Source organism: Micromys minutus (genome assembly GCF_963924665.1).
Source record: "Micromys minutus genome assembly, chromosome: 15".
NCBI lineage: Eukaryota > Metazoa > Chordata > Mammalia > Rodentia > Muridae > Micromys > Micromys minutus.
Window position 1 is genome coordinate 52,631,780 of NC_137984.1, and position 144,179 is coordinate 52,775,958.

General features: G+C 43.0%; 4 protein-coding genes and 1 pseudogene across 5 annotated transcripts in view; 3 read left to right on the forward strand and 2 right to left on the reverse strand.

The window, feature by feature from the left end:
* Positions 1-10,207: 10,207 nt before the first annotated feature.
* Positions 10,208-18,396, reverse strand: CCNA1 (cyclin A1; the record flags this gene model as incomplete). The annotated part of the gene is made up of 8 exons (XM_080929486.1): positions 10,208-10,259; positions 10,538-10,671; positions 11,822-11,935; positions 12,835-13,039; positions 14,104-14,327; positions 14,839-14,963; positions 15,142-15,388; positions 18,232-18,396. 8 exons carry the CDS (start codon positions 18,394-18,396, stop codon positions 10,208-10,210), a joined length of 1,266 nt encoding a protein of 421 aa, XP_080785612.1.
* Positions 18,397-31,420: 13,024 nt separating this feature from the next.
* Positions 31,421-32,129, reverse strand: LOC308430147 (isopentenyl-diphosphate Delta-isomerase 1-like; the record flags this gene model as incomplete). Its single annotated transcript, XM_080929261.1, has 1 exon — positions 31,421-32,129. Exon 1 carries the CDS (start codon positions 32,102-32,104, stop codon positions 31,421-31,423), a length of 684 nt encoding a protein of 227 aa, XP_080785387.1. The 5' UTR covers positions 32,105-32,129.
* Positions 32,130-34,166: 2,037 nt separating this feature from the next.
* On the forward strand, positions 34,167-90,051 carry LOC308430465 (chromobox protein homolog 3-like; annotated as a pseudogene). The gene is made up of 4 exons: positions 34,167-34,194; positions 54,854-55,494; positions 86,106-86,218; positions 89,949-90,051. The product of its transcript is annotated as a chromobox protein homolog 3-like (transcript).
* A 7,047-nt stretch (positions 90,052-97,098) lies between these two features.
* On the forward strand, positions 97,099-120,979 carry SPART (spartin). Its single transcript, XM_080929219.1, has 9 exons — positions 97,099-97,199; positions 102,278-103,089; positions 106,695-106,892; positions 109,811-109,981; positions 111,418-111,541; positions 113,828-114,022; positions 114,541-114,699; positions 114,821-114,911; positions 119,085-120,979. Exons 2-9 carry the CDS (start codon positions 102,280-102,282, stop codon positions 119,353-119,355), a joined length of 2,019 nt encoding a protein of 672 aa, XP_080785345.1. The 5' UTR covers positions 97,099-97,199; positions 102,278-102,279; the 3' UTR covers positions 119,356-120,979.
* A 2,492-nt stretch (positions 120,980-123,471) lies between these two features.
* CCDC169 (coiled-coil domain containing 169) overlaps positions 123,472-144,179 on the forward strand; it is a gene marked incomplete at both ends in the record, with an annotated part of 26,977 nt that continues 6,269 nt past the window's right edge. Inside the window, 7 exons of the mRNA XM_080929175.1 lie at positions 123,472-123,554; positions 125,581-125,664; positions 132,936-133,042; positions 133,119-133,159; positions 137,028-137,126; positions 138,899-138,952; positions 143,003-143,079. Coding sequence (XP_080785301.1) covers positions 123,472-123,554; positions 125,581-125,664; positions 132,936-133,042; positions 133,119-133,159; positions 137,028-137,126; positions 138,899-138,952; positions 143,003-143,079 — 545 coding nt within the window. The remainder of the gene's footprint in view (positions 123,555-125,580; positions 125,665-132,935; positions 133,043-133,118; positions 133,160-137,027; positions 137,127-138,898; positions 138,953-143,002; positions 143,080-144,179) is intronic.

Sequence of the window (144,179 nt, forward strand, 5' to 3'; positions counted from 1 at the left end):
CATCCCTCTTCTCTAGTGCATCAAGTTTCCATAGGATTACCTGCATCCTCTCCCACTGAACCCATACAAGGTAGTCCTCTGCTACACATGTTCCCGGCACCACAAAACAGCCCATGGATGCTCCTTGGTTTTTGGCTTAGTCTCTGGGAGCTCTGAGACGGCTGAGTTAATTGACACTCTTGTTCTTCCTGTGGGGTTTCAATCCCCTTCAGCTCCTTCAGTCCTTCCTCTAACTCTCGTATATTGGTCCTCAACCTCAATCCAATAGTTAGCTGAAAGTATCTGCATTTGTCTCAGTCAGCTGCTGGTAGAGCCTCTCCAAGGACAGCCATGCCAGGCTTCTGTCTGCACGCACAATATGGCCGCTGTAACAGTGTCAGGACTTGGTGTGTGTAAGCCAACACTAATGATGTTGAAAACATCTATGCATAAAATCTGTTCCTTCTCTGTATTTCTCGGGGGACTTATAACAGGAAAGAGGCATGCCTGTGGTCTTCCTGGTTGTCTTTCACCTAGAATATACCCTCTTCTCAACACCTCATGGTACCTTCTCCAAAACTGACCATTTTAAATATAAATAAATGAATAAATAAATGAATAAATAAATAAATAGATAAATAAAAATAAAATACACAAGTTCAAGAGCTGAAGAGGCAAAAAACTGCCATTGAAAACACATAAATCACCGCCATAAAAGATGTGTACAGACAAGGTGGTCTATTGTTTTAAGCCACGAGGCATTGGGCCTCATTTATTATTTCCGTAGTCTAAGATGAGCAGCCATACAGCTCAGGACTCCTAGAGAAAAATCTGTGAAGCTCTAAAGCCCAACGCTGAGGTTTATGTTCTGCTGGGAAAGCTTGGTTTGCTCTCTCCTGGAAGCTTCCATACTGTGCCCTGCAGGAGTCCTCCCAACCACTGAAAAGCCCTTACACTGCCTGGGTGACCAAGAACCAGAGACTGGCTAGGCCAGAGACCTAACATCAAACCAAACATCACTAGCCTAAATAAAGAAATAATGTTTCTTCTTCTATACCCAGTAGATAGGTGCCTAATAAGATAGTCCAGTCCTTATCAGAGAGGCTTCCTCCAGCAGCTGTTGAAATCCACAACCAAGCATTAGTGGGAACAAGAGACCAAGTTGAAGGTTTCTATCCAGTCCCTCCCCTTGGAGCTCAGGAACCCATGTAGAGAGGGGGAAGAACTGTGGGAGACAGGGGTGGAGCACACCGGAAGAGCACCGTCTGCAGAACCAACTGTAGGGCCTACGGGGGCTCCCAGACTGTGCAGCAAGAACAGAGCCTACATAGGCCTGTGCTAGCTCTTCTGCGTGTATGCTGTGGCTGCTAGGTTAATGTCTTGGGGGAGTCCTGACAGTGGGAGCGGGAGTGTCTGTGACTCTTTTACCTGCTTTGGGGACCTTTTCCTCCTAGAAGGTTGCTTTGACAAGCTTTGATGTGAATATTTGCACTTGCTTTTATTAACCGTATTGCATCTTGTTGTGCCATCTTCGGTTGCTTCCTTGGAGACCCGCTTTCTTTTCCGGGGAGACAGAGTGGACATGGGAGGTGTAGGTCTGAGGGGAGGGAGGTATTGGGGGTGACAAAGAGGGAGAAGCTACAGTCCAGATGGGTTATACGAGGGAAGAATAAAAACTTTTAAAAGTTCCGTCCCCACTGTGGTCTGTCCACATACCCTGGACCTTTATGTGATTGCAAACGGATTGCTTTCAGAGTTTGGAGAAAAAATAATTCCATTAAAGGAGCTTTGGGTCCTACATTTCGAAAGCAGGTATATCTGAGCATGCTGAAGCAGGTCTGCTATTGCCTGTTCAATAGCAATGCAGGGCTTCGTCCTGAAGGACCATTTTCCTCTAAAATAGATTTAACATATGTAAAGGCAAAAAAGAATTTTAGAAGTCTGGATTCTGCTTCTCTGTTCTCACCTTTAAAAACGTTTATTTCAGGCCTGTAGCAAGAGCTCCTTTGTCCTCCAGCTTCTTATGTAGGAGGGGAAGAACTGTGAAGTGAACTCTGTACAGCGTACTAGTCAGATCCAGTCTTGCCTTCCACTGAGAATGTCTCTTTTTAACCTCGTTTTATCTAAATGTATTTGGCAAACGTTCATACTCTTCGGGCATATCCCTTCATAACTGGCTCGGTTAAAAGCTAGCAAATGTCTATAAAAAAAGCACAGTCCTTTCATTTGTTAAACAAAACATCATTGGATCTCCAGTGTGCATCCAGACGCTGAGGACATGAGACACAATGTGCCCTGTTGGGACTGAGGAAGGGACAGGTGAGCTGGCCTTCAGTTGCCCTCAAAGACAACTTAGAGACTTGGGATTGGTTTTAAGGAACCACCCACCTCGGAGGTGGCCGAGTGGCACTGGGAAGTCAAAAGCAGCTAATAAAGAGCCAAATTACTCTGCAGAGGGGTAGAATGGAGAATGTGAGCCATTTAAGCATGGGTTTGTGAGGGTCTGGACAGTGGTGAGTTTATGTGCTCCATGTTTATCCAAACAGAGGTAAAATGGAGAAATTACATGTACAGAAGTGATGTCATCAGCTTCATCTCAGGAAAGCTGGATTGGGGAAGAGGGGATTGAGCAGAGATTGGTGCAGCATTCATACAGATGTGGCTGACAGCATGCTGGGGTTGGGACAGAAAGGTGTGAGGGCAGAGATGTGACAACACGGCAGGATGGAGCTCCATTGTGTGCTCAACTTTAAGCACATTGCCCAGTACAGTTCTTGCCCTAAATGTCACCAGTGTCACACCACATTGTCCGTCTCTAATAAGACAGGCCAGTCTTCCCACATTTCCAGCTGGAGTGAAAAGTAAGACTGAAGTGCAATGTTGTCTCATTATTTCCATGGCTTAAGTCCATGACCCATTTCTGTTGTGGTGTCACCGACAAGGAAAACTTGTGACCGAACTTCTAGCTTCTGTCTCAGATGTCCTTGAGTAGCATACATATGATGGAGTGAATTCTTGTTGTCACATACTTGTGTTTATGTGTGCTCATGCATGTGTGAGGGTGCATGTGCAAGCCACAGCACACATGTCAGTCCTTGCCTTGTTTGACACAGGGTCTCTTGTTTGCCATGGTGTGTCCCAGGCTAGCTAGCCTCCAAGTTCTCTCCATAGGAGGGCTAGGATTACACACATTCTTTATAAGCCCATATTCACATGAGTTCTGGAAATAGTGACTTAGGTCTTCACATTTGCATGGTGATTCTTTACCAACAGAGCCATCTCCCCAGAATCCTGTCCACTTGCTTTAAATTTTAGAACATTTCCCACAGAGTTGGGTGAATCCCAGATCACTGACTTTCATGGAGTGAGCCACATATCTGGTAGGAGTCTGAATTTTCATCATGTCACATTATATAGTCTTCTTTTATACTATGTACAAAGAAATAAGTAATTAGCATGCCTCCTCCATTTACATAGTAATGTTCTGTTCAGAAGAGATTAATGTCTAGAAGTAGAGCATTTGAAAAATGTTATCAGGAGATGTCAGAAACAGCAAAGATGGATCGAGAAATTGAAAACTGGCAAGTGCTGATCAAATCCATTCTTCATGATAAGACTCTCCAATGTTTAGTATCAAAGATGTAATCTTTATAAACATAGAGCATTTAGCTGATTTCCCTAGCTTCTGCAGTGAGGAGGCTGTCTTAGTTAGGGTTTTACTGCTATAAACAGACACCATGACCAAAGCAACTCTTATAAAGGACATTTAATTGGGGCTGGCTTACAGGTTCAGAGGTTCAACCCATTGTTCTCAAGGCAGGAACATGGCAGTGTCCAGGCAGGCATGGTGCAGGCAGAGCTGAGAGCTCTACATCTTTGTCTGAAGGCTGTTAGTAGAAGACTGACTTTCAGGCAGCAAGGACAAGGGGATTAAGGCCCACACCCACAGTGACACACCTACTCCAACAAGGCCATACCTCCAAATAGTGCCACTCCCTGGGCCAAGCATATACAAACCACGGGTGTAAGTTTCTATTCTTCCTCTTTCCTCACCTGTCCCATGAGGACCCTGTGAGGATTCCTAAAGAAAGGCAGTCATGTAGAGATAAGAGCGCCCTTCCTAACATCAGTTAGAGATGGGATAGCATGAAATATCAATCTAGGGATGACGAACCTAGTAGCTCACCCAAATACAGCCAGTGCCCCACAACCAGTGGCTAAGCTGTAGTGAAACTCCTGGTGTCAGATGCAGGGATCATTAAAAAAAAAAATAGATTCCAGGGTAAACAAAGAAAGGCAGGACTGGGATCTTCTGCATAAATAACAGCTACTGAGTCACTAACACTAGTGAGTTGGGACACAGTGGGAATTGGACACTCATGCTCAATTCTGCAAGCTGCTGTATGAATTCTATTCTCTTTGCATTGCAGACTGAGCCATGGATATAAAAATCCCTTCCAGTGGGGTTGAACTTAGATGAGCTTAGGTCGTGTCTGCTTCCTCCTCTCAGCACCTAGTCCAGATGTTTACTCCACTGGTGATCTGCATTTTAGGTTGTTCCTGGACATCAATGGGACACTCAAAAGCGCCACTCTTTCACTACTGAGCCTAACTGTGGTCTGAATTGCATGTCTGAAGATAGTCTTGATGTTGTACTGTATGGGAGGGCCTTCTCTCTGCTACTCTGGGAGAAGGTAGCTCGACACTGCCAGTCCAGGGAAGGCAGTTTCTGGTGTGCTCTGCCTGGCCCACTGGAGTTTAGGCTAGGAAGTTGGGAAACATCTCCTAGCAAGGTGCCACCAGCCCTGTGAACTCTGGTGGGACAATGCTCAGCAGAGTGCTGAGATTAAAGCCCAGCCAGCAGGGTCATAAATCTCAGCCTGATTGTCAGGTAGCAGTATAGGGCCTGCGGTAAGGCTCTGGAATAGAGCGTTCACGGAGGACGAAGGAGTCAGGACCACAAAGGAGACAGGACCAAGGAGAAGGTTTCAATGTGTGTCTTTATTTTTCATGCTTCTCTCCTTTGTTCTGTTCTTTTTAAACAGCCCAGGATCCAACCACCCAATACCCATTCGCTTGCCTCTGATTTAGCCATAGTTGTTTTTCTAATGCTATGGGGGGGGGCTTAGGGAGTGGCTGATCTGGCTAGAGTCTAAGTCACTCCTGTGGAGGTGGGGTTTGGGGCTTGCCTGGAGACTTGCACATCTGCCCCATTGTGGTGCATCCAGGCAAAGTGGATTTACAATCGGGAGCTCAGAAAGCACCTGCCGGTTGATGATTATCTGCATAATCATCTTCGGGGCTTCAACTGACATCAACCTCATGTATTTCCAACTTTTACCCTTCAGACCCACATCTTGATGCTGGGATTTGGGGATCACAGCCTTCCACTCTGGGTTTGAGTGTTACTTCAGTAGCTGGGTCTGGGCTTGTTGGTCAGACCCAGACTTACTGTCTTCCAAGGCTTAGCTTCTTATGACCACCTAGACAATTACAAGGCATTCTATGTGGCACAGCCTTACAACAAATTACATGTTTGCCCAACAGAAGGGTTCCTGCTGGTAACTAAGGTTTGAGTGTTCTCTTTTTCCATTTTTTTACTAACCAGGGAGAGGAGGTCAGTTTTGTCTTTGAAGGTGATGGTCCACACGCTGAATGCAGAGATGAGTCTTATGGGTGCAAGTCCTCATTCCCAAAGACCATGCTTCATAGTTCAGAGAAAGAGGGACCAATATGAGGAGGAAACATGACTGAAACCTCAGGTGACCCAGCGGTAACTGCTGGATTTAGAGCAGCAGAAGAACAGCTTTCTCCTCTATCAGTGAACAAGGTGGTCAAGTTTGTAGAGAGCAAACGAGTTGGGGCAGATAATAAGTAGCAAGTTGGTGGCTATAAGCAAACCATAGGCACGTTGAGCAGGAGAGCAGGCAGAATCTAGGGGAGATGGCTCTGGAGATGGCTGTAGTGTGAGCCTGCACCAGTACCTACCCAGGCCGGTGCCTGGGCACATGGGTTCAGCCGGCCAAGTTACCTGCCTTGAAAAACTTTAATTCGTGAAGGACATTCTATCCACAGACTCTGCTTTGTCTTAGTTTCCCAAAAATCCTTCTGGCCATTTAGCCGGTCTCTGCCTATGCTTTTCCCTTCTATCCTCCCCTCTCATTAATCTGGCTAGTGAGCACTGACCATTCTGCTTCCTAAAACTTACTTGTCAAGCCTCATAGTCATCTGTGAAATTCAGTGTAGAAACTTATACCTCACTGCCCAAACTCATTTACACCGTTCAAGACAGGGCAAGAAAAACAAAGCATTGTCAGGGTGAAAGCATATCTTACTGATCTGTTGTGGGGGTTAAATAAGAATAACTCTCACCATAGGATCATATATTTAAATGTTTAGTCACCCGAGAGTGGAACTGTTTGATAGAATTATAAGGATTCAAAGATGTGGCCTTGTTGGAGAAAGTTGTCACCAAGGGTGGGCTTTGAGGTTTCAAAAGCCTATGTGAGGCCCAGTGTCTGCCTATAAATGTAGAACTCCTAGCTCCTGATCCAGCACCACGTCAGCATGCTGGTGGCCATGCTCCCTGCCATGACGGCAACGAACTGAACCTCTGAAACTGTAAGCCAGCCAACAGTTAGGTGCTTTGTTTTATGAGTTGCTTTGGTCATGGTATCTCTTCACAGCAATGGAACAGTGACCTGTTATCTCACACACTATTCTCTGGAGCCAGGATGAATATCCCTGAGCCCCTGGAACTCTTCCTGACAGTCAGGATACATGCAACAAAAAGCCTGTGGGTAGCCACAGGCTGGCTCCCTCTTCAGTCACAGAGTGTCCACTGTACTCTGTAGTTTTATGTGAAACAAATATGAATGGCAGAAGCATGCTAGCAAGCAAACCATGTGGCTAATCCATCTCATCTTGGAATTCATGCCTGATGCATGCCCAACAAATGTTGTTGCCACCATTCTCTCATTAGTACCACTAGGCTCCCCTGCCGAGGGGTTCTCAGCTTATGGTCATGCCCAATTTCCTTGAGCAAGTGTGGTATGTGTGTGTGTGTGTGTGTGTGTGTGTGTGTGTGCACGCATGGTGTGTATGTGCATGGTATGTGTATGTGTATGTGAAGTGACAGATAGGGAAGACTGGAAAGGTAGAAAAGGTATCATTGCCACACCCTCAGCCTTTCCCAGAGCATTCTCCTAGACTGCAAACAGTGGACAGGGTTGGATAAGTAGAAACATGGAGAGAAATCACAAGAGCAGAAAATTATATATTGACATCTACCTGTCAATCACAGAGCTGTGTTCTATGCGCATATCATTATACAAAATCTTAACTCAGATTCCTCTTGGGCTGGAGAGATGGCTTCGCTGTTGAGAGCACTGCTGCTCCTCCAGAGGTCCTGAGTTCAATTCCCAGCAACCACATCACAGCTCACAACCTTCTCTAATGGTATCTCTTCTGGTTGTCTAAAGACAGTGACAGTGTGTTCACATACATAAAATAAACAAATACATCTTTAAAAAGATAAGATTCTACTATTGGACTCCAATTATCTGACAAACAGGAAAATAATCTCACCACAGCTACGGAACAATGTGAGTGACCAGGAGTAGCCACTCAACTGGAAGTATCATCTTTTCCCTTTGTGAGGAGACAGACTCCATGCAAGGACCGGAGCACACAGGCAGGCAGAGAGCTGCTCACACACAAGCTGGGTGGGAGGCACACAGGTGACAACTCGAGTGCTATTTTTAAAAGAAAGTATTTTAGGGACACGACAGAGAAATAGGAAAAGGAAGTGAGGGCTGAGGCAGCCCAGTTCTTTGCCATCAGTGGGTGTGTGCACAGGAATGGAGATGTCATTTGTGGTACACACTGCTGACAGCAAAAGACCAGGTTATAACTTCAGACTCCTATGTCCTGCAGTGTGGCTTTGTGGCCTACAGTCAAAGCCACAGCTTATATCCATATTTAGAAACAAACAAAAGAGTCTTTTGCAGAATGACTCAAGGTAGATGCCCTATTTCTGCAAGAACTCTTCTATACTCTCCTTGAAGACGCATCCTAAAAACAGAATGTGCTAGTAAAGAACATCTATTGTGTTTGAGCTCTACTTCGACCAGATGTTGCTATCCAACCCCAGTTCAGGATGCACACACCACAGCGAGTTAGCGGCCAGCAATGCAAACACGTGGGGTAGGAAGTAGCCATGCCTGGCAGAGTTGCTCAAATTTTAAACCTTGAAAGGGCAGACACAGCAAAAGTCAGAATCAGCTGCCCAGTGCCCCACGGAGAAGGGTGATGTGCCGGTCAATTTGCCAAGTGCAGTTGGCTGGGAAATTCAGCATCTACTCCTGGGGAGGGGAAACAGCCATGCTAAAACTAGGAAATGAGACTGATAGATCCTTGGTGCAGAGAAGTTAATTCTGGTGCAGATCTTGCCTGTAAGATTATAGTCGAAATAGCAAAATGCTTTAGGATATGTTGGTTTCCCCATCAAAACTTTGCAAGGCTGACCTTTGGGAATGACCAAACCTTGAGTGGCTTGTGAGTACCGTAAAAACCATCACAGAATAACTGATCTAGCTTCTGTTAGCTTTTGACAGTTTTATATGTAAGTGTTTGGTTCATTCTGTAGCTATATTTTTTACTTTAAAATTTCAATAATGCTTAAAACCTATAAGATGTCATGAGTGCTCATCTTTTACACAACCTAATCCAATCTTTTCTATGTCAAAAGCATATCATTCCCTTATTTTCCCCTATAAAACCTTCTGGATGAACCCCAGAGATGATCCAGATAGAGGTTTCTCCTCAGGGAAGGGGCACACAGCCCAGAAGGCTCATGCGTACTCCATAACCCACTGGTTTCCAGCATAATGTTTAAAAGTCATTCAATCTCCAGCAAGTTCCATACAATCTTGGGAAATTCGTGTTCTTTTCCCTTCCTGTCCTGTGGAGAGAGATGGTGCCTTTGTGTTGCTTTCACTTCCTAGACTCTCGTCTGCACAAGATTCAAGAGTGGTCTCTGGGAACTGTGTGGTCTTGGCAATAAAAGTGTTCCACAAGTACTGACAAAAATGTACTCATATGCTTTTATGCAAAAATGCTTAAAATCTGTACATTTATCTTTGTTTTTTAAAATAAAGTTGTTCGATTTTTTTAAAAAAGATGTTGATACATTGAATAATCTGTGCGTTGACTGGTTGACTGTGTACCAGCTTTATACTTCATTCTTGATGTTGACAATAGCATTAAAATTTTTCTTTGTGAAAACTTCAAAAAAAAGTGTTCCACTTATTCTTGACAGTCAGTTTGATTGGACTGAGGTGAGTAAAGCTCCCTTCTTGGTGTCTGAATATGGGCAGTAGCCAGTAAGAGGTTGCAGCCCAGATGGAAGGAGAAAGGAAGGTATGAAAGCCAGCTGGTGAAACTCATTCGGTCTCATTCTCTCACCCCAACCCCCACCTCCAACACCAGACAAAATTTGATGTATTTCTCCAGGGGAAATATAGACGTGTTGGGTTCATTTTCTGACAGTGTCATTCGGTAGTGAAGCTTGTTTTTTTTTTTTTTTTTTCCTATTTCCCAAAGTGTCTTTTATGATTAAAATTCATGACTGATGCTTACCTGAAGCCAAGCTGGATAGACAGGATGCCCGCCCCCTGATACCTCTGGGTGAGAATGGATCATGGTTTGGGATAAAGATACTCGAGCCAAGAGAGTCTTGGATGCTTGCCTCTCTGCTGATGAAGGCTGCAGCCGAAAGCAGGGATGTACAGCGGCAGCTCGGGATTCGTGATGGTCCATCTGAGCTGGCCCTTCTCTTCTGTTTACCAGTCCACCGAGAGCTCAACGGGATAGGAAAGGATTGGTCGCCTCAATGCACTTAATCATCAAAGCGTGTGATGCTTGTGCAACTAACCTGGGAGCGTGCTGACACAGCCGTGATACACTAGTGTATAACTCACAACTAAGATGCCTGGTGTGAGTGTGAGCTGTGCCAGCTAGTAAAGAGGTCCACCATATGGCCATACAGCAAGTTGTTTATTCTTTTAAAATACCTGTCTATATCTACATAACTTATAAACTACTGAAGTCTAAGAGAACCTAACATTTACATGGTGAAGGCCCGCCGTTAGTGGGCCCGACTCGCAGAAACCCGCAGCAGCTCAGGGCAAACCTGCTTGCTGATGAGGCTGTGGAGTTAGCTGTGCGTTCACTGCAGGGGAAGAACTACAGGCGGCTCCATGAGGGACACGTGCAGGTACCTGAAAGGAGAGCACAGCCCGGTCAGCCCAGGGCCCAGGATGCCGGTTAGGCTACAGAAAGCCCCCAGCTGTCTGAGGGCTCAGAAGGAAGCCAGCTAACTATAGCTGCCAAATGCTGGCCGGCTGTCAATCTAGCTAGATCTTTCTACATTTCTTTTCTTGATTTAGTGAGCAACCTTGTTTTCTGACCTATCAGAGGATAGAATTTATTCTATTTGTTGTTGTTGTTGTGATTCCACAACAACCCAGAAAGCAGGGAAGGGAGAGTGCCCACTTACTTCGAAGCCTTGTACTTCTCCCTGATTGCTTGCTGCGGCCGATGGGGTATACTGAGGCATGTCTTATGCAGCTCACTCAGGCAAGGCACAATCTCAGTTAACGAATAGCCCGTGAACGCAGCAAGGGTTTCTGGCTAATTGAAACAAAGAGGAAAATTTGCTTCACATAACTTTGTAAGAGGTTAGAAGTCCAAGCATAACTGATTATAAAGGGAAGGAGATCTAGTTCTTGGTGAGCAAGTGTATTCATCTAGAAGGATTCATAACCTCTTCCTTTAGCAACCTTACACTAGCAACAGAGCGACCGGAATTCTAAACTGGCAAGTGGATAGCTGTAACCCTGAGTGCAGAGGCAGGCCGGTGTCCTTGTTCCTTTCCCAGTAGGGCTTTCACTGATTCTTAATGATCCACATAGAACATGAGAGATCCCTAGTCAAAAGACTGCCCTTGGTAGGAGGAGAAAACTGACTCCTAAAAATTCCCCTCTGACCTTCATACACTTCTCTCTCTCTCTCTCTCTCTCTCTCTCTCTCTCTCTCTCTCTCTCTCTCTCTCTCTCTCTCTTCCTCCCTCCTTCCCTCCCTCCCTCCCTCTCTCTCACACATACAAACACACATGTGCATGTGCACAAACACACTTTTAAAAAGATTTATTCAGTATTATAAGAAATAAAAGTAGATGCCTCCCTTCTTTTAGCACTCCAGAGCGAATTCGGAACAAAATGTAGGAAGTTGTTTCTGATCTTTCTGCCTTCTGAGGCAAGAAGCACTAACAGCTATGCCTGAGAGCTTCTAGCAGTCCTCACTGGACTCGGAGGGGTTTCATTGTTACAGGAGGTGAATGCTACTGATGTTTATTTTGTTGAGATGGTCTCCCTGTGAGGCCCAGATTGGACTTATACTCACAATCCTCCTGCCTCCACCTCAAAGGCACCTATAATATAGGTGTGCACCATCCCCACTGTCTAGGATCAACTTTTGCTTGGTACAGCCAATGGCTCAGCCTCAAGGCCCTCTGCAAATATTGTTGGGCACTGAGGTTCTCAGACTTTTCCTGGCATCTCCTTGACTCTGAGCTAGCTCTGCTTCCCAATAGCAGAGCCATGGCATCAAAGTCATGGTCTAGAAGACTTGGGAATAAGCTGTGGTCTGCTGTCATGACAACCAGCTATCATGAGGAAACCTTCCCTCAGAAGATGTGTGCTCATTCAGAACCTTGAATTCACTGAACAGATTTTGTATGAACCTTGACTGTGTTGCACCTAGGAAGAAGACAGAAACTCACCCAGAAGTGTCTGTTCACAATATAGTTCGCTAGGCAGTAAGCCGCTGCAGCTACCAAGGAAGGAAGATACTTCAAGAATGGGTCAGCTTCCAGAAGGCTCAGTTCTGCAACATACTAAGGGCAAGAGAGAAAAATCCCTGTGGAGTAAGAAATTTGAGCACTGTCTAATTTGACTAAAATTGTCAGTAAACCTGAAATTGCCAAAGCCACCAATTGGTACCTTATTTTCAATCCATCAGAACCTAATGACCAGCCCAAAACTTAACATATTTCCAAGTTTCCTAGTCTCTCTGACTGTCCTTCAATAGACTTAATGTTGTGATGGTGTTCTAATACCCTAGCTCACCCATATAGCATATGTGATAGATTACTTTTCTTCTCTTATGCTAGTAGATCAGGTTTTATAGTGGTCAGATAAAGGAGTACTGAGTTCACATCTCAAATAGAAAGAGCCATTAATCAGAAGACAAAGAAACAACCATTATAAAGCTAGTAATAGCTTGGAAAGTTGATAGTTCTTAAGCTTGAGCAATGCCACTGGAAACATGTCAGAACAATGCAGGGGAAGTTTTGTGATCCTCTTTATTACTCTTTGAATAGCATGTGTATCACAGATAGCCCATGGCAAGCTCATTGGCTAAGACAGAATGTTAATAATTTCAACTAAATGCCTCTAAGTCAAAATGGTTGCAAGTTTCATAATGCTTCACTTCTAAATGAATTAAAATAAGACCAAACAAAACAAGGCCACATTCACTTTGCTCCCAAGTCAAAAGGCACTGCTTGCCTGTGGTCTGTGTCTCTCAACGGAGTGGTTACTAAGCTTACATATCTTCGATAGTTGGGAGTTATGTGACTGACCTACCAAAGTACCATCCACAGCAATGCCCTGAGAACAGGCGTCGTGTTTTTAGTGATAATTGCCTTTCAACTCTACAGAGATGGGAACCGGGGAGACACAGAAGTGGAGGGTGGTTGGAAAGGTGGCTGTTCCCGGAAGTCCTGTGGCATACCTTGGCCAAATTCTCAGTTCTGAGGCACACTCCTTGCCGCCTTAAGTACTGAAGGAGAAACTGGTTGGTGGTTGGAACGGTCAGATCAAATGCTAGAACTTTCAGTAGCAGATGCTCCATCCTTAGTAGCTGTCGCTTTGTGTACGTATCATCGGTGATGTAGACAAACTCATCCACATCGGGCGGGTATATCTCTTCGTATTTCCTGGGGAAATGAGGAATTATCAGGGGGAAGTTTGGAGCACTTGTCTCTAGCCCCCGTTCTCTCAGATGGACCTGAGGCTTTTTTACTTTATCTCCCATTTCCACAGAACTGTCAGAGAACTATGCGAGGCTACAAACATGTTCTCAGTCCAAGGGAGTATTACAAGGACATGTTGTACTAACTGCTGGGACTTATGACAGGTTGGGGACTTTGAAATACTGAGTAAGTCTAACAGACACAAACTGCAGCTGGATGCCTGTTGATTGAATACATATCGGGTCACTTTGTGAGAAGAATGTTAGGATTAAACCAATAACAGAAAAAAAAAATCCCATAGCTTTGGTGGCTTTAGTTTTGTGTTTTGTTTTTTGTTTCCTGAAGATCATATTCGACTATTTAACTTCATTAATTAGCAAAGGATACATAATAGTCAAGAGAAAAATAACAATATAATTCATTACCGTCCTTCTTTCCCTATCCTTCTTTATAGCCTGTCTCCCTCTCTTGTTTCACATATTAACAACTGAAACATCCAGGCTAGAAGAATAGAAACTACCACAGATCGCTTAAGCCAGTGCAGCTTGGCCACAGCCCATGTCTCCTTCCCCACTCAATTAGATATTGTTAGGAGTCACTGACAGGAACCGGAACCAACTAAAACCATTCATCCACCAAATAAAATGAACAAGCTGTGTCACTCAGTGCCATTTGACAGACCGGTACCACAGTGCTTATGAAACCAAAACTCTCTAAATAGAATTTTTGCTTGGCTTAAAACTCAGCCAAGAGACCACAGGGCAGAACACAAGTTCCATCTTGAATCTCAGCTGATGGCTGCCTCACTTGTGATAGTGAACCCCTGTCTACAAATTTCAAAGATCTGACCGGAAGAGTAAGCGTGTGGGCAAGTTTCATTCCCTCAGTTAATCTGAAAAGATTATGGTCTCTTATTAAAAGAGCATGGATCCTTTTAATTGTAGACATTACATTTCTTCAATAAATGGATGAGGGTTTAAACCAAGTGTTTTGACGGGTGGCATTTCACAAGCTGAAAGAACGCTTACGAAGCCAGGAGAATAGCCGCTGTCCCGACAAGCTGCAATTTCCCTCTCAGAACAGACATGCAGGAAAGAAACCTGTCCAGGAAGTTGACAGCCAAGTACAGGGTCTCTGTGCGAAGTTTATATTCTTCCCCAACCTCCACCAGCCAGTCTACCAAGATGGCGCGCATGCCCTCTGTGATGTCCGGCTGCTTCCTCATATAGTGAGCCTTGGGCCTGTGTCTTACCTGGTGGAGGAAAGAGTGGGGTTCTTCAAATAGTTGCACTAGCAAAGACCCACCCCCTAGTACTGTTCCCAGTTTGTGGAGAAATCTCAGAAACCAAGACTAGGGGGATTCTGATTCCAGGCCAAATTAGTCTTAATCACATAATAAGGAGGAAACATGAGATTCTGGTTTTGTCAAGGAATGGGCTGGTATAAAGCAGGAGGGAAAGCATTGCTATGTGTTATTCCTGAGTATTTAAATCAGACACTTGAAACCATACAAGAAAGCATGTATGTTTGATATTTGGTATTAGGACATCAAGTTGGATCCCTTATCCCAAGTACTTAGGCTCAGAGTCATTCATTCTTCCTTCTTTCCTTCCTTCTTTCCTTCTCTCTTTCTTTCCTTTTTCTTTTATAGAGTTCTTATGTTTTAAAGATCTCACATTGATGCTACTCCTAAGGGTCAAGAGCTTGTGATACAAAGACAGATCTTATCATCTAGAGACTGAACCCAGGGTTGGGAAACTCACTTCAGCTTCTCGAAGGTAGCGATGAATCTCCTCTGCATATTCTGTTACGTTGATCACATCTGAACCAAAATCCGTGGCTTCCTCCGACTGGGCATGGGCAGTAGAGTCAACCAGCATTGGGGAAACTGCAGAGGTGCAATGTGGTCATGTAAGTCATTTCATTAAAGGCCCATCACATGCACTTACCCTCACAGGAAGCTGCGAACAGTCATCACTTCCCGTATGCATTGCCAGCTGCTCTCTGGAACACGATGGAGGGGCTGTGAGCACAGGACACCCGCAGCCCTGGGGGAGCCAGATTACCTGTGTTGAAATCCAGCAGGAAGTGGAGATCTGACTTGAGCATGCTGGTGTCTACTTCATACACATCCTCAAACACTATGCCCTCTCTCCCTGGGCAGCTGTCTCTGTCCCCCTGTGCAGGATCATCCATGTAGATATCAAATCCATGCTTGGCTGGCTCGGTGACCCCATGGTCAGGGAGCACTTTCTTTCCAGCTGCAGGGAAGACATTTTCTGATCCAGAAAAACATCTGATTGTTGTGATCTCCTTAAAAACAAAACAAAACAGTTATACCCCCTGTAGGGCACCCTCCACTGAGAGTAATACAGGGCCATGTCGCTCAAATCAGCAGCTTGGGAAAGTGAGAGCAAATTCTAAGTAGGACTGTCTAAGCTGGCCATCTAATTCCAAATAAGGAACATCTGAGAATATAATTTCCCCTTTCATTTAGTTCACATTTGTCATATGGAAAGAATTCTGCTTAAGATTCATCATCTTCTTTACATGGGTATTAAAGAGAACTCATGACTATAAACGCAAGAGCCATGATGCACTTAGAAAACTGATTAGTTACATGTACAAGAAGAGAATTGCAATCTGCTCTCACATCTAGAGCCTTGCAGTGGTTTATAAGAACTCGGCAGCACCCCGGATACTTAGCAAATGAATCCCGCTAGTCCTCTGCTGAATACCTAACTTTCCATGACAGGTGCTTGTAAAGTTTCCTTTCCTTCCCAGGAAAACTCCATGACTTCAAAACTCCATGCTACAGAAATGCTTACTGTGTGCATAACAACATCCTTACTCTTGGAGAAATTTTCTCAAACCATTGCTTTTCTTTGTTCTTTTAGCAAGAACAACAGGAACAATGGTGATACTGTCCTCATGAACACTCAAAATTGGCACCTTGTGAGGGTCGTGCATGGGAGCCAGGGCAGCCGTAAGCTGGGCCTTGACTCTTACAGACACCACCATCATCCGCTGTGGACATTTTGCTTGTACTTATCTCGGTATTTATTGGATGTCACTTTCTAGTTCATATGCCGCCCCATAAATTTACTTTCCATTGAGCAAGTTAAAATTACATTCACTAAGAAAAACAATTTCTGATAAAAATGTTAAGAAAAAAAATCCCAAAAGACGAGTTACAACCAACCATGATGAATCGTGTTACTACTGAGTCTGAGTTTCTTTCTTTCTCTCTCTCTCTCTCTCTCTCTCTCTCTCTCTCTCTCTCTCTCTCTCTCTGTGTGTGTGTGTGTGTGTGTGTGTGTGTGTGTGTCATGGACAAGGCCACTGAGGAGAGGCAATGTACAGCATAACACATCTGGAGAGAGAACTGTTCCCCAAACTGAGCAAGAAAAATGATTTCACAGAGCCAAGAATGGTCAGTTATGTGAGAGGTGCCGATATTTCAGTATTCGCCTTGGCAGAATGCACATCCTATTGTGATCTCCGATTTCCAAGAAGCCTTGGTGTAGCTGGGCAGTGGCTGCACGGAGCTGTGTGGCTCAATGAGTTTGAAGGTGGGACATGATTCCCACACATCTGTACATGTTTGGGTTTGATCGAAAAGAGAAGAGAAATTGGAGAAAGACAAGTGGTTGGAGAGGCACCTTGAAAGCCAAGAGGCCATGAGGTGCTTCACACAGGTACAAGAGCTGGGACTCAGTAGTTACAGAACAGGACAGGAATGGCACAGGGGGCATTAAGGGTTCCAGCTGCTAACTCAAAGAGAACAAACCTGCAATTCCAGCACTGGGGCAGCTGGGAAGGAGGATCCTAAATTTGAGGCCATTTAGAGCTACATAAGCCAGGCTAATGGCATACTTCTGAGAAACCAGGCCTTCTCATTCCTTATTCTGAAGCGGCAGGAGCTACAGAAGATTAAGGGATACGACAACAAGATAACTTTGGGGTAAAGCCACTTGCTGCCAAGCCTGGTGACATGAGTTCAAGCCCTGGAGGGAGAGGAGCTTCCAAACTTGTCCTCTGACCTCAAAGACATACAACATGCATGAACGGTTGTACATACACAGTAATAAGAAAATCATATTATTTTAAAACCAATATGAAAACAGATAAGATAGTGGGAAACAGTCATCAGAGTGTGGTGGAGAGGACAGGCCACCAAGCAGTGGCTCCAGGCAGCACAGGCATGGATGTAAAACAAGGTCATTGAGTGCAGACACTGGTTCTAATCCATACATTCAGCTCTCGGGCTGTAAGTTTGAAGAACTTGCTAATCAAGTTCTGTTTAAACTACTTTCACTTAACTTGACCCAAAACATGAAAAGGATCCTTTTGGGTATCTCTCTTAGCAAAAGGCAATGGAGCTGAAGGCAGCAGATGAGGGGCTCTGAAGGAGCCTCTACCAGCACGTTTGGTACTTCTGGACTGGACTCTTGGAAGCACAGGGTTCCACAGACTTGTAATATTGAACTGAAGCATCATTATGAGGGTTTGCCTAGTAGTAGGCTCAGGGTGGAATTTATTTTCTATTTCAAAAATATCATTGCTGCAGATTAAGATTTTTAAATGTCAGAATTTCTGTCTTTGATGGAAAATCCTGCAGTCAGTTTGGAGCAGACAAGTAAGTAAATATCTCAGCGCCCATTCCTGGTCTGTAGTGGTAGAGATGTGTGCTCTAGAAATGACCTTTATTTTATAAAGTAAACTAGTGTATCCTGGTACACACAGTGTGCCCACTAAACACAGTATAAACTCTCCCCAATTAATTCGTGGTAGCCTAGCTCCTGAACACTGTTCTGGCCCAGAGCATCTCCAGGGCTATAGTACAATGTAATTGCATTCTTTCTGACTAGCCCTCGGGTCACTTAACCCAAACAGTCCCTACACTTATGTAGGAGGCTACTCACACATATGCACACATGTGCATACATGTGCACACACATATACTACCACAGCAAGCTTTTTTTGACCATAGCACCTTTCTCAGTGTTTCTGACACATAGGCACAGGAGTATGAGTGTGTAGACACACACACACACACACACACACACACACACACACACACACACACACACACATGCTTACTGCCACAGCAAGCCTTCTCCGTGGCATATTTCCTGGTGCTCCTGGGTTATTACCTGGCCACAGGCCCTCCTGTACTGCTCATTTTCAGTCAACACCCCTAGCACGGTTCTCTGTGGGGGATCCTGGCCAAGCTGAGCGCGGGTGAGCATCTGACAAGCATCAGGACCTTGGCCCACTGGAGGCAAAGCGACTCCACTCTTCGAGCTGTGGCGACGCATTGCCTAGCAAGCCACAGCCCGCTGCTATCCGGGAAAGAGAAGGAGATACAGTTAGTTTATCTCTCAACCTGGGGACCCAGAAAAATCAGAGAGCTCTGGGGAAAAAGGGAGTGCCAAGCCCCAGAGTCACTTCCCAACAAACATTAAGGTCCCAGGTGACAGCTCAGGCATCAGAGCAACCAACTCAGAACCAAACAATGGTTGGATGGGCTTTAATGTGATCCCAGGATGAAGGTTGCAGAGAGAGTCTGCCCAAACTCCACATTGGGATGCTCTACCCACATTGATTTACGGAGGGAGAAGCAGAACCTATGATTCCTGATCCTCTCCCCCCCCTCCCCTTCCTGATCTGGGACTAAATCCAGGACCCCTGGCTGGGGACAGGTGAATCCCCTTCCTAAGTAACAAGTAGATGCTTCTCTCCAGAAGTAAGCCCCCCAAACCTGCTTGAGAACCCACAGCCGGCCCTGCTTCTCAGGTTCTTTTCTGGGCGATTAGCAAGCGCACCCGGACCGGGGCGGGCGGGGCCGTGCGCGGAGGGAGGGGACCCGGAGTGGAGAGATTCCAGGGGCGCCGGCTCCAGCGGCCTCAGCTAGTGCGCTCGCCACACAGGACTTTCGACCCAGCCGCGTCTGTTGAATCAGCCAATCAGCGGCCACCCCTAGCCTAGCAGAGCCGCTTCCATGCCAACCGCGGCGGGCGTGCGCCCAGGTCCTCATCGCCCTGGCGACCGCTCACCTGCGGCGCTGCCCACTGATGCTCGGTCCCCGGGGCGCTGCGGGGCGCGGCCAACCGCGCAGCCCGGGGCTCCTGAGCCACAAAGCCAGGGGTGCCAGGCGCACCGAACCGCACCGCTCCGCACGTCGCCACTCGCGCCCCTCTGGTCGGCGTCACCAGGGAGGGCGGACCGCGGCCTGCCCACGGTGGACGCCCTGAAAGGGACTGTTCCCCAGGAGCCGGTTCCCCCAACAGCCACGAACCCCTCCCGCCAACGTCTCCTGCGCGGCCCGCTCCCGAGAACCCTGGCTCGGGAGAGCGACGCGGGGCCCTCGGGCTGCTGCCGCGGCGCCCTCCTGGCCGGCCCGAGGGCGCGGCTCGCTCCCCTTCCCCATCTCTTTCTCCAGGACGCCTGCCCTCCGGGCTCCCGACCCTGGGCGGCGGCAGTCTGGGCCACATTTTAGCCTTCCAGGATGGCCAGGCGTATGACAAGGGGAGCTTGGGAGAGATTTGGGGCTCCTAGCATTAACTCGAGGTGCCCCAGCCACCCATGAGAGGTCTTCCCCTTGGGCACCCACTAGTGCAGGGAAGAGGAAGGAACGTGGGGAGGCTCTGGGACTTGGATGTTGAGGGTGCATGAGGAGAGATTCTGAGCTGAGGTCGGTGCTCTGATGACCTGACCACGTGTGAAGGGAGAGTCCCAGGACTGGGAGTGGGGGTGGGGGGCTTAACCAGATAGAGGTCTAAAAAAGCAAATCTTAAATCTTGCAAACCCTGGCACCTGCAGAGGTGACAGGCAATCAGCAAACTGAGTTACATAATCGGTTAACTTTTTGTTTTTGAAAAATAATGAAAGTATATATACACATACCTGTACTCACATATATGTGAGCACCAGATGTATATGTATAAGCATATATATCCGTATATATGTGTGTATGCATGCATACATACATACATGTACATATACATAGGTATATACATACCCTGTTACTGCTCCACCCCTAAATTCTCATCAGCCCGCCTAAGTGTATTAATTGATGTGTTCACCAGAGGGTGAGCGGATGTGAACTGTCTCAACCGACCAGAAGCAGAAGATGGCAGAAGTGTGGATTCAAAGTCATCGGAGTGAGTGGCTTGTGAAGAGGGCTTTGTGAAGCATTCCACCAACCCACGCTGGATGGAGAAGTGCAAAAATTCCTTCTTCAGTATGACTTAATTCCTGCATGTTGTCTCCTCTACTTCTCGGCTTTCAAACGTGAAGACGGCACACGGGCCCAGGAACATACTCTCTCTATATGAGCCAGGCCCATGCTCTGGCTGGTGAAAGCATGCAGCCTATGCGGTTTCCTGGAAATCTCCCAAGAAAGCAAATCGTTGTTATGATTGCTAGGGGTGGATGAAGGTCTCAACTAACTCCTTCTGGAGCCTGGCAACAGGTCCTGACAAGAGACAGAAACTTGGGAAAGGACAAGTTTTGCTCTGGAGCCTGGAGCTTGCTGTGCTCCTTTTGATCTGGGTGGCTGTTTCTGGGAGTTTTCTTTCCATTCTCCATTCCGAGGATTGTAGTTTAAGAATCTAGTTGGGACCTAAGAAAGACGTCTACAAAGGCATCTACAGAAATGCGTATGGTCACGAGGCTGTCTTCACATAGGTAAGAGAGGTTGTTGCAGAGAGAATGAGAAGGAGCATATAGTATTGGAGGAGAGGGTTGAAGAAGACCCTATACACATGGAAATCCTGCGAGAATGAGTGAAAAAGAAAACTGAAATAAAGTGGGACCCTCCAGGAAAATACACCTTTTAAGTTAAAACTCATTTCTTCCAGTAGCTGTCACCTGATCCGGCCTTAATTCAAATGGAATTTTATTGTTACATTAACACCCCTTCCTTTTCTGCACACTTCACCATGCTTGTGTTTTCTGGGGTTTTGGTTTTGCTTTGTTTTTTTTTTTGTTGTTGTTGTTGCTGCTGTTTTGGTTTTTTGTTTTGTTTTTCTGTGCTGCTTCAGTTTCCCACATTAAATTATAGTCTTTTGGTCAGACTTTAAACTAACCACGTGAACCAATTGTGTGCATTAAACAAAAATTCAAATGCTTTATTTCTTACACAGTACATAATTTTATTGTGCAAACTCTTTTTCAGGGAGCTTACCCAAGACAGGGCTCCAATGGCAGACCAGCATAGTTTGGTGAAATGGTGAGTTTATTCAGCTTATTTACAGGAGCATGAGTGAGCCCCCAAACAGCCATATCACTGAGTTGTCACTCCACTGTGGAAGATGACATGTCCACAGCTCCTCAGATGGAGACAACACAGAGAGTCTCCACAGCTTCAGAGATAGAGTCCTGTCCCATGGACTGAACCTTAAATCCAATTAGAGAATAGTTAGCTGTACCCATAACAGTCAGGATACTTCCAGGACGTACTAACTGAGGGAAGAAGACCCTCCAACAGTAGGTGGAACCTTCCAGAAGTTATCTCAGATACAAAGAGATCCAAAGAGGCTTAGAAAGATAGTTTATTGGGTAAAGGGGTTTGCCCACAAGCTTGACAGCCCAAACATGATCCCTGGGAACCATGTGGATCCTTGACTGCCAAACACAGGAACACATACAGTAAAATAATAAATGTAAAAAGAAACCTAGGAAGGAGCAGGGCTGCCAGCCTGGCGTCCAGGTGACGATCTGTGTGTCTGTCTCATTCCTGTTCCTGCTGTTGCTGGACTCTTCTCCCCCACTTCAGAACCCCAGTGTCTTGGACCCCCTAATGTGAACTGAAGGACACTGATTCTGAGGGTTCTTCCAGGACTTCCGTGTGCAAGTAAGAACGCAGAGGCATCTAGTTTCACGGTCAGCACAGGGTTCACAGACTCTCTGTGTGTGGGACCCTAATAGCCCAGAATTAATGGAGGAAGAAAACTCAAGGATAGCTTCAACCCAATAACTCAGATGAGGATGGCAGGCAGTTCCTTCTCTACCCCCAACTTCGCCATGAAGCTGCTGCTCCACCATCAACCCTATTAAGAATTTATTTCCTGTGTTTCCTTGGATGTTGCTATCCTTCTAGAGCTGGAGTTTCCCTTCTAGTATTTTCTGTAGGGCTGGATTTGTGGATATTGTCTGAATTTGGATTTGTGATGAATCCATTTGTTTTTTCCATGCAGATGAAGCATCATCTTCCAACACCCTTGTTCTGGCCAATTGTACACGGTACACAAACCTTGCCTACAGAGACCCTGGCCACCTCCCAAGGGGCATAAATACTCCTTTCTCCCACTCCTCCTTAAACTGAATCAGTTCTCTGATGCTCTTCTGAGGTGTGTGTGTGTGTGTGTGTGTGTGTGTGTGTGTGTGTGTGTGTGCTTTGTCTGTATGTACATCTGTTTACCATGTATATACCTGGTACCCACTGAGGCCAAAAGAGAACATCAAATTCCCTAGAACAAGGGCTGCAGACAGTCATGTACTATTGGGAATTAAACCTGGATCCTGTGGAAAGAAAGATCCAGTGCCCTTAATCACTGAGCCAACATACATACACGGACACACAGACACACACACAGACACACACACAGCACACCACACACACACACACACACACACACACACACACACACACACACACACTAGGATTCATGTAAAAGAGAGAATCACAGTATTTTTCTGAGTCTGTACCTCATTTACTATAATAACTCCATGTATCATCCATTTTCCTAATTTCTCTTTTCAAACAGATAAATAACATCCTATAGTGCCATATATTCCCATTATCCAATCCTTGATTGATGGGATGTAGGCCGACTCCATTTCCTTTCCTCAAACAGAGTAGCAGTGAACGTGCATGTACAAGCAAGCATCTCTGTGGTGGGATATAGAGCCCTTTGGTATATGACCAGAATCTCTGTGGTGGGATATAGAGCCCTTTGGTATATGACCAGCATCCCTATAGCGAAGTCACATGGTAATTTATTTTCAGTTTTTCCTAGTGAACACCCCACTTCCACACACCCACAACTGCATCTGTTGACACTTGCTTTCCAGATAATAGCCATTCTACCTGAGATAGGATCTGGTCTCTCAAGGTGATTCTCATTTGCATTTCCCTGGTATCCAAGGATGTTCTGCTGGTTATATTTGGTAACGGCACACAAACTAGAGAAACCTGGGGAAAAGAAACCTCAGTTGAGCAGTTCCCTTTCTCAGATTGGCCTGTGGGCATTCTCTTGATTGCTAATTCGTGGGAAGGGGGCTCAGCCCACTGTGGGCAGCACTGCCCCTAGACAGGTACTACAAAGAGAACTGAATGTGAGGTTGGGAGGGAGCGTCTCTCCGCATCCCCTGCTACAGTGGTGCTGGTCATACACTCCAGGTGCCTGCCCTGACTTTGCTCAGTGATAAACAGAGACATGGAGGTAGAAGATTAAATAAGATGGCTTTGGTCAGTGTCTGATCACAGCAACAGAAAGCCAACCAGGACACAGACTGGGACCAGAGAGTGGAATCTTCCTGGGCAGACCTAACAGTATTATGAAGGTTGTGTCTTGAAAAGCCATCAGAAGCTCAGAGCTTCTCCAAGACAGTGGGAAGCTGAAAAATAATGCTGAGGAAAATGCAGATGATAGAGCCCCGGCTTGGAAGGGGCAGAGTTCTTCTGAGACACCCCAAAAGCCATTGGTATGGTACAAATGTTCTGTTCTGTTTTGTTTTGTTTTGGGTTATTTTTGCTTGTCTTTTTAAAAATTAATCATTTTATTCATTTATAATTAAAATTATATCCCTCTTCCTAGTTACACAAATCCTCCATCCCATCCCCCTTTGCCCCATCCCCTCTATGGTGGTGCTCTCCATCCACTCACCCAGTCTTTTTTTATTATTATTGGATATTCTCTGTGTTTACATTTAAGCTGTTACCCCGTTCCCCAATCACAACCCTCCTCCCCTCCCACTGCCTCCATGAAGATTCTCCCTCTCCCAAACACCCTCTCCCTCCTCAGTGCCTTGGCCTTTCCCTACACTGGGATAATGAACCTTCACTAGACCAAAGGCCTCTCCCCAAATTGATGCCAGATGATGCTGTCCTCTGCTGCATATGCACCTGGGGCCACAGGTCTCTCCATGTGTGCTCACTGGCTGGTGTTTTAGTCCCTGGGGGCTGTGGTAGGTTTGGTTACTTGATCATTTTGTTCTTTCCATGGGGTTACAGAACCTTTCAGCTCCTTCAGTCCTTTCTCTAGCTCCTTCATTGGGGTCCCAGCATTCATTTTGATGGTTAGTTGAAAGCATCCTCCTCTGTATCAGTATGACTCTGGCAGAGCCTCTGAGGAGGCATCCATATCAGGTTCCTGCCAGTAAGCACTACTTGGCATCAGCAATACTATGTGGGTTTAGTGGCTGCATGTGGGATGGATCCCCAAATGAAGCAGTCTCTGGATGATCTTTTCTACAATCCCTGCTCCTCTATTTGTCCCTTTATTTCCTCCCATGAGTGGTTTGATCTCCCTTCTAAGGACTGAGGCATACACCTTCCAGCCTTCCTTCTCTTTGAGCTTCATAAGGTCTGTGAATTGTTTCGTGGGTATCTAGAGCTTTTTGGGCTAGTATCTACTTATCAGTGAGTACATACCATGAGTGTTTTTTGTCTTGGTTAACTCACTCAGAATGATAGCATCAAGTTCCATCTATTTGCCTAGGAATTTCATGAAGTCATTATTTTTAATAGCTAAGTAGTACTCCATTGTGAAAATGTACCACAATTTCTGTATCCATTCATCTGTTAAAGAACATCTGGGTTCTTTCCAGCCTCTAGCTATTATAAACAAGGCTACTATGAACATGGTGGAACATGTGTCCTTGTTAGATGTTGGAGCATCTTTGGGATATATGCCCAACAGTGCTATAGCTGGGTCCTCAGGTAATACTATGTTCAATTTTCTGAGGAACCACTAAACTGGTTCCAGAGTGGTTGTATCAGTTTACAACCCCACCAACAGTGGAGGAATGTTCCACTTTCTCCACATCCACACCAGCATCTGTTGTCACCTGAGTTTTTGATCTAAGCCATTCTTATTGATGTGAGGTGAAATCTCAGAGTTGTTTTGATTTGCATTTCCCTGATGACTAGGAATGTTTAACATTTCTTTAGGTGCTTCTCAGCCATTCAATATTTCTCAGTTTTTCTGTACCCCATTTTTATATTGAGATTATTTGACTTTCTAGAGGCTAACTGCTTGAGTTCTTTGTATATATTGGATATTAGCCCTCTATGGGATGTAGGATTGGGAAAGATCTTTTCCCAATTTGTTGGTTGCCGTTTTGTCCTAATGACAGTGTCTTTTGCCTTATAGAACCTGCAATTTTATGAGGCCCCATTTGTTGATTCTTTACCTTAGAGCATAAGCCATTGGTGTTCTGTTCTGGAAAATTTCCCTTGTGCCTATGTGTTCTAATCTCTTCCCCACTTTCTGTTCTATTAGTTTCAGTGTGCCTGGTTTTGTGTGGGGGTCTTTGACCCACTTGGACTTGAGCTTTGTACCAGGAGTTAAGAAAGGATCAATTTTCATTCTTCTGCATGCTGACTGCCAGTTGAACCTGCACCATTTGTTGAAGAGGCTGTCCTTTTTCCATTGAATGTTTTCAGCTCCTTTGTCAAAGATCAAGTGACCATAGGTGCATAGGTTTATTTCTGGGTCTTCAATTCAATTCCATTGATCTACCTGACTATGTCTGTACCAATACTATGTAGTTTTTAATCATAACTGATCTGTAATACAGCTTGAGGTCAGGGATGGTGATTCCCCCGGAAGTTTTTTATTGGGGACAATAGTTTTTTCTATCCTGAGTTTTTTATTATTACAAATGAATTTTCAAATTGCTCTTTCTAAGTCTATGAAGAATTGAGTTGGAATTTTGATGGGGATTACAATGAATTTGTGATTGCTTTAGGCAAGATGTCCATTTTTACTATGTTGATCCTTCCAGTCCATGAACATGGGAGATCTTTCCATCTTCTGAGGTCTTCTTCAATTTCCTTCTTCAGATATTTGAAGTTCTTGTCATGCAGATCTTTCACTTTCTTGATTAGGGACACCCCAAGTTATTTTATCATCTTTGTGACTATTGTGAAGGGTGTCAATTCTCTAATTTCTTTCTCAGCCTGTTTATCCTTTGAGTAGAGGAAGGCTACTGATTTGTTTGAGTTAATTTTATAGCCAACCACTTTTCTGAAGCTATTTATTAGTTGTAAAAGTTCTCTGGTGGAATTTTTGGGGTCACTTAAGTACACTATCATATCATCTACAAGTAGTGATATTTAGACTTCTTCCTTTCCAATTTATATCCTTTGACCTCTTTTTGCTGTCTGATTGCTCTGGCAAGTATTTCCAGTTCTATATTGAATAGACAGGGAGAGAGTGGACAGCCTTGTCAAGTCCCTGATTTCAGGGAGATTGCTTCAATGTTTCTTCCCATTTAGTTTGATGTTGGCTGTTGGTTTGCTGTATAATGCTTTTACTGTGTTTAGGTATGGGCCTTGGATTCCTGATTTTCCCAAGACTTTTAACATGAAGGGGTGTTGAATTTTGGCAAATGCTTTCTCAGCATCCAAAGAGATGGCCATGTGGGTTTTTTCCTTTGGGTTTATTTATATAGTGGGTTACATTGATGGGTTTTTATATATTGAACAATACTTGCATCCCTGGAATAAAACCTACTTGATGATGGGGAATGATCATTTAGATGTATTCTTGGATTTGGTTTGTAAGAATTTTATTGAGTATTTTTGCATCAATGTTCAAGAGGGAAATTTGTCTAAAGTTCTCTTTCTTTGTAGGGTCGTTGTGTGGTTTAGGAATGTGCATAATTGTGGCTTCGAGAATGAGTTGGGTAGTATTTCCTCTGTTTCTATTTTGTGGAATACTTTGAAGAGTATTGGTATTAGATCTTCTATGAATGTCTGATAGAATTCTGCACTAAACCCATCTAGTCCTGGGATTTTTTTGGTTAGGAGGCTTTTTATGACTGCTTCTATTTCTGTAGGTGTTATAGGACTGTTTAGATGGTTAATCCAATCCTGATTTAACTTTGGTACTTGATATCTCTTTAGAAAATTGTCCATTTCCTCCAGATTTTCTAGTTTTGTTGAGTATAGGCATTTGTAGTAGGATCTGAAGACTTATTGAATTTCTTCAGTTTCTGTTGTTTTGTCTCCCTTTTTAGTTTTGATTTTGTTAATTTGGATACTCTCTCTGTGCCCCCTAGTTAGTCTGGCTATGGGTTTGTCTATTTTGTTGCTTTTCTCAAAGAACCAGCTCTTGGTTTTGTTGATTCTTTGTGTAGTTTTTGTTTGTTTGTTTGTTTCTATTTGGCTGGTTTCAGGTATGAGTTTGGTTATTTTTTGTTGTCTACTCCTCTTGAGTGTATCTGCTCCTTTTTGTTTTAGAACTTTCAGCTGTGCTGTCAAGCTGTTAGTGTATGCTCTCTCCAGTTTCTTTTTGAAGGCACTCAGAGCTTTTTCTCTTAGCACTGCTTTCATTGTATTCCATAATTTTGGCTATTTTGTGCCCTCATTTTCATTAAATTCTAAAACATCTTTGATTCCTTTTCTTAGTCTTTCCTTGACCAAGCTATCATTGAGTAGAGCATTGTTCAGCTTCCAAGTGTATGTGGGATTTTTGTTGTTTTTGTTGTTATTGAAGACCAGCCTTAGTCCATGGTAATCTGATAGGATGCATAGAATGATTTTGTTGTTTTTGTATCTGTTGAGGCCTGTTTTGTGACTGAATATATGGCCAATTTTGGAGAAGGTACCATGAGGTGCTAAGAAAAAAGTATATTCTTTTGTCTTAGGAAGAAAAATTCTAGATGCCTGTTAACTCCATTTGTTTCATACCTTCTGTTAGTTTCACCATGTTTCTGTTCAGTTTCTGCTTTCATGATCTGTCCATTGATGAGAGTGGGGTGTTGAAGTCTCCTGCTATTATTATGTGTGGTGTAACACCTGCTTTGAGCTTTAGTACAGTTTCTTTTATTAATATGGGTGACCTTGTATTTGGAACATTGATGTTCAGTATTGAGTTCATCTTGATAGATTTTTTTCCTTTAATAAGTAAAAGGTGTCATTACTTATCTTTTTTGATGACTCTTGGTTGAAAATCTATTTTATTCAATATTAGGATGGCTACTCCAGCTTGTTTCTTGGGACCATTTGCTTGTAAAGGTTTTTTTCAGCCTTTTACTCTGAGGTAGTGTCTGTCTGCCTCTGAGATGCGTTTCCTATATGCAGTCCTGTTTGTGTATCCAGTCTGATAGTCTATGTCTTTTTATTATAAAATTAAGTCCATTTATATTGAGATATATTAAGGAAGAATGATTGTTGTTTCCTGTTCTTTTTGTTTTTAAAGATGGAATTATGTTTGTGTGCTTCTTTGGTGTTTGTTGCAAAAGGATTAATTTCTTTCTTTTTTTAGGGTGAATTTTCCCTCTTTTTTGTGCAGTTTTCCATTTATTATCCTTTGTAGTGCTAGATTTGTGGACAGATATTGTGTAAACTTGCTTTTTGTCTAGAAATATCTTGGTTTCTCCATTTATGGTAATTGAGAGTTTTGCTGGATATAGTAACCTGGGTTGGCATTTGTGTTCTCTTAGGGTCTGCATGAGGTCAGTTCAGGATCTTCTGGCTTTCATAGTCTCTGTTGAGAAGTCTGGTGTAATTCTGATCAGTCTGCCTTCACATGTTACCTGTCCTTTTTCCTTACTGCTTTTAGTATTCTTTCTTTGTTTTGAACATGTAGTGTTTTGACTATTATGTGTGGGTTAAGAATTTCTTTTCTGGTCCAATCTATTTGGGGTTCCGTAGGGTTCTTGTACGTTCCTGGTCATCTCTTTCTTTAGGTTAGGGAAGTTTTCTTCTATAATTTTGTTGAAAATATTTACTGAGCCTTTTAGTTGGATGTCTTTGCTCTCTTCTACACCTGTTATCCTCAGGTTTGGTCTTCTCATTGAGTTCTGGATTTCCTGTATGTTTTTGGTTAGGAACTTTTTGATTTTTGCATTTTCTCTGACTGTTGTGTCAATGTTTCCTATGGTATCTTCTGCCCCTGAGATCCTCTCTTCCATCTCTTGCATTCTGTTGGTGATGCTTGTGTCTATGAATCCTGATGTCTTTCCTAGGTTTTACAACTTCAGGGTTGTCTCCTTCTGTGATTTCTTCATTGTTTCTATTATTGTTTTCCATTTCTTCACCTGTCTGGTTGTGCTTTCCTGTAGCTCTTTAAGTGAGTTTTGTCAGGTTTTTGTTTGTTTGCTTGTTTCCCCCTTAGGGGTTTCAGCTTGTTTGTGTGTTTTCTCTTGGCTTTCCCATACTTTTTAAAGTGTGTATTTATGTGCTTCTTGGGGACCTTCAACACCATGAAGTATGATTCTAAGTCTAAATCTTCTTTTTCTGGTGAGTTGTGATATTTACTCTTTGCTGTGGTGGACTTGATTTTGCCAGGTTGTCTTGGTTTCCATTTCTTAGATTCTTGTGCTCCCTTCTTGCCATCTTGTTGTCTTTTTTTTCAGTATTAAAATAATTTATTTTTAATTTTCAATAAATACTTGCTACATAGTCATATCCCCAATGATAAATCAACTGTTCTGAGTTAGCAAAAATTTATAAAATTTTTATAAGAAAAAAAGTACCCATTATGCAGTATTTATGAATAAAGCTGTCTGAAGAGTTTTGACACATCTGTGGCAAGTTTTAAAAAGAATGTTAATCAAAACACAATATCAATATATGCCTATTCTATAACCTCAAAATCTTAATATATGCCTATTCCGGAACATCAATCTAGTCATTGTAAGTTTCCTCATTGCTAATCCCTCCTGCTTCCACCTCTATAAGCCCTGATTATAGAACAGTAGCCCATTACGGAGCCCTTGGTGTCAAACTTTAAAATTGTTTGTTGCTGGGCATGTGGTGCACACCTTTTATCCCAGAACTTGGGAGACAGAGGAAGGTGAATCTCTGAGTTCTGAGGCTAGCCTGGTCTACAGATTGAGTTCTAGAATAGCCAGGGCTACATAGAGAAAGAAACCCTGTCTCAAAACACCCCTCCCCACTCTTCCCAGTTCTTTCTTCCTTCCTTGGGTTGTCTTAACAAAGGGGTGCTAATGCTACTAAACATCTGACACAGGCCAGACCCCTACAACACGATGGCCCTGGCCCAGCAATGTTAGTGTCAAAGGTTTTCTCAACTCTTTAAAGTAGAACTCACTCCCACCTTATGACTAACCATCTTTTTCACTGTGTTTGCAAACAGATTTGCTGAATAGCTAATCAGCCACCATTACTACCAAAAGTAACAGTTACCTTTAAGTAGTAAAATAATAATTTCAGGATGGTTACAGCACCAGATCAACTGAGAATGACAAAACATTGGTGCACAGAACTGGCCTTTCAAACCTGAGTCAAACACCCAAGGGCTCAGAGCAACTGTTTACTAATATTTGATCTGTACTGCACATGCACAGTAAGACATCATCTATGTTAGCATTTACGATGTGCTCGGTGCTACAACCACACCAGAGATGAGGTGAAGTGTGGGGGAAGCTGTGCATAACTTATATGCAAATGCAGTATCATCTTCTCTAGACTTGAGCATCCAGAGTATTGGTACCAGAGTACAGGAATTCCTGAAATTAATCATCCTGTGTGAAGACTGAGGGAGTCATTACTATCCTCTGAACCTGCTCTGTTATTGTTGTTACAATTATCTTTAGGGTTAGGGACCCAACAACCCACGGCCTCATGCCTGCAAGGCAATCATGGCACCGCTGAGCTCTGTCCCCAACCCTGCCCATTTAATCCTTAGTGCTGTTTCAACACAACTAAGAAGTGTCTTCTGTTCAATTTCCTAACTTATGATAGAAATCAAATGATATAAAAAAACACTTGGCAATTAACAAAGTGTTTGGAAAGTGTCAAAATGTGAGGAGTTCTGGTTTTTTCTTCAATCTTATCATAGCCAGGTATTTGGACAGGTTAAATTAATCTTATTTATGGCATAATTTCACAATAACCTCTCCTAAATGATTTGTTTTTCTACAAATATCAATGTGTGTGTGTATATATATATATATATATATATATATATATATATATATATATATGATATAAAACTGTAAGTTAGTTGGGTTTTTCTTTTTTATCTTTTCTCAAAACAAATTTTAGTTGTAAAATACCTATGTATCATACAAGGGAGCCCAATTTAAAACCAAACCACACCATTTTTACTAGGTAGAAAAATTCTCAAATCACTAACACATTCACATTCTGTGTATTTTCTCATGGTCAACAAATTGATTCAAATGGTTTAAGTTATCCCACCATTTAAAGAGAAAGGTGTGTGCAATAATCTTAAACCATGGAGTTAACTTAATTTCACCACTGGCTGCCTTCTTCAGAATTTCTGTAAGTTCTTCCTTTGATACATGGCAGTAGCTTTTAATCTCGTTGGGATCCGGATTCAAGGTTCCATTCTTCCTCAGAAACAAAATGTAATCGATTTCATGTTCACCCCAGATACCATCAGATTGGGCCTTGTAGTAAATTCTTGTTAGATAATTAATTTCATTTAGATTAACCTCTTCGACGGGTATTCCCAACTCTTCTTTTAAGTGCCTCTGTGCTGCTCGTTTTACGCCGATGGCATCATTTTCTTCCAGCTCACCTGGGTTAATTAATGGATGGCTGCACCAACTATTGGTGAAACAACCTGGAAAGGTAATTTTAGCATCTGATCTCTGCTGTAACAGGAGCTTATTTTCACTATTAAACAAGAAGACACTAAAAGCGCGATGTAATAATCCTTTGTTGATGTTTTCATTCAGGTGACAATTTTTTTTGGTGTCAGCCCCAATTTTATTGTCATTTTCATCAATAAGAATACACATCTCTGCTAGAAGCTGAACCTGTTTTTCATCAAGATGGTTGATATTTATTTCAGGCATTGTGACAGAGTGTTTGATCCGACCTAGAACACAGAGATTCCAGTTACAGGTGCTGCCATCTTGTTGTCTTTGACTGAAGCTTATCTCTCCTGTAGTCCCGTGGGCTCCAGAGGGAGATTGTTACTGTGTGTTCAGCTCTCTGGGGAGGCTGTGAGATCTGATGGCAGTGAGTTGTCTCTGGCTTTCGTCCCAAACAGTCCATTCCCAGACAACACAGAGCTACCTGTGCCCTGATAGTTCTGGCCAATCTCTTTCCGATAGTCCTTGGAGAGGGAGTGTGGACTCTCCTGTGGGCTCAATAGTGAGAGCTCACCTGTGGCTCCTCTGGGTGCCCAGCAACCTGTAGGCAGGCTGCCAGTCCTGATGGAACTGGGCCGGCTCTCCACTCACCCACTCCTGCCTACTGCTCTAGCATCCCCCATGTTGGGGCATCAAGCCTCCAGAGGACCAGGGCCTCCCATCCCCCTGATGCCAGATAAGAGCATCCTCTGCTGCATATGTATCTGGAGCCATGGGTTCCTCTATGTGTGCTCTTCAGTTAGTGGTTTAGTCCCTGGGAGCTCTGGGGGGTGTTAGCTGATATCGTTCTTCCCGTGAGGTTGCAATCCCCTTCAGCTCTTTCAGTCCTCTCCTAGCTCTTCCATTGTGGTCCCCAGGCTCAGCCTGATGGTTGGGTGTAAATATCTGCATCTGTATTTTTCAGGCTCTATCAGAACCTCTCAGGGAACAGCCATACCAGGTTCCTGCAAGTACTTCTTGGCATCAACAGTGTCTGGGTTTGGTGTCTGTAGATGGGTTGGATGTCTAGGTGGGGTGATCTCTGAATGACCTTTGCTTCTGTCTCTGTTCCATTTTTTTGTCCCTGTATTTATGTATTTCAATTAAGGGTCTAGAAGTGAAGGCTTCGCTTTATGGGGGCAATAGATGCTAGTCAGCTGAATCTGAAAACTCAGCTTTGATTAACAAGAGACCAGCATCACTGAGTTGAAATCTTCCTCTTACAGAAGCTGTGATCTAAATGAGTGTTGGGGCAAGGCTGTGGATTACACTGGCAGCCGAGTTTGGCCAATGATATGCCCCGTGTGGTGTTGACATTATTATCATGAAGGCCTCAAGACTAAATGGGTCACAGAGAGAAGATGACACTTGCCATTGTTTGAAAGGGCTGGAACCCCTGAGGAGGTCAAAAGAGGCCATTGGTGAAGGTGTAGCTTCAGCTGCAGTGGAGGCTCTAGCATGTTAAACCCCAGAACCATGGGATGACCATCCAGGACAGGGTCGGGTACAGGGTGGAGACCGTGCAAGCCTGCTAAACAAGCTGTGCTCTACTGCATGGCAGAGGTAGAGAAGTGGGAATATCCAAGCTCTTTGGAGCCAGACGATCATGAGCGAGCCCCTGATCACTGAGTTATTTACAAAGTTGGATTTTGCTTTTGCTTTAATTTCTGGCTTATGACTGTGCACTTGTTCTTGACTCTTAAAGTAAGAAAGTGGTTGGCTTACTTTAGAGACACCCATAGTTAAAAGACTTGAATTTTAAAAGTGTCACTGAACTTTTAAATCATTAAAAATTTTAATCAGTGTACAGTGCTTCCTGTTATGATTATGTGATCCTGGGCACAAACAAAGAAAAGCCTATGGTTTTCTCGTGATGTCTCTGTGTGTGTCTACTTGATAAGGAGTTAGACACTGCTTTGAATATTTAGTGACCTTTCCTGTTTCTTCTTCTTAGAACCATCTGTTTGATTTTTTTTAATTTTTTTTGGTCTACACATGTTTTTGGTGTGTATAATTTTCATAGTCTTTCATATAGTCTAGATGTGAATCTCCTCCCTGAAGTTAAGGCCTTTAATTAGTTTTTAATTAATCACACCCACAGTGAGGAGCCAGGCAGCATGTGCTGCTTCTCTGCTCCCTTCTCCCTCTGTGCAGCTCAGGAGCCAGACAGGAGCTGGTGCTGTACACAGCAGAGGATTCTCCCCACCTCAGTCGTTACAGCCAAGATGTGGTCCCACAAACATGCCCAGAGCCCAATCTCCCAGTGATTCTAGAGCCTGGTAAGATGACGATTGACATTTTCATTCTTAGAGGTAAAAGTAGATTAATTGTAATATGTTTCAAATATGCTTGCCTAGCACTGCTACTATAAAATAATTATTAGCAGTCAGACATTTTAGAATAAAAGGAAAGAAAAGAAACAACCAATAACTTCCAGTGTAAGTTTCAGGTTCTGCCCTGATGTCCAAAGGGCCCTCTTTTCAATACATTTTTTAAATCAAGGGCAGACTCTCCACCCTGAATTCATTTTCTGACATAGAACACAGGATATAGTAGGCTTTCAATTAGTGTTTGTACATTGAGGAAATTAGTAGGAAGACAAATTATTCTTGGCATATCCTTATATTTCTTATTTATTTACCAATCCAATCATTTATGTGGAATCTCTCTTCTCTTCTCTTCTCTTCTCTCTCTCTCTCTCTCTCTCTCTCTCTCTCTCTCTCTCTCTCTCTCCTCTCTTGTCTCCCCCCTCCTCTCTCTCTCCTCTCTCTCCTCTCTCTCTCTCTCTCTCTCTCTCTCTCACTCTCTCTCTCTCTCTCTCTCTCTCTCTCTTTCCTCTCTATCCCCCCTCTCCCTCCCTCCCTCCCTTTCTCCCCCCCTCTTTCTCTCTCTCTCTCCACCTTTCTTTTTTTTTCTCGAGGTCTTATGTAGTTAAAGCTGACCTGGAACTTACTGTGTATGTAGCTCAAGCTGTCCTTGAACTTGGCTCCCTCTCTCAGCGTCCCCGGTGCTATGATGTAGGAATGCGCCATCACGGCCGGCTCATAAACATGTTTCTAAATAATCCAAAGCCTGCCTGCTTTGACTTAAACGAGAATCACAACCGACCTCTGTTTATCCTCAGAGAAAAGTAACTCTGAATATATTAAGCCCCCTAAACACTGTTGTCTTTGGTAATTCTCTCCAGTAGGTCTCTGGTCCCACCTACCTTCTACTGTGCGCTACTGCCACCTTGTGGTCACACCCTTTCTGCCTGCTCTGCCTGCTGACATCTCTGCAATCCAGCTGTTTACAAGGATTTCTCAATTCTGTGCACCAATCCCAACACTTTCTGCTGTCATTTAAATACAAATGTCACGGAGTAGGAGATCTGGGCAGCCAGGGAGCAGAGAGAACTCTGCGGAGTGCACATGGAAAGCGCGCCCCCGCCCTGCCTGATCCAGGGACCAGGAACACAGCATTGGAACCTCTGCTTTCACCCGGCGACTTTGGGGCGCAGAACAAGGCTCGGCCCATCTGCCACCTGGACCAGTGGAGATTCAGGGACACAGACCAGATACAAGGGAAAGGCAAGAACATATTACTGACAACAAGATGGCAAGAGGAAAGCGAAAGAGTATGTCCCAAGAAAACCAAGACAACCTGGCAACACCAGAACCCAGCTCTCCCATAACAGCAAACATTGGAATGCCAAACACTCCAGAAAAAGAAGACGCAGACCTGAAATCATACCTCAAGACGCTGATAAAGATACTTAAACAAGAAAGGGGGGAAAAGCAAAAAGAATCAGAAGCTTTTAAAGAGGAAACAAGAAAAACACTCAAAGAACTCAAAGAACTAGAGGAAAACAGAACCAAAGAGATGAAGGAATGGAAGAGGGAATTTAAAACAGAAATTGACACAATAAAGAAAACACTAAAAGAGATAACCCTAGAGGTAGAACACCTAAAAAAGAAATCAGGAGTCACAGAAGCAAGCATTTCCAATAGACTACAAGAGATGGAAGAGAGAATCTTGGGGGCAGAAGACAACATTGTAAACATAGACAAAACAGCCAGTGAAGATGCAAAAAACATAAAGCTCCTAACTCAAAATGTCCAGGAGATCCAGGACACAATGAGAAGACCGAACCTAAGGATAATAGGAAAAGAAGAGGGAAAAGAGTATCAACTAAGAGGCACAGTAAATATCTTCAACAAAATCGTAGAAGAAAACTTCTCTACCCTTAAGAATGAGATGACCACGAGCATAAAAGAAGCCTTCAGAACTCCAAATAGGTTGGACCAGAAAAGAAATACCTCCAGACACATAATAGTCAAAATACAAAATGCCCAAATCAAAGAAAGAATACTAAAAGCAGTAAGGGAAAAAGGTCAGGTAACATATAAAGGCAGAACAATCAGAATCACACCCGATTTCTAAACAGAGACTATGAAAGCTAGAAGAGCCTGGACAGACATCATGCACACCCTAAGAGAGCACAAGTGCCAGCCCAAGCTGCTATAACCAGCAAAATTATCAATCACAATAGATGGAGAGATGAAGATATTTCAAGACAAATCTAAATTTACACAATATCTGACCAAAAACCCAGCACTACAACGAATTATAGGTGGAAAACCCAATACAATGAGGGGAACTACATCCTAGTAAAAACAAGAAAACTCCTAAGCAAGAAAACCAAAAGAAGAAAAAGACACAGACACAACTCAACCTACAAAAGCAATAATAGCAGGAAACAGAAATAACTATTCCTTGATATCTATTAACATAAATGGACTCAACTCCCCAATAGAGACATAGACTATCAGACTGGATACATAAACAAAATCCAGCATTTTGCTGCATACATGAAACTCATTTCAGAGACAAAGACAGACACTATCTCAGAGTAAAAGGGTAGAAAAAAACTTCCAAGCAAACAGCCCCAAGAAGCAAGCTGGAGTGGCTGTTCTAATATCGAATAAAGTAAATTTCCAACCAAATGTTATCAAAAAAGATAAGGAAGGACACTTTTTACTCATTACTGGGGAAATCTGTCAGGAGGAACTCTCAATCCTTAACATATATGCTTCAAATACAAAAGCACCCACATTCATAAAAGAAACCCTACTAAAGCTCAAAAAATACATTTCACCCCACACAATAATAGTGGGAGACTTTAATACCCCACTCTCTCCAATGGACAGATCATGGAAGCACAAACTGAACAAGGACACTGTAAAACTAGCAGAGACTTTGAACCAACAAGAATTAATAGATATCTACAGAACATATCATCCTAAAGTAAAAGAATACACCTTCTTCTCAGCAACCCATGGCACCTTCTCGAAAACTGACCACATAATTGGACACAGAACAAGCCTCAATCTATATAAGAAGACTGAAATACTCCCATGCATCCTCTCAGATCACCATGGTCTACGGCTGGTCTTTAACAACAACAAAGACAACAAAAAGCCCACATACACATGGAAACTAGACAATGCTCTGTTAAACGATAGCAGGGCCAAAAAAGAAATAAAGAAAGAAATTAAGGATTTTCTAGAATTCAATGAAAACCAAAAACACAACATACCCAAACCTATGGGATGGAATGAAAGCAGTACTGAGAGGAAAACTCATAGCCTTAAGTGCTTCGAAAAGAAACTGGAGAGAGCATACATCAGCAACTTGACAGCACAGCTAAAAGCCCTAGAACAAAAGGAAGCAGATACACCCAAGAAGAGTAGACGGCAAGAAATAATCAAAATTAGGGCAGAAATAGACCAAATAGAAACAAAAAGAACCATTGAAAAAATTAACAAAACCAAGAGCTGGTTCTTTGAGAAAATCAACAAGATTGATAACCCCTAGCCAGACTAACTAGAGGGCAAAGAGAGAGTATACAAATTAACAAAATCAGAAAGGAAAGTGGAGACATAACAACAGAAACTGAGGAAATTCAAGAAATCATCAGATCCTACTACAAAAACCTATACTCCACAAAGTTGGAAAATCTGGAGGAAATGGATGAATTCCTAGACAAATACAATGTCCTAAAGTTAAACCAGGACCAAGTAAATCATCTAAATAATCCCATAACATCTAAAGAAATAGAAGAAGTCATCAAAAGCCTCCCAACCAAAAAAAGCCCAGGTCCAGACAGGTTCAGTGCAGAATTTTATCAGACATTTATTGCGGATATAACACCAATACTCTCCAAACTATTCCAAAAGATAGAATCAGATGGAATGCTACCCAACTCATTTTTTGAGGCTACAATAACCCTCGTACCTAAACCACACAAAGACCCTACAAGGAAAGAGAACTTCAGACCAATCTCACTTATGAACATTGATGCAAAAATACTCAACAAAATCCTTGCAAACCGAATCCAAGAACACATCAAAACGATCATTCACCATGACCAAGAAGGCTTCATCCCGGGGATGCAGGGATGGTTTAATATAAGGAAATCCATCAATGTAATCCAACATACAAACAAACTCAAAGAACAAAATCACATGGTCATCTCACTAGATGCTGAAAAAGCATTTGACAAAATTCAACACCCCTTCATGTTAAAAGTCCTGGAAAGAACAGGAATCCAAGGTCCATACCTAAACATAATAAAAGCAATATACAGCAAACCAACAGCCAACATCAAACTTGACAGTGGGAAACTTGAAGCAATCCCACTAAAATCAGGGACTAGACAAGGCTGCCCACTCTCCCCCTACCTATTCATCATAGTACTGGGAGTCCTGGCTGGAGCAATTAGCAAAAGGAGATCAAGGGGATACAAATAGAAAAGGAAGAGGTAAAAATATCACTCTTTGCAGATGACATGATAGTGTACTTAAGTGACCCTAAAAATTCCACCAAAGAACTCCTACAGCTGATAAACAAGTTCAGCAAAGTGGCTGGATACAAAGTTAACTCAAACAAATCAGTAGCCTTCCTTTACTCAAAGGACAAACATGTGGAGAAAGAAATTAGGGAAAAGATACCCTTCACAATAGTCACAAACAATATGAAATACCTTGGTGTGACTTTAACTAAGCAAGTGAAGGACCTGTATGAGAAGAACTTCAAACCTCTAAAGAAGAAAATCAAAGAAGATCTCAGAAAATGGAAAGATCTCCCATGCTCATGGATTGGAAGGATAAACATTTAAAAAATGGCCATCCTACCAAAAGCAATCTACAGATTCAATGCAATCCCCATCAAAATTCCAACCCAGTTCTTCATTGTGTTGGAAAGATCAATGTGCAATTTCATATGGAATAACAAAAGACCTAGAATAGCGAAATCCATCCCCAACAACAAGAAAACATCTGCGGGAATCACTATCCCTGATCTCAACCTATATTACAAGGCAATTGTGCTGAAAACTGCATGGTACTGGTACAGAAATAGGCACATGGATCAATGGAATAGAATAGAAGATCCAGAAATGAGCCCTCACGTATATGGTCACCTGATTTTTGACAAAGGAGCCATAAACATTCAATGGAAAAAGGACAGCCTATTCAACAAATGGTGCTGGTCCAACTGGCACTTAGCATGCAAAAGAATGAAAATAGACCCTTTCTTATCTCCTTGTACAAAGTTCAAGTGTAAGTGGATCAAAGATCTCCACATTAAACCAGATACACTGAAACTATTAGATGAGAAAGTAGGGAAAACCTTAGAACACATAGGCACAGGAGAAATTTTTCTGAACAAAATACCAATGGTTCAAGCTCTAAGGTCAAAGATTAACAAATGAGACTTAATGAGATTGCAAAGTTTCTGTAAGGCTAAGGACATTGTCAAGAAAACAATATGGCAGCCAACAGAATGGGAAAAGATCTTTACCAACTCCACATCAGATAGAGGCCTAATATCCAAGGTATACAAAGAACTCAAAAAGCTAGACACCAGAGAATCAAACAACCCTATTAAAAAATGGGGTACAGAGCTAAACAAAACATTCTCAACTGAGGAATATCGAATGGCTGAGAAACATCTGAGGAAGTTCTTGACATCCTTAGCCATCAGGGAAATGCAAATCAAAACAACCCTGAGATTCCACCTCACACCAGTCAGATTGGCCAAGATCCAAAACTCAGATGACAGTAGATGCTGGCGACGTTGCGGAGAAAGAGGAACACTTCTCCACTATTGGTGGGTTTGTAAACTGATACAACCACTCTGGAAACCAGTCTGGCGATACCTCAGAAAATTGGACATAATACTACCTGAAGACCCAGCTATTCCACTTCTGGGCATATACCCCAGAGACACTTTAATATACAACAAAGATACATGCACCACAATGTTCATAGCAGCTCTATTTATAATAGCCAGAAGCTGGAAAGAACCCAGATGTCCTTCAGTAGATGAATGGATACAAAAATTGTGGTACATTTACACAATGGAATACTACTCAGCCACCAGAAACAATGACTTAACCAAATTCTTAAGAAAATGGATGCATCTAGAGAATATCATTCTGAGTGAAATAACCCAGTCACAAAGGAACAGACATAATATGCAGTCACTGATATTGGGATGCTAATCCCAGAGGCTCGCACTGCCCCAGAAACAACTCACAGACAGTGTGAAGTCCAAGAAAAAAAGAATACAAAACAAAACAAAACAAAACAAAAGTTATGCTCAATCCTTACACACCAAGAACACATTGACAAATTCCGGGTTACACCCTGTATTACATATACTTTTTGCTCATTGTAAAAAAAAAAAAAAAAGAAATAAAAGAAATAAATACAAATGTCACTCATCAAAAAATTTTTAGGACAGAAATCTAGGATACTCTGGATCCATTTTTTTAAATCATGCCCTATATATAGGTAAGAAAGCAACGTGGGCTCTGGTGTGCATCAAATTTAGTCCCTACTAATCCTAGATACTTTGGAGGCTTCAAAGCCTGAACTACAGAGTTTAAGTCAAAGAGACCTGTCTCAGAAAACTACTGTAGAGAAGCCATTGAAGAAAGCACACAACTTAAATCTCTGTCCTCTTCTGCAGGCAGCCAGAAGGGTGAGCACACACTCACACACACACACACACACACACACACACACACACACACATGTGCATATGTGCCCACACACAAATTACTCAGGAAAATCGCTAATAGAGTGTAACACAGTACAAATATTTTTTTGGTAATCATGAATTTTTAAAATTCATCCATGTAAAATTATGAACAAAAAATAGCATAGAACTATTCCTAATATTTTAGGGGGTAAATTATAAGACATGTGTTGCATTTATATGAGAAGTAAAAGTGAACGTGAAATATTAAATAGTTAAATATTCATCACTGTATTAGTTAATAATATTGAAATTTGATTGGCTTATTATAATTTCTTTTTATTTCTTTTTTATTAGATACTCTGTAGTTACATTTGAGTTACCCCACCCCTCTCCCACTCCCACTCCCCCCCAGTTGCCTTCACAAAGGTGCACTCCCTTCTGATCCCTCTCTCCACCCCATTGCCTTGTCATTTTCCTGCATTAGGACAACATGCCCTCTCTGGAACAAAAGCCTCTTCTCACATTGATGCCAGACACTGCTATCTTCAGCTACATATGCAACTGGATCAATAGGTCTCTCAAAGTGTGCACCAAGGTTGGTGTTTTACTCCGTGGGAATTTTGGAGGGTTTGGTTGGTTGATAGTATTATCATCCCATGAGGTTGCAACCCCCTTTCAGCTACTTAGGTCCTTTCTTTAGCAACCTCATTGGCATTCCTGAGTTCAGACCTATGGTTAGATGCAAGTATGTTCAGCTGTATTTATATGATTCTAGCCTAGTTCCTGAGGGGGTGTCTCCGTCGGGTTCCTGCCAATAAGTACTTTTTGGGATCAGCTATAGTGCTTGGATTTGGTGACTCCATATGTAGTGGATCTCCAGGTGAGGCAGCTTCTGAGTTATCTTTTCTTCAATCCTTACTCCTCTATTTGACCTTGCATTTCCTCCTATGAGAGTTTTGTTCTCTTTTCTAAGAATAACTGAGGCATCCCCATTTTGGCCTTCCTCCTTTTTGAGCTTCATAATGTCTGTAATTGTTTCCTGGGTATTGAGTATTCTGAGCTTCCTGGGGCTAGGGTCCGCTTTTCAGTGAGTGCATACCATGTGTGTTCTTTTGTGACTGGGTTACCTCACTCAGGATGATAGTCTTTGGTTCCATCCATTTGCCTATCAATTTCATGAATTCATTGTTTCTAATAGCTGAGTGGTACTCCATTGTGTAAATGTACCAAATATTCTGAATTCATTCATCTGTTGATGGACATCTGGGTTCTTTCCAGCATTTGCCTATTATAAATAAGGCTGCTGTAAACATAATGGAGCATGTGTCCTTGTTATAGGTTGGAGCATATTTGGGGTATATACCCAGGAGTGGAATTGCTGGGTTTTCAGGTGGTACTATGTTCAACTTTCTGAGGAACTACCAGACTGATTTCCAGAATGGTTGTACCAGCTTGTAACCCCACCAACAGTGGAGTGTTCCTCTTTCTCCACATCCTTGCCAGCATCTGCTGTCATCTGAGTTTTTGATCTTAGCCATTCTAACTGGTGTGAGGTGGAATCTCAGGGTTGTTTTGATTTGCATTTCCCTAATGACTAGTGATGTTGAGCATTTCTTTAGGTGTTTTCTCAGCCATTTAATGGTCCTCCTTTAAGAGTTCTTTGTTTAGCTCTGTACTTCAATTTTAATAGGATTATTTAATTCTCTACAGTCTAGCTTTCTGAGTACTTTGTGTATATTGGATACTAGCGCTCTATCAGATGTAGAATTGGTAAATATCCCTTCCCAATCTGTAGGCTTCCATTTTGTCTTCTTAACAGTGTCCTTAGCCTTATAGAAGCTTTGCAATTTGTTTAGGTCCCATTTGTCGATTCTTGATCTTAGAGCATAAGCCATTGGTGTTCTGTTCAGGAAACTTTCCCCTGTGCCTATGTGTTCTAAACTCTTCCCCACTTTCTCTTCTAATAGTTTCCGTGTACCTGGTTTTATGTGGAGATCTTTGATCCACTTAGACTTGAGCTTTGTACAAGAGGATAGGAAAGGATCAATTTGCATTCTTCTGCATGGTAGTTTCCAGTTGAAACAACACCATTTTTTAAAGAGGATGTCCTGTTTTAATTAAATGGTTTTAACTTTGTTGTCAAAAATCAAGTGACCTTAGGTGTGTGGGTTTATTTCTGGGTCCTCAGTTCTGTTCCATTGATTTACCTGCCTATCTCTGTACCAATACCATGCAGTTTTTTTTAACCACAATTGCTTTGTAATATAACTTGAGATGAGGGATGGTGATTTCCCCCAGGAGTTCTTGAGAATAGATTTCGAGATTTTATGTTTCTTGTTACTCCAGATGAATTTGCAAATTGCTTTTTCCAACTCTATGAATTATTGAGTTGGAATTTTGATGGGGATTGCATGGGATCTATAGATTACTTTTGGCAAGATGGCCATTTTTACAATGTTGATCCTGCCAATCCATGAGCATGGTAGATCTTTTCACCTTCTGAGGTCTCCTTAAATTTTCTTCTTCAGAGTCTTGAAGTTATTGTCACATATATACTTCATTTGCTTGGTTAGGGTCATCCCAAGGTATTTTATAGTCTTTGTGAGTATTGTGAAGGGTGTTAATTCTCTAATTTCTTTGTCAGCCAGTTTAACCTTTGAGTAGAAGAAGGTTACTTTGGTTGAGTTAATTTTATAGTCAGCCACTTTGCTGAAGTTGTTTATTAGTTGTAAAAGTTCTCTGGTAGAATTTTTGGGGTCACTTAAGTATACTATCATATCATCTGCAAACAGTGATATTTTGACTTCTTCCTTTCCAGTGTGAAACCCTTTGATTTCTTTTTGCTGTCTAATTGCTCTGGCCAGGACTTCCAGTACTACATTGAATAGGTAGAAAGAGAGTGGGCAGCCTTGTCAAGTGTCTGATTTTAGTGGGATTGCTTCAAGTTTCTCTCCACTTAGTTTGATGTTGGCTACTGGCTTGCTGTATATTCCTTTTTAATATGATTAGGTAATGGCAATGGACTCATGATCTTTCCAAAACTTTTATCATGTAGTGGTGTTGAATTTTATCAAATGCTTTTTCAGCATCTAGTGAGAGGATTATGTCCCCCCCGTGGGTCTGTTTATATGGTGGATTACATTGATGGATTTTTGTATGTTGAACTATCCTTGCATCCCTGGGATAAAGCCTACTTGCTCATGGGGGATGATTGCTTTGATGTGTTCTTGAATTCAGTTTGAAAGAATTTTATTGAGTATTTTTGCATAGATGTTCATGAGAGAAATTGGTCTAAAGTTCTCTTTCTTTGTAAGGTTTTTGTGTGGTTTAGGAATGAGCATAATTGTGGCTTCATAGAAAGAATTTAGTAGTGTTCCTTCTGTTTCTATTTCATAGAATAGTTTGGAGAGTATTGGTATTGAATCTTTTATAAAGGTTTGATAAAATTCTGCACTGAACCCATCTGGTCCTGGGCTTTTTTTTCAGTTGGGAGGCTTTTGATGACTACTTCTATTTCTTTAGGTGTTTTGGGACTGTCTAGATGGTTTATCTGGTCCTCACTTAACTTTGGTATTTGGTATTTGTCTAGAAATTTATCTACTTCCTCCAGATTTTCCAGTTTTGTTGAGTATAGACTTTTGTAATATGACCTGAGGATTTCTTGAATTTCATCAGTTTCTGTTTTTATGTTTCTTCTTTCATTTCTGATTTTGTTAATTTGGATACTCTCTTTTTGCCCTCTAGTTATTCTGGCTAAGGGTTTATCGATCTTGTTGATTTTCTCAAAAAAAAAAAAAAAACAGCTCTTGGTTTTGTTTATTCTTTGTATAGTTTTTTTTTTCTATGTGTTTGGTTTCTGCTCTAAGTTTGATTATTTCTTGCTGTCTACTTATCTTTGGTGTATCTGCTTCTTTTTGTTCTAGAGCTTTCAACTGTGCTGTTAAGCTGCTAGTGTGTGCTCTCTCCAGTTTCTTTTTGGAGGCACTCAGAGCTATGAGTTTTCCTCTCAGTACTGCCTTCATTGCATTCCATAATTTTGGGATTGTAGTAATGTCGTTTTTGTTAAAATCTTTAAAAATCCTTGATTTCTTTTTTTATTTCTTCCTTGACCAAGCTATCATTGAGCAGAGCATTGTGCAGCGGCCATGTATATGTGGGCTTTTTGTTGTTTTGTTGTTATTAAAAACCAGCCTTAGTCCATGGTGATCTGATAGGATGCTTGGGACCAACTGTATGGTCAATTTTGGAAGAGGTACCGTGAGGTGCTGAGAAGAAGGTATATTCTTTTGTTTTTGGATAAAATGTAGATGTCTATTAATTCCAGTTGGTTCATAACTTCTGCTAGCTTTGCCCTGTCTGTGTTCAGTTTCTGCTTTCATGATCTGTCCATTGATGAAAATGGGGTGTTGAAGTCTCCTGTTATTATTGTGTGTGGTGCAATATATGCTTTGAGCTTTAGTAGAATTACTCTTATAAATGTGGGTGCCCTTGAATTTTGAGTATAGGTGTTCAAGATTCAGAGTTCATCTTGATAGATTTTTCCTGTGGTGAGTAAAACGTGTTTCTCCTTATCTTTTTTGATAACTTTGGTTAAAAATCTATTTTATTTGATATTAGAATAGCTACTCCAGCTTGTTTCCTGGGTCTATTTGCTTGAACGATTTTTTTTCTGAGTCTTTTACTCTGAGCTACTGTCTGTCTTTGTCTCTGAGATGAGTTTCCTATAGGCAGCAAAATGCTGGATCCTGTTTATGTATCCAGTTTGATAGTCTTTGTCTTTTTGTTGGAGAATTCAGCTCATTGATGTGAAGAGAAATTATGGAATAGTGATTTTGTTTTCCTGTTATTTTTGTAGTTAGAGGTAGACTTATGTTTCTCTCTCTCTCTCTCTCTCTCTCTCTCTCTCTCTCTCTCTGTGTGTGTGTGTGTGTGTGTGTGTGTGTATGTGTGTGTGTGTGTGTGTGTGTGTGTGTGTGTTTGCTTTTCCATGGGTGTAGTTTCTTCCTTGTGTTGGATTTTTCCATTTATCATTTTTTGTAGGGCTGGATTTGTGGACAGATATTGTGTAAATTTGGTTCTGTTGTTGAATAGCCTGGTTTCTCCATTTATGGTGATTGAAAGCTGGATATAGTGACCTGGGCTGGCATTTGTGTTCTCTTAGGGTCTGTATGACATCTGCCCAGGATCTTCTAGCTTTCATAATCTCGGTTGAGAAGTCTTGTGTAATTCTGATTGGTTTGCCTTTATATGTTACTTGTCCTTTTTCCCTTACAGCTTTTAGGATTCTTTCTTTGTTTAGAATATTTGGTGTTTTGACTATTATGTGTTGGGAGGAGTTTCTTTTCTGGTCCAATTTATTTGGAGTTCTGTAGGCTTCCTGTATGTTCATGGTCAACTCATTCTTAAGGGCAGGAAAGTTTTCTTCTATGATTTTGTTGAAGATATTTTCTGTGCCTTTTAGTTGATATTCCTCACCCTCTTCTACACCTATTATCCTTAAGTTTTTTCTTCTCATTGTATCCTGGATCTCCTGGACATTTTGGATTAGGAGCTTTTGGTTTTTTCATCTTCTATGTGTTGTCTATGTTTCCTATGTTGTCTTTTTCCCCTGAGATCCTCTCTTCTGTCTCTTGTAGTTTATAGGTGATGCTTGCATCTTTGACTCCTGATTTTTTTTTTTTTTTTTTTTTTTTTTTTTTTTTTTGGTTTTTTATCTCCAGGGTTGTCTTTTTTTGTGATTTCTTTATTGTTTCTATTTCCATTTTCAATTCCTTTACCTGTTTGTTTCTGTTTTCCTGTAGTTCTTTGAGTGATTTTCCTGGTTCTCCTGTAATTGTTTAAAGGAGTTATTTATGCAATTCTCCAAGACCTCCATCATCATCATGAAGTATGATTTCAAGTGTGAGTCTTGTTTTTCTGGTGTGTTTGGCAATCCACTACTTGCTGTGGTGGGAAAGCTGTCTTCTGATGTTGCCAGGTTGTCTTGGTTTGCATTGCTTAGGTTCTTTTGCTTTCCTCTTGCCGTTTTGTTATCTGTGATTATAGGTGATCTTGTTGTCTCTACATAGAGCCTGTTTCTTCTGTTGATCCTTCTGCTTAGGATGGAAAGCGTTCTTGCCACTTTTCTGAGCTCCCAGCGACCTGTGCATGGGAGGGCCGCCCGTCCAGATGCAGCTGGGCTGGGTCTGGCCTTGGCCTGGGAGTGTGCACCCCAGTTCAGTTCTGCTGCTTGAACAGTAAAAGTTCTGTGCAGCTTTTTCTGAGGTAGAACGTTGGCAGAAGAAGTTGACTACCCTTCCGCTGAGGATGGACAGTGTTCTTGCTTTTCTTCCAAGTTCCCAGGGACCTGTGCCTTATTATAATTTCTAAACCACCTCTAATAAAATTGCCAACTGTAAGACAGACAGACAGAGCCACAGAGAGAGACCCTGTTTTGAATAAAACAAAAAAGTGTGAAGAGAAGACAAAGAAAAAGGAAGGTTATTTAAGAATTAAATTATGGGAGTGAAGAGGTGACCTAGTGGTTAAACTCCTACAGTGCTTTCACTTCCCACTGCCCTGTGCAGGAGGCTCAACCACCTATAACTCCAGCTCCAGGATATGTAACACCTTCTGGCCCGTGTGGGTACCTGCACACACACAGAGAAACAGACAGAGACATAACATATAGAGAGAGACAGAAAGAAACAGGGAGATGCAGGATGAGATGAACCACTGGAACATCTGGAGAGATAGAACAGCTGAGTCTGCAGTGTCCAGTACAATAATGACTGGCCGTGTGGGACAAGTGGGCAGAGGATACAGAGTTCCCGGAAGAGCTGACCATCTTATTTAACTTGTCTCATAGCTACGTATGCAGTACGTAGTATGTTTCTCTGCATGTGATCACCCAGCATATGTAGCCAGCACTCTGGGGCAGGATTGAAATATTTCTGATTGAGCCCAGTCACAAGCACATTAAGATAGTTCTGTTATTATGAATGTAAATGCATGGCTGTAGGGACTGGTTTTACCCTAAATTATTCTTATCCTGTAATTTATAAGCATATGACATAAACCACCTGCTTAGTGTAGTTTCTTTGGGAAACAATTAAGGTGGCAGTAACTAGAATGGACACTAGTGAACAGGAGAGGGGACTCGAGTGGTGTTTTGTTGCTCTAGCCCTCTGGGAAAACAGGCTGCAGATTTATTTACCAAGTCAATGAAAGCAAGGCCACATACTCAGCAGTGAGGTGATGTGAGGTAATAATAGGAAAAGGCTGAGCTGTATCTGAGATAATTAAAATAACATTTCATTGCTTCCTCTTCACTTGCTCTGAGCACACAGTCAATATCTTACCCCACCAGAACAGATACTGAACCACGCTTTCTTGTCTTTTTTTACAAGAAGTCATCTTTTGATCTTTTCACTGAGGAGAAAATAAAGTACACACACACACACTAATTAAAATGGGAATTTGCATTGTGCGTAAGGAGAAGGGAGAATCTAACATGGGAAAAATGAATCCCCATTCACATATCTATTGGGTTCAAGCTAAGAACAGAACACAAAGAGAGACATTCAGGGGTTCCATTTGCAGATCACTTAGGGGTTTCTTTGCCAAAATACCCTGTGATCAGTGCTCAGCTCTCCCCTCTAGCACTAACCAAGCTGTACTCTTCTTAGCTCAAGAGACAAGACTGGCCACAGACACCCTCTCTTACATGGGTAAAGACAGGATGTTGAGATTCACCAAGCCAGTTCAACAGTATCTCTGATTTCTGTGTAATGACTAAAAATTAACTTTCAACTCATGCAAGTGAATTAATCATTTGCAATGATGTGTTGTCTCTTGAGTCTCAGGAAGAAATTAAGACTTACCCACTTAGGTTGTGATTTATTTCACTAATCAGAAATGTTTGTCTTAATCATTTTTCTTTTAAGTCATGTATCATCCATCTTTTTATTTCCCCTATGAATCTACAATTTTGAGAAAAGATCCCTGTCTTTATGAATAGTTTAAATATGAAATTGCTCAGTAGTATGATTATGTTCTTTTAAGGGAGGGGTCATTCACTTCCTGTTAACTTTGAAAGTCTTATGACTGAAGAAACAAAAAATCTTATGTTTGCACATATATAATAAGTAGAACTATTACTAAGAACCATTACTGAAAACTACTATGTATTTTAATTTAAAACTGTATTCATTTAAAAGCATTCAGAATATTATTAACAAAACATCTGCATTCCTTGTTTAAGGAGTAAACAAGGAATATAACGGATAATGGAACAGTATTCAGTTAACGAAAACTATATAAACTACAACAGATGAAAACCTATGAAATGATCTGTGGGATCAGATGGAAAATAATCTATGATCTCCATATATAACTTATTGTGCTATGAACCAAATTTATGCTTTAAATTTCCATGAACATTTACAACCCAAGACTACCAGCCGAGGTTAGTGGCTACTGAAAATAGCACCAGGATTTCCTGGGAACTCTCCAGCTGAGTAGGAAAGAGATGAGCTAACTGACATGTACCATTCCCTTCTCTCCTCCAAATCCAACCCCCTAGACTTCTCCTCACTCTGCAGAACACTGCAGCCCCTATCCACCTCCCATGCCAACTTCTCCCTCCCTATTCCCATTGCTGCATCCCAGCCCTGAACTCCAGCAGGCACTACCCATTGACCCACAGGTTACTCCTGCCAGGAAACAGGTAGGATGACTGCAGATCTTCACTTCTCTTTCTGTCCCTCCAAATCCAATCCCCCAGTCCCATCCCCAGCTCTGTAAGAGAACACAGGCTGTAGTCTTTCTTTTCTTTTTGATTCCATCCCTGGTAGATCATGAAGATCTTCTCCTTTAAGCTTCCTTCCCCCAAAGCATTTCATTACCCTAGCCTCCAACACCACCAGACATTCACTGTGAATACATCAGCTGAGCAAATTGTTGACCACTTCTTCCTCTCCTCCAAATACAGTCACCCAGGTTTATCCCCAGCTCTGCAAGAGAATACCTACTGAAGCCTTCTCCCCACCACCCCATATCTCCTGTGCATCCTACAGACCCTCCCGTCCTAACCTCCTTCTCCCTACTTATTGCTTTATCTCAGGCCCCAACTCAGCAGGCACTATAGCAGACCTGCTGGAGTGACCATTCTTCACTCTCTGCTCCTCTTTCAAGGAACCTAAATAAGCAGATCCTGGTGGAACATTTCTGCTTTGCTCCTTCATGTAAACCCCCTCAGAGGCTTAGGTTATTCCTTTTCCTAAGTGTCAGCTCCTAATGCTCAGAAACACATTTTACCTGCAACCCCCAGGTACTACATCTATCAGGTCCACAGAATATTTCCTACCAGGCAACACACAGCCACAATACTCTATTAAAAATTCAGAAAGGAAACAGGAAAGACAACCCCAGATGATATTACCACCTAGACCTATAAACTTCCCAATCCTAGATGCTAAATATCAGCGTTAAAATACAGTAAATAACAGCCAGGGCATCCTGTCTCTACTTGATACAGCAGGCTCAGAATATTCCAACATACCTGAAATACAAGGGAAAAGGACATTAAAATGCTGTGTGTTAAGATGATAGATATCCTAACAGAGAAAATTAGTAAATCCCTTAAAGAAATCTGGAAAACACAAACAGTGGAAAGAAACAAATAAAACTGTTCAAGACCTAAAAATGGAATTAGAATCAGTAAAGGAAACCCAAACTAAAGGAATCCTAGTAGTGAAAAAAATCTAGGAACTTGAGCAGGAACTACAAAGGCAAGAATTACCAACAGAATACAAGAAAGAATGGAAGACAGGATCTCAGGTGTTGAAGATATGATAGGAGAAATGGATACATGGGACAAGGAACATCTTTAAAAAAAATTCCCAGAATGAGTCTGGCACAAGCCATGCAGGAAAGACTATGTCAAGCAAATGAGTTTTCCAGAGATGACCTGCTGTTTTACGTGGCTGCAGTTCATGGTGTGCTCTGTAAGGCAAGGTCCCCAGAGACTTAATCCCTGGTGTGCCTTTCCTGACACTATTAAACAGACTAGTGATTCTTGGGCAGCAGCCCACCCTATTGGGCAAATTCCCTGAAGATCCATATAAAAATCACTTTCATATAACAATGCTGATTAGATGTATTAATGACTTTATATAATTCTTGATTTGATTCAAATTATTTCAGAAAGAAAGTTTAAGGAGATTGTTTTAGTTGTTCTGCCAATAAAATGATATCATAAAGTTAGAATCAAGAATAGAATGTACCCCTTCTTATTAAACTGTAAGTAGAGGCTGAATAATAAGGAATATAAAAAGCTTTCATAAACTGCACTAAGAAGAGAAACAGGTTTCAGACAGATTAGTGGCCAAGGGAAAACATTCATTCTAGGTCAGGTCCAAGGATAAGGCCACTGTGTACACTATGATAAGGTAAGGCCATGTGAAAATGTTGCTTTGAACTCAATTACAGAATGAAACACTGCTTTCAACCTAACTATCAACACCCTTTATAACTAACTCCCTTTTGTAGAACATTTTATCTGTGAGGTAATTTTATAAAGAACTTTTGTCTAAAAATGTACAAAAATGTCTGAGAAAAAATAAAGTATGGCTGTTGGGGCTCTGCTCCATTCACTTAATATATTTATTTGTATATATGTATATGTGCCTTATTATTTATCTATACATATGTGTATGTATATAAGAATGCATGTGTACTTGTGAAATTGATGAAACAGGTGTCAAGTCTAACTGAGTGAGTGTGCGTGTGTCTGTGTGAGTAAGTGTGTGTATGTGTGCCTGACATTCTTTACTTTTCTCTCTGGCTCGTGAAAAGTTAATGAACTCAGAGCCTCTCACCTGATCATCCAAAGGCACCTGAGTCAAAGAATAAAGAGTCCAGGTAACTAAGTTTCTTTGTTTAATTTCCTGTTGCTATCAGCAGGAAGTAATTGCCAGAAGCTATCAGTGTTTGGCCCCAGTCACTAATGCTAGCTCCCTGCCTTCCTCAGTACCTAGATGCTGAGCAGTAGTTCAGCACAAGACATCTAGAAAATCTGGGATACTAAGACTAATAAGAATGGAAGAGAAGAAGAAACCCAGGCCAAAGGCTCAAAAATATTTTCAATAAAATATAGAAAAAAAATTTAATAAAATCAAAGAAAAAATTTCCTAACCTAAAGAAGATGCCTATAAATCAAAAGGAAAACACACACACACACACACACACACACACACACACACACACACACACACCACTACCCACCACCACCAACAACAAAATAACAGGAATCAATCATCATTGGTAATTTATACCTTTCAACATCAATGGTTTCACTTATGCAATAAAAAGGCACAGACTAACAGATGGATAGAATCTTTCCTTCTGCTGCATCCAAGGAACACACCTCAACACCAAAGACAAACATTACGTCAGGATCAAAGGGTAGGGCAATGTCAAAGCGCTACATGATTGGACAGTAGAGAGTAAGGCAGGGAAAGTCTAGGAAAGAAGAGGTGAAGAAAGCAGGAGACTCAAGAGGATGCAACACGGAGGCAGACATGGATGTTTCTCTCAGCACATCTCTAGATGGATAAGGTTGTTATGACTATTTCTAAGGGTTTCTATGGGTCAATTTATCTTATCTAGGTGGGCAGTTTATATCTTTGTCAACTGGTTGTAAGCTTATTGTGTAGAGAGATTGTGGACTGAGAGTCTAGAATATAAACTTGTTTGATAAGTTAATGATTGTGGAGTCATGTTTTTACTGGGCAGTGGAGGAAAATGAGCGAAAGCAGCATGCTGGGGAGGTCATAGGCCACGGGGACAGAAGCAGCAGGGGTGGGTGGTGTGGACTGTGCCTGAGTTCTTTGAAACAGCATGGAGCCACTGAGATACAGATACCCCACAGTGCCATGTGACCCTACGGGAACCGATACTAGTGTGGGATAAAAGGTCATTCATTTTGTATATATTTATAGCAACATAAAGGATGGGAACAAAATGTTTCAAACAAATGAACCAAGAAGCAAGCTGGTATTGCCACTTCAAAATCTGAAAAAATAGGTGTCAGACAAAAACTAATCAGAAGAGATGGGGACGGACACTATATACTCATTAAAGAAAAATCCACCAAGAAGACATTCCCGCTCTTAACACCTATGCCCCAAACACAAGAGTATCCACTTATATAAAATAAACATGTCTACAGCTTAAATCACATATTAACCCTCACATGCTGATAATGAGAGACTTCAATACCCCACTCTCACCAATAGACAGGTTATCCAGTCAAAAACTAAAAAGAGAAATTCTGAAGCTAATAAATGTTATAAAACAAATGGGCCTGACAGACGTCTATAGAACATTTCACTCAAATACAAAAGAGTATACATTTTTCTCAGTGCCACATGGAACTCCAAAATTGACTACACACTTGAACACAAGTCTCAACATATAAAAGGAAATTGAAGTTACCTGGTATTGTATCAGATCACCACAGATTAAAGCTGGACATCAACAGAAATAACAGAAACTTACAAACTCATGAAAACTGAACAACTCACTATTGAATAAGAAATGAGCCAAGACAGAAATTAAAGACTTGCTATACTAGAATGAGAATGAATGCACAACATACCCAAATTTACGGGACACATGACAGCAGTTCTCAGTGGCAAGTGCATAGGACTCAGTGCTTATGTAAAACCTGGAGATATATTGTTCTAGCAAACTAACAGAATACCCAGAAGCTCTAGAAAAAAAAAGAAACCATACCCTAAAGAAGCAGATGGCAAAAAAACCATTAATCTCAGAGCTAAGATCAATAAAATAGAAGCAAAGAAAATAATACAACGAGTTATAAAACAAAGAGTTGGATCTTTGCAAAAACTCAATAAGATCAACAAGTCCTCATCCAAATTAACTAACACACACACACACACACACACACACACACACACACACAAACACACACACACACAAACACACATGCATGCATGCAGAGACTATCCAAATTAACAAAATCAGAATTGAAAGGGAGACATAATGAAAGACATTGAGGAGATACAGATAATCATAAGGAAACACTTTACAAACCTGTATTTCTACCAAGTTGGAAAATCTAGAAATGGATACTTTTATTGATAGGTACCTCTTATCAAAGTTAAATCAATATTAGATAAGTAATCTATGTAGACATATAACCCCTAGTAAAATAGAAGCAGTCATTAAAAGTCTCCCAACCGAAAAAGGCCCAGAGCCAGATAGTTTTAGCAAAGAATTCTATCAGACTTTCAAAGAAGAATTGATGCCAATATTTCTCAATTATTCCAAAAATAGAAACAGAAGATAAATTGCAAAATTCATGTTATGAGGCTACACTTACCCTGATACCCAAATTACATAAAAGCCCAACAAAGAATTACATACCAATTTCTCCCATGAGCACAAATGCAAAAATTCTCAATAAAATACTTGCAAACTGGATCCAAGAACATAACAAATAGGTTATCCACCATAATTAAGTAGGCTGTATCAAGAGATGCCATGGTGGTTCAATATATGAGAATCCATCAGTGTAACCCACCATATAAACAAACTGAAAGAAAAAAAATCCATGATTATCTTATTAGACAGTCTGACAAAATCCAATACTCCTAAATGATAAAAGTCCTTGAGAGATTAAGGATACAAATTACATACCTCAACACAATCAGGGAAGTTTACTGCAAGCCCCGGACAAATTCAAAGCAAGTCCACTAAAATCGGGGAAAAAAGAGAAGACTGTCTACTCTCTTGCTGCCTACACAGTATTTTATTGGCTAAAGCAATAAAACAACCCAAGAAGATCAAGGGGTACAGATTGTAAGGAAAGAAGTCTAAGTATCTTTATTTGCAGATGATATGATAGTACATACAAGTGATCCTAAAAATCTCACCAAGAAACTCCTACATCTCCCCGTCTTTCCCACGTGAAACTGCCCGCGCCCTCTCTCAATGTGGCTGAACTGAAGCGCGCAGGCGCAGGCGCAGGCGCAGGCACAGGCTCAGGAGCCTCCAATAAAACTACATTGCAAAACATGGTAAAGAAATGGGAAGAGTAAAAAAGTTAAAGAGGTAGAACCTGAAGAATTTGTGGTAGAAAAAGTACCAGACCTTAGTGTGGTGAATGGGAAGGTGGAGCATTTCCTGAAGTGGAAGGGTTCACAGATGCTGATCTACTTAGGAACCAAAAGAAAATTTAGATTGTCCAGAATTAACTGAAGTATTTTCTAATTCTCAAAAAGCTGGTAAAGAAAACGATGTTACAAAAAGGAAATCTTTATCTGACAGTGAATCTGATGATAGCAAATCGAAGAAGAAAAGAGATGCGCTGACAAACCAGGGGCTTGGCCAGAGGCCTTGATCCTGAACGAATAATCGGTGCCACAGACAGCAGTGGAGAGTTCATGTTTCTCATGACAGGAAAGGACTCAGAGGAGGCTGACCTGGTGCTGGCAAAGGAGGCGAACATGAAGTGTCCTCAGATTGTCATTGCCTCCTACGAGGAGAGGATGACTTGGCATTGTTGTCCCGGAGATGAGGCACATACATACATATACATCATCACACACATCATCATATATACATCATACACACACAGAGACACACACACACAGACACAGACACACACACACACATATATAATCTGGATCTTGGGTTCTGAATTAGTGTGGAAAAATAGCATTCTAATGAAAATCAAGTTTGATATGCTTGTTTTGAAAGTATTGACAGTAGCTGGGATATTTTGGGGTTTTGTTTTGCATCAAAAGGCACTGATTCATTTGAACAAGTAAGAACTTTCTGTAGTTTCTTCCTTTAACAATAGAATATTTGATACCAAGTTGTATTTCCTCAGCTTTGAAGAATAGCTTTTCATAAATGCTGGGAAGATTTTACAGTCATTACTAAAGTCAGAACTTACTTTTAACTGGGACACAAAGGACCATTCTAGATTTTTTGTTCGTATGTGGTGTATACATAAAACACATAACTTGCTGGTTTTGTTTTTTTTTTAATACTCAAAACAACTGAAGATGAAAACACACGTTGATGAGACTCCATCTTTGTGAACATTTTCCTAAACCATAACCATTCAGATTAAGCAGAGTCTGTAATTTATTGGAGAGTTTAAAAGCAACATGAGAATTGATATATTATCAAATAAATACAGATGTTTATTTACAGAATGTTGTCCATATCAACTCCCCCTTCAGAAAATGGAATTAGATGAAGTAGTAGTGTGATTCAGTAACAAGATTGGGTTGAGTGTGGTGGTGCACACCTTTAATCCCAACGCTGTAGAGCTCGGATTTAAGAGGCCAGCTGGTCTACAGAGGCAGGGCCAGGTCAGCCAGTCTGTAAAGGTTCCTCTGATGAACCAACATTCTTATGATTCATAAAACCTGTTTGCTGTGGAAATAGAGTCATGGTTGAGCTGATGTTGGGAACTTAAGCCCTGCTGACTACGTGAACAAAATTTGCTGACATCAATCAATGACCTGGAGGCTTTTCCTTAACCCCCGACTCATGTCTTACTGGCAGGATCAATCTTTTTAGGATTTGGGATCTGGTTAAATGAGCCAGAGAAGTAACTTTGTAGTTTTAGAATGTCATCCAACTGTGTATTTACTTTATTGTAAATAATGGGAAACATTGGTCAATAAATAATTTTATATTTCTTTAAAAAAAGAAACTTCTACAGCTGGTAGTCACATTCAACAAAGTAGCTGGATATAAAACTAACTTACAAAAATCAATATCCCAGTAAACAAATGACAGAGGGGCCGAGGAAGAAAGCGGGAAGCTACACTGTTCACAACAGCCCCAAATGATAGAAAACACCTTAGAATAACAAACCAAACACATGGAAGACTTATATGATAAAAACAAAGTCTCTGAAGGAAGAAATTGAAGAAGGCATCAGACGATGGAAAGATCTATGCTCATGGATCAGAAGCATTAACATGGTAAAAATGACTATCCTACCAAAAGCAATCTATAGTTAAATTCAATCCTATAAATTTTCAACATGATTCTTCACAGATCCTATTTTCCTGATTTTATTGGATACATTTTATTTACATTTCACTTGTTCTTTTCTTTCCCAGATTCCCCTTAACATCCCCTATCCCATCACCCCTCCCCCTGCTTCTATGAGGGTGTTCACCCACTTCCCCACGATGACATTCTCCTACACTGCAGCATCAAGCCTTGGCCAGACCAAGGGCTTCTCCTCCCGTTGATGCCCAAGGCCATCCTCTGCTACATGTGCAGCTGGAGCCTTGGGTCCATCCATGTGTGCTCTTTGGATAGTGGTTTAATCTCTGTGAATTCTAGTTAGTTGGTATTGTTGTTCTTGTGGGGTTGCAGACCCCTTCGACTCCTTCAATTCTTTCTCTAACTCCTCCATTAAGGACCCCATCTCAGTTCTATGGTTGACTGTGAGCATCTGCCTCTGTATTTGTCATGGTCTGGCAGAATCCCTCAGAAGACAATTTTATCAGGCTCCTGTCATCATGTATTTCTTGGTTTTATCAGCAATATTGTTTGAGTTTGGTGGCTAAATATGGGCTGGATCCCCAGGTGGGGCAGTCTCTGGATGGCCTTTCCTTCATTTTCTGCCCCAAGTTTTGTCTCCATATTTCCTCCTGAGACTAATTTTGTTCCCCCTTCTAAGAATCTGCACTTTGGCCATTCTTCTTCTCAAGCTTCATGTGGTCTGTGAATTGTATCTTAGGTATTCTGACTTTATGGTTAACATCCACTTATCAGTGAGTGCATACCATAGGTGCAATTTTGTGATTGGATTACTTCATGCAGGAAAATATTTTCTATATCCATCCATTTGCCTAAAAATTTCATGAACTCATTCTTTTTAATAGCAGAGTAGTGCTCTATTGTGTAAATGTACCACATTTTCTGTTTCCATTTCTCTGTTGAAGGACATCTGGGTTCTTTCTGGCTACCAGCTATTATAAACAAGGCTGCTATGAACATGGTGGAACATATGTCTTTGTTGTACGTTAGAGCATCTTTTGGGTATATATTCAGGAATGGTATAGCTGGGTCCTCAGGAAGTATTATGCTTACTTTTCTGAGGAACCACCAGAGTGATTTTCAAAGTGGTGATACCAGTTTACAACCCCACCAACAATGGAGGAGTGTTCCTCTTTTTCCACATCCTTGCCAGTACCTGCTAGTCCCTGAGTTTACTGGAATTGCTTCAAGTTTCTCTCCATTTAGTTTGATGTTGGCTACTGGTTTGCTGTATATTGCTTTTACTATGTTTAGTTATGGGCCTTGGATTCATGATCTTTCAGAGACTTTTATCATGAAGGAGTGTTGAATTTTGTCAAATGCTTTCTCAGGATCTAATGAAATGATCATGTGTTTTGTTTTCCTTTGAGTTTGTTTATATGGTGTATTACATTGATTAATTTTGTATATTGAACCATACCTGCATCCCTGGGATGAAGCCTACTTGATCATAGTGAATGATCATTTTGATATGTTCTTGGATTCAGTTTGCAATAATTTAATTGAGTATTTTTTCATAGATGTTCATGAGGAAATGAAGTTCTCCTTCTTTGTAGGGTCTTTGTGTGGTTTAGGAATGAGCATAATTGTGGCTTCTAAGAAAGAATTTGGTAGTGTTCCTTTTGTTTCTATTTCATAGAATAGTTTGGAGAGTATTGGTATTGGGTCTTTTATAAAGGTCCGATAGAATTCTGCATCCTGGGCTTTTATTCAGTTGGGAGGTTTTTGATGACTACTTCTATTTCTTTAGGGGTATTGGACTGTTTAAATGGTTTATCTGGTCCTAATTGAACTTCAGTACCTGGTATCTGTCTAGAAAATTGTTCATTTCATCCAAATTTCCAAGTTTTGTTGAGTATAGGCTTTTGTAGTAGGATCTGATGATTTTTAAAAATTTCCTCAGTTTCTGTTCTTATGTCTCCTTTTTCATTTCTGGTTTTGATAATTTGAATATTGCCTCTGTGCCTTCTGGGTAATCTGGCTAAGAGTTTATCGATCTTCTTGATTTTCTCAAAGAACCAGCTTGTTTTATTGATTCTTTGTATAGTTCTTTTTTTCTCCTTGTTTGATTTCAACCCGGAGTTTGACTATTTTCTGCCGTCTAACCTTCTTATTGTATTTGCTTCTTTTTGTTCTAGAGCTTTTAGGTGTGCTATTAGTGTATGCTGTCACTGGGTTCTTTTTGGAGGTACTACAAGTTTTCCTCTTAGAACTGCTTTCTTTGTGTCCCATAAGTTTGGGTACATTGTGTCTTCATTTTCATTAAATTCTAAAAAGTCTATAAATTTTCTTTATGTCTTCCTTCACCAAATTATCATTGTGCTGAGCATCATTCAGCCTCCATGTGTATATGGGCTTTCTGTTGTTTTTGTTGTTATTGAAGACCAGTGTTAGTCTATGGTGATCTGGTAGGATACATAAGATAATTTAAATCTAATTGTATCTGTTGAAGCCTGTTTTGTGACCAATTATATGGTCAGTTTTGGAGAAGGTACCATGAGGTGCTGAGAAGGTATATTCTTTTGTTTTAGGATGAAATGTTCTAGAGATGTCTGTTATATCCATTTGGTTCATAACTTCTGTTAGTTTCAGTGTTTCTCTGTTTAGTTTCTGTTTCCATTATCGGTCCATTTATGAGAGTGGAATGTTGAAGTCTCCCACTGTTATTGTGTGAGGTGAAGTGTGTGCTTTGAGCTTTAGTAAAATTTTTTTATGAATGTAGGTGCCTTTGCATTTGGAGCATAGATATTCAGAATTGAATTTCATCTTGATGGATTTTTTTTTTAAAGTATGAAGTGTCCTTTCTTATCTTTTTGATAACTTTTGGTTGAAAGTCAATTTTATTTGCTATTAGAATGGCTATTCCAACTTGTTTTTTGGGACCATTTTCTTGGAAAATTGTTTTCCAGCCTTTTACTCCAACATACTGCCTGTCTTTGTCATTGAGATGTGTTTCCTGTATGCAGCAAAATTTTGAGTCCTCCTTATGCATTCAGTCTGTTAGTCTGTGTCTTTTTTGGGGGGATTCAGTCCATTGATATTGAGAGATATTGGAAACCAGTGATTGTTGTTTCTTGTTATTTTTGTTGTTAAACATGAAATTATGTTTGTGTGGCTGTCTTTTTGGGGTTAGTTGAAAGATTACTTCCTTGCTGTTTCTAAGATTTGGTTTCTCTTCTTGTGTTGAAGTTTTCCATCTATTACCTTTGTAGAGATGAATTTGTGAAAATATATTGTGTAAATTTGGTTTTGTTGTGGAATATCTTGGTTTTTTCATCTATGGTAAATGAGAATTTAGCTGATTATAGTAGCCTGGCCTGGCATTTGTGGTCTCTTAGGATCTGTGTGACTTCTGCCCAGGATCTTCTAGCTTTCAGAGTCTCTGTAGAGAAATCTGGTGTGATTCTGATAGGTCTGCCTTTGTGTGTTATTTGACCTTTTTGCCCTACTTCTTTTAATAGTTTTTCTTTGTTTTGTGCATTTGGTCTTTTGACTATTCTGTAACTTGAACAATTTCTTTTCTAGTCAAATCTATTCAGAATTCTGTAGGCTTATTATGTGTTTGTGGGCATATCTTTCATTAGGTTAGAGAAGTTTTCTTTTATAATTTTGTTGAAGATTTTTACTGGTCCTTAAGTTTGTAATCTTCCCTCTCTTCTATACCTACTATTCTCAGGTATGATCTTCTCATTTTGTTCTGGATTTTCTGGATGTTTTGGGTTAGGAGATTTTTTCATTTTGAATTTTATTTGAGTGTTTTTGTGTCAATGTTTTCTATGGTATTTTCTGCCCCCAAGAGTCTCTCTTCCATCTCTTGTATTCTGTTAGTGATGCTTACATCTATGACTCCTAATTTTTTCCCCAGGTTTTCTATTTCCAGGGTTGTCTCCCTTTGTGGTTTCTTTATTGTTTCTATTTCCATCTTTAAATCCTGGATGGTTTTATTCAAGTCCTTTACCTGTTTTCTCTAAGGGCCTCTACTTGTTTACCTGTGTTGTTCTGTATTTCTTTAAGAGAGTTATTTATGACCTTCTTAAAGTACTGTAACATCATCATGAATTGTGATTTTAAATCAGAATCTTGCTTTTCAGTGTGTTGGTATATCCAGGACTTGCTGTGGGGGAAGAACTGGGTTCTGATGATGCCAAGTGGCCTCGGTTTCTGTTGCTTACATTCTTGGACTTGCCTCTGGCCATCTGCTTATCTCTAGTTTTAACTGGTCTTTCTGATTCTGACAGTTCCTTGACCCTCCTGTAAGCCTGTGTGTCAGCACTTCTGGGAGACCAATTCTTTCCCAATTGGGTCTGGGTAGTGATAGCTGTGGACAGAAAACTAATATCCCAAATGTATTTTTAGAAAACAACTCAAGAAGCAAGATATCAAAAAGCCTAATATAATAACCCAATAAAAAATAAAAGCAAAACCCTTTACAATGGACACAAACAATATGAGACACCTTGGTGTGACTATAACTAAGCAAGTAAAGGACCTGTATGACAAGAAGTTCAAACCTCTGAAGAAGGACATTCAAGAAGATCTCAGAAGATGGAAAGATCTTTCATGCTCTTGGATTGGACAGATCAACATTGTAAAAAATGGCTATCTTCCCAAAAGCAATCTACAGATTCAATGAAATCCCCATCAAAATTCCAACTCAATTCTTTTTCATAGAGTTGGAAAGAACAATTTGCAAATTCATATTGAATAACAAAAAACAAAACCCTAGAATAGTGAATCTATTCTCAACAACAAGAAAACTTCTGTAGGAATCACTATCCCTGACCTCAAGATATATTACAAAGCAATTGTGTTAAAAAAAACTACATGGTATTGGTACAGAGACAGGCAGGTATATCAATGGAACAGAATAGAAGATCTGACACATATTGTCACTTGATCTTTGACAAAGAAGCTAAAATCATCCAGTGGAAAAAATATAGTATTTTTAACAATGGTGCTGGTCCAACTAGTGGCTATCATGGAGAAGAATACAAATTGATCCATTCTTATCTCCCTATACAAAGCTCAAGTCCAAATGAATCAAGGATTTCCACATAAAACCAGGAACACTGAAACTAATAGAAGAGAAAGTGAGGAAGAACCTTGAACATATCAGCACTGAGAATAAATTCCTGAACAGAACACCAGTGGCTTATGCTCTAAGATCAAGAATCAATAAATGGGACCTCATGAGATTGTAAAGTTTCTATAAGGCTAAGAACACTGTCAAGAAAACAAAATGAAAGCACACACTGGGAAAAGATCTTTACCAATCCCACATCTGATAGAGGTCTAATATCCAATATATACAAAGAACTCAAAAAGTTAAACTCTAGAGAATCAAACAATCCTATCAAAAAATGGTGGACAGAGCTAAACAAAGAATTCTCAACTGAGGAATACTGAATGGATGAGAAGCACCTAAGGAAATGCTCAACATTATTAGCTATCAGTGAAATGCAAATCAAAACAATGCTGAGATTCTGCCTCATACCAGTCAGAATGGCTAAGATCAAAAACTCAGATCAAGCAGATGCTGGCGAGGATGAGGAGAAAGAGGAACACTTCTCCACTGTTGGTAGGGTTGTAAGCTGGTACAACCACTCTGGAAATCAGTCTGGCGGTTCCTCAGAAAATTGAACATAATACTACCTGAAGACCCAGTTATTCCACTTCTGGACATATACCCCAGAGATGCTCCAACATACAACAAAGACACATGCACCACATTGTTCATAGCAGCTCTATTTATAATAGCCAGAAGCTGGAAAGAACCCAGATGTCCTTCAGTAGATGAATGGATACAGAAAATGTGGTACATTTACACAATGGAGTACTACTCAGCTACTAGAAACAATGACTTTATGAAATTCCTAAGTAAATGGATGGAAGTAGAGAATAACATCCTGAGTGAGATAACCCAGTCACAAACGAACAGACATAATATATACAGTCACTGATAATTGAATACTAGTCCCAGAAAGCTCTGAATTCCCAAGAAACAACTCATAGACCATATGAAGCGCAAAAATAAAAATAAATAGAAATAAAAATATAAATAAAGAAAGGCCAAAAATGGAAGCTTCACTCCTTCTTAGGAAAATAAAAGTATATATCACCCTCTCAGAGTATGGTACTCCTAGACCTTAAAGTATTAATAATTCAAGAGCTAAGGATGTAGCCTTGTCGTAATTCTTGGTATTTAAGAATCATTATGTTTAATCTTTACACACCAAGAAAACTTTAACTATTTCCATGTTACATTTTGTTTTACACATAATTTATGCTCAATGTAATTAGTCAGATTTCAATGCATACTATCAAACCTTAAAAAAATATCAAGTACTGACAAAAATATATTCATATAGTTTTATGCAAAAATGCTTTTAAAATCTCTACATTTATCTCTGTTCTTTAAAATAAAGTTTTTTAATTTAGAAAAATGAGGGCACATATCTAAACAGAAAGTTCTCAACAGAGGAAAATCAAATGGCTGATTTCCACTCCTGAGAGACCTCCCATGTTTTTACCTCTCAATTTCATAACCTCCTTTTATAATTAGTTAATCATTAGGGGTGGAAAAGTAGGATCTGCCATAGCATGTGAGGCCTGGTCCCAGTGTTCACAGGATTCGAGGTCTAACCCTTACTTTTCAGTAGTGTTTACCACCCATTTTAAGGTCTCTGTTCAGCATACATTTAAAACAATGACCTTTACTCTTACTCTGTCATCCATCCTGAACCTTCTGAGACGTCTGGTTCCCACCGTCATGACAGAGCCTTCAAGGTTTGCTCGTTCTTGCTGCCCGTGTCAGAGAGTCATCTCTGGTCAACATCCCTCGGTAACCCCGAACGTTAGCAGCAGTGAAATTCTAAGATCCTTTCTCTGCCCTTCACCTCTCTGACCCCTGACCCTTGCCTGTAGGAAACATAGACTTTCTTTGGTACTTAGACCATTTTTGTGATTTAAAAAAACCTGTTTTTTGCTAACTTATTTTGTTATGCTCAGTGGAGGAGAATTTGTTTTTTTTTTTTTTTTTGTTTGTTTCCTGTTAAAGGATACCTTTCAAAAGCAAGAAGTCTTGAAGCTGGAGAGATGCCTCAGAGGTTGAAGGCACTGGCTGTTCTTCCAGCAGGCCAAGGTTTGGTTTGCAGCACCCCATGGTGCTGCACATCCATCTATAACTCCAGTCCCAGAGGAATCTGAGGCCCTCTTCTGGCCTCCCGGGGTACTGCCCACATATTTATGAAGACATAATACAAGTAAATACTGTTTTTGAAATAAGAAGGAATATTTCTAAATTAACATTATATTCAATATAATCTATGTAAGTAAATTCATAGTAACCAGTCCAGGTAATCATTGATAAATTTATCTCTTTTCTTACCATCTGTTATGTTTATGTGTCCAAAAAGTTTTATATGTAGTTTTCATTTAGAGACTAGAAATTCACTCTCATTTAGGGTTCTCAATAATCAGCACATGTAATGTTTTTAGAAGCCCACTTTTCTTCAATATGCTTTAGCCCAAGTCTGTGAGTAATGTATTCTGAAATTGTTTGACTTTTTTTTTTTAACTTGGATTACAGGCATGCTCGCTACCATCTGTGGCTCCACTAAGTCACCAACTTACCACTCTGTGATTGCATGAGCTTACTCAGACTGTCATAGAGGAAATATGGGACCTTGGGCCTTGTTTGAAATGGACAAGTTCCTGGCTCTGAGTCATGCTGTGGCATGATTAATATCTGAATAAGGCAGCATGAACACATGGTCCATTGAACGAGGATCCCCAGAGGTAACTCAATGGTTCTAATTTAGATTGTTCCAACAAGGAAACAATGGACCTTTGGTGAAGAAACTGTTCCTGGCAGCCTGCCATGTGGCTACAGCCCAGAGGTTGTGTGCCAAGGCTCAGGTGCTCCTGTTTGGAAAGGCCCAGAGCTGGCACGTGCCCTTTGCATGGAAAAGAAGCACACAGCCCAAACGCCTCTGCAAACTCAGCCATACCATAAGCTCTGCACATGCTGACAACATTTAACGCTCAATTAAATAGATTTATAATTCTTTCATGAATCTTAGTACATATTTTATACACACCCAGAATAATGCAATCAAGAAAAAGGAAAATCTTTTACTTTAAAATGGAGTGCTAAATCTTAAATGAGAAATATGTTGGTTGAATGTTGTGTAGTGTCTAGTGTTGGAAATATGGCACCAGTGTCTTCCCGTAGACGGACAAAAGCAATTACTTCTAAAACCTACAGTGGCTAACTGTGACTCTTGAGTTAATAGATTTAACTGGGAAACTGTATAGCAGTTTGTGGCTCAAAATTAGTGGGTGGCACAATTGGTCTTTGAGATGAGGAATTAAATTGAGGTTGAAACCATCTTGAATAAGGACCATTGCTTTTAAAAGGGCAGATTAAAGTCAACCTCAAAGTTGGTCTCCTTTCCCCATGATCTGAGGAGCATTAATTAGTATGACAGTTTTCTAATTAAAACTTTCAGGATTAATTAAATATGAAACTTAGTCTTCACGACTGTTCCAACTCTGCACTGCCCTCCTGGGGTGGTTGATTGGAGTGTACCACCCACTGTGACTTCCGTGGGCATCTATGATAGATCCCATTCTGACAGAGTTATTTCATCCTGTGTTACTAACCAGCCAGTGTCTAAGACCAGCTAGACCTCTGTGAAGATTATATACTTATGCTTAGGGTTTTGGGTGTCTGAACTTACACCTCCTGGGAACGTGAGCTCTTCGACAACAAAGGGCTGATAGAGCTTAATAAAACTGCCAACTTAATGAGATGGGTCCCTCAAGAGATAATTTCCCTTGCCTGATTTTAGAAATGATATAAAACTCACTTTCAAATGTTTATCTGAAAAAGCTTTTTGGATCCACTTACACCAGGGACATATCAAAGAAACTCTGGGATGGATAGCTTTGGAAATGGAAGGCTCTGGATTCTGCTGGTTATGTTGCTGTCTGCTGCCACAGAGTAAAGAGAAGCATCTAGAACAGGCACCAGCTCTCAAAAGCACGAGGCATCTACATTTATTCTGAAAAATGATAATACGTGAGGCTATTTAGATAGTATTTCTAGTAATCGTGTAGTCTTTTTACAACTCTAAAGCTATCTTTTGGACAATTTAGTTGATTCTCATCATTGGAATAAGATAATGAAGCAACGAAGCTGCTTTTTAACTGACCACACTGACTGCTTGTTACTGAGTTTAATGAAATGTTACAGGATCCTTGAGAGGTCAGCAATGAAAGAGACAAGAAGAGTAAAGCAGCCAGGTGTGAGTAATCGAGTGAGCAAGATTTTTTAAGACCGTTCTGCAACAGAACACTTGGATACCAGAGAAATCACACACACACACATGCACATGCACAAGCACATAAGCACCCACACATGTGTGTGCAGAAGCCTGGAGAAACCAAAAAAGGGCATCAAGTCCCTAGGAACTGGAGTTACATATGGCTGTAGGCCACCATGTGTGGGCTAGAACAAAACCTGGGTCTTATGCAAGAGCAGCTAAAGTGCTCTTAACCACTGAGCCATACTCCCTTCCCTAGATGAGGGTATCTTTCATTTTTAATGTCTTGATGTTCTTGAGGAGTCTTCTTTATGTTATGCCAGGGTCTTTTCGACCTTCACAGGATGGCAGATAGATGATCAGTCAGAAGCAAGAAGACAGTCCGGTTCAACACGGCTTAGCAGCCAATGTTCTTCAAACTTCTAGAGTCTGAGTAACCACCGGTGGCTTATTTTAGGTATAGTTAGGCACAGAATGTTTTGGTGAAATGTTTCCTGGTGATAATTAACTCAACCTCATGTCCACGATAAAGCATCCCTAAACCTCCTTGAGGAACAAAGCACGCTAACTGAAGACCAGCTGTGGCTACACAGAAACTCTCTAAGTGCTCTACAGATTGACTGAGAATATCAAGATTTCGATAACGTCTCAGGGAAACTCTCTAAGTGCTCTACAGATTGACTGAGAATATCAAGCTTTCGATAACGTCTCAGGGAAGGTCACTGTGGTCTGCGGCCATGCGGACAGCACAAAAGTTGCCAGTCTAGAAAGCACGGCTGCTCCCAGCCTTCTAGGCAGAAAGCAGGCATTTCCGTCCTTCCCTTGAAGGAGCAGCCGTCAGTGTTTAACCTCCCAAGTTCCTCCGGCTCTCACTGTGAGCTGCCCTCCATGCCAGCTATGAAATTGTGTGGCCCAGTCCTTGGAAGTGGGAAAATGGCATTCTACAGAAATGCAGGGAACAAAAGAGGGGTATCGTCTCAAGAGACATCACTTTTATACTCTCTTGGCAGGAAGTAAATCTATGAGAAATGCTACACATTGAACCTTTGACCCGCTGCTGCCAAAAGGCCTTTACAAAACAGCTCTTTGTCCAGGAAGATGTGTGTTGATCACACGTGAATTAAACCGGGAGCTCCCCCGTGGGCTGCTTGCTCTGGGCCTGTGCACTCTCTGACATCAGAGCTCCAGCTTCCTAACAAAATAAAAGAGATGCTTATTTAGGGTGTTTAAACTTAAGTAATAAAATTTACTCGTGAGGATCCATTACACTGCCTATTTTACCACCATATCCACTCTACCCTAAAATGTGCAGAATTCCATGACTTTGATCACATACCAAATAATTTTTAGCTATTGAATAAAATTTTAAGCAAATCATAGACAAACTTAGTTGTTTTAAAATTATGACTCTGGTTTCTTTATGTATCTAATACGAAGCAGTCCAGGAGCAATGTCTGTGGGCAGTGATTCATTTCCGTGAGGTAGCATACACAGGAAAAAACAAACCATTCCAACCCCTCATCCCACACCAAACTATCTCAACGGCATCTGGTTGCATTTGGCATTAAGGCTGCAGAATTAAGATGGAAGCCTCAGAAAGGTATGGTACTTGAAAAGCTAGACCCTCGTTTTAGTGGTAATGGTGGGTACAGTTGCCAGTATTCCTTCTTGCTGACTCTCACTGAAGGTAGAAGGATAAAGAAGTAACGGCGACTCTCACTTGAGAATCTTTGGCTCTAAACGCACGTGCACGCACCCATGCACACACACGTACACACACACACACTCACATACTTGGATTTATAATTTTCACACTTTCTGCAGCATCTATAAAACCTCCAAAATTTCAAGGGTATTTTCAGATTTGTTGTCTTATATGGAAAAGATTGTAAAGCCATTGAAAGCCTCCGAACCTCTTCGGTCAACCTTGCAAAGAGGCCGCCATCATCCTGTGTAGTTGCAAATGCTAAAGTCATGCATTCCTTAGTTATGTTACAAAATCTATTAAAACATTAATATGAGCAGCTTCCAAATAAACACAGAGCTTGACACTTTAAAAATTTGTTAATGAGCATGCGATCCTGTAAAAGTCAATGTTTAAAACAATTACATAACTGTGTTTTATATCTGAAAATAACTACTAGTAATTATTCTTCCTATTCCACAACTACAGTCTTAATTAGCAAATACCAGCTGTCTATTTGGCCTCTACCATCCTGTCCTTCTCCAGCCCACACACCATTTCTAATACCCACCCCTTTACCTACTTGCATATCTCTATGCTCCACCCTGTTACAGCGGCCCTCATCTTTTCCAACTGGTTTGGCTGTCACTAGTTAAAAATCGCCGATACACTGCAAGGGAAGTTTGGTATCTGATTGTTTAGGGCTTAAGTAGACGTCAGGTGATGCTTTTCTTGCCAACAATATGCTCTTAGATACTTCTTTTTATCCCTGTGATCTTCCCAGGGCGGAGCACGGCTGGCTTGTGAACAGGTGCCATCCGAGTGAGCAATGCGCAAAGCCACTGTCTTTACACCCAGTTCATCCTGACCGTGCAGGCTGTGGAAGGGCACCGTCTCTTTAAGATCAAGTACAGGCATTCGAACTGCTTCTTTGGTTATAACTAGTAAGACTTCTAGGAAACTATTCAGCCAAGATGAAATTTCTACACAAGCAGTTCCTGCCGTTTTCCTTCCTCGAATTCTTGCGTGCTATTAGGAGGCCATGAAAACCCTTTGTGCGTAGAAAAAGCCATCAGATCGGCCGACCTGAACAGCGGCTAGAGACTAAGGCGGCTTTTAAACCCTGAACAGGACCGAAGTGAAGCAACTTACCACAAGAGGGCAACAGAGAGCTGCTGCCGCCTGAGTGTTCATTGCGTGCCGTTTCCCCGTGTTGTTCGCGGGTGAATGGGTCTGTCCGTGGAACTGTATTAGACGTTCCTTTTCCAAACTCTTGGATTGCATATAAGCCTCTCAAAGTTCTGATGATACTTAAAATGAAGGAACTAATTTCATTTTCTCAAACAAATTAAGCATGTTTTCCTTTGCCTTGGGAAATACTTGTCAGTGACTTGAGTCTTCTGTGAGAGTCTGTTCACTTATTCTTGTAGCACCAGAGACTGAATGTGGAGCCTCACACTTGCAGGAAACTGGTCTACAACGGCACTTCATCTGGTCCACCATGGTTCATTCTTTAAGATGTTAGGTGAACATGTTGGGCTTTGAGACAAGCGGGCAAACAGTTCTACCCTGGAGAAAAATGTGTTAAAGATATTACAGTATGCAAACATGTGGGGTCCAATTATGGAGAAAATCAAAGATAATGGAAATGTAGGATATTTGGATGGGTGAGGTGAGGAACCCAAACGATCCTTCCTCCAGAATGCAAAATATGAAACTGGATAAAATGTTACTAATAAGATACATGGAAATCTCGAGTAACTTATATGATAAAAGCTACTGAGCATCAGGGGAGACTGAGGCATTTCTAAGGCTGTCCCTGGGCGACCTGCCCTCTCCTCAAGCTCCATCACTATAGCAAGATGAAGGAAGCCGTAAGAACACACCACTGGAAGATGGCTGAGTTGCTTAACCTGAGGCCCCAGCACAGGACCTGCCTTAGACACTGCTGGGAACCACAGTGGTCTTCAGCAGCAGACAGGAAGGGGCTATGACACAGCTCCATTGAGTTTACCATCCTGGCTAGGACAAGAAGCATCTTAGTGAATACACAGAAAGTTCTCAGAGAGATCCAGGAAATGAAGCCACTACACCCAGAATTTAGAAATTCCTGTCTCCAGCTGCCTGGAAAGGCCTGAGACAAATGAAATTCCATACGTGTCAGAAAGGCCCAGAGACACAGCTGTAACGTGCACACAGCAAGGGAGCCACGGCCTGCATGCTGTGGCTAGTAAGCACACAGGAGATTCTTTTGGGTCCAGACAATTACTGCTTATGTGGACAGGAAGAGAAAGGGAGGCCTCCAACCCCAAGACTCTTCTTATCACATATGCCCCAAAGTGTCATCATGAGACACAGTGACGGCAGCAGAACTCATCGGTCTCAGGACAGCCTGTCCCCAGACGAGACTGGGGGACAGGCCTGATGCCACAGTTTAGGGGTCCCTGCCTCCTCATCTCAGTGGGATACTGTAAAGCATTGTGTCAAGTTTCAGGGGGGTTCAAACCCCCATGCAGAGGCATGCGTGGGGGTCTCCAAGGGACCTTGGAAAACTCACTTCCTTCCAAGGTAAAAAGGAACCATACCAGGGCAAACCAGGACTTAACAAGAGAATTTATGCCCTTGTCATATTCTGGCAAAACATTTACCAAAACAGGCCATATTCTGAGCTATAAAATAAGTCTTGGTACATTTTTAAAAGACAGGAATCACCCATCAAGTGTGTTCTCTAAATGTAGGGAAGTTAAACTTATAAACAAACAAGCAAGTAACTTAGGAAGTCTTTCGAAACATTTGAGAACACGTAATTAATACACTTTCCAAACAATCCACGGGTCAAGGAAGTCACACAAGAAGTTAGTATTTTACCTAAATTAAGACAAAAGCATAGTCTACCAAGGTGTATGTACTTATTGGGAAAACAGCACGAACCGGAACACATACAGCTTCGAGTGCCTGTGTAGGTAGCATCTGTTTCTATGTTAAGGAACTAAAACCATTAGGCAAGCCATGTGGTCTGAATGAGCAACGTGTCCCATAGAGGTAAGTCGACTGATTACTTTATTCCCAGGGAAGGTGCTATGTGTGGAGGTTCCAGAACTTTAGGACGTGGAGCTTTGCTGGAGGAAATATGTCACCGGTGGCAGGCTTAGAACTTCCGTAGCCTCAACTCAGTTCCAGTTTGATCTCTCTGCTTCTTGCATGATGAGATGTGAGCAGCCAGCTCCCTGTTCCAGCTCTATCTCCTTCCATCACTAGGGACTGCCTCCCTAGATCTGTTAAGACAGAATAAATTCTTTCTCCCATAAGTTGATTTTAACCATGGAAATTTGTCACAGTGACAGGAAGGTGGGTGACATGAACAATTAATGCCAAAGTAGCTTAATAAAGAAACAAAGGGTTTATTCTTATCCTGTAGGAGTATGGTCACCGTGTGGGACAAACATCAGTGACTGGGGAACAAGTCCTGAGTGAGCTATTAGATTTGTGTGCAGTAGATTTTCCATGCAGAACCCATCACATTCAGTGGTGAGAAGATACTTTCAACAAATGGTTCTTGAATGTCTATGTGGAAAATGTGTTGATTCTTGCCTCACATCCTTACTAAGACCTAAATATGGATCACAAATCCAAACATAGAAGCAAAAACAATAAAGTCTCCACAACAAAATATGAGAGAAAAATCTCAGCACAGAGGCTGTCTGACACTATCTATCTGGCCTGGTGTAGGTTAAGTGGAGCTCCACAAAGGTGGAGACAAGATGGGAAAGCCGGGTGCTGGGCCCCCAGTGACAGCCTTGGGCTAGCCATGCCTTCTGTGGCTTTATAGTTCCTCAAACCCATAAGAGAGATGACAGGATAATTAAGGCAGCATCTGTAATGACAGTTTGAATGCGGACATCAGATATGTGCTCCTACCTATGGAACAAGTACAGTGGAATATTTCACCAAAGATTAAAGCAGAACTCTGTTTCCTACATCTAGAGAATGACAGACAATTTAACAACTGTTTCCTCTGCTGAACTTCAGTCAACAAATAATGGCCAAATGCCCACCTGGTGAACAGGGTGCTTGCTGTGCTAACTGATGTTCAGAAGAGTAAGACTGTTGAGTGAGGCAGCCACTTCCAATTGGGGTGAGATTTCACAGAAGCAGAGCTAGAAGGCGTTGACTCTAACATTTCTCCCATCCTCTGCATTTATCAAATGTCTATTTTTCCCTCCACTGGGGAAGGTTACAAAGGTGCTTCTCCCTGGGATCTGCTGGGAGCCGCAGCCGATCTATCTATCTGGAGGCGCGTTATTGTTGGGACTTAGCAAATAACCTTGAGCTGGAGTCCTTCGTGTTCCAGCTATCATTTCCTTAATGAAAACTTGCAAAATTTGAAATATCAGACAATTGATCTTACATCAGTCCAGAGTCTTTCACCTAGAGAAGGCAAAGAAGTTTTACTAAAATTACTTGGTTTTCACTACTCAGACATCGAGATGTTGGGACTTGACTAATTAGCTTTCTTTTTAAGAAAAGGTCTAGAATTTCACTGAAGTTTTTCCTCCAAAATTCTTTAAATAGAACAAACTCAAAAGGACTTTAATTCTAACTTCTCTGCTCCTGGGAAGTGCTACACCATGCAGGGATGGTCTTGCTTTATGTGGCTCCATTGAAGGATTAGCAATGAACTGCAGACTCTATCGATTATTTCATTCTTGGACCAACATCCCCCACAGTAGATTTAAATGTAATAATCATATTTACATTTCCCCAAAACCCCTACAGCCAACCTCCAATTCATGCAGCCAATTCTTAAAGAAAAGTGAATTTATTTTTTACAAGAAAGAATATAAAGCTGATTTCCCCAGTGCCCTTTGATTCACTAAGCCAGTGTTTACACATTAATATGCATTTGAACTTCAGGACTCTGGCCATTGCTTGCACTTCCTGGCACAGTTTCAGAAAGAGAAAAGATGAGAAGACAATTCTGTTTTGGAAAGACACGTCATGTTACAACCTAAAACAGAATTAGCTTTACCACTTTACCTATGTTATAATCTTTGGGGTCCATGTGGGAAATTGTATCAGAAAGGAACAGACAGACTGTTGGTTCCCAAGGGCAAAAGATCTTGCCTTGCTGCCTAACTTCAAACAACTTCTGAAATTAGAGTTTTCAGAGTGCCCAAAGTCAATGAATTTTGTTTGCTTGTTCAGACAGGGTCTCTTTATGTGGTGCTAACTGTCTTATAACTCATATAGACCAGACTGCCCATGAACTCAGAGAGTTGTCTATCTTTGCCTCTCCAGTGTATGTTGGGATTAAAGTTGTGTACACCGTGCCCAGCAAGGTCCATACAAACTTAAATACAGACACAATGTAAGCTCTGAGAATAGAAAGAGGAGTAAAGCCCAAGAAAAGCTGCATGTGTGTATTTCTGTAACCATCCACACACCTGGAGGATTTGGTAGAGTCAACATCGGCGGAAGGAAGACAGATGGGAAAGGTCAGTCTCCCTGTCCCTGTTGTTTCCAATCATTTCCAAATGGACCTAGGTTCATTTCCTACTCACTAATAAATTACTCTAAACAAATATTTGAGATGTCAGGGTGCTCAGGATACTTTGTCATGCAATGAATACTTTCATTATTAGCATATTTTCCTCAGAAGGCAATGCCTTCTCCAAGGGAACATATGATGGTTTATTACTCATTAATAATGAAAAATCCTATTATAGTGTGATTTGTTTCATAGCAACTGTTTGTGAGGCTGCCTTGAAATTCAATTGTCTCGGGATGGGAAGGGAGGGATGGGTCCGGCCACTTGGCTCCAACCATTCTTATTCCTGAAACGTAGACATGTCACTAGACCAATGTGTACTTATCTCCAGCCAATAGCCTCATGAAACATTCATCAAAAGTGACTTGAAGGTTTTACTCACCTTTCACATGATAAAGCATATGACAAATGTTATAACTGACTCTTTGGATGTAAAAAGCGTCCAAGCGGTGTACCCAGCCTGTTTTCCACAAGTGTGATAACCATGTGCAGGGCATCCTGAGAACAAACATAAGGCATAGAAGAAGCACCACACACATCCTCGGTGCTGCTGGTGATGCAGCAGGAAAGCCCCTGTAGGACCAGACCCAAGCCGGAAGCACTCAGAGAAGAACCATCCGTCAGTCACCAGTTGAGAGGGAGAAAGGCTGGCAGAGAATACCACCACGGAGCTGAACAGAGCAGTGGAAATTTCAGGAGCTCTGGATTTCTCTCAGGGCTATGGACAGAGTCCTATTTTTTTTTTTAAGACGACACATATGCACATGCTTTGGGTTATCTGGAGTCAGATAGAAATCAAGACTGGAGCCTGGTAAAGGGTAGGACGGTAGAGCAAGACAGAGGCATGGAAACTGGTGAAGAGCAGGCAAGTGTATCCACACACGGGCCTCCCTGGAAAGCTCCTTCCCATAGGAGCGATCACTCCCCACTACGGGGTTAAACTCTGACATTCTTTTCACAGGCATAAACTAGATCAAGCCATAGTGCTTCAGATTTGAGTCAGGGAGTGGGTATCTGGGCATTATAATTGACAAGTTATATATAAAAAACACAGTTAACTAGTCTTGTGTGGGAACTGCCTGGAATTCTTCCTTTTATTCCCTTTCTACATTTTAAGAACAAATTTTGTTAAAAGGAAATATGCTTGACATGCTATGAATTTCAATTTTATTTCAGTAATAATTAGAAGTCAGGTCTTCTAGTCTAATGAGGTTAAAAAAACATAGCTTTTGTCTTCCTGGCTTAAGGTGGCTGGGGAATTTTGGCAGAAGACTTTTTAATATTTCATTGGGGAAAATTAACTTTCTTAAAATGAAATAATAAGTTTCAGAGAGGGAGGGAGAGGTGTGATCAGAAAGCTGTTTGGACTGAGTGGTCAGAGGACATACTTAGAAGAATCTAATGTTCCCACTGAGGCCATGATGCCAAGGAAGTCACTGCAAATGCTCTAAGAAAGAAACAAAGTGACAGCTTGTTTAAGAGAGCATGAAATGGCAGAGTGACAAAGAGGTGCCGGCAGCCCTGATTCCATGGCTTATGCTAGTCATAATGAGCTTGTAATCGTCTTGAAGCAGACCTAGATGTTCCATCTGAATTCACAGAACTGCAGGAAACATTCAACAGATGCCAAGCGCAGAATGTGAACAGGCAAAGATGGCCGCCCGAAAGACTCAGAAAAGTTCACAGACGAGAAGGTATTCCTTGGCCTGTTCTGGGAGGGTGGGTGAGTCTTTCTGACTTACAAAGAAAATTCTTAAGCAAAGGCACAATGAGGTCTACCTTCTACAATAAAGACATTGGACACTGACAACTTGAAACGTTATAAAGCATCCAAGCCTCTCTGTGTCAGTAAGTTAGATCTAAAGAAATGTTTGTCTGTACTTGAAAAAACACATAGAAAATAAGATATGGAGGAAAGTTTGTTGGTTTCTTTGTATGTGTTTGCAGGTTGTGTACATGTGTGTAAACATGTAGAACAAAGAGGTTGATACTGGTATTTTCCACTATAATTCTCCAGCAAAGGGCTAGGTCCTTTGATGAACCTGGAGCTTGCGTGTGTGTGTGTGTTCGTGTGCGTGTGCATGTGCGCACACGTGGGCCAAAAGTCAATTTTGGGTACCTTCCTCAGTTGTATTCAGCCTTAGGTTTTAATACAGGGCCTCTGACCAAACCTAGCCCACAGTATAGACGCTGGTCATAGAATCCAGGAAGGACATATGCATGAACTGAGACAGGAGAGAGCAACAGAATGGGAAGATGGGGTACTCGTTTACTATCATCACACCCCTTTTAGAACCAAGGACATAAAAATGCAATGGTATCAAACACATCATCTGCCACATGGGTTCTCTGACCTGCTGGAAGCCCAGAGTCTGAAGTGAAGCCTCCTATGTGTCTGAATGAAGCAACCAGCAATGAAATGCAAAGACAAAATAGTCACGCAGTAGGTCACGGCTAAGCTGCTGCATGCGGAACTCAGAAACAGCTTTCAGCTTCTAAAGAGAAGAGCTCTCCTGAGAAAGTGCAAAGCCAGGCTATGAGCATGGTGAGTACTTCATGAGACTGAAAGGCCCTCCCCTGAAAGCACAGCCCCAGAATCATCATCCAGAACATAAGGATACAGGTCCCTGAAAGGCAGTCTTATGCTGGCCAAGTATGACCTTGAGACTCGGAGAGAACCTCGCATATGTCCATCTTCTGAACAGTGCTGTGGCTTAGAGCAAGCTTTAGAGGTTTGTCACAAATGTTCCCTGAAGAAGCCTCGAATGACACTAAGATTTGGTACTAGAATTGTTATTGGGGGTGAAGAGGGGGGTAGAGATGAAAGAACCAGAAATTTGACAACAGGGAAGTAAGCTGTATAGAGTCTGTGTAGCCCTGTGCTTTATCTCTGTCTTTCCCTGGTTCGTTCTGCCCCCTGCAGGCCAGGACAGCAGACGTCCTCTTCCATTCTGTCTGTTGCTTCTGCTCACTGTGAGCCTGAACGCTGGTCTGAGTGTCTGTCTGTAGATTCATCAAACTGTGGGCCAAAGTTTTCCCCTGCATTATACAACAACACACAGCTTTTTAAAGCATCGTCTTACTCTGATCAATGAAGTATGCAAAACACATCCATACAGCTTTGGGGAAATTCGTATGCAATAGGACCCGAGTTAAAAGTGAACTCTATTAATATTTTACATACAGATTTATATTCAACAGGCTGAATGCAGGTTTGTTAGATGATTTAAAGCAAGAGAGGCTTGGTCTGACTTAGGAGGGACCATGTTCACTGTGAGGGTCACTTCTGTAACACTTGTGTGCGGATAGCCAAAATGCCTATAGAAGAAGATAGACAGGATCCTCATAGGGGCAGAAATGGCTTCCATAGCCTGCAAGGGAATCTGGGAAACATAGTCTTTCAGCAAGAAACTATCATTTCTTACTCTAAGAGGGAATAAATTTTGCAGGGGATAAAAGAACTGTTTTCTGTAGATAAGGATCTATGTCAGAGGGAGTAGCGCTGAGTGCACTGGAGAGTGGTTCCTCAGGTCAAGAAGTAGGGGGAGAGTCTTAACTTAATCGGCTGTGATGGATCAGGCCATGGCTGTCCTGTGTTCCTCCTGGAGAGTCTTATAAAATGATTATTAGAGGGCTGCAAGCAGATGAGCTGGCTAGTGGAGAACTGAGAGATTTTTCTGGAAAGGTTGGTGGAGGGGGAGGAGTAGAAGCAGGAAAGATGGACTGGGTAGGTGAGAGAAAGTAGATATAGAGTTGATTCGGGGTGACAGTGACTGGTCCCATTATCAAGACTGTTAGACCTCAGTGAGCAGAAGTAACAGGCAGCTACCAAGCCTCTAAGGAAGTGAGCAGGTGAAACCAGAGGACTGATGTGAAGAACTGAGTCTGGCCTGGGGTGAAAGGGAGGTTCTCTGTGACATCTAAAAGGTCTCTGCTGCTCATGTGTAAGAAACAAATGGAGCTGTTGTAGGGTAAGAACTATTACAGGAGCTTGGGCGGAACATTTAGTTTTGGTATAGAGTGATGTTCAGAAAGGAAAACATTTTAAAAACAACTAAAACATTAGAAGACAGTAAGTGTGGTGATAACAGAGAGGAAAGGGTGATCAAGAGGAACCAGACTGGAAGGAAACCAGAAGGAAGTTTCACCTTTTCTCTGTCTTTGGGCTCCTTAAACTCCAGATAGGATTTGCTGGCATGGAAGCAGTACTGTTTGAAGAAGGCAAAGATCCCACCCTTAGCAGAAGTCAGATCTAGTCCTTTTTAATCTTGGAATACTGCAGCTGCCAAGGAGTTGAACTGGTCCTGATGGGGGCTAAGCTGACCTGAGGTGGTGGAACAGAGAGATTAACTGATGCAAAGTTCATCTGAGTTAGTTCTAAGTCCCCAAAACAATGCCCAGAGTGGCAAGAGGAGAGATGCATCCATGGTCTACTTGTCCCTTTTTCGAGGTCATCTGACCTGCTTTTAGGGGATGGAGTCACCAATCTTGCTTCATAGATGACAGAAGAGCAATAAGGAAAGGCTCAAAAGAGGTTTTATCCAAAGGTCCATGATAAAGCTCAGCAGCTGGCAAAGATCCAGAGTAAGAGTCAGGAGGCAATAATAGCTATACATTAAGAAACAATGTTGCACAAGGAAAACTTACACATCAAGGTTAACATGAATCAATATAACATAAGGTTAAATACAGAAATTATATCAGGTTAAATGCAACTGCAGGACAGCCTGAACCAGGTACCAGAGTTCTATAGAAGAATAAGGCAACTGTACAAGCTGTTTACTTACACCAGACTCCAGCATAGGAAAACATGTACCTGGACACTTTGTAAAAGAAGTCAGTTAAAGTCAGCATGCAAAGATTGAACTTGAAAACAAGGTGTCTAAGTGGTATTCCTTGCTTTGACCTATGATGATCTTCATGTATTTGTTGCAAATATTGATAATACCATCTATTACTTAATGAACAAAAACAGAGTATCTCAAGTAAAACACAGTTTTGGCTAGAAACAATTTGCTACAATGATTTTTTTTTAAATTGTGACCATTGCTTTAAATTACTATATCTAGTATTTGAAAACATAACTTACATATTTTAATTAGCATCAAATTGTTATACCTATATTCCAAGATTATATTGTAAATATTAGACTATATAAAGAGCCAATCTAAATTCTATTCTCCAAAAATAAGTGATTTTCAATTTCCAATTTAAAAAGTGTACTCCCTGCCTTAGATAAAGTTTTTTTTTTTTTTTTTTTTTTTTTTTTTTTTTTTTTTACTGCTGCGAAGAGACACCATGACCATGGCAACTCTCATAAAGGACAACGTTTGATTAGGACCAGCTTATAGTTTCAGAGGTCAAGTCTACGATCATCATGGAGGGAAGCATGGCAGTTGTGCAGGCAGACATGGTGCTGGAGAAGGAACTGAGAGTTCTGCATCTCGATCTGTGGGTAGCAAGGAGACTGTGTACCACACTGGGAATAGCTTGAGTATAGGAGACCTCAAAGCCCACCTCCACACTCCTTCCAGCAAGGCAACAAGGTCACATCTACTCCAACAAAGCCACACCCCCTAATAGTGCCCTCCCTATGGCGGAGCAATCAAACACAGGAGTCTATGGGGGGCCATTCCTAATCAAAGACAGCTCCCCCAAAGACAGTGGCTGCCATGTCAAGAGTAAATGGTTCATTTTACAAAGATTTCTACAATTAAGCCTATTACCAGACCTTTTAAAATTTCTCCACAACATTTTCTTTCCATACACTCAACCAACAGATGAAAAATGAAAGCAGTCATGTCAAACCTATAATAAATAATTATGTGTACCATACTAAATTGGCAAAGAAGTCTAAAGCCAAATCTTTATTCCTTCCGCCAGTGGACAAATCTCTAGATCACCACATACTGACAGCAGTAAGCATCATTCTTAACACGATTCTATTTAAAATAGCTTGGGTGTTTAGAGACACAATTTGTAAAACAAGAGCATCACATTAAATGAACTTTAACAAGTGTTAGCTTTTGGGATTTCTTAGACAACGTGAGCTTGACAGACTATCTGGCATCCTCCTTCAGTCGGAGAACGTGGGTGATTAGGGTGTAGATGCTGTAATTAGCTTTTGCTAAGATGGAGAACTGAATGGCAGTGTACACAGTGTGAGCAATTGAACTAGCACATAGGCTTACAGCATCCTTGAGTATCCGTTAGACAGACGGTGAGGCCAGAGTACTTGCTATTTGCCTCTCTGTTGTTGAAGACGTTTAGGATGTGGTTGCAGAGTCTAAGAACCTCCATTGGGCAATAGACTCCATCCTGTCATTATGTGGGGCATGAGGGGTAATTCATCTTTAGATAAAGGGAGGATTTTTTTCTTTCTGGTTTTGCCTATATGACTGGAGCCAGCCAGATATCCACAGCCAGAGCTGGCCAGGCCTATGCAGCCAGAGGCAAAATCAGTATACTTCTGGCAGGACCTATTTCCCATGCATCCTTGTCTTATAATGAAACTAATAGCATCTCACTCTGAAGGGTCAGTGCTCCACTCAAGAGAACTTGTGCTCCATCCAAGGGAACTACCTCAGCCTGGGGACTTCCTGCCCTGCAAGTGTAATGTAAACTCAACCCACTTTATGTAAGAATTCAGTCTTACATAACCAATCTTTAAAATATATGCCTAATTTTAAGTATTATTTTACATCAAACTTTAAGTTTAGTCTGAGCCCTTATTTTAGGCTGAAATTTGACAATATATAGAGAGAAGACTATATAATGGAGATATAAGTTGGCCTTGAGTTTCTCTCTGTAGATTACATTAGTACTCAACAGGACTGACCATTAACTAGTGTAGCTTAATTATCCTTAACAGTTCATATTAAGTTTGTACCTTTTATGAGATTAGGATTTCACAAGTTTATCTGTGTTACTTTGAGCCTTAAAAAATTATAATTCTTAAATTGAAGATCTTTTAGTGAGAAAATAAGATTTAAATCATAAATACAGTTCAAAGAGACATTGGGAATCTCATTTTTCTGTTTTATAATGTGCAAAGTTGTTTGTATAATTCAATTTCACCAAATCCCTAAAGTTCAACAAAGTTAGCAAAGAGAAAACTTAGAAATTTATGAACCTTAATTATCAAAATATGCTGTTTGATATTTCAAATCTTATTTTCCATATACCTTGTGTGGTGTTTTTATTGTGCTTGGCCCAGGGACTGGCATTGTTAGGAGGTGTGGTCATGTTGGAGGAAGAGTTTCGATGAGGAAGTAGGATTTCAGACCCTCCTCCTAGCCACTTGGGAGCCAATCTTCTCTTGTCTGCCTTAAAAACAAGATGTAGAACTCTTAGCTTCTCCAGCACCACGGCTACCTGGAGGCTGCCATGCTCCATGATAATGGACTGAACCTCGGAACCAGTAAGCCAGCCCCAAATAAATGCTGCCCTTATAAGAGTTGCCTTGGTCATGGTGTCTGTTTACAGCAATGGAAACACCTTATTCATGATTTTTGTCCTTATCTGTTATTTTTTATTCTTGAAACAAAAATCATTATATACAAAAGATCATCCTAATCCAAGATATCTTGGAGACCTACTGTTGCTTCCTTAACGTAGAGAGGGTAACATAAAGCATCTTATACCACATGGTCACCTTAACCACATGATAGTGAAGACTCATGGCAATCTCCTTCTTTAACCTTAGGAACGATGGTGTCTGAGTCACATGGCTGTGAGGACATCAGACAAGATGGCAACAAGCCACATGGTACTCCAAGTTGAGTCACACACCCTTTTCCTAAACAAGAACTGAATCCAAGTTACATACATGGTATGCTATTGCAAATTAAGATTATCTATACATAGATTATATTTTTATTATCAACCCTTTCTGCTATAAATTTATACATAGATTATTTTGTTTACTATCAACCCTTTCTGTTATAAGTTTTAAGCTAACTGTTCGCTACAGATCTTTTAAATCGTACCCAATGACTTTACAAGGCCTACAATACAGAAAATTAAATTTTCAACAAAAACTTTAGATGAAACCAAGGAGGGGGGAGTATTTAGAGCATTAAACCCTCTGTGACTGTCATAAGAAACTGTTTACTTTTTAGTCCTTGTCAAGGGCAAAGTGTCTTTTCCTAAATGTTCTGCTCTCTGTTTTCCTTCTCTCAGTCACAGAGGCATGAGACCAGACAGAGACTTTGGAGGAAACTTTGAAACAAATACGTTTGGGTGTGATCAGGTGTGCCAAACTCACACTCCAGGACCAGCCTTCTCGGTGGGGATGAAGAGCATTAAAGACTGTTTTCAATATTCTCCACACCCAAATGGCATTTGACGCCCTATAAGACTGAACCCAGCGACCTACATATCCATAAAGAGTTTGCGTGAATCTGTAAACGGGACAGGCAACTTGACCTGCCTTTATCCCTAAGCTGTTAAGAGCTCAAGCAGGATTTTTCTAGGTTTGGAGAGGACAAAACACAAGTGGGCCAAAGCACAAGGTCAAAGAGGCCCAAGACAAAGGGCTCTATCCAGTCTCAGAAATAAAGATGCAGGCTGGAGGACTGCAGGAGTAATGAGCACCCTGGGTTCTTGACGGGTGTGAGGCTTTGAGAGAGACGGACGTGCTCAATGAGCTATACAGAGAAGGGGCCCTGGACCACGCTAGCATTTCATCTTGTGGAGTTACTTAAATCAGCTTAGATAATAAAAATCAATAGTTGCGAACTTGTCCAACGAATATGGAGGCCAGATTTGGATGGGGTGCTGAACACATAAACTCGGTATAAGGTCTCCCAAACTGAACTTTTGAGTTAGCCTGCAGCCAGGCTGAGGGTGTATTGCTTGGAATGGAGGATTTGGAAGCCATGACAGGGCCAAGAGTCGAGGTAAGGTCAACATCCAGTCGCTTAAAGAGATCAATCTCTATGTCTTGAAATAACCAAATGTGCCTGGGAAAGTAAGAGGGCCTCCCTAACCATTACAGCTCCAGGGTTAAGGAACTGCAGGGCCAGCAGAAGGTTGTCAGGGCTTTCAGCTGATGGAGTGGTAGGCCGGGGGAGAATCCCCGAATTAGAATTCTTAGCCAAACGTTCTCACAGCTAGGTGGAAGTCTCTAGTGCCTTTGACCAACTCAGTCAGACTGTCAGGGAGAGACAGCGAGGTGTGAAAGGAAGGACATGGAAGTGAAAAGAAAATGTTGCCTGGCTCATGACTGAGGGTTCTATGAGACCCGGCGAAGTTTTCTGGGAGTAGGGTCGAGTCACTAGTAGGCTCAGATTTCATCCAGGATCTTCAGCACTGTATGTTAGATTATATTAAAGCTGCCATAGAAAGACGAAGGCAGAAAGAAAGGTTTGGCCTTACCTGGGGAGGAACTGTGTTTATTCACAGTAAGGGGCGCTTTTGTTACCCACAAGTGCAGAGGACCAAAAAGCCTAAGACTAACAAGAACCTTTACCAGAGTGTACTTTGACTTCTGAAATCCGCAAGGGATGCTGGGAAACGTAGTTTTTCAGCAAGCCACTCCTGGGTTTACTTTAATTTGTAAAACACAACTAGACACATGCACCACAATGTTCATAGCAGCACTATTTATAATAGCCAGAAGCTGGAAAGAACCCAGATGTCCTTCAGTAGATGAATGGATACAAAAATTGTGCTATATTTACACAATGGGGTACTACTCAGCTATCAGAAACAATGACTTCATGAAATTCTTAAAAAAAAAAAAAAAAAAAAAAAAAAAAAAGGATGCATCTAGAGAATATCATCCTGAGTGAGATAACCCAGTCACAAAAGAACAGATATAATATGCAGTCACTGATAATTGGATAACCCCAGAAAGCTCTGAACACCTCAGAAACAACTCACAGACTGTGTGAAGTTTAAGAAAAAAAGAAAAGAAAAGAAAAGAAACCATTATGTTTACTCCTTACACACCAAGAAAACTTTGACTAATTACAGGTTACATCCTGTTTTACATGTACTTTATGCTCATTGTAACTAGTAATGCACATTATCAAACCTTAAAAAAAAACCAAGTACTGACAAAAATGTATTCATATACTTTTATGCAAAGATGCTTAAAATTTGTACATTTATCTTTGTTTATTTTTAAATAAAGTTCTTCAATTAAAAAAAAAACCAACAACACATAGATGGAATTTCCATTTGGGGCAGCAGTGAGTACTCAAAAAGTTGATCATTTTGGAGTGTTTCAGATTTCAAACTTCGGATGATGCCTGCAACAGTTGAATAAACATTGGACTCAACCAAGCACCAAGCCATTTTACATGAGATCCGAGCAGACAAGATAATCTGGCTTGGCTATCACTGTGAATAGCCTGGAGCTGCTAGCCTAGGTCTCAAAAGACAGACTGCCAAGCTAAAAATTTAAACTGAGTAGATATTCTTGACTTACTGGGTGCTCATTTAAACTGCCTTCCCCATTACCAGAGACTGGGGTTAAGCCAGTCTCTGCCAGGCTCTCTCAAGAGGCCACCAGCCAGCCAGCGTGGGTGTCATCAGAGCAGTGGGGCCCCAGCTGCAAGGCTGCCTCTGCCAGGAGAGTGAAAGAGCCTTTTCAGTCACTTTCCCTGTTTCCCCCAAGACCAGGGCTGCATCTGCCCTCCCCCATGTGACTCACTCCTCAACTCTCCAAGGCAACCATAAGCAAGTGGCTCTGCAGGTTTCCTCTTAGTGGATATTCTCGCCAACACTATTGTTTTATCCACGCCCTCTGTCCCTTCAGAAGTCATTTAAGAAGTAGGTGGCTTTATTTTTAGGGCTGATTCTCTGTCTATCTTCTACTATGCTTCTGTCTTTAGGAGGTAAGAGCTCACAGTGCTGGGTCCACGTTTCCAGATGCAATCTGAATTCATTGTCTTGTGCACAGTGAGGTTCGCTGCATAATCACAAAAATTTCGAGTGAGTTTGAAAGGGTAAAAACAATAGCAATATAAAAATATAATTATAATAATCTAAGAATTTCATGGGTTCTAAGAATGTGGTCCTTTGCTTTTTTTCTACTTTTACCAATTATTTTTATTATATGTGTGCATACATAATATATACACATACATCATACAAACACACACACACACACACACACACACACACACATATATTATTGTTGGCTTGCATGTATGTGTATGTACATATGCATACCCGGAACCCTAGGAGGCCAGAAGAGGGCATTCCTTGGAACTAGAGTTAACATATGGTTATAAGCAGCCATATGGATGCCGGGAATTGAACACATGCCTTCTGTAAGAGCAGACTTCACTGCTGAGGTGTCTCTCCAGGCCCTTCCTTTGCAAAGCTTATCAGCGACCTAGGGAGCATGGTGAAGTCACCTGAAACAAAGGCTGCTGAGTCTGATTCTGAGGCTTCTTTAAGTCTGGCAAAGGGATCCTCCAGGAATCCCTGGAGACTCAACTGGGACTGGACACGCTCTATTCCAGAATCCAAGCACTTGTCACAGCTGGGGTGAAGTAGTCATGGTTCTAAATGTAAATTAAAACCTAGAGGAGAAAATATCTGTAAAGATCACAGCAGGATTTGAAGGAATAGAGTGAAATAATATTAAAAGTTATTCTAATTTTCTGACTGCAGATTTTGCTATAGTTATTAAGAGATGGTTTAATGGGCGCTATGGCTTTAATTCTGCCCATTCTGCTGTTTAAAGTCTCAGCACAAAAATGAAGCAGACAAAATGTTAACACGTGGAAGAAAAAGAAAAGAAAGGCAGGAGGGACATGACCTTGGAAGCAAATCAGGAGCTGATTTCATTTAGAGAAAGTAGAAGTGTGTAGAGAAAATCCGAAACAGTATTCTTTAATGGTGATATGTAGTATTGTGTGGTGTTTACTTTTGCCCTCAGAAATGAAAGCATTACAGACAGAGACTGGCTTCAGTACTGCACACTGTTCCAGAGTCAACTGGTTACACTTGCAGTTTATCAGGAAGGACACATAAACGGCACATTAGAAACAGCTTCTCCCCAGTGTCTCTGCCATAAGGAGACAGTGAAACTATCTCGACAGAACATTTTAGGAACCACAGAAAAACAAAAAAGCTGTGGTTAATAAATAGGATTTTGAAAAATTAAGTCTTTTTCTTAATCAATGGCTCTTCTGCCTCCATCTGTTCAGTGTGCTCATCCTGCTGACAGTGGGGACATGCTGTGTTGTTCATTCCTGCATGCTCAGCAGCCGAAAGGGTAGCTAATGTGTCAGCAAACTAGGAGGGAGGGTACGAGGGACAGACAAAGCAAAAATCTCATGTTGTTGACACATTAAAAATATTCCCAACTCACTGTCTCCTCCAAAGCAACACCAACGACCTTGAAGAGTTAGCGCCATGAACACCAGTTGGTAGCAAGGAATTATGATATTTTTAAATCATTTTCCTTGTGTATAATGCTAAGACCAAACTTGTATTGGGATGAAAACAGGAAACACAATAATTCATACAGCTGACACTACACGAGGTGGATGATTATTCGTTTTTATTGTGTTTAAATGTCATTGAACCCTGTATCAGATGTTTGTGCAAGGCTTACTCCAGGACACGCCCCCTGATGCAAAAGCTGAGTCCCCAGGACACGCCCCTGATGCAGAAGCTATGAGTCCCCGCAAGGCTAAGAACACGCCAACGTCTATTCACTCCCTCATTTCCCAGAACCCCTCATTAAAAGGAGCTTACAAAAATGATTTTTCTCCTAGTTACACTATGGTTTTTTAAGGTTTGTTTATTTTTATGTGCACTGGTATTTTACCTGTCACAAGTCTGTGTGCCACGTGCATGTAGTATCCGCAGAGGCAAGAAGAGGATGCCTGATCCCCTGAAACTGGAGTTACAGGTGTATGTAAGACACTATGTGGGTGCTGGGAATTGAACCAGGGCCTCTGCAAGAGCAGCCAGTGCCCTTATCCCCGTTTGTCTCTCCAGCCTGATGGGTATTCTAAAAAGAAAACACATCAGTCTCCGGTCTTTTGTAAGTAATGTCTTTCAGAACTCAGCCATGCTTAGACTTTCCGCTAAATTCTTATTCTCATAACAGAAGCAGTGAGTATCTACAGGCACTGATGGATTCCTGTAATTATCCGTGAGATGTTGAAGAAAGTAGAGGTTAGGGGGAGACATGCCCGCCAAGGGTAGGGCTGAAGGGGGAGGGGGCGCCGAGCCCTGTGTGACAATTTTGATGGAGAGAGGATCCAGTTCCATGGAATGTGTGGTATTTGAGAGGCTTGGCAATGGAGCAGCTGGATCTCCAGGTCTGCCTGAACAGCTGCAGGCAGGGTGTGGTAAGAGCAGAGAGAGTAAGAGTGGGGCATCATGGGAAGTCGGGCAGGGATAGCGAGGCTTCAGAAGCAGTTCCAAATGGGTTTCTTTTCCTGGCAGTGCAAGTCTCTAAAACAGGAGCCTGGCCTTGTGTTTAACAAGTGTTGGTCACATGAGGAAAGGAAATGGAAGCATTTGGAGGTCAGAGGGAGAAAGAAGGCTTTTGGACAAATCCACAAGAGAAACGGGAAGTGTCATAGAACAGTGAGGACTCTAAAGATATGTTGCTGGTAGAACTCAGAGACTAATGGTAGCTCTTTGTGGGATGCGATAAGGACATAAACAAGAAGGTGAACCTCTACCCTTGGAAGGTGGCGGTGCTTTTTCAGAGGGATGTGCGTGTACCTCTTCCTTCAAAAATATGGCCGTCCATAAAAATATGAATGCAAAATGTAGTTACTAGTACTGACCCAGCACAAATGTCTTGGTGTTGAGCACGTCCCACGACCATGTTGAATGTTTTCTTTGAAGAAAGCATGGGAAGCAAATGTAGAGCTAGTATCAATTGAGTTTTCTTAAAGCCTTTATTTCAAAGTAAAGAGCTAGACACCAGGCGTCAGTGCTGTCCTGAGGGTGTGCTGGGGCACGTGCTATGTTGACACTCGAGGACAGAGCTGCTCTGAGCCTGCTGGAGGCTGGAGAGTGAACTACTGTGCATCGTTTCACAGCATCTTCTGTGCTGATCCAATCGCAGGCAAATTTCAAAAGAAAGTGACTAACTACAACTAATACCACCGGAACTCTGATCATCCAATGCTTTGTTTGCTTGTTCAGTTTACAAAGACAGGCGGGAGCTGTAAGATTCGATGGTTAAAGTGAGAGAGAAATGAGGCTGGAGCAGGCAGCATCTCACTATTGATGCTTTGGGGTATAAAGGTAGTGTGTGGGTGGGTGGGGGGGTCTAGTTAACTTTTGATCCCTGGACTCTAAGGAAAGAAAGCAGTTCCATTCACATACCTCCACAGAAAAGGTGATAAGAGAAGGAATAAAATCAGTTGGAGAGCTAAGATTCTCCTAGTTTTCAGAAGAAAGTCCTGTAATCATCACACCATTATAGACCAGCAGGTATAAGAAGTTCCCTGGTGTTAGCATTCCTTCTAGGCTCTGCCCCAGTTACCTGGCAACAGCTAGGTATGCGGACTCAGTATAAAGGAGCTCCATGCTGCGCCCTCCCCACTCTCACACTCTCTGGCTCTCTTACTCTCTTCCCCCTCTGACCCTTCTCTCCCCATTCCTCTCTCTCTTCACGTGTTCATGGCTGGCCTCTTCTTCTTCTTCTTCTTCTTCTTCTTCTTCTTCTTCTTCTTCTTCTTCTTCTTCTTCTTCTTCTTCTTCTTCTTCTTCTTCTTCTCCTCTTCCTCCTCCTCCTCCTTCTCCCCCCCCCCGTCCACCTTTCTCATCTCTACTCCCCAACTCTCCTCCCCATTCCCTAAAATAAACTCTATTCTATACTATACCTGGTCTTATGGCTGGTACCTCAGGGGGAAGGAATGCCTCAGCATCTGCTTGCAGAGGCGCCCCCTTCCCCTGAATCATACCTTGTCTCTATCAAGCAAATCCCTGGCTTCTTTTTCATTTCTATAAAACACACCTGGGTTTCATATCACTTAGAATACAGTCTAGTGTATCAGCACCTCCTACTACCACCCCTGATTCCTCAAAATGCCCACTGTCAGGCCCTTTCTCAGCCGTAGTCAGTCTGACTGTGTTTTTATTATTTTGTGTGTTTGAGCGTCTGTCATGCACCACACCAGTGCCTGACACCTTCAGCAGCCAGAAGAAGTTGAATCCCCTGGAACCAGAATCAGGAACGGTTGTGAGCTGGAAATGGAACCTGTGTCTTCTGCAGGAGCTGCAAGTGCTCCTAAGGACTGAGCCGGCTCTCTAGCCCCATGCCGGGGTTTTTTAAAAAAGGTCAAGTGTAGGCACATCAAGGATGAATAACATCTCCAATCCAGTTGGTCTTGTCTTTCCACCCGACTATCTCCGCAGAGTGGTTCAGAGAACAAGTCCTGCCAGTGTGCTAGAAAACAACCTGGCAGCCAAAAGCAATGCTGCGAGAATAAATTGATGTTTAAAATTACCCAGAAACACCTCTGGGACTTTTGTTGAGCCTCACTGGGAGGTCAGCTGGCCTCCTGAGAAGAGCTGAGTGCCGGGAGAGCTCAGAAGGGAAAAGGGAAGCTTGTCATCTCCATTCTGAGACCTGGGACTATCGAACAGGAATGTCTCCTTCAGAGTATGATGTCAGATACATTTCTTCAGTAGACCAGTCCCTTGTCTAACAGGTCGAGGGAAAACATTGCTGTCAGTTTTGACTCCTGAGATCTGGATTCACAGACACTCTGCCCTCTGAGGATCTCTCGTGGCTAATGTTGGCCATGTCTGCCAAGTGAGGCTAGAGCCACGAACCACCTTCTTAAAATGAACTGCAAAGGCTGGGCCTACACAGAGCCTTCCAGAAATAGTTCATTATTTCTGCTTATAACCAATCATTTTATTTAAAATCAAAGACTTTTGATCAGTACCTACTGCTTAATATACGGCTCCTGTAAAAGGAGCTAAAGAGATATCCCAGCAGCTAAAAGCACTGACTATCCTTGCAGAGGACCTTGGGTTCAGTTTTCAGCACCCACATGGCAACTCACAACCATCTCTAAGTCTAGTTTCAGGGGATCTGACTCCCTCTTCTGGTCTCCATGGGCACTGCATGAATGTAGTGCATAGACATATATGAGGCACTCATATACATAAAATAAAATCTTAACAATAGTCAGCTGTAATTCCACCACCTCAGATATAAGGAAGAGGATAGTTAGTTTGTTATCAGCCTGGGCTACATAGTGAGTTTGAGATTTAGCCTGGGTTTGAGGCCAGCCTGGGCTACATCACAAAATCTTCATTCACTAAAAAACAAACCAAATCAAACAAAAATGATAAGATGGTCTTATTTATTTATTTATTTATTTATTCATGACATTTTAATTTATTATTTGAGAATTTCACATCATACACCTCAATTACATTCCTCTGTCCTTACAGGACGGCCCACCCTTGTGACCTTGTGATGAAGAAGGAGGAGGAGGAAGAAGAGGAGGAGGAGGAGAAGAACCACTACCAAGTTCAATTTGTGATTCCAATATAATCACTGAAAGGAAAAAGAGATATCCAGTAGTGAGGAAATCTAATCTCCTCACACTGGTGCCAGTGTTGTTAAAAGATGACATCCCTTGTTTCATTGCCAATGTTAGGAAAAGGATGAAGATAGTTGGGGGGAAGAATATGGCCCCATGGAGGTTCTGTGAGGCCTGGAGGCAAGGGAGATGCCTCTGGGGAATCCATGTTGGGAATCCCTTCCCCCTGAGGGACATCAGCATGGTCTCAGTCACAAACATCAACGTGGCTCTCTGCTTAAGTGGGCCACAGACACTATCATAACCCTCACTGCCAACACGGATCATGGACTCCAACATGGCCTTTGGGGTCATGAATGGGTATTTCAAGCATGGGGCCCACAAACATCAGCATAGCCTAAGGCAATAGCCCAGACCAAGGGCATCAGCAGAGCCTTAGGCTACAGCACAGATCAAGGACGTGCTCAAGGCTCTCCATGGCAACACAAGTTAACAACAACACTGTCCTGGCTGCTGTAGAACCAGACATGGCCTCAGGTAGCCTCACAGGCCCCCCGAATCAGCTGCTTCAGAAGACAACACAGACCTCCACATGGCCCTCGGTGGTGAGGACCAACATTTTCCAATACCACTACAATGGACAAACACTCAGTGAAGAAGTGGGTAAGTGTGGGACTGTAGCTCAGGATAAGTGGGGGAAGGGTCTCAAGGGAAGCTTCAACCCAAATACCTCATATGAGGATGGCAGGCACTGGTTCCCTCCCTTCTGCCAGCCTGTCACCTGAAAGTCAGCGGCCACACTATCGACCCCCGTAAGCATTTACTGCCCTACCGGTTATCAGGCCTCAGTTTTTGTTTGACCTTATAAGGTTTGTCCCCTTGGCCTCCCCCAGCCTCCGAGGATGCAGATAAAGGATCTTCCAACATCCCTGTCCTGGCCAATTGAACACAGACACACAAACCTTGCCCCAGAGACCCTGCTCACCTGCCCAGGGGCATAGATAGCTGCCTCTCCCAATAAACTGAACGATAGCTGTTCTCCAAAGCTGTTCCTGGGGCTGTGTGCTCTTTACCCACACACACACTGACAACCAAGGCACTACATTAACATCTGCTCAGAGCTGCAGGAAAGATGGCAGAACAGAGAGGTGTCTGTGTGGTGGAACAAGGCAGGACTGGGGACTCCACACCATGAAAAATGACGTTAAAAGAAAACAGTAGAGATGAATAGTAAAGTTTAGGACAGTCTCCATTTTCTATCAGAATGAAGAGGTTTTTTGACGGGTGAAACGCTTTTTAAACCAGTCCCACCAATGCTCCTGGGAGCTGTGGACAAGCCTGTGGATCTACGAGGCAGAACCACATACAAGTACCCAGTGTGCAAGTTCACAGGGTCCCGTCACATTTATGACCTGGTGGGATTTGCACAGAACTGCTGGTCTGCATACGGGGCACCACCCACGGGGCTCTGGCCAAGCTGGAGTGACCAAAGAGCTGCAGCTTTCCGAGGGGAAGTCAGAGTAAGGCTTCAAGGCTGTAGGGCCTCTTCAGGTGGCAGGCAGCAGAATGCAATGGTTGGCTAGGGACCAAGGTTGGGGCCACCACCGAACGGAACCGGAAGTGGCTGCTGTAGGCTTGGGCACCCAGCTGGGTGGGCCAGGTCGAGGTTGTAACTCTTCCCTGGAGAGTTACAGCTCACAGGACAGGCTCTGTCCGAGGTTCTTTGGTGAAATAACTTGTGAACCTTATTCTTTGTCAGTAGGACCTTTAAAACATTCTGGGGTTGGGATCTAAAGGCAGATACTGTCTATTGGCTTGATCTGAGAGTTAGGCTGTCTCATCTGATTGCTATGGTCCTCTCAAGTGGGTGTTGTGGTCACGTGTTGCAGGACAGGACCCTGGTGGGGAGTCGATTCAAACGCCTACCGTTCTCACTGAAAATTGCTGGGGTTCCTAAATTCGCTTGGCCTTACAGGTTTTCTGTCTGGTGGCACGGTCCACTGCCCCACACAGAATAGCTGTTTCTCTGCTCGGCTCTTTAGAAAGTATCTAGGTTCCATGGTTCGGAATTGTCGCTTGCGGTCTAGCTTTGGCTATGCTCACTGCGGGATGCCCCCCCAAGCTTCTCAGTCGAGCATTCGGCATGCAGTCCTCAGAAGACAGGGTAGAAACCCTGACTCCGGTTTGCGTTTCCATGGCATGGAAGTTGAAATTAACACGGGTAACATCAGTTCTCCGGTTGTGTGCACTGTGGCTACACAGTGGGTTTCAGCTTGTGTCAGCATGATGATTCAGTGCCACCTTGCCAAAAATTAGAGTCACGTGAGTAGGAAGCCTTGCGAGAGCTCTTCTATCGTTTCCCTTACGTACAACTCTTCTTTCTGTTCCTTCTCAGGAAATAACTGGGTTCACACGACCGCTTTGTCACCTAGACCTCAAAGATCTTCCTAACCCCTCCCTTCTTCCCAACTCCTGCTCTTGACTCTGGCTCCTCACTTTAGTAGTCATAAGGCCTAATTCCGAGTTATCTCTTTTCCTAAAGAAGTACAAAACAGAAAGTCCAAAGTTGTAACACTGGGGGAATCAAGTTTAACTTGTGATCACACTGTCACATACCTTCCATTTTATTTAGCAGTCCATTTTAATTTTTGTGTAGAGGTTTTTGTCTGCGGGTATATTCGTGTACCATATGTGTGCATTCCTTGAAGAGGCCAGAAGAGGGCGTCAGATCCCCCGGAACAGGAATTACAGATCCGGTCATGAGCTGCCAAGTGGGTGGCTGGGAACTGAACCCAGATCCTCTTTGAGAGCAGCCCATGCACTGAAGTGCTGAACCATTTCTCAAGCTCCTGGAAGAGATTTGCTTTTAGAAAACAGCTTTGTGCATATTCCCTGCGAGGCACTCTGTTAAGCGCTTCACACACCGATGGGAAGCCGGTTGCCACTGTCATTGCTGTGTTTTAACAGTGGGAAAATGGAGGAGCAGCTGGGTAAAGCAAACTGGCCCACAGTCAGACACAAAGATTACGAGTTCCAGTGCGGGCACCAGGCTCCAGGGTCTGCTTCTGCAGCTCAGCAGCTTTTTCCTTCCCCCGAGAGCCAGAGCTTTGCACAAAAGATCTCACTTAACCCTGAGCATAAGCCTATGAAGAGATCACTGCTATCCCCATATTATAAATCAGGAACTGGAGCTTTGAGCTTAGTAAATGGGTTGCCTAAGTTCAAACTGGAAGTAGGCAAGAATGCTAAGACTCAAATACTGGTCCCTGTGATACCCCATGGCGTTAAACATACCTGTTTTTAAAGCTAACCTCCTCTACCGTAGCAAAATTACTTTATTAAGATCTTTCTGATTTTCATAAAACACATTACCTCTTGGAATAAAGAACACCCAGACACATCATGGTTTGAAAATCAAAGATGTTAGGTTTATCCATGGCTCATACTAACTACAAACTGGCCATAGTTCCTGTCAACGAACCTTATAGCACACTGTTTGGACTGAATTCAAGGATGATGTATGAAAACCATTCATGCTAAACATACAATCTTCATTGCAGAGACAAATAACAGGTCTGAAAGGAGTGGAAATCTTGACTCTGGCAGGGACTTGCTGTGGGCCTAGAATCCACAATGCAAACTTTTGGGGCTTTCAACTTCTTGTCAGAGGGAGCCACTTTATTTGAGCATGAAAAAGCCTGAAATAAAAAATGAAAGGATATATTTTTTGTGTGTGTGTACTAGTGTTTTGTCTGCATATATGTGTGTACATGTACCTCACGTGTGCAGTAACTACGGAAGAAGGCGTCAGATGCACTGGAACTGGAGAGATGGTTATGAGCTGCTGTGTGGGTGCTGGGAACTGAACCTGGGTCCTCTGCAAGAGCAGCCAGCGCTCTCGAACACAGCCGTCTCTCCAGCTCACGGGAAATGAAATCTAGGAGACATTGTTTCAGCCTTTTAAATTGTCATAATTTAATATGGGCAATTCTGCACTGATTTTCATTGCTTGGTGTGTGTGAGTTTGTGGGTTGTGATTGCAGAGGCAGGAGGAAGCCACTCCGTGTCCTGCTCTCCCATTCATCTCCTTAGTGTTGAGACAGGCTCTCTCACTGAGCCTGGAGTGAACCTGTGCCAGCAAGCCATGCAACTTAGCCCCGCAGTTACAGTGAAGGTGTGGACAAGACAGGCCTTTCACATCGATGCTGGTGTAAAGGCTCATCCCTGCATGTTTCTTCAGCAGATGCTCTTACCCACTTAGCCATCTCCTCTCTTATAAAATCCGAGGACTGCTGACAGAGGGATTGGCAGACTGCTGATGGAAAACAAGCAAGCAAACAGGGCCTTTGCTTATATTTTTGTCTGAGCCCAGAGGCTGGACTAACTTTATAGACTATATTTTGGTCTAAGGAGTTTAATTCCTGTTTCTGCCACACCCACACAGTGCTGAATGTTTTGCAGGTTGGTCATTCCTAACTTGGGAGGCTGGAATGTTCCAAGACTGGAAAGTTCGTAATGCCATGGTGCCAAATTCCTCATTTAATTTCATAGGTGACAGTCAAGATGTAAACTCACTAAAACCGCATAAAATTACCCTAAGCCTGTGTGTATAAATTATATATGAAACATAAATTAAGTCTGTTGAAATTCAGGTCTCATAATCTCCATAAAACCTCATCATGTCTGTAAAAATATTCTGAATTTTAAAATATATGACGTCTGAGATATTTCTGCTCTCATGCATTTTGAATGAGGAATATTTGACCTATAAGATGAAATATAATGAAAGAGCAATGTGGCCCCTGGACAATGTCCTCATTTATGTCAGCTGGGCCAGCAGCTGGTAGTGAGAACGCCCTGGAAGTCAGTTTCACCACCTAGCTAGCTACATTTGGTTGTATACAGAAGCCATCACAAACATAAATACATCTCACAAAACAAAGACTAAATATATATCCAACTTTTCTTGTCCCATCTTCTGAGCCCTACATTCATTTTGACAGTGAGGACGACAAAATGCAGAGTTTTAACTGGTAAGAGCCTTGGATTTTACCAAAACACATATAACCACAGAGCACATTGAGGGCCTGGCTTAGAAGTAGCCTGTGCAAAGTACGAACTGTCACTGGAAGTCAAGTAATACATACAATGATGAGCATTTAGAATAGAAAGGTAACACTTGTCAGAGCTAGAAAGTGACCAAAGTTGTAAGGATAAAACGCCTAGATGAAACTTTTACCCCAGTCTTACATACTACACACAGTGCTCATTGAAGCAATTAAGTGTAGGGGACTGGGGTCTTCTCGTTTGTAGCTCTGTAAAGCCCCAGAGGAAAAATAACAGGTATTGTTTTAAATTTAAGTCTCTACAAATTTCCTAATAGTATGCAGCAAATGAAGAAACATCCCTTTAAAATATCTAAAGCCCAATAAGAACATCCAAGTTTTGGGCATTTGAATCTAGTTTTTCTTTCTCTCCCTCCTTTTTTCTTCCCACTGTCTCCTTATCTAATTCCATTTCTGAAACGGAAACTACCCCAGACTGTTAGAGCCAAGGGCAGGTTTCTTGGCCAACACTTGAGAAGAATTTCCTCCCCAGAATCTTTCCCTCTACCTCTCCTACCTGTTGCTGAAATTAGGTTAGGGATGAGGATGGCTGTGTGTGTGTGTGTGTGTGTGTGTGTGTGTGTGTGATCTAGATTCCACTAAAGGATGAAGACAGTCATTTGAACATTGTCTGCTGAAAATATTAGGTCACAACTGCTCCAAATTGTCAATCTTTGTAAAGCCATTTTAAAGTTTTTCCTAGAAATTGAGTGTGTGAATAGGTATAATAAGTTGGTAGAGTATTTTTATAGTCAAGTGGCTTAATTATATTGGCTGAAGAAATGGACAGATTTATTGCCTAACACACACACACACACACGGTGGATATGGGACTGTAAAGTGATTTGGAGCATATGATTTGGAAGCAGTTTAAAGAGTTAATACAGGATGACCTTATAAAATCCTGTCTGGTTCACTTTATAAATAAATAAATAAATAAATAAATAAATAAATAAATAAATAAATAAATAAATAAATAAATGGAGTGTGTGATTGTTTCATTTCTTGCTGTGATTAGGGAGGCAAGAGGTTCGATTCAGGTCACCAATCCAGTATTATGAGAAAGTCAAGCAGGAAACCAAACATCTAGATATATCACGCCTACAGTCAAGAGCAGAGAGAATCCAACCATGCATGCTTGGCTGATCGCTTTTGCCCAGTGCAATTTCTCCATTCTTTCAGGGCCTCCTTCTAGAAACTGGTGCTGCCCACAGTGGGCTGGGTCACCCCACATCCATTAAGACACCTCACACATCCAACCTAACATAGATCATCCCCTACCAAGATCAGGTGATCACACGTGGTGTCAAGAGAGTGAAAGGAATTTTTACAACGACTGAATTATTTAAATCAAGATAAATAGATATTTTTATGAACGATTCTAACTAGGGGTAGATTTGCTGGGCTCTTTTTGTTTACTTAACATTCCCAGCAGTAATTCCGGAGGACTGAAATACAACCTGCCAAATTGTTTATTGTTTATGCTTTGATTACAGCCATTCTAATAAGACAGAACTCACACCTCATTTTGATTGAGTTAGCATGAAGACTCGTATGATAGAAACCATCTTTTGATATGCTTTCTGGTGGACTGTATATCTCATCTGAAAAAGGATCTACTCAAATCTTTTATTCACTTTCAATTGGTTGCATTTATAAATTGTTGTGGTGTGTTCTTCATGTATCACAGAGACAAAAAATCATGACCTCTTCTTCACTGCCGAGCCATCTCTCCAGTCCCCAGCCTTGTGGGGGTTTTGTTAGTTTTGTTTTTAAGTCACAGATTTAACACTTTACACAGGTAAGGTAAGGTCCCCGTCCAGTCAACCCCCGTTCTCAGTGCCCGACCCAGGTCTCCTCCTGGCGGCCGGAAGCTGTCATTGCTGTGGCACCGTGAGTCCCTTCGGCGGCCCCAGGGCAGCCGGTACGGAGTGCGCAGGCGCGGTCCGACGTGGCCTGGGCTGGCTGAGGCCGGAGAGTGTCTCTCGGGCCTGTGGCTGCGTGCTCTCCGTGGGCTCTCGGGCTCCGAGCGGACCTTCGCGAGCCTTTGGAAGGTCAGAGTGGGCAGAAGCTCAGCTCCGCGCCGGTGTGGTGACGCGTGGGCGGGGCCGGACCCAGAGGGCGTCACGCGGGGCTTTGTGAGCCGGGCCCACCCCGGGACGCACAACGGGGGTGGGGGCTGCGGCCCAGGCCCGGGCGGCATCTTACTGGGAGCCCTTCTGCCAAAGAAGTTTCCAGAAGTCCAGCTGAAGTACTGAAGGAGCCTTCGCCTACTCTTCACCTCCCGCAGCTCTGGCCCGGGGGAGCGGCGCTCAGGTCCTAATCCTCCTGCCTCAGGAACCTGTGCATCCCTGGTTCGGGTCTTCCCAGCCTTGGTCCCGACTCATCCCCCACCCCCACCCTGGGCGCTGGTCCTTCAGTCCTGAGCCCCCGGACGTCCTTGGTGTGCGTGTACCTATCCCTGATCCTCGCGTGTCCCCAGTTTGAGTCCTCCTATTCCTGGTCCCCAGAATCCCTGGTTCGGATCCTTCCATCCCCGTGTCCTCCACGATTCCCTCCCAAACCCAGGGCTTGCTTGCTCCTCTACTGCCCAACGTTTGGCAGCTGAAAGCCCGGGGCCACAGCACTGTCGATGGATGGCGCGGGCGTTTGGTAATTGGAATACGTGTTTACTGGCTTCCAGCATCGCACAGGACCCCTGAGGCCTAACTTCAGGTCTGGAAAAGTTTGCTCTGGGAATGTGCGTGGTTTGTCTAGTGTACGGCTGGTTCCGTTATTCCCCCATGCCCGTGGTATCCTCGAGGTTTGCTTTGTTGTATTATAAACGTAACGGTTTTTTAATCGGTGAAATGACCCTCGGAGATCTAAGAATTTAGTAGCTGTTCAAATTTTTACAGAAGCAATTAAGTGAGTAATGCGGCAGTAGAAGAGTGCTCCCAGTTCTGAGGGAAAATGGTCTTGGTTCGTGGGCCTTCCTGGTGGTCTTAATTGCGTTGTTCGAAACAGGAAACCTCTGTTGTGTGTGGAATGTGGTTTATTGCCCAGAGCGGTGCGGTGCGCAGTGCTATCTGAAACACAGTTCCCTAGCGAGTGAGCATTGGTGGGATGGTACGGGAGTTGAACAGAAACCTTAAAAAAAAAACCCTGATGATCAGTTCCCCATGTTCTCTACCCAGGGATGTAGCTTTTGGAGCTTAGTACAGTCTGCTCAGTATAGCTAATCATGGAATACTGTACTCGTCAGCGAGAGATGAGCGGGTGACGAGTAAGGCAATTAATTAGCTTTATTTCATCGGCCTATACTTCATTTTCGAAAAAAATCAGAATAATGGGGCTGGAAAGATGACTCAACAGTTAACAGGTACTGCACTTGTAGAGCACCCAAATCAGGACCACGACTGCCTCTAATTCCAGATTCACTGGGTCCCTACATTCAGGTGCACATACTCCTCCCCACATATGCATAATTTAAAATAATGAAAGATATTAAAAATTAGAATAGTTAAAAAATCGGACCTTACTATCACTTTGTACCCTATAAATGTTAACTTGTCAGTATATAATCGGAATACAAACCCTTCCCATTCCCCCTTTTTGTAACAAGCAGGGCATGCTGGCATCAGAACTCCTATTACTGGCTGTTTCCCTGAAGTACAATTATTTGCTTATTTCTCTGTTGTGGAATAGAACTGAGTTTCCAAAGCATTCTTAATCAGAATGTTTGCTTCTTCTGCTACAGAGTGAACCACATACATAACTTGTGTTTAAAGTAGGTGTTTCTCAAATCTTTTGTTAGAAAATTTTAAAAGGTAACCCCGAGGACCTGAGTTCAAATTTCCCCCAATCCAGTATAAAGCTGTAATCTCTGCCCTCATATTGGGAGTTGGGAGGCAGAGATGGGAGACTCCCCAGAAGCTAACCTTGTATATCAAACAGGAAAATAAAACAGACAAAAAAAAAAAAAAAAACAGCAAAAGACCCCGATTCAGACCAGGTGAAAGACCAGGACTCGAACCCAGTTCTCCTCTGAACTACCAGGCCCTGCGGCACGTCTGCCAACATTTCACGAGCAGAGATCTGTGTACACACGCATGATAGATCTATCGATTGATAGATAATGTTTAAAGTTCACCACTGCTGTCTAGAGCAGGTTTTAGTGATTAGACTTTTAAACACGAGTGAAAGCCTGTTTATGTAGTACTTCAAATTGTCACTCCAAAGACTTTCCATGAGAGACAGTAAACAGCTTTTCTTACAGAGATGCCTGGGTACTGCTTGGGTCACTGTTTGTTCTAAGCACAGGAGTCCAGCCTGCTGCCCAGAAACCACATACAGCCCAGCAGTGTACAGATGACACTATCAAAGGTTGCACACTTCTGAGTGCATGCCTTCTCGTGCCCCAAGGGAAATGAAGTATGGAACGTTTGTCCTGTGGCTTCTGAGAGCAGAAAAGGGATTGCGATCCGTGGAAGCATGAGACATTATGATGACACAGCAGACTAGAACTCCAGGGCAAGTGTGTCAGTAGTGACCCCAGGGTAGGGGAAATAAAGTGTGTCAGTAGTGACCCCAGGGTAGGGCAAATAAAGTGTGTCAGTAGTGACCCCAGGGTAGGGGAAATAAAGTGTGTCAGTAGTGACCCCAGAGTAGGGTAAATAAAGTGTGTCAGTAGTGACCCCAGAGTAGGATAAATAAAGTGTGTCAGTAGTGACCCCAGAGTAGGGGAAATAAAGTGTGTCGGTAGTGACCCCAGAGTAGGGTAAATAAAGTGTGTCAGTAGTGACCCCAGAGTAGGATAAATAAAGTGTGTCAGTAGTGACCCCAGAGTAGGGTAAATAAAGTGTGTCAGTAGTGAATCCAGGGTAGGGGAAATAAAGTGTGTCAGTAGTGACTCCAGGGTAGGGGAAATAAAGTGTGTCAGTAGTGACCCTAGGGTAGGGGAAATAAAGTATGTCAGTAGTGACCCCAGGGTAGGGCAAATAAAGTGTGTCAATAGTGACCTCAGGGTAGGGAAAATAAAGTGTGTCAGTAGTGACCCCAGGTTGGGCAGATGAAGTGTATCAGTAGTGACCCCAGGGTAGGGGAAATAAAGTGTGTCAATAGTGACTCCAGGGTAGGGCAAATAAAGTGTGTCAGTAGTGACCCCAGGTTGGGCAGATGAAGTGTGTCAGTAGTGACCCCAGGGTAGGGCAAATGCAGCTTTTACATTGCCACTGTATATGGTAGATCCTGAACTGGGGCTCAGCCTGTTTTGTCCACTATGGTAAAGTTGCTGTGTGGAGGGCCATCTATTGGCCTGTTTTTCAGTTCTAGGAAGTCTGACCACTAAAATCTGGTACCTTCATTGTGTAGAGACTTACAGAAACTCTCTGTCCCTTGATTTTTTTTCTGTCCTGAGAAGCTGTAAGGAGTCCACAGTGACCAACAGGGGAGCATGTGGCAATTGAGTGTGACATATTCTTTACGTACAGTGTAGGCTCTCTTTGTAAGACACACAAAAAAGCAAACTGTTCTACAAATTATTATGCTGGCTACAAGTCAGAATAATGGTATGCTGTACTAGATAAAAGCTGTCATTGAAGTTTCACCTACTTCATTTTACTTTGTCAGTGGTTCCTGGAAAATAAAACTTAATTGTGTGGCTCACAGTGTAATCTTTCAGGACAAGACGGCTGCAGAGCTTTTGTTTATTTTGTAAAGTAAGTAATTCAGCTCCGCCATAGCCATAAAGAATTAAATGGCTTCGTAAGCCAGCCTGTCTCCCTTCCCTCCAAGGCAGCTTTGGATCCATTTTCTGACCCAGTTCTTGGTGTTTCCTACCTCAGTATACTAACACTGTTACATTTTACTGTGCAGTCCTCTCACTGCAGTGGACTTGTAAAGAGAGGTTTTTGTCTCCTTCATCCTCAGACACAAACTTTCCATCTGTGTTCTTATCTTTTGCAGGATGGTTTAGTGGGTCTTTGTGCTAACACCAAGATTCATTATTTTAAATATCGCACTAAAATAAAACAGAAGCAGGATGTTCCCGATTACTTTCTTGATTTTGTTTGGCATCTATTTTCCCTGGAGTTACTAATTGTCTTGACTTTTCATTTTTGCTAATTAAACCCTGAATCCTGCCAGGATTGTATAAGTCTTTCCTAAAGCTTAGGAACACACCAGACGCTGTCAGTGTTTGTTTCCTGAATGCTTTCTGAGTTATCTTCCAATCTAGCTGTGTCCCTGTAACTACCCAGGGGTTCCACCTCCGGCTTCCGGGTCCACTCACCAAGTGAGACCATAGGAAACCCGAAGTGTGCAAGGGACTGCCCTGAGGTCTGCCGGCTGCAGCCTGCTCTCCAGACTCTGCCAGACAGTTATACCTGGGAGTTTGTGCTTCTGTTTTTGGATCTACCTGTGCTCCGTGAGTTAGTCCCGCTACTCTTCTGTCCGCCATTTTTCTCTGTTCTGCATCTCAGAGCATTCTAGAATTCACATTGGGCCTTCTAGAAAACGTCCTAATTTTATTATTTCCTGTTGTTCATTCCTTTATTTAATTACTCTCCATTCTAGACATTTTCAATAACTTTTTAAACTCTTTATCCCTCTGTGGAGTTCACCTCCCCGGCTATTTTATGTATAATTTCTAAAAGTTGTATTTGTTTTTTTCCGGTGGTGTGTATAGTCTTTTGGACACATGCATATCTTTATCTTATGGATATTCTGTTGTTGTTGTTTTCCTTATGGTGTATGCATGCATTGGAGGCCAGAGGTTATCTGTAGGTGGCGGTATTCCTCAGGAGTCACCCTGTGGTTTGGTTTGAGACCGGTCTGTAACTGTTCTGGAGCTCAGGAGGTAGAATCCCAGCCTGTTAGAGATCCACCTCCCCAGCGCTAGGGTTATCAGTCAAGAACAGGTCCTCTGGAGTTTGGAGCTGATCCACCTCTCCAGTCCTCTTTACGATTACCAATAACATTCATCAGCTCGCCAAGTATTTATTGGGTGCTTCCTTTGAAGAATTGGGAATGCAGTAGTGAACAGGAAAAGATAAGAGTGGTCCCCGTCCTTGAAATATATTCTCATTGGAAAGAGAGCTGAGTACACAGAGAGCTAAGCAGGTAAGCGCAGGTGATGTTTCTTGTCTTGCAGAGATGGAGAGAGAACCAGAAAATGGAGAGCCTGCTGAAGTCAAGATCATCAAGGAAGCATACGAGAAGGCCTTTATGTTTGTTAATAAAGGACTGAACACAGATGAGTTGGGGCAGAAGGAGGACGCAAAGAACTATTACAAGCAAGGAATGGGGCACCTGCTTAGGGGCATCAGCATCGCGGCAGGGGAGCCTGGGCACACAGGTTCAGCGTGGGAGTCCGCCAGACAGATGCAGCAGAAAATGAAGGAAACGCTTCAGAACGTCCGCACCAGGCTAGAGATCCTGGAGAAGGGCCTTGGCACTTCTCTACGGAATGATCTTCAGGATGTGCCCAAGTTATACCCAGAGTTCCCTCCTAAAGACACGTGCAAGAAGTCCTCAGAGCCCGAGTCAGTGAGTTCAGCTCCCCAGCATGATGGAGCAGATGGAGGCCCCTCAGCTACAGGTGCCGGACCAGATGCTGCGCCTTCTGCTCTGCCCTCACCATCGCCCAGCTGCCCTGCCGAAGCGCCACCAGCCTACACCCCACAGGCTGCTGAGGGCCACTACACCGTTTCCTATGGAACAGATTCTGGGGAGTTTTCATCCGTCGGAGAAGACTTCTATAGGAACCATTCCCAGCCACCCCCTCTTGAGACCTTGGGGCTCGATGCAGATGAGCTGATCCTGATACCAAACGGAGTGCAGATCTTTTTCGTAAACCCTGCGGGAGAGGTTAGTGCTCCCTCATATCCTGGGTACCTGCGGATCGTGAGGTTCTTGGATAATTCTCTGGATACAGTTCTGAACCGCCCTCCTGGATTTCTCCAGGTAAGCTCCTGGAAACAACATTTGAGCATAAGCTGAAAAAAATGGGTGAACTATTTCATTTTCATTTGGTCATATAACGATTTTATTGAGTTCTGAACTCATCTGTGTTTGTTTGCTGGTGTTTATTATGTTTTTAATGATAGAAAATTGTAGCTGGTCTTTGCTACTCTGTGAGTTCTTTCCCTACCCTTTATGTCTTCTGGCTCACCCCTCACTAGATAGGAGAGAAAGAGGAGAGAGATAGAGATCTGATCTCTTTGTACTTGTTTATTCTTTGAGCACTATTAACACACCTTAGCCAGCCCCCCAGGGACTGCTAAGCACCTCCCCCACCCCTCAGAGCTCCAGCATTCAGTGCCCTCTGAAAAGTTCCCAGAAGTCCAGACATCACACTGACTATCTGCAGCTAGAGCAAGAGGTAAATCATCCTCAGCTGCATCAAAGAAACCCGTATCCCCACACCTGGGTTAAAACAAAAACATAGTCCTGAAGTTCCAGAATTCTTACTACAGAAAATCTGGTTTGATTTTATTTGTGATTGATTTTAGGACCAAAGAGAACTTTTTTTTTTTCTTTTTTTATCTGAAGAAGAAATGTAGTTACTTAAATTTCTAAGGGAATTTATGAGAAACATTTGAATATGTAACTGAATATCCACAAATGTTATCAAGACCCACCTGAAGTTCTGACCTGGCCCGGACACACTCAGCCAAGGGCAGTTTTGCCCCTTGAGAGATCATGTGACAGTGTCTGACTGTTTTCATCACAGCTGTCTAATCAAGGTTTTTATAACTATGACCGAACACCATGGCAAAATGGAGGATGGGGAGAAATGGGTTTATTTGGGTTACACTTCCAGATCACAGTCTGCCATTAGGAGTGAGAACAGGAACTCAAACAGGGCAGGAACCTGGAGGCAGGAGCTGATGCCGAGGCCATGGGGGGGTGCTGCTACTGACTTGCTTCCCATGGCGTGCTTAGCTTCCTTTCTTATAGAACCCAGGACCACCAGGCTGTGAATGTCATCACTGGCCATGAGCTAGGCCCTTGCCCAGTGATCACTAATTGAAAAAAATGCCTTACAGCTGGATCTCATGGAGGCATTTCCTCAGCTGAGGCTCCTTTCTCTCTGATGACTCTAGCCTTGTCAAGTTGATATAAACCCAGCCAGTACAACAGCTGAGAATGGTTGTTACTGGTGTATTAGATAGAGTGGTCAGATAAACTGCTAAATGACTACAGGGTACAGCCCCATTGAGAAGAAAATTTTCTGTCTCTAAACCTCAGTCAGGCCAAGGTTCAGAAGCCCTTGCCTAGAGGACTGAGTTGTAGATGTGGTTGGTCCAAGAGTAAGGACTAATTTAAAGTAGAGATGTGTGTTGGGTTCCGTGGGGTCTTCTTAGGGTACAGACCAGCAACAGTGTGGTGTGATGAGGTTGGCCATGGGTGCAGAGAAATGGGCTTTTGAAACTGGGTCACAGAGTACATTTAATGGATTTGTGCTTCAGAAAGCAGTTACCTATACCCAGTCTCAGCTATGGTAATTTAGCTAGACATTGCCTTCTGCAATCCTCCTAATGCTACTTTGCCCTGATTCTTATGGACGCCAACTTGAAAGTCATGTAACAACAGTTGGAAGCTTATCAGAGGTGTGGAAACCAGATTCTTGGGCTTAGCTGAAAGATTCATTGGTGGACAAGAACTGACTGACGTGGTTATCTTAAGGACGAAGTCTTGCAGGGCTCGTGACTGAGGTGTGGGGAGAGCACAGGGTTTCTGCCAGCCTGGTAACAGTGCTGCTTAGTCATGGGCTCTAGGACACTGGGTCCCTGAATCTGGAAGAGCAGGAATTGGGCACCAAAAAGATGGCCCTTGGCTGCCAGATCTCAGCTGTGGATTTTGCTTTGGCTCCACCAGCAGTTTGTCTTGTCTTAGTTTATTTAATTTGGCTTTTGACCTGTTACATATCTTGTTTGGGTTCTAAATAAAAAATAGACTTGCACCCCACGTTCAATCGGTTATCACTCAAATACTATTTGCAGCACTGTTCTGATAAGGAGTTAACTCATGTCTGCCGAACCTATTTATCCTAAACAAAACACCACAATAGCAGTAACAACCCAGCTTTCTATTAGACATGCTCGAAAAATCTTTATTAACATATTTAGGACACGGGAGTAAGGTTATTTTCAATAGACAGATTTTCTAATACCTATTAATTAATTAATTAGCCTCTGGGCTTTTGGGTTTGGTTTGTTCCTGGCAGCACTTATACTGTATAAAACATTGTAGTTAGCTTTATTCTAATCTACCCGAATGGCTTCTGAGATAGAGAAGAAAACCCGTCAATTCAAAAAGAATTTGACAGTGCTTGTCAGGCCCTTACCAGGAGCCTGACTGCTGTTGCCTGCACATTTACCTGCTGCTCAGAAAGGGGTGATGTGTCTGAGTGTCGCTTGTTTCAGTAGACTGATCGCTCAGGTTTATTCATGGTAGACAGTGTTCTAAGGTTGGGAAGGTTATAGTTCAGTTACTATAGGGGTATAATATACGAAAAATGAATACATTTAGGAATTCTGATTTAGATACCCAGGATATGAGCTTACGTCCTAGTGTTGGGACAAACTGACCTCCCCAGGTGGCACCACAGTATCGTTTGGCTTTAATGTCACAATTAGTGACACACAACATTCTTCTCTGTGTCTGACACATCCTGTTCTCTGGGCATTAGCAAAAGCAAAACCTAATTAAATAATCACTGTATGTCAGGTGCAAATTACACTTTCTAGTGGTCAGTACTGAGGAGCTGACGTGACCGGTTGTGATAAAATGACTGGTTCACCATTTTCACAATGGAAATTACCTAGTTGTTCATTGGGATGAGTGGATAAAGAAGATGTGGCCTGTGTATATGGTGGGACACCTAGTACCACAAATGCAACCAGGGGTCATTCTGTGAAGGGAAGTAGCCCGACACAGTCAAGTAGCCACACGGTCTAAAGGCATAGGGTGAAGCAATGGTTACTGAGGCTGAGACGGAGGGCAGATAAAGGGTTAATCGGTGGACACTCAGTTAGGAACGGCCAACTGTGCTTTTGGGTCTTCACTATGAAGAAATAATGGGTTTCTGAAAAGAAAATATGTGTAACTTGCTTTAAACATTCTAATTAATATATGTACATTCATCAAAATACTACTGGTTGTCCTGTTACTATATATAATTTTATAGTTTTATCTACCATTTAAAAGTAAAAACTGCTAATCAGTTTGATAGAATGCTGTGAGGATTAAATGAAGATTGTCCAATCTTATGCTAGAAAATAAAAGGTATCTAGTTAGAATAATCAGCCCCATTTTATGTTAACCATCTTTTACTTAAAGCGTATGTCAAACTCAGGACCACTTAAGGCCACCAGCCGTAAGACTGTTGTCAGTGGAGCATTTGCAATGGTTTCTAATGCAGGAAGATGAGGATAGAGGATGGTTTATGTAAATCGGAGCTGTTGATAGTCTGTAAAAACCTTTAGCTTGCATCAAATTTGCTTTTACATGACAATTTCATGGAGATCCGTTTACTGATTCCTGTGTTCATCTGACTTCTGCAGGTGTGTGACTGGTTATACCCCCTAGTCCCTGATAGGTCACCAGTTCTGAAGTGCACAGTGGGAGCCTACATGTTTCCAGACACCATGTTACAAGCGGCCGGCTGCTTCGTAGGGGTTGTCCTCTCATCTGAGCTCCCAGAAGATGACAGAGAGCTGTTTGAAGATCTGTTGAGACAGATGTCTGACCTTCGGCTCCAGGTAACCTGAATTCCTAGGGAAAACCAACTTCGCTGTGAGGGCCACTGCTTTCCCACAGTGAGCTCTGTGGAGACTTTCTTCATGATGTGCTGATGAGAATTGACTGCCATTGCTTGTTCAGATCGTAGGTGCTGCAGGTGAATTTCCTGTGTGGCAGCTGCTAACCTCAGCTGTTACTGACCTGCTCTGCCTATAATTTTCTCAAGAACACCTGGGGTCAGTGAGAATGTCCATCCCACAGGACAGTGGTGTGAACGGAACCATCAGGTGGCCACACCTAGTAAAGGACACCTGTTTGACCCGTTTACAGTGAGGTTGGCTTAAGGTATAAAATGTTGAAGATAATTCTGCTTTAGTAGGTTTGGATCTTTTACATGCATGAATGCTATTTTTAGGAGAGACTTTGGTGGACAGAATGACCTTTAATCTCGTAGAGAACAAAGGCCAAATAAAAAGCCACATGTGCTCATTGTGAATGTTAGTTTTTTTGTCACCACAAGAGGAAGCGTTAGTTAGGTAATTGGGTTCATGTTTCCAAGGAGTTTTTGTCCATACCACTGGTCCATACTTTAGATCTGTAGCAGGGATGTCATGGCAGAGGGACACAATTCACCTCATGTCAGCTGTGACGTAGGTAGAGGGGGACAGAGAGAGACAGGGACAGAAAGAAGCCAGAGACCAGATTCTCCTTTCAAACGCACACCTAGAGGCCTTCTTGAGTCAGGCCTGCCTTCCAGTTTCTACCCAGGTCTCAATAGTGCACTCAGTTCCATGTCGGTCAGCACATGACTCCACTGCCTTATGTCAGCACCCTCACACGCAAATCCCCATGACAGGACCCATCCACGGGAGACTGACAAGCCTTCAGCACTGGAGCCTCTGGAGGTACTTCATAAGCAAACCATGGAAATCAACCTGTAAACACTCCTTACTTAGCCTGTTTACCCTTGTCTGAGTTTCTGTCTGCCAAAAAGTTGGGCTAAGTGAGTGTGAACAAGTTTCCTTTTTTTTTTTAAAGGACATTGAGAGAATTGATAGCTACTTGTAGCCAATGTTCTCCTTCGGTCACCAGCACGGACTCCTTTATCAACCAGGCCAACTGTTAAATGGCCGGGTGACAAGAGCAAGGACAGGCAGATATAAGGATTGTCACAGCTATGTGATTGTATGTAGGTGTTTCTGTGTACATACTGGGTTAATACGTAATTAGTGTAATCATAACATAACCTCAGTGCAGTATGGCCCTGCCTTATATGTCCTTAGGAAGCAGTGGAGGTTGGGACATGGTTGAGTGGATCCGGGCACATCACATCCCAGTGCCATGCTTACTTGCTATGTTAGTTTCTTGTTGCTGTAACAAAACACCTTACAAACGCATTTCATGGAAGAAAAGGTTTATTTTGGCTCACAGGCAGTGGGTGCAGTCCATCAGGCTGGGGGAGCATGGCAGCAGTGTGAGGCAGCTGGTCCTGTTCCATCTCCAGCCTCAGCTAATGTAGTTCTAAAACACCGTATACCTGTGCCCAGAGATTTTTCTCCTAGGAGGGTTTAAATACCGTGAGGCAGACAGGAGAAACCACCGTGCTCCCACAGTAACTTGCAGGTGCTCACTGACTTAGTACAGAGCACCTTTGCCCTTAGCTCTGTGGGTCTTCACTGTCAGGTCTCAGGAAAGAAGCCCAGTAGACCCCAGGGTTGCAGGATGCTGCTCTACTTAGTCTCACTCTTTCGTTCTATTTTAGTTTTGGGCTCTGTGCTGTTCTAAAATGTCAGTTGTGAACTAGAAGTGTTGGCTCACTCAACAGAGTATGCGACGCCATGGTGCCTGTGGCATTAATTGCAGACACTTGGTGCCTGCCTTCCAACAATGTAGTTATGCATGCTTTCTTTTATTCCTTGCTGCCTTCATCTGGGTTTCTATTCCTGCACAAACACCATGACCAAGAAGCAAGGTGGGGAGGAAAGGGTCTATTCAGCTCACACTTCCACATTGCTGTTCATCACCAGAGGAAGTCAGGACTGAGACCCAAGCAGGTCAGGAAGCAGGAGCTGATGCAGAGGCCATGGAGGGATGTCACTTACTGGCTTGCTTCCTCTGGCTTGCTCAGCTTGCTTTCTTATAGAACCCAGGTCTACCAGCCCAGGGATGGCACCACCCACAGTGGGCTGGGCCCTCCCCCCTTGATCACTAGTTGAGAAAATGCCTTACAGCTGGATCTCATGGAGGCATTTCCTCAACTGAGGCTCCTTTCTCTGTGATAACTCCAGCTTGTGTCAAGTTGACTCAAAACCAGCCAGTACACCTGCCTTTGAACACATTCTCCTCTTGCTGTGTCTTCTCAGATTTAAAGCTAACTTACACGAAAGACTGCTGATGATTGTCTTTTATACCTTTCCGTTAGAACTCACTGTCCACCATTTGTGTGACCCAAAGAACTCTCAAGACTTTTAAGGTTTGGTAAGGAAGTGAACAGTAGTTTAAATAAGAAAGCAGGGTCTTGGGCTCCCAGAACCTGCTCAGGCTGCATACAGCAGCACTGGGCTCTGTAACCTGAGCACAGTCTGCTGGGCCTGGGAGGCTGAGGGAGGGAAATCTCCATGAACCCAAAGTACACCTGGACAGACAGAAGCATGGGACCCTCTCAAATAACGGTGAGGACCAAGAAGCAAGACGTAGTGTGACTGCCATATGTATTCCATGGCATCAGTTCTTACGGCTGTGGAAACACATGCACGCGCGCGCGTGCACACACACACACATACACACACACACACACACACACAACATGGCAACAGTAGCTATCCATGAAGTCAGACACACTGGTATTTGAACATGTGTCATGAATACATGGAACAGCATGCCTTGAGGAATGTCCTGCAGAGGCTGGCTGAGCCAAGCTTACTTCTTTATGCTCTAGGCCAACTGGAATAGAGAAGAAGATGATGAATTCCAAATCCCTGGGAGAACAGGTCACTCTGAACCACCGAAGGAAGCTTCTGGCACTGATGTGAGGCACTCAAGTTCTTCAGGGTCTTCCATAGACCAAGGCAGCAAGGACACACGCCATAAAGGAAAGCGCGGGAAAAAGGCAAGTTAAAGAGCAGTGGGAAGTGTGCCCGAGGCTGATGGCCTTACACCACTAGAGCGTGGCACAAACAGATCACAGCCACACATTGTGTTCACACTGCTTTGAGGGAGACCTTGTATTTGGGGATGGACTCTTCTTCAAATTTTCAGGAGACTTATTTTTACAGTATGGACCACATACTTTTTTATTTTATTTTTTTAATGTTCTCTTTGATTGTTGGCTGAGAGCTTGCTCTGGGTCTGTACTCCATTCTCCAATAAATAAGAAAGAATGGCCTGTCTAAAACTGTGAAGAAGAAAAAGTCATTCTAGTTTTGTTCCTGTGAAGCGTTCTCTCCTTGTTGATCTCTCTCCGTATACTTATGCATATGAGAAACCTCAGTCCTGATGTCCCTGCTGTCTTCAGGACTGAGCACTGTCTGTGACCAGGCGTCCCCTGGATCCCACGCGGTTAGGAACTCCACACTCATTTCCGCGTGGCCTGGGCACTGGGTGCTCAGCGCTTTGACTTTTGTGTCTACAATAGTGTAGTTCACATTCGTCTTGACTTGGATGAGGCTGGTACTCTGTGCTGTCTGTTTTCCTCCCTCTTTTACTATTGGGTTATTAGTCTTTATCTTCTCAGTCTCCACGCTGTTATATGTGAGAGACATTGTCCCTATAGATGCAGATGTTACACCCAGATTATCCCTGGAGTTACTGACAGGAAGCTTTTGTCCCGTAGAGAAGAGTTTGTTCTTAGCATGTGAATCCACAGACCTCTGTTTATCTCTGTATTTTAAGTCATGTTCCTTGTCATCTGTTGGGCACAGAAAACCTTTGATTTTTCAGTTATAACACTTTGAGGTTTATGTTCTTAGAATGGATTACTTTGGCTTCGGGTGTTTGCCACAGTCCAGGCAGTTGTCTAGTGCAGCACCGCTGTTTCCATTTCAGCGGGACGGCGGCTCCCTGTGTATATTCAAATCGGACTTTTTCTTCTGTCAAACCAGTTTACTCACGCACATCCTTCTTTACTGACTGAGCCCTTTAATCTGCTAATCTGACAGTACCGTATACATGCGACTCTGAGGGGTGAACTCTGTGACCGGCCCGTAGCTGGGAGGGAGTACAGTGAGCTTGAGTTGACTCGGTAGATGCAGTGTTAAAATTATCTCTACTCAGAGCCAACCTGAGCCAATCCTGTTCCATTTCCTGTTGAATTGGTTTGGTAGACAGTGTTGGACTTAGCTCTGCTCAGGGGTTCTTATTCTGAGGAGCTGATCCTGTTTAGTTTTGTGGCAATTCTGGTTTTGCTTTTTTTTTTATTGACAAGGTGGATTTTTTTTTTTCACTAACTTCAGCTAGTGTTTGTTGATATTTTACCATAAAATTATTTCAGTTTCTTACCTTTGTACTTCACTAACCTTTACATTTTGAACCATATTTACTGTTTAGACTAAAGATTCTTCAAGTGAAGAAGTTAATCTGAGCCACATTGTGCCTTGTGAACCGAGTTCAGAAGAAAAACGGAAAGAAGTGCCTGAATGGAGTGAGAAAGTGGCCCACAACATCCTGTCAGGTACCCAGAGCTGTCGTCTGCCAACCACAGTGTTGGGCCTTGAACCAGTAATGGCATCACGTGTAGAGTTATGTTTTAAATAACTGACTTAGAAATACTGGCATGTGGAAGAACTGGGCTTCTGAGAAAGTCACACATGCTGTGTGTGTTCTTCCAGGGTTTCTCAGCTATCAGCTGTGAGCATAAATTCTGATTCTGTCCCGTGAGTTCTCATCCCTTCTCTCCCTCCCTCCAGTGCTCTTTTGTTCTCTAAGATCCCCAAGTTGAAGTGTCAATCCCCAAAGTCACAAAATTAGAAGGTGAGTCTTTGAGCAGCAACTGGGTTGTGAGGGAGGAGCTTTTGTGAGCAAGACCAATCCTTCATTGAGGGCCCAGGAGACTGCCTTGCTTCTTCCGGTGTTGACTGAACCTGGAAGTGGTCCTCAGGATGGGTCCTCACCCACTTGTCCTTATCATCCGCACCTTTGCAGTATTTATACAGCAGCATCTGAGGCACCTCCCGAGACAATGAATAGCTCACTGTTCATCCTTAGAGGCGGATTAACTTTCCTGCCACACAAAGGAGTTTTTCTTTTTGTTTTGTTTCTCAGAGTTTCTTATAATCCTAAATATAGGCTCACTTGTTTCATTGCCTTTTATTTGGTGATTTCTCTGTTCTTCAAATTCAGGCGTAACATTTCTTTCAAACTTTTCAATCTCTAAGTCAGGAATTACACACACACACTTTTAAAAAAGATTTATTTTTATTTCATTTATTTGTGTGTTCTCTCTTTTTCCCTCCCCCTCCCTCTCTCCTCCCCCTCACTGTGTGTGTATAGTGTTTGTGTGTGTGTGTGTGTGTGTGTGTGTGTGTGTGTGTGTGTGTGTGTGTATGTTCATGTGAGTGCAGTATCCTTAGAGGCCACAAGAGGGCATCAGATCTGGAGCTACAGTGGTCTTAAGCTGCCCAGCATGGGTGCTGGGAAACATTCAGATCTTTTAGAAGAGCAGCACTTGTTTAACTGCCTAGTCCCTCCAGCCCCAACGCACACTATGTTTAGGATGAATATCCTCCAGCTTTTGTTCTTACTGGAGTCACCTCACTGGGTGGTAGCTGCTCCTCTGCCTGCACTGATTCCTGTGTGGTCTTTGGGTTAGAGATTGAGATGGGGCTGAGTGAGATAAAAAGAAGACAGTTTCTAATCAGTTAGTGCCTGCCATGGGATGGTTGCTACTTGGAATGGATAGCTGTGACTTTCGTGTGACCTTGTGATGTCTACTGCTGGGGATCTCCCGTAAGTATTAAAGAGCTTTCGTTCTGGAGCTACTTAGGAAAGAGATGTTGCTGCAAACTATCTGAAGAAGAGTAGGAGGGGATTCCTCATGTTTCTCCATATTTCTCCAGCTCCTTTCTCACATGCCTACTGGCTGAAAACCTCTTTTTCCTCCTACATGAGGCCCTGACATCTTCATGTCTCTGTGACAATGACTTTTGTAGTTCAGGTGCAGAAAGCATTAGCAAAGCCAGGGTGTGCCTGTGCCTGCCCGAGACAGCTGTGATCCAGGCTGCTCCCGTCTCTTCCAGTGTGCTCACACTGTTGTCATTAGGTGTAGCCCACTGAATGGTTCTGAGCTCCAGGAAGCTGAGTGTAGGATGGAGAGAAGACCAGGATCCCTGCCCAATTAATGTTTAGTCTAATGCAAGGGACAGTTCTCCCTCTTCTTAAAAAACAGGTTCTTTGCTTTCTGGCTTGAATTGTCTTTCTCAGGATTTCACAAGGAAAGTATTGCCTAAGCTAAGGTGGAAAAGACAAGAGTGCCTCATTCCCCCAGCCAGATGCTGCCTTAGTGACCCCACTTTAGAATCCAATACCACGACCTGCTAATCGATTCCTGCACACTGTGATGCAGCTCAGAGCTATGCAGAAAACTGCTCTGGAGAGATGTGTGGCCTAAGTAAAGATAAATTCAGTTAGAAAGGGCTTTGTTCAGGCCCCACGAATGACTTAGTGTTAAGACCACTGGCCACTTGGCACAAGACCTAGGTTCAGTTCCCAGCCTCCTCATAGTGGCTCACAACCACCTATAACTTCAGTCCCAGGAATCTTCTGTTCCCTTCTGGCCTCTGCAGGTACTGGTTTTTTGCTTGTGAAATATTTACTCAAGGAAGCTGTAGGTGTGCAGCTGGCATGTCCGTCGCCCATTTAGGATCTACTACTGAACTCCTTTGTTTTCTGATGATGTAATTAAAGGAGTTAAAGACAATTAACCCTAATCTCTATAATTTTGAACTTCCCTTTTTAAAAGGTGCTTCCTGGGTGAGCTGGGGTTTAGTCAAAGGTGCTGAATTTACTGGCAAAGCAATTCAGAAAGGTGCTTCTAAACTCAGAGAGCGCATCCAGCCAGAGGAAAAACCAGTGGAAGTGAGCCCAGCTGTCACCAGGGGCCTCTACATAGCAAAGCAGGCAACTGGAGGAGCTGCAAAAGTCAGTCAGCTCCTGGGTAAGTGCCCGTGCGTCCTCGAGGCTGAGCTAGAACCTCTCTGCTAATCCCATCAGGCTAAATGTTGGCATGAATAGCTCAGTCTCGCAGTGAAGGAGGAGGACTGAGGGGTCCCACTCCCCGTGATTAAACTTGTAACCCAGCCACACGGTGAGTCTGTTATCTTCCGGGTGACTCTTTAGAATCACTAAAATTTGCTTTTCTGTAGTTATATAGATCTTTAGTGGAGTTCCATTAAATCAACTAACATTATTTTTTGACACTAAAGTCTTCTTTGAATCAGAAGAAATAATGTGGATGGTTTTCTTTCAAACTGAACTCTGCCTGAGGGGCAGGGTCTCTGTAGACACCACAAACAGAACTTCAAATCACTTTAGGGTCAGCCACGGTTCACCTAACCGACACAGTAACACCATGCACAAAGGCAGTTGTGGATGGCCAGTTGAGAACCTTGTTCAGTGCAGGTGCAGAAATCAAGGGACCAATTTCTCTGAGTCTTTTCTCTCTGGCTGTGTTAGTTGATGGTGTCTGCACAGTAGCAAATTGTGTTGGCAAAGAACTCGCTCCACACGTCAAGAAGCATGGAAGCAAGCTCGTTCCAGAGTCTTTGAAGAGAGACAAAGACGGGAAATCTGCCCTGGATGGCGCCATGGTTGTGGCAGCGAGTAGTGTTCAAGGTAACAAAAGGGTTCATCTCCTTCTTTTGTTCTGTTGTGTTTCTGGGTGGGCACTGAGCTACCTGTGAAAATCAGGCAGGCTTGTTCTTTATGTGAGGCTGACTTTTAACTATGTTTACAGGATTCTCAACTGTCTGGCATGGATTGGAATGTGCAGCCAAATGCATCGTTAACAACGTGTCTGCAGAAACTGTACAGACTGTCAGATACAAGTGAGTACAGCTTCACTTTGAGAATAAGTCTCCAGTGTCAACAGCTCAGTCTACACAGCTGAGACTTAGGTGCTTTCTTTTAGTTAAGGTTCAGATAAACTTATTTTTTTTCCCATTCACTGTTTTCTAAATAGGGAGCATTTTTAGTAGACTGATTGAACTCCCGTGGCTTTGATTTATGCTAATTGTTATAAATGTTCATTAATAAAAGAACATGTATAATTTTTAACTACATAATTTTGCTAATAGTCTCTGCTTGAAGGAGAAAAAAGGCTTGACTGGGTTGGAGGCCCCTTTTCAGCTCCTCAGTGTGCCACGGCTAAGCTGTGATTCCCATTGCTCATCTAGATTGGCTAGAGACGGTTGTCTTCTATTTGATACATTAAGTAGACAGGACAGAAATGGCTGTGTACAGCTTAGCTGATAGTTGGTGGTATGATTTCTTTCTACCTTGGCTTTGAGGTCTCTGGAGAGAGGTAACCTGAGTGTGCTCCACTGGTCGCTCAGACCTCATCCCCTTGGCAGGTGACATAAAGCCTGAGCCCATCTTCCTAGCTAGGTGCCTTTGTCCCAGGAGGCTCCTTAGGTCTGTGTCCAGTGTCTTGACTGGAAGGTGAGATTGCTTGTGTGCTGGTGACACAATAGGCCCAGCACAATGAAGCACAGGAAGTCAAAGGCATTTTACTGAAGGCCCATGGAGGAGACCCCATAGTCAGTGGGGTCTCGGCTAGAAGGTGGCACAGGGCAGGGCAGACATCCAAAGAGGAGAGGAAAGAGGGCTTACGACCTTATGAAGGTTCGTGGGGAGATAGGCTAGCTGCTTTAGAGGAACCATGAAAGGGGAAGCCACTCAGGCAGTTGTGGAGTGGAGCTGTGGAGTCGAGTCAGTGAGAGCAACAAGTCTACTGAGTCACCAGCGAACACAGAGTAAAGTTTAAACCAGGCCAAAGTGGCACCATACACCTATCTCCACTTACTTTTGAGAAATAAATACTTTGGTAGTGTTATTAAAGAACGAATTTAAAGTACCATTTTGGGGGTGTTTTCTTTGTTTGAACTTTACTCAGTGTATATTGTACAAAATAGTGGGGATTTTAGTAACATTCCACATGTATGGATTATACTTTTGGTCATGCTCTCTTCCTTCCTTCTGTCTGAGTTAGGAAATCTGGATTTTAAGAAAACAAAATCTAGTGGGACCCAAGTTATTTCCTTAGTTAGCTTGGATCTCAGTATGCATTATGAAGAGCGACCAGTAGGGCTGCAGTGAGGCTCAGTGTGTAAAGCTCCTGCCTTACACGCCTGAGAGCTAGAGTTGAGACCCCCACACTAAGGTCAGCCCAGACTAGCACGTTAGTAAGGGAGGGAGGGAGGGCTGCCAGGGCAGCCGGCCAGTGAGATGGCATCTCAGATGTCTGTGTTCAGTGAGAACGTCTGCCTCAGTCAGTCAGGGGAAAGTGGTCAAGGACCATGTCAGCTTTAGACCTTCACACACATGTGAACACAGACATGCACGGAATGTGCACATGCAAAAAATGTATGAATAGTGCTACTGTTTGACTTTATTCTTACATATTAGTACTGTGTTCAGGGTTTCTCATGTATTATATACATTGAACATTTGTTTCAGTTTCATAGACAAGGAAACAGAAACATAAAAGTTAGAAACTTGTTAGAGTCTCCATCTCTAGTTGAGTGGCAGAGCTGTGATGTACACCAGTCCCATGTTCCACGGCCAGGGCAGAGCGCTGTGCCCCTCTGTCCTTGAAGGGCTGTCTGCACAACCTCAGCGCTCTGGACTGACGCCTGCCACCATTAATCTGCCATACTTTAGATTGCTTTGGGCATACATAGTACTAAATTTAATTTCCAACCTAAATTGTTTTGTTCTCTCAGTGTGGGGTGTGCCTTCAAATCAAAGAAACTCGACAGATCAACGTGGCTGCAGGTTTTAGCCAGAGAGCTGAAAGCAAATTTGGAGTAAATTATGATTACCATTTCTTAGTACAGAAAGTGAAGGTGCTTGTTATATTTTCTCAAATATGTGTACGTTGTTAGGGAGGAGACTGGGCGATGAACAAGGTATTTTAACAAGGTCTGAGTGAACTCACTCCCGTGGTGCTGTGTTAACTTTATTCTGTTCTCCAAGGATATCCAGAGTGAATAAAGAAAGCAGAGTTGTTCAGCGTTGGACTTGTGACTATGAGTGATTGTTCTTAAAGTGATTTAATTTATGCTCCCTTGGCCGCCATATCATGTACCTAGCAAGAAAGTCTCCATTCCAGGATGCTGCTAAGATAGGATGTGACTGATGTGGTTCTGGTGGCTGTGATTACCAGTCCTGTGCTGAGGACAGAAGAGTGCTTCGAACTTAGAGTGCAGGGGTTGGGAAGCCTGAGTCAGCTGGAGATAGTCCTTGAGGCCTAAGCAGATCTGTGCTCGCGTTATGTCCAGGACTGGCGCTCAGTGTCAAGCCTGTCAGCTCGGTGCTGCATGACAGAAGAGGAGAACTGAGTCCTGCAAGTATTCCTCTGACCCTGTCACACTCACAGTGTATACACACACACACACACACACACACACACACACACACACACACACCCTGTGAGAAGTCCTGTGTAGGGAATTTGGACCTTGGCTTTGGCTGTTGTTTGTTGCACAGACAGGCTCGTGAAGGTCTGAAGAGCTGTAAAAGCCTGTCACCAGGACAAGGTGAGCAGTGCAGAGGGCATTGTGATGTCCTGTATAGTTCAGGTTTATTCTTTTGGAGACACAGTGTTAAAGACTTATTATCATTGTCAATAATAAGTGTGCTTTTATAATTTTCATGTATTTTGCTATGTATTTTATTGGTGTATATTAATTGTGCATAGCAGTAAATTTAGTTATGACATTTCCATGCATGCACATAACACAGCCCTATGTTGTTCTTACAGCCTGCCTTTTCCTCTTCCACGTCCCTGATAGACTCTGCGTGTTGTTCTCAGAGTCCATGTGTGAGAGAAGCGTTCAGCAGTGGTCTCTGTGAGACTAGCTTCTCTCACTGATGGCTGCCTACTTCCTTCTAATATCGTTTCACTTCTGCATTCCGCAGAAGCTGGCTGGTGTGTATCACCATCAGCTTTCTTTTTCCAGTCAGTCTCCTTTCTCCATTCATCCAGTGGTGAGCACTTGACTGCTGCACAGTGGTGGTGAGCATGGGTGTGCAGGTGTCTGCACAGTGACTGTGCACACGGAGAGGAGTGTTATCTGCATGTGATCTTAGCAGTGGAAGGCAAGAGGCTGAGCAAGCTCTCAGGCTAAGCAGGAAGGAGGGCTGGGGACAGGAGGAAAGGGAAGAGAGGGGGCAGGGAGAAAAGACCATAGTGATTGTACCACTCGTCCATTAAATACTGTCTGGGTGCCAGACACTCAGAAGCATAGGGTATATTTGTGAACAAAGATTTTCCTCTGCAGTGCGGTTTATATTTTGGTGAGATAAAGATACAAGCAGCTGTCATTAACACGGTCAATCGTATAGAGAGAATGGTACGCTGTGGAGGAAGAAAGGGCAGTTAACACAGAATTAACTGTCACTCAAGTGGAGGCATGGGCCCAGACCATCCAAACAGGTTAGATACCTAGAAGGTAGCAGTGACGGCCCAAGGCCGTGAGGCAGCAGCCATGTCGGTCTGGACACAGGGCAGAGTGGAGGGCCAAGGCTTCTGTGTACTTCCTGGGTTTAAAGACTGTAAGATGGCCAGCGAGGTGGTAGTGGCTCGAGGGACCAGGAGAATCTCACAGTGTCTCTGCTTAAGACAAACCAGATGTTTGTAGGTTAGGAGCATTTGTGATGCTGGGAGTTCTGTGTCCTGCAATTACTTCAAGAAACAGAGATTTAAACAAATGAGTAACAATGTTTGTTTTAACTTATATTTAGTTTTTTTCATCATCTTATTAGTATTCAAGCTAGTCTTTAATCTTCATCCACAGTTCTTGCTAAGAGGGAGAAGCAGCTTTGTAGCTGTGGCTTTACCTCTCCTGTATTTTCACTAAATTGAAACCCAGGCTTCAGTTTTACTTTCAAGAAATAGCCCAGCTATCATATGATATATGCACTACCGATTTCAGAAGAATGTTCTCTAGAAATACTGTGTGTTCTAATGTCATCATTACATGTTCACCTTTCCAAAGGTATGGGCACAACGCAGGAGAAGCTACACACAACGCAGTGGACTCAGCTATCAATGTTGGGGTCACTGCCTACAATATCGACAACATTGGTATCAAAGCCATGGTGAAGAAAACTGCCAAGCAGACGGGACACACTCTCCTCGAGGACTATCAGATCATTGAGAGTCCGCAGAGGGAAAGTCAGAGAGGAGCAACAGGCACAGAAGGGAGGAGAGACATAGAAAAGCAGACAGAGGAAGAGAAGAAAGGGGCAAAAAAGAAAGATAAATAACAGGCGTTCTGGAAGTGACCTGCACCAAAGCCTTACCAGATGGAGGGGTGTGGAGAGGATGTGGATTCTCCACAGAAGAGCAGCATCTTCTGTCTGTTCATTGCTACAAAGTGACTGTTGGAAGTTTGGGGCTTGTATCCACTTACTAGGAAAATAATCAGTATTCTTACATCTGGCTTCTAGACATATGCAGTTTGTAGTCTCAGTAAGTTTATTTTCTCTTAAATGTGGCTAAAATATTTTTGCAGTTAAAATAAAGCTTATAATATATGCGATTTAAACCTAATTTCAATCTATTTTTATATGTGCTAGCCTTCAGAAAGAAAGGAAGGAAACTGCACATGATCTCACAGCCCCTGAGCACTGGTTGTACCAGGGAATGACTTAATGTCAAAGCCTCTCTTTGCACTAATTGTTGAACTTTTGAGATGCCCAATGGGATTTTCAGCTTATAAGCTAAACAAACTGTGATCTTAAAGTTTGTTTTCAGATAATGGTTCAGAAATCTTTCTCAAACGCGGAAGAGCTTGGCCACGAACGTGCCTTAAAGCTCTGTAATCTTTCTCTTGTTTGCTAGCTCTCCTGCCTACTAGGAAACCCAAATGGCCTTGTGATTTAAACTGAAGAAAAATGCTTCTCTAAGTCTTTAGGGTTGAGGCTAGGAAGTTTTCTGATAGAATGGTTTTTATTAATTCTTGGAGAATTTCCTACATGTATAAATGTATTTTGATTGTGTGCCCCCACACCTCCCAACTTCCCCCAGGTCCACACCTTATCCTTCCTCCCAACTTCATGTTCTTTTGTGTGTTTGTTTTAAATAATCCGGTTTGTGCTGCCAATATGCTCATGGGTGTGAGACCATCCACTGGAGGTGGTTCATCTGCAAGGACCTTGCTCCTCCAGAAAACAGACATCTCCATCCCTGAAGCCATCAACTGTCAACTGTCACTAGCTTCTCAGCGAGGTGGCGGCTTGTGAGATCCTGCCCACTGCAAGCTGGAGTGGTGACTGGTTTGATCCTGTGGAGGTGACCTCAGCTGCTGTCTGTGTCAGGGTCCTGTTGTACCCAGAAGATGTCAGTTTATCCACACCTCCTGAACTTCTGACTCTTACAGCCTTTACATTCCTCTTCCTTCATGTTCCCTGAGCTTTATGTGGTATAGACTAGGGACTTTTAAAATATGACTAGTATTCTATTAAAATTTAAATTAATTGTTAATGGCATTAAGAAATCTCTTTTCCATATCTGCTTCTGTAATGTTTTCCCTAAATTTCTGGATGGTAAAACACAGACATTGCACTTACCAAGTGTAATGTCTCTCCACTCAGTGATTAGAGTTTATACTGAAAGCAGGAAGTGCTTGGAGGATCCTGTCTGTACTACAGTAAAGAACATGGACCCTTGGTGGATAGTCCCCACTTTTGCAGAACACAGGACAGACATTTGCCGATTTTCTTTTAAGTTACAAATATATAATTAAGTACTCCATGGTATTTTATTTCTACTCATTTTTAAGTTTTGACCTATTGTAATCATCTTTGAACCTGTAGTTGGCTAGCATATGGATTTCATTCGAAATTGGTTAATGAATGTGCTTTGAGAATAAAATGGTTTCTGAATTGCTGCGCCTTAGTTATATTCACTGGACTTATATTTCAGGAATACAGAACTAATGGGGATTTTTTTTTATAGGCTAAGGACTATGTACCAGTTGTTGAAATAGATTGGCAAATAGCATCCAGTCAGTCTCTGCTCTGCTCAGTTTCAGAAACAGAATGGCAAATGGAGGGCCTTCGTTTAAATGGTTTTTTTAGACCAGGTATCTCTGCAAGCATGTTCCACTGACTAATCACACTGGACACTTGTTTTCAAAAACAAAGTTCACTGGGACAGTTATGTTTACTGTTTGCGAATTTGCTATTGCTTCTTTGGGTCAATGCACTTTTGCATAAGAAAGCTGCTTCTGTAAGAAGATAGGGCAATACTGACCTCTTTCCAGAAGTTTACTGATACCGCCTTAAATGGGGTGACACTTCCATTTCCATGAAGTTGGAGCCAACCACACCACAGACTTGTGAACGTGCTCACTAACCTTACCATTCTAGGTCTTTAAGGAACCCTGTTATGCAGGCATAGTTAAATTGTTGGCCAATGAAGAGTAACTTTATCTATCTTGTATTTATTCTCCTTGAGGTTCTAGGCTCAAAGGATGGAACCAAAAGTCCCAACTGACTTACTACATGCTTAGTTACAGCAACTAGTCCCATCTTCTAAGTCCTCTAGCATTAAACACCTCCAGTATGCTTAAAGAGGAATTATGAATAATCAAAGATACTCTATGAATCTTCAAGGGTTTTGGAGCTTCATTAGGAACCAGGTACCGAGATTGCGTATTTCTTTATTAATATTGATTTTATTTCCATGTATATACGTGTCTTCATGTGTACCGTGTGTGTACTGTATCTGTGAAGACCAGAAGAGGGCATCACACACACCCCCCGCCCCGAACTGGAATTGCAAGCAGTTGTGAGCTTGCCCCATAGGGGTGGAATTTTACTGCAGAAGGAACATGCGGATGCAGCACATTAATTAGCCTCTGATTTGCTGAGAAAAGTGGGAAAGGGGAGGCTGAGATACCTGCTGTTTCTTTTCAGTGGAGGATGGAAGAGTAAGAGTAATACAAGATGTCTGTTTAAGAGCACTTTCTGGGACCCAGAGACTGAAAACATGGAAACTAAACAGTGAGGACGAAAACATGTGGGGGGTTTAGGAGGTGCCTCTCATGTCTAACCATTACTATAGAGAAAGGGAAAATCCATGAATCAGCTAGCACAGGACACTCGGGAAACACTCAGCATTCTTGGGGAATCCCAGCATGACCACTTTTTTTCTATTTGGTATCAGATGTCATGTCCAAGATGGGTGCAGAGCAAAGGGAGAGACAGGGAGAAGAGCTATTCCAGGGTAAACAGGCTTTTAGACAACCCACAAACCCATTAACTATGAGGTTTACTCATGAGGGGAACTTCATTTTGCCTTCATACAGTGCCTGCTAAGACTAGAACAGGGAGTTAGATGGTCCAACATTCATGGAGTGCTGGAAACCAACCAGCATCCTTATCAAGAGCTGTATGAGAAATACAAACAAAATTTATTCCTTTCTATCAAAGAAATAAGACAAATCTCTATTTTTAAAAAATGGAGAAGTAATCATTTGGCAGGAATCTGAACACCTCGTGGTTCCATTCTTCTTGAAGTCAAATTCGGGTTGACAGTTGCCTTGGTTGGTTGTCATTTGCTTATCAGCTGTTCCCTACCAGCGTTAGCATGTGAGGTCCAGCTCTGACCACTCAAAAGGAGGCACAGGACTCTTTGTGGCAGGAATGAAAACCCAGTGGAACCGTCACTGGACATGCCTACCGGTGTGACCAGAAAGTGAAACATTCTACCTTGCTGAGGTTCTTTGGATTGTGTTGTCATTTCATGAGACCCCAGACCCATTTCTAACAACTCACACGCTCATCTCTGCTGAGCCATCTCTCCAGCTCCTCCGATCAGTTAACAGTTGTCTGGATTCATGAATTTTTATGGGGACAACTCATGTACACGGGCAGAGCCTATCTCCCGCCTGGTAAAAGATGAGGAGAAAACAGTATTAAAACCTAGAAGTCTCAAGTGTAGAATGAAAAAGGTGATAAGCAGGTCGGTGCACAGAGCTGTCCAAACTCCAAGGCAGAATTTCTTGGCCTGAAAGCCCAGAATCGTCAAAGTTCATACTAAATTTTCGAAGTCTATCCTACTGAACCAAACAATGGAGGGCACTCTTAAGCCAGCAATCCCCGAGGGTCAGAAGAAGTTGGATATTCTGGGCACAACCGGCTGGGTCAGAACCCTGGCCTTGCAGAGGGACTGTTCATAAAGCTGATACAGAAAAGGGACATCCAGCCCGAGACGGTTTTACACCTAGCTCCCTACAAGGGCCTGCAGACATGAGCAACACCCTATGACGTCATGCCATGGCTCCTGGCAACGCATTTTCCTTTATGATTCCTAGGCGTGCCCAGGTCTTAAGCCCTAGGTGGTGCACAGGAGAAGGGTACGTGGGAGGTCTCGCGATGGGAGAGGGCCACGGAGACACTTTCGAGGGGGTGAGCACAGACCGCCTGAAGTTGGAGCTGCTGGAGGAGATCCACATGAAGTGAGTGGACCGCGTGGACCGCGTGGGCTCCGTCTTTCTGCTCGACCTGAAGGGCAGGAGCTCTGATGGCGCCACGAGGCCCCTTTGCATGGGAATTAATGCAGGCTCACTAGGCATTCACTCAAAGCGGTGTTTGTGGAGAGCTTCTTTGTGTGGGGAGGCGTGCGAGGAGGTTGGTAGTAGGGTGTGGTGTGCAACGCATATGTGCAGTGCCTCTGGTGCCCAAAAGGGGGCATCAGATCGCCCGGAATTGGAGTTACTGGCGCTTGTAAGACTCCTTGTGGGTGCTGGGAACCGAACTCCGTCCTCTGTAGGTCCCCGGCTCTTAACCGCTGAGCCATCTGTCCAGTACCCATTTACCTTTTTTGTTTTAAGGAGGGAATACAAGAGCTGTGCTGCTTTTATAGATCAAATGCAGAGAATTGTCTGTTACCCTGAAGGAAACATGCGATTGGTTTTGACGGTTCTGCAAAGTCCATGTTTTTCTGCTCCTTTTGAAGAACTTCAGAAACCTGGATATTTTTGTAAAAATGAGCTCTGGGACTGTGTGGTTTTTGAGGGAGGGAGGGATGAAGGTGTGGAAGTGTGGCCTTGTGACACTGGGTCAGAGTTCTGTCTTTGAGCTGTATCCTATATCTCAAATGCCTTAAGGGAGAAAAGAAGCTAGTTTATCCTGGCTTGGTGACAAACTTGTAAGCCAAAGTACTCAGGGTAAGAGGGTGTGGCGCTGGGGGACAGTACGCAGAACACCGTTTCAGGGTGAGACAGGCTGGGAATGCCCGACTAGCGTAGCACACTCAAGGCCCTGGGTTCAGTTCTTAGTATGGGCAAAAATAATACAGTATTTCATGTTAGGATCTTGAATACTCTGAGGATTTTGTTTTCTGTTTGTTTTTAACAGGGTTTCTCTGTGTAGCCCTGGCTATCCTGGAACTCACTTTTAGACCAGGCTGGACTCTGGTGCAAAGAACCACCTGCCTCTGCTTTTTGAGTGCTGGGGCTGAAGGTGTGCACCACCATGCCTGTTGCCGCTCTGAGTGCTTTGAGTAGCTGTCCACAGGCCTCATGGACACAGCCCCCGATGTGACCACTTCAGCTCTTTCCCACTCACTCTATACTAATTGCCTATTTCTTAGTCTTGTACCAAACTGAGAGCATTCTCAGTGCAGCCTCTGTGTTTCAGCAGCAGTCAAGGTGTAGAACAAGTCTGTGTGAAGTCACATCTCAGCTCTGTCACCCAGGAACTCTAGGCCACAGCACAGCTTCATACCCCAGCCCATTCAGAACAGCATTCAGGGACACTAAGTGCCAACCCTGTGACATGTTCACTGAACTGTGGGTGGTTCCGTTCGTTTTAGTTTTTGTCTTACATTTGTTGTGTGTGTGGTTACATATTCACAGTGCACAACCACAGGTCTGAGGTCTGAGGACATGCTAGTTGATTCCCTCCTTTCACGTGGCTTGCAGGGATAAAACTCAGGCTGCATGGCTTTGTAGCAAGTGTTTTCTGTTTCCAAGCCATCTCGCCAGCCCTGTGCTGCCTCTGGATTGGATAGTCACACATTGGGCATTTGGAAATATTTGCTGATGGACAGTTCCCTTGTCATCCCGTACTGTGGCCCACTCACGTCCTAAGTGCCTCTGCGGTGCTTTTGACTTTGTAATTTGTATTCCGAGTGCTTTATCAGACCTCTCACATCTTTGATTGGGGCTGTCTTCTGCTACTTACCACCGTAGCTATTCATGCTAATATTTAGCTGGATCCCGAGGAGCATGCAACAGTGTCATTGGGGTCCTATTTAAGTTCAGACACACACTGGTTACCGAAGATTCTTGACCGGTGCATTTTACCGCCTTCTACAATTGGCGAATCCACGGTGTTTCCCAGCGCCTGATTCTCAGTCGTACCTCCTGTAAATGCTCTCCCACAATCATTTGGCCCTGAAGTGTGAGTGGGCTGCTATACGTTATTTCTTCACATTGTCTTCAGTTGGATTCCTACTAACAGCAGTCTTCGTCATCACAGGGATGTCGTACAGCTCTCCACACTTGAAATACAGCATAAGATAGCAGAGCTGGAGACCAGCCTCAACAGTGACCTTGCAGGTATGTGGGTGAAATGACACATGGAGGAAGGGAGCCAAGCTCTCATGAGGCTTCTTGATGACTCAGCAGTTTCCCGATTTCATAGGCTACTTAAGAATGCTGAGCCTCAGACTGTACGTTTTCTACCGTGCAAGCTCAGAGTGTTTAATTAGTGATGCCAATATGTAATAAATTGTCACAAGCCTATTTAATCAAGTAGCAGCCTCTTGCATCTTGTTGGACATGGAACATAATTAAAATCGGGGCTTAGCTGTTTTAATAGGAAAAATATGTGGGGAGGGAAGGGGTCGGTTTCTCTCTCTCTCTCTCTCTCTCTCTCTCTCTCTCTCTCTCTCACACACACACACACACACACACACACACACACACACACTTCTTTAAAATTTGTCACTTAGCCAATCTATGAGCACACAAATATTGACCAAGATCCTGTCACATGCCAATACTTTGAAGGATCTTTGTTTCTTCCATTCAAAAGAAGCTGAGTAATGATCGGGAAAAAGGTCAGGCTAAAATCTTCGTGAGAGGAAAAGTTCTGTATGAGAAGAGGTGAGAGGTGGACATGTTTGAGCCACCCTTGGGGGTCACTGAGTGCTTGAACTCAATGCTAGGGACTCAAGGCTTTTGTTAGGGTTGTGGGAATGAACTTCGGTTTTAAAGCCAGTTTTACATCTCTACTCCTCCTGGGGAGCCATAAGTAGACAGAGGCAGTTCCTACACTGAGATTCCCTCGCCTGAGTTATGTCTAGGTTTGTGTCAAGTTGAGAGAGACTAACAATGACTGTTGTTTACTTACCTACAGAACTGTATTTTACCTCTAATTGGCCTGTAGGAATGTCTGTGGGGCATTTTCTTGATCACTGATTGATGTGGGACAGCTTAGCCCACTGTGGGCAGCGCCATTCCCACACAGGTGGACTGGGAAAGGGAAATGTATAAGGAAGATACCTGAGAAACCAAGAGGGACTGAGCCAGGAAAAAGTGTTCTCCCATGGTGGTTTCTGTTTCAAGCTCCTGCCTTGAGTGCCAGCCCTGTCTTTCCTCAATAGCTGTGAGTTGTAAGTTGAAATGAAACCTTCCCTAAGTCTCTTTTGGTCATGGAGTTTTATCATAGCAACGAGAAGCAGAATAAAGCTTCTATTAAAGACTAATTGGAGAACACGCTTTTTAGCTAAGGCTATAATAGTCTCTACTAGCCTCCAGATGCATCTATTACTGGCCCTGTAGGAGCAGCCTTTAGCCTCACTCACTTACGTTGGTCGGGGTGTCCTGGGGGATCTTCCTAGGAATGGGGGAGGTAGAAGGCATACTGGACATTACTGAGGCAGTACAATAGCCATGCCCATTTCAAACATTGCGGACTAGAGGAGAATTCTAAGGGCTGCCTTGGGGAGGGACGGAGGATGAGGACAAAGGACCTAGGTTGTGATGGCAGAAACGAAACGCTGCAGCCGTTGGTCTAACGTGTAAAATGAATGGTGAGAATAGCTTCCCGCCCATGTTTACTGCGTCTGGAAACTCTCAGGACTGGGCAGTTGTCATTCTCCCCATTTACTCAACCAGCTCGAGGCATTTCAGTTCCTTCTTAGGTCACACCATTGTGACAAAAACCAAAAACCTGGCTACTGTTACTGCTACTGCCACACTTGTACTTGACATGTGAGCACACGGGACAGCGCTGGTTATTGCCACTGTGTAGCAAGCCAGCCTCTCATACGGCTGCTTAAAGTCAGTTATGATCCAGTGGCTGGCTGGGCCCCTCTGGTTGCAGCCCAGTGCCGCCTGGGGCTCAGTAAAGGTTCCAAGGAGCTGGCCATTCAAGATGACTTATGCCAATCGCTGGAGTCCGATGTCGAATTCCTGCTGGGTTATCCGTCAGGACTGCTCTCTGTCTTCCACCCTCCCACAGGTACAATCCAGAGCAAGCATTCTAGACCACAGCAGTAAAACTGCTGGACGAGGAAAGGGTACTTCCGAGGAGATGAGTGGTTAGAGCCACTGTATCCTATTGGTGAACACAGTCATGGCTTCAGGTACACTGTCTCGATCGATCGTTTTGCAGGCAGGGTTTGGAGCTTAGTAGCAGAGCATTGGCAAAGTTTTGAGCTCAACTAGTAACAAAGGGAAGGTCACATTTCACTGTGACCCATGTGAGATGGCTGAGAGACAGCTCTTCCAGAGGACCCAAGTATAAGGCCCAGCACCCACATGGGGTGGCTCCCACCGACTGCAATGATAGTCTCAAGGGATTAAACAGCCTCTTCTGGCCTCCCCATCTACCTACATGTGTGAAGTAGACAAGCACACATACGTAAATAAAAATGCACATTAGTTTGCCATGGGGATCCTAAATACCAGGCCATTCAGGAAGAATGCCATGTAACCCAGAGGGTGGCACAGTCTGCAGAAAGAATGCAGTAGGAGGCGAGGCTGAGGTACATTCAGGAATCCTGATTTAACCTGATGGCAGTGGTAAAGCTTCCGATATTGTTGCTGTTAACCCTACCAAGTTATGGTAACTATTAACCACCGTGGCTACAATCACAGGATGCTGAATTACCACATCCTCTCCCGTCCTCAGAACCCTTACCACCTCTCTCCCATGCTCACTTTCAACTGGTGTGTTTACCCTCTTCTTCCAGAGAGAAAGAGCAATCCCCCAAAGACCGCTAACCCCAACAAAGCTTCAGGATCCCCTGAATCTGATTCTCTCTCTCCCACCCTGCTTCTGGGTGGCCTGGCCTCAGCCAGGTGTAAGTCCCACCCACTGGCACTTGTCAGTGACATTATCCCAGAGGCAGGCCCTTTTCTTTGTCCTTTCCTGGCTTCTCCCTTCATCCCCAGTGGCTGCTGACATGCTGAATCCACTTCATCTGAAAGACATCAAAAGATGGACCCATCTCTTCAGCTGACTTCTCCCCATGTTCCACACGTCACAAAACAGTGGTTTTCCAAGGCCTACTCTTTCTTATCTGTCTTTATTGAATCTAATCTGTTTTGTAAGTGGATTAATTTACGGGTGAGAGAGCAAACACAACCAGTTTTCAAACAGGCCCCTTGACGCCCTTGGGCACTGGCGGGCACCTATGTGCAGGAAAATGTGGTTTCCTGTAGTAGCTAAATCTGAATTTCACCTTAAGCCTCAGCATGGAGACAATAAGAAAGTCATTTGTTCCTTGGTTTTTTGTTTGTTTTGATTTATTTTTTTATCTGGAGACAGGAACCTTGGCTTGCTGAGGCTTAGGGACACTTTCCCCAATCAGGGATCGAGGTGGGGCATGAGCTAGGTTTGCACAGTAAGGTCCCAATTGCCTCAATTGTACTCACTGGTCAGGAGCTTGGTCTCCAGTCACCTGTAACTCCTCTTCAGGGTCACTAGTGATGCTCCGTGTGCTTAGCCAGGGTTCAGGCGTCCTCACCCTTGGCCTGTGCCCAGCATTGATTAGAAACTTTCTTTGAAACGCTCTGTGCTCTTGGCCTCTGGGACAAGAACGTCTCAGTTGCCCTCCTGCTCACTGAACAATTGGCGTTTCTCATCATGCAGATTTCTAAATAATAATAATAATAAAAACAAAAGCCAACTTGGAATGCCTCAGGCTTCAGTCCTCTCTTTAATATGGGTACCGCGTGGGCAATATTCACTTGGTCTCGTGGGCTCAGTGCCATCCTGCATTGATCACGTGCCTCTTACCCCGGGGCCTCCCCTTTGAACTCCATTGGATTTTCTTTTATAGTTGGTTTTACTTCAGAGCCTCTTTGGCTATCAGGCCAAGTTATTAAGGGCTCAAACATTCTTAGACTGGCCTTAGCATCATATGCTGAAGTGTTTTCATAAAATTCCAATTTTCTTATTTCAAAACTCGGAAAAGAATGTTATTGGTCTCAACCTGGTCTAATACTTTAGGTGCAGCACTAGAGAGAATTGCGTTGTTAGAGGAAAAAAAAAAAAAAAACCCACAGATGCTGGCTGCCAACGTTAAGATTTAATGTTTGAAAGTTGTAGCCACGCCAAAAATTTTGTCTTAAAAATTGAGTGTAATTATTAATTAGGAAGAGAGAATTATTACAGTTTTCAATTTGATGTTTTGCTATCCAGGGTTTGACATGTGATCAGTGAATATTGGGACACACACACACACACACACACACACACACACACACACACACACTGCTCTGTTCAGACTGAACCAACCTAGTCTGCCGTAGTCAGGGGCAGTTACCAGAGTTTGCCTGTGAAATTGGTACCACAGTAGGCCTTGGGGTGACTCAGCTGGAAATTTAGAGGTGCAGAACCTTGAAAAATTGCTTGCTCATCTTTAAGCTGGTGAAACACTCGACCACTCATAGAGCCAAGGCAACCGCTTCAGCTGTGTGTGTGTTTCTCAGCCTGGGTTCTAGTGGTTCTCAACCTGTGGGTCTCAAACCCTTTTTTGGAGTCAAACGGCCCTTTCATGGGGGTCACAATATCAGATTCCCTGCATATCAGATTTACTGTTATCATTCATAACAGCAGCAAAATTACAGCCATTAAATAGCAATGAAATACTTTTACGGTTGGGGTCCCCACAACACAAGGGACTGTATTAAAGGGTGTCCACATGTTCACTGTTTTCTCTGTTCACACAAAGACTTCCCTTGGAATCTTGGTGGGGATTGTGTTGTGTCTGCAGATCATTTTTATAAAGTCTCCCACGTTCCTTCTGCCAGATGTGAGCACGGGAGGAGGAGGGGCTCCCAGTGTCCCCTCAGGTCTTAAAGCTTTTACCTCAGCAGCCTTTCAGCTCCCTGTTAAATTCGTTCCAAGGATTTCCAGTTTCTTTCCTTCTTGAAGTTACTGTGTATTTTTCTTAATCTTTTAACTGATTTATTTTTCAGCAAGTTCATTACCATTAATTAGAAACGTCATTACTTTTTGTGTGTTGACTTTGGCTCCTGCTGCTTTGTGAACCGTTTGTTGTGTCTAGGATGCATTCCAGCAGCTGCAGTGGTCCTCTGACCTCTCCCTCCCCTCTCTGTCTTTCTCTCTGTTCCAGCTAAGGCTTTGAGCCCTTTGTTAAACAAGAACAGAGGGAGGAGCTGTCTGTGGCTGCTTGTGGAGGAAATGTTTTCAGTCTCTCTGCATTCAGCACAATGTTGGCTGATGCTGTATTGTGTTGAAAAAAATGTTCTTTCTCTTGGTGGTTTCTTCAGTGCTGTTGTGAAGGGATGTTTTGCTTTGTCGATGGTTTTTTTCTGTATCTGTTGATATGATCATGTGATTTCTGTTCTTCCGTCTGTGTTGTATGCACACAATGATTTGCATATGTTGGGCATATGTTAATAACCTGTGTCTTAGCCCTGACTCTAATGTCATATCCTTTGACTATGAAGTAAAACCTTGCAGTACATTTCCAGCAGATGCCCAGCTCCCACCAATCCAAAAGCCAAGAATGTGACCAGACAGCATCCAAGGCTACCATAGAATTCACCCACTTTTCTATATCCTACCTCTCCGTGGACATACCAGTACCTTAGGGAAGTAGCTGAACGTGTGACTTTCTTAGTCTGTAACTGACAGCCGTGTGCAGACACATCTAAGGCAGGGTGTTGTGTTCGGGGCAAACAATCTATTTTTTTGGGCTAGGGTCACTGGTATTTAACTACAAATGAACCCTCTTGTGCTTTTTTATGGAGATCTGTGTTTTGGATCCATAGTGGCACATTATTAAACTGATGAAATGTGCTCATACAAATAAAAAATTATTTTGGTAGCATTCTTATCTATAAAGCTTCGGTTGTGGTGCAAATTGGGGAAGATGGCTTCAGTTATGTTGTCAGAGATAGAATTGCACCTACTTGGGGACAGTAGTGTCTCTTGGAAGTACATTCAGTAATTTGGGGGCAACTTTCCTCCTCTTCCATCATGAATTTGCTGTGATGACTCTGTGCTTCAGCTTGAGAGGGAGTGAGTCCCAGTGTTGGAAGACTGCCTGTTCCCAGCTGCGCAGATGTGGAGTGTGGACTGTGTAACAAGGTCTGGTCTGTAGTGGTGTTTGTCTGCTGTTTCTCTCTTTCCCTCCGACTCAGCACTGTCGTGCCCTGGGCTTGAGCTCAGTTAAAGAGAAGGAGAAAGAAGCCACCATTTCTTTCTGTACAAGGGGCTGGGCCACAAAGTTGTACGAGAGCTTTCCGTTCCAGGCTGTGTTCATCTACATCATTTCTTAGCTCTACTCTTGCATCTGTCTATCTGTCTGTCTGACTGTCTGTGTCTGACAGAAAATCTTGCTGTGTAGCTCTACCTGGTTCAGTACTCAGTGTACCAGGGCTGCAGTCTGCAGAGCACAGGGCTTCAAATGTGTGCCATCATGACCGCATCAGCTCTAACATCTCAGAGAATGTTTTTCCGCCTTTCCAAGCCTTGATTTCCTCATTAGTAGAACGTTTCAAATCTGACCACTGCATCTGTTAACACTGAAGTTTTCCCTGTAGCAACATGGGTGGTAAGACCAGCTTCAGACATTGGACGGGTACTGGTACTGTTCGTTAGGGTGCTGTGTGAATGTTCCAAGGGAAGAGACATGCTCCTGACACCTCCACCCACCCGGAGTAGAATATTCTATAAGGAAACAAAGTGAAGGGTAAACAGTGGCAGAAAACAAAGAGGAACAAGATGTACAGGAGCCACAGAGGCTGTCCTGAGTTCTGGCTGAGAGACAGCGTGGGAGGATCTGATCCTAGCCGACTGGGAACTGCTACCATAGAGATAAACACTTAAAATGATCTCTTTTCTCATCCCCTTGCTTTATAATGAAGTCAGTAACAACATACAGTTGAGTTGGTTCATATGTTGTATGTGTATATGTGTGGTTCAGCTGGTGCACACGTGTTGTGTGTGCATGTGGGCAATAGAGGCCAATATATGTGTCTTCCTTGTCATATGCCATGTTTTTATTTTTTTGATAATGTTTTTAAGACAGGGTCTCTTAAGGCAGATCTCTTCCCAGAGGTCATTGACTTAGTATGTGTGTTGGGAGTGGAGGAGGGAAACCTGCTTTAAGGATAAAAGCAAAATAAATACAGTGCGATTGTGGCTGACAGGGTCTGTCTTTCTCTGTCCTGCCCCAGCTCTGGGGTCACAGAAACACACCTCTAGACCCATTTTTATGTGTGTGCTGAGATCTAAACTTCTATGAGGCCCGACCCATCCCCCAGCTCTGATTTGCAGTCTTTTAATGAACAAATAAGTGGCAAAGTGGCCATCTCGTCCCCATCTCGTCCCCATCTGTCTTCAGGCAGCGAGTGGAAAACCCGGTACGAGACCCAGCTGGAGTTGAATGAGCAGTTGGAAAAGCAAATCGAGTCTCTGAAAGAGAAAATGGAAAAGGTCCGTGGGAACCCTTCAGGTACAGAGGCTACGCGTGTGCTGTGGGGCCGAGGAGGAGCCACAGCGTATCAACTGTTCCTTTCGCTTCTTTGCAGATAGACTGTCTTCCATTCGTGTCTATGAGAAGATGCCGGTGGTAAGTAGAGGGACCCAAGTGAACAGAATCACCCAGGGAAAGCTGTGCAGTGTCAAGGCTTATACAAAACCTGAACAGAGTTCAGGGGAGCTGGACAAGGACCAAGGCCTTCAGGCTAGGTACCCCATAAAAGCCGGCCAGGATGGAACGCAGACCCAAACACAGTGGAAATTAGCCGGGCTGGCTAAGCCCTTGACTCTGAAGATGTCTGCTGAACACAGAGTGTCTTCTCCATTCCTGAAGTGTGTGCGCTGTTTCCACCTCAACACAAAACGTGTGCATTTGTATACACAAGAGCACACACAGACACACAACTCACACACATCAGCACAGTTACCAGGTCTGCCCTCTCCTCCCTTCTCAGTGTTGCCTGCTAACGTCCTCTCCCTCTTCAGTGTCCTTTACATCTCGGTACATCCCAGTCACATGCATATCTGTTATAAAGCACATTTCTTTTTAATCCTTGGGAATTTATCCTTGAAAGGAGGGTAAAAACAAAACAAAACAAAAGAAAACAAAAAAACCCTCAAGACCTGATTCACAGAGTCCTTGCTGCTGAGAGACACTTTCCTGAGTCCATGTTGAATTTTTACTTGAAAAACAACTCAGACAAAAACATAAATGATATGCCAAGAGGAAAAAGATGCTGGGGGGATATTAATATAATTCTCAGCTGACTTTGTAGGATTCGGTATTGTAACAGTAATTTGTCTTTAATTAAACATACAAGGCATGTAAATGAATGCCGAGTGAGATGAAGCCAAAGGCCCTCTGTCGCAGAAGATGCTGAGTGTAATGGAAGCAGGGTTCGCCCAGGCCCACCCAACCTAACTCGGAGCCAGCCTCATCCTTACCCTCTTCTGCTCCACCACACAGTGCGGACTGCTCGTCAGAACTAACACACGTTCTGAGCAGCTACCGGCAGAGTGCTATCCATGTTTACGGGCCAGTGAATTTTGTTTTTTGGTTTTTTGGTTTTTGGTTTTTTTGTTTGTTTTTGTTTTTTTTGCTTTTTGTAACTGCCATTCTTTAGTGGACAATACAGAGAAAGCTCTCAGTTTGTTAATAACAAATTTAGGAAAAATTAGTCTGCTTGCCTACATTTCTGTTACCTATGACCCAAAATCCTCAAATGTCTTGGAAGGTCGGGGAAAAAAACCCCTCCCTCTCTAGAAAATTGGGAAGAAAAAAAAAAAAAAAAAGCAGGTTTTTTTTTTTCTTCTCCTCTGGTGGCTCACATCGCCATCTTGTGGCATATTTAGATATGGCTGCTACAGCTGTTGTAAGAGCCTTCCTTACTTAAAGTAGAATTTTAACAGGATCTATGTAGTGTGACCTGTAAAATACTCCTTACAAAGCAAACCCGCTGGTCACCTTGCCCTCCGTTCAACTCTGTAGCTCATATAAGGAACATTTAACATTTAAGTGTTTATCCTTGGGAACATGGAGAAGAGAGGTTCTGAGCATCAGGGACCAGGACTCTAGCAACAAGGAACAAGAAACTAGGCTCATGTTCATGGAAGTGAACTGAGCAAGCAACCAAAGGACTGAGCAGTAAGCACCGAGACCTGAGTGCTGTTAACTCAGTCTCTAGGTCACCCATACCTAAGGAACAAATGCTGTCTTCGTTTTCAGAAGAAAGGACAGAATGACATAGAATTACCTGTAATTTTAAATTTTGCCTTAGGTTGACAGAGTAAATGATTAAAATTATTTTTATGGGTCAGACTGTAAATACACAACATCTCAGAATTTCTGGCTTTAAAATGTTTCTTCTATTATTTTATTTTGTGTATTAGTGTGTATTCGTACATGAGTTTATGGGCACCATACATGTGCAGTGTCCAAAGAGGTAAAGGGGCACTGGATTCCCTGGAGCCAGAGATCTTGGCAATTTTGAGCCTCCTGATGTTTGTTCTTGGGAGCCAGACTCTGGTCCTCCACTACAGCACGGAGTACTTTTCACAGCCGAGCATCTCCCCAGCCCCCTCCCTCCCGATGTTCGTGCTTTGGACCCAGACTCTGGTCCTCCACTACAGCACGGAGTACTTTTCACAGCCGAGCATCTCCCCAGCCCCCTCCCTCCCGATGTTCGTGCTTGGGACCCAGACTCTGGTTCTCCACTACAGCACGGAGTACTTTTCACAGCCGAGCATCTCCCCAGCCCCCTCCCTCCCGATGTTCGTGCTTGGGACCCAGACTCTGGTCCTCCACTACAGCACGGAGTACTTTTCACAGCCGAGCATCTCCCCAGCCCCCTCCCTCCCGATGTTTGTTCTTGGGACCCAGACTCTGGTCCTCCACTACAGCACGGAGTACTTTTCACAGCCGAGCATCTCCCCAGCCCCCTCCCAGTTTGTCTGTCTTGTTATGAATCATCAGTCTTTCGGTGCGACTTCACTCAGAAATTGATGTCAGTTAGTTTGAATGCGAACCCTGTTTCTACAGCCCATTGACAAGCGAATTCAAGTTTTGTATAAAGTGTATTAAGTTGCTTTGCGAACTTGTATCATGAAGAGATGAACAGAGGAATCTTACAGAAAGCAGGATATAGGATTCCCATTGTCCACCTGGCTGTAGTAGGCCTACGATCAATCCATGCACCCTCTAATTTACACTCTCCCTAAAGATCAAGGCAGTTTATCTGAAAGCGGTGCATAGCTTTAAACCGGAGAGAAAAGTTAAATGTGCTAAATATTGTAATAATTGGGTTTGTCCACAAGGGGGCACTTGTAATGTCTGTGTGAAGAATCTTCTATCAGGGCTGACGGTATCTGGGGCTAAGTCATGTTACTGTTTCACACTCTTAAAACCTAGAGCAGAATGTTTTAATTTGTAGCTAGCTCCCACCCCTGCCTGTTACTGCTGCTGTTGAATTCTTCAGTGCAGCAATTAACATTAGTTTTGAGGGGAAAAATAGGTGGCTGTTAGGGTTTCCTTTCTGCCTGGGATGGAGAAGTAGGCTTTTTTTCCTCCCTTACTCCTTACAGCCAGACAGATCTGCTGTGTGCAGGACAGGGCCCCGATACAGATGCCAGGAATCCCCAAACTGTGACAGTGCCTCGGGAGACCACGGAGGATACGAGGTGCAACTCCTCCTGTACCTCAGAGTGGCCTCACTAAACACTGGGAAACTAGTGTTTCGGGCAGACCTAAATGATTCATTTTAATCACACGCTTCTCTGACTCTGTAGTGCAATAGTGACTTGTGTGGTGGCTCGATGAATGTGACTTACTGATCTTCGTCACCATGGTCTGTTTCATTTCCTCTTTTAGGGGGGAGAGGCCTTCAGCTCTTCTCTCTGTGGGGATGCCTGGTGTGTCTGGCAGTTTGCACTAGTGTGAGACACGAAGCATACAGTCAGCAGAGAACACGTAGTGTTTGCCTGTACCTAACCGGTGCTGCGGCAGCAACAGTGTGGCTGACAATGTCGGCATGTGTGACCCTGGGAACCATCCTACCAGGGTTCGGATGCCAGCACCCCCATTGGTCAGTCCCACACCTTCGGGATAATGAAATAGTCTATGGAAAATACACATAATTTGACTTCTCTTCAGATCTTATACACCTTTACTTCTACCTTAGAAACTTCTGGGAAGGGACACAATTCTGAGTCTTAGTTCTGGAGACCTTGGGACAGCAGATCCAATTTTGAAATAAATCAAGAAGGCGCTCAGTGTAACTCACTACATGGGCCTCTGAATATGAAGCTCTGTGTGTTATTGCTGTGACCGAGCACACGCCCCACACAGCCCATGGGCTCACAGTTGCACCCAGTTCTTGGCCGTCAGTCTGTGGAAGACTTTTAAGGAGTTTTGATTGTTGCTTAGAACCACAAGTACATGAACTCTCTGTTCATATTTCCAGGAATCTCTAAATGTATTACTTAAACAACTAGAAAAAGAAAAAAGGAGTCTCGAAAATCAAGTGAAAGAGTATGCACTTAAACTGGAGCAAGAATCAAAGGTTGGTTTAATTCCATATGAAGGATTGTTCTTGGGGCAGCTATTTATTTCTGGTATTTTCTAAAAACAAAAACAAACAAACAAACAAAAAAACTGTGTGTGTGTGTGTGTGTGTGTGAATTTCATACCATGCACCCAAATCTCACTCATTCCTCAATCTCCTCACACCAGCCCTATCTGCAACCTATCCCGCTACAGAGAAGGAAACCTCACAGTGGAAGCTGTAGTGACATGGTGTGTCACACAGTATGCCCTTTGAACTCATCTATGTTTGCAAATGTTCATTGCAATGAGCCACTAGGTCTGGTCTGAAGCCTCTGGCTTCTGCTACACTATCAATACTGGATCCCCACTGAGGCTCCTCTCAGATACTCTGCTGTTTCCCGTGTCATGGAGATCCTGCCGCTTTGGATCTACAGGACCGGCCCCTTCATGGGCTCCAGCAGCTCACCACAGGGGTAGATGTTGGGCTGGGTCAGCTCGAAGCCCTAGATCGGGGCCTGGGAAGTATGTGAGCTGGTCACCCTGGCAGCTGCCCCTCACCCACACTACCAGGATGAGCTCTCCAGTACTGCCCCAGCTTGCTCCTCAGTGCCACAGCCTGCGAGGGCCAAGGCCAAGGCTCCTAGTCTCATGCCCTCAGGGCCAGCTCACCTCACCTCCATCCCCAAACCCCCCTACTTCCACCTATGCCAGCAGGGCCAGCTCTACTGTGCTGCCCACTGAGGTACAGCGTCTTCTCAAGTGCTGCAGCCAGTGAGGGACAGGACCAGTTCTTTCTTCTTCATGACCCTGGGGCCAGCTCTCCCACAATGCCCAGGTTGGGGGGGGAACCACTTCAGCATAGCTCCCAAACATCAACAAGGCCCCAGGCAGCAGCCCAGACCAGGGAAGTCTGCCTTGCCTTTGGTGGTAACAGACCCCCTCTGCTGAAAGGCCATGGGAACTTGATGGCAGCACAGGCCAGGACCTTACCACGGCCTTAGGTGGCAGCTCTGGCTACTCACTCCAGCTGTTCCTCACGCCCCTTGACTCTCCAGTTCTGCCTCTCCTCACCATGCACACAGCTTTCTGCTCCTCCTCTCCACCACTTCCTTACTCATGGTAGCGGTACCTGGGCCTCTGGGTGTCTGGGGCCATCTCAGGAGTGGTCTCGAGTCCTGTGCCCTCCCTGTTCAGTGTGATATGCAGGGGTCTGCCTGCCCAGGCTACGTGGCACCAGATGGGGGTTGTCTCGTCTCAAGACTAGCATTTTCTTTTTAATTTTTACTATTTTGTTTATTTATAGATCAAACAAAAAGATTATCCCCTTTCTCGGTTTCCCCCTCTGAAAACCCCCTATCCCGTTGGCCTTCCACACTGCTTTCATTGAAGGTATCCCCCCCACTTCCTCTCACCATCCAACCCTAGCATTCCCCTACACTGGGGCATCAAGACTCCACTGAACCAAGGGCTTTCCCCCCCATTGATGCCAGACAATGCCATCCTCTGCTACATATACAGCTGGAGCCATGGGTACCCCAAATGTACTCTTTGGTTGGTGTTTTGGTGCCTGGGAGCTCTGGGGGTGGGTCTGGTTGGTTGATATTGTTCTTCCTATGAGGTTGCAAACCCCTTCAACTCCTTCAGTCCTTTCCCTAATTTCTCCATTGGGGTCCCATGCTAGCATTTTCTGTAAGTTTCATTTGATATAAAAAGAAGGAGATGTAAGGTCTGACCTGCTAGCGTGGCTTTCCGTCCCTCACACCGGCTTTACCTGCTATCTTTTAACAGGCATATCATAGGACCAACAACGAACGCCGTTCATACATCGCTGAAATGACTCAGGTAACTCCTTTTACTGCAAATTCTAAAAGTTTCCTCTGGCTACAAGTCATTTTGTTTTCCCATTCTTGCTTGGTTGGCAGAGAAACAGATGTTGGAATTATGGAAGGAAACAGACTGGGGTTTTTAAATATGGAGAGCAGAAAGGGAAAAATGTAGCGCTTATGAAGAGATGAAAGAGTCTCCCCAGTTAAAAGATAAATTTGCAGAGTTTCATTCATAATCGCTGTGATGCAGATAGCCTGATAGTCCTCAGCTGTCAGAACATTCCGGGTGTGCTGCTTCCTGTCTGTGGGGGGCCTGAGCACACAGCGCGCTCTGCTGTGAGAGGAAGTGACTGACTCCTGACAGCTTCCATTTGGTTTTCAGTTTCATCTGTGACACTGGTAACATTGGTGACATCACAGAGGCCTTGCTTTACATCACTAGTGCGATGACTTATGTTCCCAGGAGGCTTAAAAGGCTTCATGTTAATGCTTTATAACACCCACCACACCATTCAGCACACACACACACACACACACACACACACACACACACACACACACATTCAATGCTGGCATGCATATTTAATTTATATAACTTTATTTCGATATATGTTTTACGATTAGGATAGGATATGAGTCCAGTTTTCCAATATTATCCAAATAAAAGTATCTAGAGATCAGGTGGATGTTTAAATGATCAGAAAGGTGTTCTAGATTGGAGACATTTAGAAAACATTGGCACACAGAGAGTAATGGCTGACGCATGAGAGACAGGTTAGAGTAGAGACCACATGAAAATGAAAAGACAATTAGGACACAGTTCTGAGGAGCATCAGTGGTGAAGTCAGGGGAGCCAGAGGAGAGTGTGCCTAGGCCGGGAGGGGAACCCGGGGCAGGCTGGGGCACTCTTTACAGTGGTAGAGCACTGGGGGTGATCTGTGGAACAATTCAGAGGACCTAGGTATGGGGATTTGGAGCCCAGAGGGCAAGTTTGGTAGTAATTTGGGAATGAATATTAGGGTCACAGTGGCAAAGGGATGCTTGGGGCTTAGTGCCAGCAAGGTTTGTAGGAAATGAAACAAGATGGATCGGCCCCTGTCATCTTTCGTCCTACAGTCACAATGCCACCTTTCTTGTCCTTGGCAATGGCTTGGAAGCGAGGCGTGTACCTGCAGCACAGACTCCCTTCTGCCTGTCCTCCAACTCCACACTACGCTTGGAGCACACTCTCTCTGTTCCACTCCATCTGGAGCTCTCTTGTGAACACTGTCTTCTCTATGAGGCCTCGACCTGACAGACCTTAGACCATGAAGCCACAGACTCTAGATTGAATTCAGCTCCTCATTTACTTGCTGTGTTAGCTTCTTAAAGAGTAAATGTGCGTGTGTGTGTGTGTGTGTGTGTGTGTGTGTGTATGTGTGTGTGTGTGTTTGTGTGTGTGTGTGTGTGTGTGTGTGTGTGTGTGAGCGCATGTGTGTGTGAACTGGGCCAGACCACTTGCTGTCTTTCATTGCTTTTTGCCTTGTTGCCCTGAGGCAGTTTCCCACTGAGCTGGAAGCTCTTCATTTCACTTAGGTTGACCAGCTAAGCTCTCGGGATCTGCTGGTCTCTTTCTGCTAGAGCTGCAGGTGCACACAAGTGTGCCCGGCCTTTTACTTGAATTCTGGGAACTTGAAGGAAGTCCTCATTCTTGCCAACTGTATGTTCTCAGCCCCTGAGACATCTTTCAGCCCTATTTGCCGTGTGGCTGTTCTGGACCTCACCTTCTTTTGCCTCCCTTGAGGGGAGATATAATGCTATCAGTTTCCAGGTTGGGGAGCATTGACATGTAGAATGATATGTCTGCCACATCAGATGCTCTAAACTCTAGGAACTGGGGATACTATCTCCCCACTTCATCCTGGTCTTTTGATGCTCTCTCTCTAAGATGAGATTTCTACTTGTCTTCTGGATACTTATAGGAAACAGATGTGTTTGCTTTACACAACTGTATGTCCCCGTGGAGGTCAGACTGGGTGTCTGACTCTTCCTCTTGCCTTACTATGAAGAGTGTCAGTGTTTAGATGAAGCCTTTACACAGCCAACAACAAAAGGCCATCTATTCATGTGAAATGCCCTTGAAGCTTTTGTCTAAGGTGAAAAGTCAAAGTCTTTTGCCCCGAAACATCCATTTACCATTATTTATCTAAAAACTTCCCACAGAGGGGGATTAATCTTGCTAACTGCAGACTCATCAGATGTTCAATCAAAGCCAATGCTTTCCAGGAAGGCATTAATCCTGTCCCCAGCATAAATGTTAAGGAGAATTTCACTCTAGAGTGAACTGTTAATCTTGATCATCAAAGGCGTTCTGCTGTGTGCAAACCACAGTGCCTGGGAAGGTTAACGGGTGAGTTTTCTTCCCACACTGAATGAAGGAAAAACTGATCTGTTTGCTCGTTCTGTCTCCTTTCCCATCCACTGCCATCTGATGCAGTCTCTGCCCTCCTTGTCTCCCTTCCTGTGGTCTCTATGGGAAGAATTTCGCAGGTCCAGAGAGCAGTGGAGAAGAGTGAGTGCGCCTTCCTGCAGTGTGAGCAGACAAAGGCCAAGGAAACCCTGGCCTGACCTGCATGCTAGGCAGCCACTGTACTACTTTCTGCGATCTCTAGAACAAGCTGCTTCTCCTGAGGGACTTTGTCCTGTCCAGGTGATTGACAGGCCTGTTTGGATCTTTGCTTAGACTAGGAAGCAGTGGTGTGTCTCTGTTCTTTATCAGAAAGTCCCCTGCTATAGTGTAATCCCATAACGGTTTAGGACGCCTTCAGCCAGGTTTAGGTCTCCACTCATGGCCCTCTGAGCAGCTCCGTGTCCGGATCCCTAAAAGATGTGACTCGGGTTCCTTTTCTAACCAGTAATTAACGTTTGTTTTATTTCTTGGTTTAAAGTTGTGGACCTTGAGGGAGGGTCCAACCCCTGAGTCTTCCAAGCCTGTAAATATCTAACTTGTCACTTAACAGCCATATGGGTGTGTTTTGACTGAAACCCACTATCCCTGCACAGATCTTCTCACGTACGCTGTGTGTGTAGAAACCTGCTTTGTAACGACTCGTGGACACCAGGAATCATTAGAGCAAAGCAGGGCTGACTCCTGAGCGTGTCATAAGACCTGGACCATTTAAGCTTCGCTGTTTGTTCCAAATAACAGAATTTTAGCAAAGGGCACATTAAACGTAAACGCTTCTGGTTTACAGATAAGAGGATGTTGTACTGTCCACCAATTCTAAATTCTTCTGATGTCTTTTGGGTATGAGTGTGTAGTGTGTGTCACGTATGTTCTCATGTGTGGTATATACACTGACAGAGTGTATGGGCACACATGGATGCCAGAGGAGGACAAGTGTCCCACTCTGCCTTCCCCACTCATGTCAGGGCTGAACCTAGGATAGGCTGGTGCTGTGACTCACTGACAGATCTTCACTGATAGCAGTGGGGGTTCCCTACCGCCAACATGGTGTCCTGAGGTACTGTGCCTAGTGTTTATATCACTGACTTCTCTCTGGTGTTACTCTCGATTGGAGAATTCCTTCGAGGCTTCCATACCCATCCTGAAGTTGATTGAAGTTGATTCTTGAACCACTGAGACTTCCATTTGCCTACCCTGGAAAAATCACCAATTAAATGGAATGAAAATACCATCTTACCTTTCTGCTTTCCTAACATATATACGGTGCTTTGCTGTTTCTGCCCTGTTGGTAGGATATGTGTTTTATGTGTGTTTAATGTTGACTACAAAAATTCCTTGTGGTACACATGGGGCGATTGGCTATCATAGTTTTCATAGTTTTAAATATAATTTAAAAGTCATGTGGACTATGGCGCCGAGAGAGGGTTTACCTGATTAGAAAATGGCTGAACTTCCTGTTACTCTTAGCTGTCCCTACACATGCTAGTAAGAGACCAGTTTGTGAAAGAAATTGACAGAAAATTGACTCTTTTAAAATCAGTTGGGAAGTAAAAGGTAAACATGCTGAGTTTTTTTGTGTTTTTTTTTTATTTTTTTATTTTCTATGTGTGTATGTTTCAGATTTCTGGCTTAAATCAAGTATCTAAGAGGCAACAGATGGACCAGCTGCCTAGAATGAAAGAGAGTCCGGTGAAAACGTACGTCTAGGTAGATCTCCCCTTGCTATTTAATTATACTTGTTGCAGTAAATATTAAAAAATAAAAATTGGTTTATCTCTTTATCGGCCCTGAGGTCTCACTCCTCAGGCCCAATCCTGATACAGAGCCTCGCACACCTTTGGAATTTGGTCCGAGCCACCACAACCCAACTCATCTGTGCAACTCCCTTCCCTTGACAGTTTACTACCGCCTGTTCTCTGCCTCCATCCCAGGGTATTTCTGTACCCTAAAATCTCATACAAACACAACTCTATAGCCCGATAGCTTTTCATACAGGTTTATATATTCAACTCTCAATCCACAAACCCTCTATAGAACAAGATTGCATCAAATAGACAAAGATACAAACTGCCCTTCTATATGAGATGTTAGACCTGTAAAATCCTTAATGTTTATAGCTTTTTAACACCAATAAATCCCACCTGGGTCCAACTTGTCCTTGGGAAGCTCCATGTTGCCACAATCTCTAACCTCTGTCCTCTGACCTCCTTAGACCTCTCTACTTTCCCCACCTTCCTCACCCCACCCAGTCACTGGCTTTCCTTTATTTTACTAATTAAAATGGGAAGGTTCAGTTGGAGTCACGTGACTAGGCAGCCCTTCTTGGGGAAGTGGAATTCACATTAAAATACAAGCAGCTTCAGGACAGTCTACACTACTCACTTTTCACAAGGCACTCTCGAAACAGGTGTGTTAAACTAAAGCAACAGAGAACCCAGGCAGAGGTAAAACTACATTCTAACACAGCAGGCACAGTTGACACACAGCAGGCACAGCTGACACACAGCAGGCACAGTTGATGTCTGTCTGCACCTTTTCAGTGGAGAAACATGTTTGTTGCTATGGATACGGTACAGTATAAACTATGGACCCCATGCAAACAAAGCTACTTTATGCTGAAGAATGAAGGAACTTTTAGGTATTTCTGAGATTTTATATATGTATGAACTTTCCAGGTCCTATAGAAAATATGGAATCACCTGATCCGGTCTATATGACAAGGATATTCATATATAATACTGAAAAAATTAAACAAAGTTCTAAGTTAGTTCTAAATCAATCCTGTTTAACTCCAGTC

Coding starts and splice junctions, on each gene's coding strand:
- SPART (XM_080929219.1), top strand. CDS start 102,280: ATGGAGAGAGAACCAGAAAATGGAGAGCCTGCTGAAGTCAAGATCATC. Junction 106,893..109,810: donor TGTCTGACCTTCGGCTCCAG/GTAACCTGAATT, acceptor TTTATGCTCTAG/GCCAACTGGAATAGAGAAGA. Junction 114,700..114,820: donor GGCAGCGAGTAGTGTTCAAG/GTAACAAAAGGG, acceptor CTATGTTTACAG/GATTCTCAACTGTCTGGCAT.